General features: G+C 49.2%; 5 protein-coding genes across 9 annotated transcripts; 3 read left to right on the forward strand and 2 right to left on the reverse strand.

Moving 5' to 3' along the window:
* Window positions 1-13,220: 13,220 nt before the first annotated feature.
* Window positions 13,221-46,476, forward strand: LOC105497324 (calcium voltage-gated channel auxiliary subunit gamma 8). 4 transcript variants are annotated; one of them, XM_071087771.1, is made up of 6 exons: window positions 13,221-14,471; window positions 15,145-15,352; window positions 17,271-17,736; window positions 34,330-34,413; window positions 35,978-36,118; window positions 38,360-46,476. In XM_071087771.1, the coding sequence occupies exons 3-6, from the start codon at window positions 17,559-17,561 to the stop codon at window positions 39,115-39,117; spliced, it is 1,161 nt and encodes a 386-aa protein (XP_070943872.1). In that variant the 5' UTR covers window positions 13,221-14,471; window positions 15,145-15,352; window positions 17,271-17,558; the 3' UTR covers window positions 39,118-46,476. The 4 variants fall into 4 exon arrangements, with proteins under 4 accessions (XP_070943872.1, XP_070943873.1, XP_070943870.1 ...); XM_071087772.1 differs by having other exon boundaries at window positions 15,145-15,235; XM_071087769.1 differs by lacking the exon at window positions 15,145-15,352.
* On the forward strand, window positions 40,823-46,476 carry LOC105497323 (uncharacterized). Its single transcript, XM_071086213.1, has 2 exons — window positions 40,823-40,835; window positions 45,802-46,476. Exons 1-2 carry the CDS (start codon window positions 40,823-40,825, stop codon window positions 46,419-46,421), a joined length of 633 nt encoding a protein of 210 aa, XP_070942314.1. The 3' UTR covers window positions 46,422-46,476.
* Window positions 46,477-47,564: 1,088 nt separating this feature from the next.
* On the forward strand, window positions 47,565-69,162 carry LOC105497020 (calcium voltage-gated channel auxiliary subunit gamma 6). Its single transcript, XM_071087773.1, has 4 exons — window positions 47,565-49,131; window positions 54,129-54,203; window positions 56,963-57,100; window positions 68,378-69,162. The coding sequence occupies exons 1-4, from the start codon at window positions 48,798-48,800 to the stop codon at window positions 68,614-68,616; spliced, it is 786 nt and encodes a 261-aa protein (XP_070943874.1). The 5' UTR covers window positions 47,565-48,797; the 3' UTR covers window positions 68,617-69,162.
* Window positions 69,163-95,221: 26,059 nt separating this feature from the next.
* On the reverse strand, window positions 95,222-118,306 carry LOC105497019 (V-set and transmembrane domain containing 1). Of its 2 annotated transcripts, XM_011767683.3 has the most exons (9): window positions 117,903-118,306; window positions 112,791-112,826; window positions 112,397-112,681; window positions 104,349-104,387; window positions 97,274-97,366; window positions 97,166-97,193; window positions 96,922-96,959; window positions 96,784-96,821; window positions 95,227-96,105 (listed from the first exon to the last, which is right to left on the reverse strand). In XM_011767683.3, the coding sequence occupies exons 1-9, from the start codon at window positions 117,934-117,936 to the stop codon at window positions 95,986-95,988; spliced, it is 711 nt and encodes a 236-aa protein (XP_011765985.1). In that variant the 5' UTR covers window positions 117,937-118,306; the 3' UTR covers window positions 95,227-95,985. The 2 variants fall into 2 exon arrangements, with proteins under 2 accessions (XP_011765987.1, XP_011765985.1); XM_011767685.3 differs by lacking the exon at window positions 96,922-96,959 and having other exon boundaries at window positions 95,222-96,105.
* Window positions 118,307-120,150: 1,844 nt separating this feature from the next.
* On the reverse strand, window positions 120,151-133,807 carry LOC139360466 (T cell-interacting, activating receptor on myeloid cells 1). The gene is given in 6 exon segments (XM_071087776.1): window positions 120,151-120,682; window positions 120,684-120,820; window positions 124,520-124,816; window positions 125,396-125,686; window positions 126,199-126,234; window positions 133,684-133,807. Coding segments are annotated over 6 exon segments (819 nt in total). The 5' UTR covers window positions 133,718-133,807; the 3' UTR covers window positions 120,151-120,658.
* Window positions 133,808-140,658: the final 6,851 nt, after the last annotated feature.

Raw genomic sequence — 140,658 nt, forward strand, 5'->3', positions numbered from 1 at the left:
CATTGCTTGTTTTAACTTTCCTCCCAAACGTGCACTGTCAATTTATTGGCCTCATTTTGCAGATAGGTCCAGAGAGGTGAAGTGACCTAGCCAAGATCACGCAGGTGGAACTTGGCAGAGCCATTTGCTAAAACCAAGTTTAGGCCAGGTGCGGTGACTTACGCTTGTAATCCCAGCACTTTGGGAGGTCAAGCTGGGCGGATCGCTTGAGGTCAGGAGTTCGAGATCAGCCTGGCCAACATGGCGAAACGCCGTCTCTACTTAAAAACACAAAAAAATTAGCCGGGCGCGGTGGCTCACGCCTGTAATCCCAGTTACTCGGGAGGCTGAAGCAGAGAATCGCTTGAACCTGGGAGGTGGAGGCTGCAGTGAGCCAAGATCTCGCCACTGCACTCCAGCCTGGGCGACAGAATGAGACTCCATCTCAAAATAATAATCATAATAAAACCAAGTATCTGGTTCTGAAGCTCAGGCTTCCTCCCCCTTGCACCAGGCAGTGGTGGGTTTTCCCAACGCTTGGCTCAGTCCCTCTGTTGAGAAATGACTGCTACCATTTACTGCACACCTACCGTGAGCCAGACGCCTTCCTTCCTTACGTGATCTCATTAGACATTCACAGCAGCCCTGTTATGTAGGAATTATCACCCCGTTTTTGCAGGTGAAGGAGGCAGGCTCAGAAAGTGGGTGCTGCGATCTGCAGTCTCACCCACTATACTGAGAGACTGAGAACAGCCTAAATGTTTGATAAGCTTATTCTTGCAGCATATTGTAAAGGAAACACCGTGCCAGATTTTCCCTTCTTTGCCTTGTCTAGATTTGGCCTCTTAAGGATCCATCAGAACGATTTTTGCTATTACAGTCACAACTGTTAACAACCATAGACACATTTATCAGGTCATCATTAGGGTATCAGACACTGCACTAAGCACATAAAAAAAAAAAAAAAAAAAAAAAAAAAAGACAGGATCTCCTTGTGTTGCCCAGGTTGGTCTTGAACTCCTGGGCTCAAGGGCTCCTCCTGCCTTGGCCTCCCAAAGTGCTAGAATTACAGGCATGAGCCTCCCTACCCGGCCTGCACTAAGCACCTTCGATTTATTAGCTGACTGAATCCTTCCAACCATCCTGTGAATCAGGCATTCCAATTAGCCCCATTTTATAGATGAAGTAACCGAGGCTCGGGGAAGTGAGGCCACCCACCAGGTAAGATGCGGAGGAGAATTCATGCCCGGTCTCTCTGACCTCAGAGCCCACACTCTTAGCTGCTATAATTTACTGCTATGGATTTGGTGCAAACTCATTCTGTGACCTTGAGCAAATCTTTTAATCTCTGGGGCTTTCCGTTTTTGTTTTTGTTTTTGTTTTTTTCTGTAAAAAATAAAAATAAAAAATACCGAGGGCAGTGGTTGGTTTAGAAGGATTCCAAATCCCTCTGAATAGGGAGGTTGGTGGGGGTAAGTTAGCGGGAAAGAGTTCTCAATCAGCAGGACTGGACTCCCGGAGGGAACTATTCTGAGTCATTTTCAATAATTTCACAAATTTCTGGAGGTCTTGCTTGAGATTTGGGATTGCAAATCATGCTTCAGCTTCGTTGTCAAAACTAAGCGATTCGTACTGGTTGCTTGGAGCCCAGTATTAGAAGGATTCTGAGCATCTGCTCGGTGGGAAAGAGTGTCGCCATTGATTGGTGCTGTCTGCCGTGCTGCTCAATTGGTGCTGTCTGCCTTGCCTGCAGGATGGGCTGCGGTGATGCAAATGCTAGATACTTGCTAACACTATGGGAAAGTTAACAACCTAAAATCCTAAGGTTTGTGTTCTTTTTTTTTTTTTTTTTTTTTTTTTGGGACGGAGTCTCTGCCGCCCGGGCTGGAGTGTAGTGGCCGGATCTCAGCTCACTGCAAGCTCCGCCTCCCGGGTTCACGCCATTCTCCTGCCTCAGCCTCCCGAGTAGCTGGGACTACAGGCGCCCGCCACCTCGCCCGGCTAGTTTTTTGTATTTTTTAGTAGAGACGGGGTTTCACTGTGTTAGCCAGGATGGTCTTGAGCTCCTGACCTCGTGATCCGCCCGTCTCGGCCTCCCAAAGTGCTGGGATTACAGGCTTGAGCCACCGCGCCCGGCCTAGGTTTGTGTTCTTTTAAAAAGTCAAGCTAGTTCTTTTGTTTATTAAACTTTGAAAATGGAATGCAATCCCACAGTTCAGGATTGGTGAGTTTTTTTGTTTTGTTTTAAAGAAATGCTGTGAAAAGTTCCACCTTTATTTATCCAAAGTGAGTCAGGATGTCCTAACATTCTGAAATCCTCCTCCCCCTGAGGTATTATTAGTTTTTAATTTCAGGAATACTCTATGCATATTCAAGCATATATGCATGTGTTTAAATCCACATATGGATGAGTATGTGGTATACACATTTTTATTGTATACATTTATCATGTAATGCACATAGTTCGGTGCCTTCTAGTTTCAAATGAGAATGCATGATGGGGCTCATTTAGTATGTTATATAACTCTACTGTTTTCCAAGCCTGCTTAATAACAATTGTTTGCATAAATTAATTGCATAATTTATTGAGTGCTTACATGCCAGCCATTGTGTGTTTCAGTCCTAAGCCTTTTACATTCTATAACCCCAGGAGGTTTGGTACTCTTAGAATCATTCTCATTTTATAAATGAGATCTTGAGACACAGAGAGGGTAATTAGCTTTCTCCTGGTCACGCAGCTAGTAAGTGGTCAAGCTAAAATTTGAATCCTGAGAGTCTCCTGTGTCTCCAATACTTACCCACTAAGCTTTGTGTGTGTGTATATATATACTGCCTTCCTTGGCCTCCCAAAGTGCTGGGAGTACAGGCATGAGCCACCGTACCCAGCTTTTTTTGTTTTGTTTTGTTTTTAACGAATTTTGCTCTGTTGCCCAGGCAGAGAGCAGTGGCATGATCTCGGCTCACTGCAACCTCCACCTCCTGTGTTAAAGCGATTCTCCTGCCTCAGCCCCCAGAGTAACTGGGATTACAGGTACACGCCACCACTCCTGGCTAATTTTGTATTTTTAGTAGAGACAAGGTTTCGCCATGTTGGCCAGGCTGGTCTCAAACTCCTGACCTCAAGTGATCTGCCCTCCTTGGCCTCCCAGTGTGCTGGGATTACAGGTGTGGGCCACCATGCCCAGCCCTCTGTGTATATTGAAGCCAACTGGTTCCATTTATTTATCAAGGACCTATATCTCCCTATTGCCCTTAGGAGCAAATCTAAGCTCCTCACCTGTGTCCTTTTGCTAAGAGCACCCGTCTCATCGTATGCCGCCCCCATTGCTGCCTCTAGCAGACCGAGGTTGTCTTCCCTACCACTCCCAGCTCCTTCCTGTGCTGAGGGCTTCCTGGGTGGTTTCCTTCCATGGAATCCCCTTCCATCTCTCAGCCATATGGCAAACTCCCTATCCACTCTTTTTTTTCTTTCTGAGACAGGGTCTTGCTCTGTTACCCAGGCTGGAGTGCAGTGGTGCAATCTTGGTTCCCTGTAGCCTTGACTTCCCAGGTTCAAGTCATCCTCCCACCTCAGCCTCCCCAGTAGCTGAGACCACAGGCAAGCACCACCACCCCCAGCTATTTTTTTTTTTTTTGTATTTTTGGTAGAGACAGGGTCTCGTCATGTTGCCCAGGCTGGTCTCAAACTCCTGAGCTTGAGCGATCCACTGACCTGAGCCTCCCAAAGTGCTGGGATTGCAGGCATGAGCCACCGTGCTGGGTTCTGTCCACTCTTGAGATTCAACTTACATGCTCCTTCCACCAGGAAGCCTTCCCTGAGCTTTAAGCCTGCATCAGGGTTTACCTAAGTGCTTCCACCCTACCCTATATTGCCCCCCTTAGACCACAGTGATTTACAGGACGATACTACATACCAGTGTTTCTCAAAGTGTGTCCCAGGGAGCCGGGACATTCCTGAGACCCATTTAGGAAGTTCACAAGGTCAAAGGCATTTTTGTCGTAATACTAAGATATTTTCCTTTTTTTTGTTCTTATTCTCTCATGAGTGTATAGAGTCTGGAGGTTTCACAAGAAATAAGAGCACGATTGAACGCAGAAGCAGACATGAGACTGACTTTCTTCTGTTGAGTCGAATGTTAAATCGATTTTAAAAAATATAAACCAATACCATTACGTAATTTTTTTTTATTTTGGAAACTATAGTTATTTTTATTAAAATAAGTTGCTTATGTAAACATACAATAAGTTGATTATTTTACTTAAATACATATTTTGGATTTTTTTTTTATCAGTTTGAATTGCAAATATGCAAAATATCAATAGACATAGCACAAATGTAAAAAGCTCTTCGGGGTCCCCTACAATTTTCTTTTTTTTTTATTTTTAGAGACAAGGTCTTGCTCTGTTGCCCGAGCTGAAGTGCAGTGGTGCTATCATAGCTCACCGCAACCTTGAACTCTCAGGTTCAAGAAATCCTCCCATCTCAGCCTCCTGAGTAGCAAAGACCACAGGTGCGCACCACCATGCCCAGCTAGTATTTTAATTTTTTTTTTTTTTTGTAAAGACGGAGTCTCAAACTCACGGCCTCAAATGACTGTCTCACCTTGGTCTCCCGAAGTGTTGGGATTACAAGTGTGAGCCACCAGCTCTTTACAATTAAGTGTATGGAGGGATCCTGCATTCAAAGGTTTAAATCCCGATGCTGTATGTCACAGAGTTAGTAAGATTTACCTAATTCCTCTAATGACTATGTAGTGGTCCATTGTAGAGAGGTAATTTATTTGAACAATACACTCATTTTAATTATGAATTTATTTATTTATGTATTCTTAATTTTTAATTTTTTTCTATCTCAAAAATTTTTTCTATTTCTATAATAAATTGATTAGTTTACTTGAGATGGAGTTTCACTCTTGTCACCCAGGCTAGAGTGCAATGGCACGATCTCTGCTCACTGCAACCTCCACCTCCCAGGTTTGAGTGATTCTCCTGTCTCAGCCTCCGGAGTAGCTGGGATTACAGGCGTGTGCTACCATGCCCAGCTCATTTTTATATTTTTAGTAGAGATGGGGTTTTGCCAAGTTGGCCAGGTTGGTCTCAAACTCCTGACCTCAGGTGATCTGCCCGCCTTGGCCTCCCAAAGTGCTGGGGTTACAGGAGTAACCACGCCTAGCCCTGAAATTTAATACTCAGTCATGATTTAAAAGTTTCAGCATCAGAAAAGGGTATAAAGAAAGTAGCTTTTGGCTGGGCATGGTGGCTCACGTCTGTAATCCCAGCACTTTGGGAGGCCAAGGCAGGTGGATCATGAGGTCAGGAATTTGAGATCAGCCTGACCAACATGGTGAAACCCTGTCTCTACTAAAAACACACACAAAAAATTAGCTGGGCATGGTGGCGGGCGCCTGTAACCCCAGCTACTTGGGAGGCTGTGGCAGGGAGGTGGAGGTTGCAGTGAGCCAAGATCACGCCATTGTACTCCAGTCTGGGCAACAGGTCTAAAAAAACAAAACAAAAAAAAAAAAAAAAAGCAAAAAAAACAGGTATTTCCTTTTTTTTTTCTTTTTTGCCTTAATTTTTATGGACACAAATGAGATTTTCCTAAATTGATTCATAAGCTATAATTCTTTTTTTAATTTTTATTTTGAGACAGGGTCTCTCTCTGTCTCTTGGGCTGGATAGGGTGCAGTGGCACAGCCTTGACTCACTGCAGCCTCAACCTCCTGAGCTCAAGGCGTCCTCCCACCTCAGCTTCCTGAGGAACTAGGACTACGCTCCTGGTTAATTTTTTAAGAATTATTTTTTGGCCGGGCATGGTGGCTCATGCCTGTAATCGTAGCACTTTGGGAGGCCAAGGCAGGTGGATCACCTGAGGTCAGGAGTTCGAGACCGGCCTGGCCAACATGGTGAAACCCGGTCTCTACTAAAAATACAAAAAATTAGCCAGATATGGTGGCGGACGCCTGTAATCCCAGCTACTCAGGAACCTGAGGCAGGAGAATCACTTGAATCTGGGAGGCAGAGGCTGCAGTGAGCTGAGACCGCACTCCAGCCTGGGCAATAAGAGCGAAACTCCGTCTCAAAAAAAAAAAAAAAAAAAAAAAATTATTTTTTGTAGAGTCAGGGGTCTCACTATGTTGCCCAGGCTGGGCTCAAACAATCCTCGTGCCTCAGCTTCTCGAAGTGCTGGGATTACAGGCATGAGCCACCGCGCTCTGCCAGCTATGATAATTTGCAGGAGAATAGGGACCTCTTTGAGAGACAGATAAAAGCTACGGACCCCCAGAAAAAAAATACTCATACTCACACTATTTTGTACATAATTTCAGGGGCTTCACTGACATCCCGTTAGCTCTTCCAGAATGCCTTGGATTTGTGATTTGGAATCACAATCTCAACAATAGAGAGATCACTAACTGTGTCCCTCGTCCCCTTCTACAGATGAGAGAATGAGAGAAGGAAGGTGCAGAGAGAACCAAGGTTTGGCTCCGGGTTCCTTGGGGAGGCAAAGAAGAGCCGGAGCTGGAACTCGGGCCACCTGGCTCCCCAGCGTTGGAATATTTCCACTTCACCCTGAATGAGGACGTTTAAGAAACGCTGATCGACGCTTCCTGGTACAGCAGGAAGACATGCCACCACCACTCTGTTCCTCTTGAGGAAACACAAAGGCCCCAGCTGTTGTTGATGAGAAACACTCGAGCACCTGGGAAAAACCACACACTCAGGATATGAGGCAAGGAGAAGGGTTGGATAGGGACAAGAGGTTGGAACTGGCTGCCTAGAGGGTGGAGACCCTAGAATATGTATCCACTCATTCTGTGACTCATTCATTTATTTGTTTATTCGTTCATTCGTTCATTCATTCATTTGTTCAGCAACCCTGGACCGAGGACTCCTGTCCATCAGAGCTAAGCTGGGATCTAGGGGACACGGAAGTAAATCAGACCCGTGCCTGTCCTTGAACAGCTCCTGCACTAGTGCGGAGAAGGCCGACCGCGTGTCAATCACAAAGTAGCGTTGCTGTGGCTTAAGGGAGCCAGTGCAAGCAGGGTGGAAGCACTGATGTAGACCCTGATGCAGGCTTGGGACGTCAGAGAGGGCTTCCTGGAGGAAGGAGTGTGTAAGTTGAATCTCAAGAGTGGATAGTGCCAGATGCGGTGGCTCTGTAATCCCAGCACTTTGGGAGGCTGAGGTGGGAGGATCACTTGAGCTCAGGAGTTTGAGGCCAGCCTGGGCAACATGATGAGACCCCGTCTCTACCAAAAATGCAAAAAAAATAGCCGGGCATGGTGGGGCTTGCCTGTGGTCTCAGCTACTGGGGAGACTGAGGTGGGAGGATGGCTTGAGCCTGGGAAGTCAAGGCTGCAGTGAGTCAAGATTTTGGCGCTACTCTCCAGCCTGGGTGACAGAGCAAGACCCTGTCTCAGAAAAAAAGAGTGGATAGAGGGTTTGCCCTATGACTGAGAGATGGAAGGGAATTCAATGGAAGGAGACCCAGGAAACCCTCAGAACAGGAAGGAGCTGGGAATGGTAGGGAAGAAAACTTCAGTCTGCCAGAGGCAGCAATGGGGGTGGCATACGATGAGACTGGTGCTCTTAGCAAAAGGACATAGGTGAGGAGCTTAGATTTGCTCCCAAGGGCAATAGGGAGACATAGGAGAATTTTATTTTATTTTATTATTATTTTTTGGGAGATAGAGTCTTGCTCTGTTGCCCAGGCTGGAATACAGCGGCACAATCCCGGCTCACTGCAACCTCCACCTCCCAGGTTTAAGTGATTCTTCTGCCTTAGCCTCCCAGGGAGCTGGGATTACAGGTGTGCGGCACCACGCCAGGCTAATTTTTGTATTTTTAGTAGAGACGGGGTTTCACCATGTTGACCAGGCTGGTCTCGAACCCCTGACCTCAAGTGATCCGCCTGCCTTGGCCTCCCAAAGTGGTGGGATTACAGGCATGAGTCACTGCACCTGGTGAGCTCTGGGTCTCACAAGGCTGAATTTAAGATGCCGGCTGGCTGTGTCCTCTGCCGGGGATTTGGCTAGGGAGAGAACCACTTCTAACCTCCCACAGGTTGAGCAGAATTCCCTGTAGTTGTTTGACTGACGTCTCTGTTTTCTAGTTAGCAGTAGCCACTTACTCTCAGGTCTTTGCCATGATAAGACAGTTTGCTTCCTCAAGGTTCTCAGGAGAATCTCCTTTGCTTTGGTTCTTTCTGATGTCTTGATCCTTTCCTAAGAGATCACCTGATTAGGTCAGGTCCACCTGGGATAATTTCTTTATTAATTAAGTCAACTGATTAGGGACCTTAATTATATTTACAAAATCCCCATACCTTGCCATATAATGTCACATAATCATGGGAACAGCATCACCTCCTAGCGGCAGGTCTTGTCTACGCTCAAGGGAAGGAGATTCTCTCAGGGCTGTACGCCAGCGGGTGGGAATCTTGGAGATTATTTTAAAATTCTGCCAATCACAGTTGGAAGTGAGGACTGAGGACCTTCTCAAGGGAAGGGATTAGCAAACCTATCTCTAAGTCTGCAGGCTCTAGGTCTCTGGGTCAAGCCCAGCAGAGGCCTTGGCTAATGTAAAATGAATACATGAGCAAATGTAGAAATGAGATATTATAAAAGCTCACAACCTGCTTCTTTTGTGACACCCCTTCTGAAGAGGCCTTCCATGAGGTGAAGGAGTGATCAGTGGGTTCAATACTCCCATCTTCTCTTTTCCTTTCTTTTCCTTTCTTTTTTTTTTTGAGACAGAATTTCACTCTTGTTGCCCAGGCTAGAGTGCAGTGGTATGATCTTGGCTCACTGCAACCTCTGCCTCCCAGGTTCAAGCGATTCGCCTGCCTCAGCCTCCCACATAGCTGGAATTACAGGCAGGCACCACTGTGCCCAGCTAATTTTTACTTTTTTTTTTTTTTTTTTTTGAGGCAGAGTCTCGCTCTGTCGCCCAGGCTGGAGTGCAGTGGCGCGATCTCGGCTCACTGCAAGCTCCGCCTCCCGGGTTCCCGCCATTCTCCTGCCTCAGCCTCCCGAGTAGCTGGGACTACAGGCGCTGCCACCACGCCCGGCTAATTTTTTTGTATTTTTAGTGGAGACGGGGTTTCATTGTGTTAGCCAGGATGGTCTCGATCTCCTGACCTCGTGATCCGCCCGTCTCGGCATCCCAAAGTGCTGGGATTACAGGCTTGAGCCACCGCGCCCGGCCTAATTTTTACATTTTTAGTAGAGACAGGGTTTCACCATGTTGGCCAGCCTGGTCTCGAACTTGCAACCTCAGGTGATCCGCCTGCCTTGGCCTCCCAAAGTGCTGTGATTACAGGCGTGAGCCACCACACCCAGCAATACTCCCATCTTTCAAAATGAAATCAAGAGATACTATCTCATTCCTTAAACTCATTCCACAAGTTCACTGCTAGGTATGTGCCCAAGAGATATGAAAACATATGTCCACACAAAAATGTGCACACAAATGTGCACAGTAGCATTATTCATAGTAGCCAAAATGTGGAAAAATCTCAAATGTTCATTCACGAATGGATTCATAAAATGTGATATCTCCCTCTATACCATGGAATATTATTCTGCCGTAAAATGGAATGAAGTACTGACTCATGCTACAACATGGATGAACCTTGAAGACATTACTTACTTAGCCTGAAAGCAGCCAGACACAAAGAACCATAGGTTGTATGATTCAATTTCTATGAAATGTCTAGAATAGGAAAATCTATACTGACAGAAAGTACATTAGTGATTGCCTAGAGCTGGGGTGTGGGTGCTTAGATTGGGGGCGAAGGCTAAGGAGTACGCAGTATCTCCTTGGACTAATGAAGATGTTCTAAAAGTGATCTGAAGTTGATGATTGCACAGCTCTGTACAACTAAAAGTCATTGAATTGTACACTTGAAGTGGGTGAATTGCATGATATGTGAATTCGATCTCATTAAAGCTGTGAAAAAAAGTGATATACTCTTTAGTTGTTGAAATAAATCATGATTTAATCATGCATGACTTAGTGTCACAAAATTACCAATAGAAGAACAAACGCTTGGCCGGGCGTGGGGCTCACGCCTGTAATCCCAGCACTATGGGAGGCCGAGGTGGGCAGATCACAAGGTCAGGAGATCGAGACCATCCTAGCTAACACGGTAAAACCCCATCTCTACTAAAAATACAAAAAAATTAGCCAGGCGTGGTGGTGGGCGCTTGTGGTCCCAGTTACTTGGGAGGCTGAGGCAGGAGAATGGCGTGGACCCGGGAGGCGGAGCTTGCAGTGAGCTGAGATGGTGCCACTGCGTTCCAGCCTGGGCGACAGAGCGAGACTCTGTCTCAAAAAAAAAAAAAAAAAAAAAGAAGAAGAAGAAGAACTAACACTTGAGGAAGAAGGGAAGGAAAAGTGAGGGCTGCATGAATCAATTTGTTATCTATTACAGAAAAAATATCTGTACATAATGTATAATTTTGATACATCCAAAAGAAAATCATTATTTAGGGATGTCAAGGCAAGTAAGATAAGAAATAGCTAAGAGTGTTAATAGACAACCGGGCACGGTGGCTCATGCCTGTAATCCCAACACTTTGGGAGGCCGAGGCTGGCGGATCACGAGGTCAGGAGTTCAAGACTATCCTGGCCAACATGGTGAAACCCCGTCTCTACTAAAAATGTAAAAATTAGCTGGGCATGTTGCTGCATGCCTGTAATCCCAGCTACTCAGTAGGCTGAGGCACAAGAATTGCTTGAACCCAGGAGGCAGAGGTTGCAGTGAGCCGAGATTGCACCATTGCACTCCAGCCTGGTAACAGAGTGAGACTCTGTCTCAAAAAACAAAAACAAAAACAAGAATGTTAATAGATTTTCCAATAAGGAACAGGATTTGAGGTGGAACAGGCTACATTATTTTTATTATAGTCCCTTGTGTACCATTTGATTTTTTTCTTTTTTCTTTTTTAAACCATGAGCCTATATTGATTTGACTAGGAAATATATTTTCATTTAAAATAAAATAAAGAAGTTCCCCCCCCGTTGCTAATTCGTATAATTTAATAGTTCTCAACCAGGGGAGATTTTGTTCCCCAAGGGACATTGAGCAACGTTTGGAGACATTTTTGGTTGTCCCCAAATGCTATTTTTAGGGTGCTATTTGGAGGTGCTATTGGCATCTAGTGGATAGAGGCGAGGAGTACTGCTCAACGTTCCACAATGCACAGGACAGCCTCCACCACACAAAATTATCCATCCCAAATGTCGAGAATGTTGAGGTTGGGAAACCCTGGCTTTAAAAAATTATCTTCATAGTCATTCTTACCAGTGCAGTTATATCAGCACAGGCTCTGGAATTTGATGTTCTGACCAATTTCCTCCAATACAACTGACCTCCCAACCTCAGTTTTCACATTTTTAAAGTGGGGGCTGCTAAGAGAACCCACTTCTTTTGAAGATGGATACCAATGCCCTCAGGCTCCTTGGAGTCTGTAATATTAAATGTCCAGTTTATTTATTTTTTATTTTTATTTTTTTTGAGACAGAGTTTCACTCTTGTTGCTCAGGCTGGAGTGTAAGGGTTCGATCTCAGCTCACCGCAACCTCCAACCCCCCTCCGCCTTGGTTCAAGCGATTCTCCTGCCTCAGCCTCCCAAGTAGCTGGGATTACAGGCGTGCACCACCTTTCCCGGCTAATTTTGTACTTTTAGTAGAGGCGGGGTTTCACCATGTTGGTCAGGCTGGTCTTGAACTCCCAACCTCAGGTGATCCACCCGCCTCGGCCTCCCAAAGTGCTGGGATTACAGGCATGAGCCACTGCACCCGGCCTAAATGTCCAGTTTATATTGGTTATCACCATTGTTTGCTGATGTATCTCCCCCTCCCACTCTCCAGCAAAAGAGCAGAAAATAAACAACTTTCCTCAAACGAATTTCATTCCAGGCCTCTTCCCTTGGGGGCTGTTTCTTTGCTTCTAAACCAGGAGTGTTGGAATGCATGTCTAAACTTTCTCCCATGGGCGGGGTGAGAATTAAGTGAAATGACCTAAAGAAATTTCAGTAGGAATGTGAGATGCTGGGTACTGAAAGATATCACCCCTCCAAAGATATCACCCCTCCAGCAGGAGCAAACACTAGGTAAATAGATGTAGGGAATTTTTGTTTCTGCCAGCCCAGGAGGGTGCCGTAAAGGTGTGTTGGGTTACATGACTATGAATTTCACCTATTGTTGGCTGCCCTCCTCCCCCATAACCCCCTATTGTCTCAGAGCCTCAGGTTACTCATGGATCATATAGGAACATTGGTGTCCACACTGCAAAGATTCTGTAGGAATTCTGTAAGACAGTGAAGCTTGCCAACAGCCTCCAATCAGCCATGGGGCTAGTTCTTAGTTTCTGATAACATTTGTATGAAGATCGGTTCTTGAGTAAACGGCTTGCCTAGAGTCACATACAAGCCCACTTCCCTTCCGCGGTCATACTTGATTGGAGGCAGCTTCTGTGCCCTTTATAACCAAGAGCAACTGAGTTTAGAGGAGAAGAAGTGTTTTGTCCAAGGTCACACGATGCCTAGGGGGCATCCGTGAAATGTGGACCCAAGACCAAACTTTCAGACTCTCATCTCAGACTCTCCACCTCCAATTGTTCCACTCCCCAAATCTACTAGCTAGTTCTAGAACGGACAGATCCATGCTTCTCAAAACTGTTGCATAGACCCCTACCCAGTCCCAGACGGGTTTCTTTAAGACATATTTGCACCCAAGCTTCTCGCATTCTACTCTCCTTCCCAGCCCCAGCCCCATCTCGGGGGCATCTGACTTCACCCCTTCTTCCCCATCAGGTTTGAACTAGGGGAGGGGAGGGGGATGAGAAGAGAAAAGAAAAAAAAATTGTTGGTGAAAGTCAAAAGGCTTGTTAACGTTGTAAGTTTAATATTGTTTTATTTGGGGTGGTGGCGGGGAATCTTTGCCCTTGCCACTTGGAGGACGAGCGGTGGGAAGACCCCGGGAAGTTGTGCTTTCCCTTGGATTTTGGGAAAGGGGAGCATTCCTGGGGTCCTTTTGAAAAGGCCCTCCCCTCATTTCCGGCCGCCGCTGCCAGCCTTGGCTGGGCGCCTGGATCCTGTTGCTATGACGACAGGAAGAGGCGGTGGCGGCGGCAAGCGATGCTGAAGAGAGATGGAGGCTAGTGGGGGTGGGGGTGGTGGCATTGGAATGGGGGAGGGGGCAGGGATCCGGGGCTGGGGACGCGGGAGGGGGCGGGGGCAGGGGTATCCTTCATCTCTGACCTCCTCGGGGCATCTCAGCCTGACCCCTCTTCCGTTATTTTTTCCGGGCTTCCTTCGGGTGCCTCCCCAGTCTCTGTGTCTGCCTCTGTTTCTCTGGGTCTCTCTCTCTTCCTGTCTCAGTCCCTCTCCGGCTGTCTCTCTCTGGGTCTCCCTCTTCTTTTCCTGCACCTGCCTTTCTTTCCCCAGGTACCTTCTGCCATCCAGGCCTTTCTACCCTCAATTTCTTTCATTTACTATCTTGTTCCCCCGCTCCCTCTCCGCACCTTCTTCTCTCTTTAAAGCTTCCTTCTCTCTAGCAAGACCTTGCCCCTATCCCCAATTTCTCTCCCTCCCCGCTCTCCATTTCGTTCCCTCTCCCCCCGCTCTCCCCCATCCTCTCAGTCTCTCTCTTTCTGTCTGTCTCTCCCCATCTGTCCCTCCTCCCTCCTCTCTGGATGACTCTCTCCCTCTCTCTTCTTTCCTTCTGTTTCCCAGATCCTGACCCCCCCACCCACCAACTTACCCCAGCCCTCCCCCAGCCCCTCCCCGCAGCCCCTGGGTTTCTCTCTTTGGGTCTCTGTCCCTGTCCCCTTCTCTCTCTGGATATTTCTCTGTGTGTATCTCTCCAACTTCCTTCGGCGCCCAGCCGCTGCCTCCCCCAAATTTCTCCCTCCCCCATTTCTGTTTCGCGGTCTCTGTGTCTCTCTCTTTCTGTTTCTCCTCGTCTCTCTCTGTCTCTCTCCCTCCCTCTCTGGATCTCTCTCTTCTTCTCCGGCTTCCTTCTGCCACTCGACCCTGCCCCCCCTCTTTCCCTTCCCCCATCCATCTCCTCTCCGAGGCTCCCCATCCCTCAGCATCTCCCCTCCCCCTCCCTCCCTACTCCCTCCCTCTCGTCCTCCAGCTCCGCACTTTACCCAGCGACACGAGAACCAAATTGTCTCCTCACCTTTTTTTTTTTTAAATATATATATATATATATATATATCCGACCCTCACTCCCTTGGGGCCCAGGCTCAGAGCTGCCCCTCAGCCCCAGCCTGGCCTCAGCACCCCCATTCCCCGTACGCCTCCTCATCTCCACCCCCCCCAACCAGGTCGGACGCCTGGGTCCCTCACTGCTGGGGGAGGGGGAAGCAGCGAGAATTGGGAGCCAAAAGGTTTTTCTGGGGGGGGTGCCAACAGAGGGGGCTCGACGTCCCCTCCTCCGTGCATCGGAGAGTTGACCTGTCGTTAACAGAGGTGAGACAGATCTTTTTATTAATCGGAGGTGGGTGGAGGTAGAATTAATGTTCTGTGAACCCCCCCCCCCCACGAATTCTGGAGAAAAGAGCTGGTCCCCTTCCTAAGAAGAAAGGACAGTGACCCCCTCATACCCGGAAGCTTTAGAATTGGGGGTCCCCTGCTTTCTTCTCCCTGGCAGCTGCTGAGCGATGGACTAACAGTCCCTAAAACCAGACTGTCCCCCAAATTGACAAAATGAAAAGATCTTCAAATCTTTTTTTTTTTTTTTTGGACGGAAGGAGAATTTCCCTCCTTTCCCTCCTCTTCCCTTCCCCTCTTATCCCAGGCTGTTAGGGGACTGGGGTCACGGGCTTACCCTCATTGAAAGCAGAAATCTGTTAAGACAGGGTAGGTGGCCGTGCTGGTGGTGAGGGGGCACCAATTCAGGGAGAAGAGGCCAAGAGATCAAGAAGAGAGGAAACTCGGCATGCGGACAGAAAAGAGAGGAAGGGGCCGGTGCCCAGGCCGGGAGGCTGGGGGATGCCCCGTCCAGTGAGCTGCTGAACTGTGGCCTGAGGAAGGGCTGTGTGTGTGGGCAGACGGGAGTTGAGGTGGGGGAGGGAACACAACGTGTGGGGCACTAGGCCCAGTTGCCATGGAGACACCCCCCATAGACAACCTTTTTCCACAGCCCCTTCTCGGAGCAGCCCCAGTCTGAGGCCAGCTGGTGGGGGGCAGTGGAGACCGGGAAGCAACCAGGAGACCAAGGTCACCCTGTACTGGTACCTAGGTTCTGGTTTTTGTTTTGTTTTTTTTAATCCCCCCTTCGTCTAAGGTTTCCAGACTCTTAACTCTAGTGGGTTTGGGGGAAGAAGTTGAAGCAGCAGTGGTGGAAGCAAGTAAGGAGTACATCCCCCGGAGGACAGTTGGGGTCGGGGGAGACAGGCAGGGCTGGGGGCATGGTGGTCGGTGGAGAATGTGGAAGAGAGAAATGAAGGAGCCACGGGGCAGCGGGTGCAGGCTGGAAAAGTATTCCCAATTGAAAAGAGAGTTGCAGTCTTGTGGGTCACATTTTTCGGAGGGACACAGTCTACTGGGGGGCTCTTTCTGCATGTGGAAGAAGATGAGGGGCTCCAGTGTGTGTTCCTGTACAGGTGAAATCCTAGAGGGGAGTACTGGGGGGCGTTCCCAAGAAGGGAAGCCTGTGGGGGCCTGCGGAGGGGATTTTCCTGGGCAGAGGAGAACTAGGAGTTCTACTGGTGGAGCAGGAGGAAGTGAGTCAAGGGAATTCTATATGATGGGAGAGAAGTTGGGGAGAATGCTTCCTGGTAGGTTGAAGAGAGAGTGGGGTTCAATGTGAGTTGAGGGGGATCTCGAGTTGGGGGAAACTGTCGGAAGACCCTGTGTGGTGGTGAAGGGCTACCAGGAGGGGATCTGGAGGCAGTGGGAGCTGCTGTGAGTGCAGAGGGGCGGGTGGGTGGATGCTGGGCAGAGTGGGGGTACACTGTGCTCCCTGCTATGGGAACACAGGGCAGAGATTGCGGTGCTCCTGAACGGAGAGACATTTGGGGTCTAGAGGAAGCCATTCTTGTGAGTAGAAAATGCCGTGAAACTCATGGAGGAAATTTTTCTTAATGGAGGAGAAAACGACGGTTATGACATGAGTTCGTTTAAGTTGTAGGGGGGAGGGTGGCGGGGGGGAAGATTTGGAAGACTCTTCTAAAGCAAAAGAGAGAGTGGGGGTTTTCCTGGAGTAAACGCATAGTATGGGGTGGGGGGTGAGTGGCTTGTGGGGAAACAGTGGAGGCTGTGAGAGGGAATGGGTTGGAGATGGGGGGCCCTCTTGCAAACCAGTGGGTCTAATGTTGGGTGCATTAGCATTCCCCAGGGAGCTTTTATAAACTTAGATGCCCAGGCCACACTGCAGACCAATCATGTCGGACTTTCTCAGGTGGGACTCAAACATCCGAATTTCTAAGGTCCTCGGGTGATTTCGAGGTGTGCTGGAGGCTGCTGGAGTCAGGAAGGGGGCTTCCAGTGAGAGGAGACTGACTGAGGGTGGCTGCTTATTCTGAGTTGCACAAACTGTGAGGGTCAGCTGGGATTTTCTTTGTCTTTTTCTTCTTCTCCTTTAAATTTTTCCTTTTTAGTTGAAGACAGATTGAGAGATGTATTTTTCCTAAGGAGAGGAAATTGTGGGGGACCATTTGGAGTGATGGCATGACAAAAGCCAGACCGGAGGGGGCTTGCGGAGGTTATTCCCACGGAAGTGGTGCTACTCGGGCTTCTTAAGTTGTGGAGACGCTCAGGGAAAAGTTGGGGAGACAGGGAAGGGTTCTAGCAGATGGAGAGGTGGGGCTGCAGGGGAAGAGTGGGGAGAACTGGTGGGAACCGAATGGTGATGGGGCGGGGGTCTCTAAGGAAGGAGGAACGCGACAGGGGCTCCTGGGGAGGAGGAGAGGTGGGGCTTGGCATCATGGGGGGCTGGTGGCTTCCCATGCGATGAGGACCGTGGAGCCCACTGGGGCGGAGCCAACGGGGGCTGGGGGCGAGGGCTGCGAGTGTGAGCGGTGGGGGGGATTCCTCTGAGTGGGGTTAGTGGGATGGTGGGATGACTTTCTTGGGCAGAAGACAAGAGTGGAGAGAGTTTTTTTGGGTTTTTTTTTTTTTTTTTTTTTTTTGAGAAAGGGGAGCAGTGGAGACCCAAGTGGAAGGAGTTTCTGGAGCTGAGGCAGGGATTTTAGGGGGGGCGGGGACTGGGGGAGGTACCTGTGCCTTCTCCTCTAATCCGAGATCTCGCTCCTTGCCCTCCACCAGCCGCCGACCATGGCCGCGCTCTGACCCCCTCCCCGGCCGCAGCCTCCTCCTCGCCGCCCCCTCCCCAGCCCCGCCGGCCCCGGGCCCCCCGCTTCTGCCTGCGCTGTGACCCCCCCAGCCGCCGGCACGGCCCCGCCCCCGCTGCCCCGGTGGTGGCCCACGGCCCCCCGGCTGCCCGTGGTCAAACTGGAGTCACTGAAGCGCTGGAACGAAGAGCGGGGCCTCTGGTGCGAGAAGGGGGTGCAGGTGCTGCTGACGACGGTGGGCGCCTTCGCCGCCTTCGGCCTCATGACCATCGCCATCAGCACCGACTACTGGCTCTACACGCGCGCCCTCATCTGCAACACCACCAACCTCACGGCCGGCGACGACGGGACCCCCCACCGTGGGGGCGGCGGCGCCTCGGAGAAGAAGGACCCCGGCGGCCTCACGCACTCGGGCCTCTGGAGGATCTGCTGCCTGGAAGGTAGGGTGCGGGCGGCCCTCCCCGCAGCCCCCGCCGCTCCCCTCCGAGAGACCCTGAGCCTCCTGGGGTTGCCTCTCCCTGATCCTGGGGCCCCCATGGGCACCCCTCGTCCTCTGCCAGAGGCGCTTCTGTGGCTTCCCACTCGCGCCCCTGACCCCCTCTCCCTTCCTTCCCACTCCTCCCTGCGTCCTGGCACCCTGCGGAATTCCTCTGCCTGGTTCCTCTGCAGCCCCTTTGCCTTTACACTGAACCCCCTTATCCTATCTTCCCCTCGGCCGTGTCTCCTGCCCTGCCCCATCACACCCCTCCCTCTTCCCTCAAGCACCTGGGCTCCTCCTGTTTCATTTCTTCCACACTCTGCCCTGTGCCTTTTCTCCTTCCTTTTTTTTTTTTTTTTTTTTTTTTTTGACAAGGTCTCACTCTGTCGCCCAGGCTGGAGTACAGTGTACAATCACAGCTCACTGCAGCCTCCACCGCCTGGGCTCAAGCCATCCTCCCACCTCTGCCTCCTGAGTAGCTGGTACCACAGGCATGAGCTACTGTGCCCAGCTAATTTTTTTCATTATTTGTAGAGATAGGGTCCCCCTTGTTGTTCAGGCTGGTCTCAAGCTCCTGAGCTCAAGAGATCCTCCTGCCTTAGCCTCCAAAGTGCTGGGATGACAGGCGTGAGCCTCTGCACCCAGCAGCCTCTTTCTCCCTCTTTCCCCTCAGTTCATCTTGACCCTGCTCCTCCTCTCCACCTGCCCCTTCATTTCCTCTCCCTCGGGCCGCGTGGCATCTTCTCTCTCCCGACATTCCCCCCAGGTCATCTGAATTCCCCTGCCTCTCCCGCCCCCACTCATGGCCCAGGTTTCCAGTCTCCATCTCTTTCCCCTTCTCTTTGGCTGCTGCTCCCCTGAAACTTCTGCCTTAACTCGCCCTCACTCATGACCTTCTCTCTTTTCTGCCTTGTGCTTCTCCTCCTATACATCTTTCCCCATCAGTGCCCCCTCCCACGTCTCTCCCACCAGGATGCCCTCCAACCTCCCATCCTGGTCCTTTCCTCCTTTTTCCTTTAGTGGGCTCCACTTCCTCTTCCTCCACTCATGCCTTCTTTGACGTCTTCCTGACCCGATGCCTCATGCCTTCACATTAAGGCTGCTCGCTCCTGCCCCTGCTACCTCCTCAGATCTTTGTCTTGGTTCTTTTCCTCTGTCCCGTTCTCCCTCTCACAGCTTCTCTCCTAGCTCGACTCCCTGGCTCTCGACTCCCGTACTTCTCCAAGACTCCTGCCCTCTGCTGCGCCGACCCCTTCTCTCTCCCACTTTTAGCATCAGTATTTCTTTCCTGAGTATCACCGAGCTGTGGGGCTGGGAAGCAGGAGTCCTGGGTGCCAGTCCTGCTGAGCATCTGCCCCGCTGTGTGACCACTATCTTCCCCCCTGCACCGCAGCCTCACAGCCCTTGTCTGCAACGTGAAGGAGCGGAACCAGCCATTCTGATGCCCCCTTCCGCCAAAAGATTGAAATCTCTTGCTTCTCTTTTTCATCCTCCTCTATTTCTTCTGCCCCTTCTTCCTCTGTTTTGCTGAGTGCTCACGACAAGCCAGGAACGTTATCTTGTTTAATCCTATGAGGTGGGCACCACCTCCCTGTTGGGGATGGGTAAACTGAGGCTCAGAGAAGTGAAGTCACTTGCCCAAGGTCACCCAGCTGAGAAAGGGGCAGAGCCAAGCGCAGAACTCGAATCCCATGGATAGGATGCGCAGATGCGCTCTGTCTAGTGTACGAAGTGTTTAAAACTGAAAGCAAAATCTGAATCCATTGCCAACAGTTAAAAATAGGGAGGCTTCCCATTGTAGTTCTGATTTCCGGCTTCTTCTGAGCTAGCGGAAGATCTAACACAAGCCTGTGTTCTACCCTGACCATGATGGGCCGGATCTGAGCAGCAGCTGGCAGGGGGTCTCCATTTCCCCACAGTCACCTCCATCCGTCCCGTATCGCCTCCCATTCCTCCCACGGCTTTCGTGATGTTCTTTTCCTCTCTTGTGGAAGTTTGAGTTCATGTGCATTCACCGGTCTGACCAAGTACCAGGCATAGAGCCAAGTGTGAGGGCTCACATCATGAAACCCCTAGGACAGCATGTGGCATCTAGTAGGGACGTCATTCATTCATTCATTCATTCAACGTCCCATTTTTATTGAGTTTATATTATGTGCCAGGCATTGTTCTGGATTCTGAGGCTGCAGCAGTGGAAAACAGACAAAACCTCCTCTCGTTATATATCTCATATTCTAAGGTAGAGACAGATAATGATGGAGGTAAATAAAGTCAGCATTTAGGGTGTTAGATAGAACTGAGTGCTAAGGAGGACAAGGAGTTGGGGGGCGGGTGGGAGGTGTCAGGAATCCCCGTGGGAAGTAGATAAGGAATCTAGGAAAAGCTTCCCCCAGCAGGTGACATTTGAGTGCAGGTCTGAAGGAAGTAAGAGATGGAGGAAAGTGCTTCAGCCTGTAGGAACCGCAGGTGCAGAGGCCCTGAGGTGGGAGTGTGGCTGTGTGTTGATCAAGCCAGTAGGAGGTCAGCATGGCTGGGGCAGAGTGAGTGGCAGGGAATGTAGTAGAAGGAGGTGCAGTTGTAGGGTTATCAGGGTCCCCATCCCACAGGTTCTGGTTTTTTATTTTTTTATTTTTTTTTTGAGACGGAGTCTCGCTCTGTCGCCCAGGCTGGAGTGCAGTGGCGCCATCTCGGCTCACTGCAAGCTCCGCCTCCCGGGTTCACGCCATTCTCCTGCCTCAGCCTCCCGAGTAGCTAGGACTACAGGCGCCCACAACCGCGCCCGGCTAATTTTTTGTATTTTTAGTAGAGACGGGGTTTCACCGTGGTCTCGATCTCCTGACCTTGTGATCCGCCCGCCTCGGCCTCCCAAAGTGCTGGGATTACAGGCGTGAGCCACCGCGCCCGGCAGGTTCTGGTTTTTTAAAAAAATTATTTTATTTATTTACTTATTTATTTTTTATTTATTTATTTATTTATTTATTTATTATTTATTTATTTATTTTTGAGACGGAGTCTCACGCTGTTGCCCAGGCTGGAGTGCAGTGGCGCGATCTCGGCTCACTGCAAGCTCCGCCTCCTGGGTTCACGCCATTCCCCTGCCTCAGCCTCCGCAGTAGCTGGGACTACGGGTGCCTACCACCACACCCAGCTGACTTTTTTGTATTTTTTAGTAGATACAGGGGTTTTCACCATGTTAGCCAGGATGGTCTGGATCTCCTGACCTGATCTGCCCACTTTGGCCTCCCAAAGTGCTGGGATTACAGGCGTGAGCCACCGCACCCGGCCTCATTTATTTATTGAAACAGAGTCTTGCTTTGTCAGCCAAGCTGTACTGCAGTGGTGTGATCTCGGCTTACTGCAACTTTGGCCTCCTGGGTTCAAGCGATTCTCATACCTCAGACTCCCGAGTAGCTGGAATCACAGGTGTGCGCCACCACGCCTGGCTAATTTTTGTATTTTTAGTAGAGACGGGGTTTTACCATGTTGGCCACGTTGGTCTCGAACTTCTGACCTCAAGTGATTGGCCTGCCTAGGCCTCCCAAAGTGCTGGGATTAGAGATGTGAGCCACCATGTCTATGTCTGGCCAGGTTCTGTTTTTTTTTTTTTTTTTTTTTAAGCAGGGTTTTGCTCTGTCACCCAGGCTGGCATGCAGTGGTAAGACCATAGCTCACTGAAACCTTGAACTCCTGAACCCAAGCCGTCCTCTTGCCTCAGCCTCCCAAATAGCTAGAACTCAGGCACATGCCACCATTTTTTGTAGACACAGGGTCTCACTATATTGCCAAGGCTGGTCTCAAACTCCTGAGCTCAAGCAGTCCTCCTGCCTCAGCCTCCCGATGTGTTGGGATTACAGGTGTGAGCCACTGCACCCGGCCTCATAGCTTCTTATACATCCCAGAAAGCACTTTGCTTTAGATTCGGAGACGGGAGCCGTTGAAGGTTCTTGAGCAGAGGAGTCACATGAGCTGACTTACATTTCTGCAGTATGGCTCTTGCTGCTGTGTTGACAAGTGACCAAAGGGAAGGCAAATGAGACGACGAGAAGCTCATCTAGGGTGAGGGCCGTAGTGTTTGGGAAGTTGTTTGAATTCTTAGTATATTCTGGAGCTACCGTGGGCAGGAATTGCTGATGGAGCAGTTGTAGGATATGAGAGAGAAGAGCCAGGGGCGCCTCCAAAGCAGGGTTTTTCCACCGCAGCACGGTTGATATTTTGGGGTGGATAATTCTGTGTGGAGGGGGCCGTCCTGTGCATTGTAGGATGCTGAGCAACAGCCTTGATCTCTCCCACTAGATGCCAGCAGCGCCCTTCCCAGTCGTGACAACCAAAATTGTAAATTGTGTCTAAACATTGTCGACTATCTCCTGGGGGATAAAAATCGCCCTGAGTTGAGAATCACCGCTCTAACGCTTTGGCCTGAGCTCCTGAGAATAGGGGAGCCATTCCTAAGATGAAACAGCAGCTATTTTATTTATTTTCTCTTATCAAATTTATTATGAAGGAGAGGGAGCAGGGGCTCAGTTCTGGGCATGTTAAACTTACGGTGCCCATTCACAGACAACATCTGGACAGAGGCCAGCACAGTGAAGGTCCTATAAAGTGCCATATAGGAAAGATTGCAGGCTTTGTGGAACGGTCTCTATCACAACAACTTGTGAAAGTGACCGAGACAGTCTGTAAGTGAGTGTGGCTGTGTTCCAATGAGACTTCATTTATGGACACTAAAATTTGAATTTCGCCGGGGGCAGTGGCTCACGCCTGTAATCCCAGCACTTTGGGAGGCCAAAGCAGGCGGATCACCTGAGGTCAGGAGTTCGAAACCAGCCTGGCCAACATGGTGAAAACCTGTCTCTACTAAAAATACAAAAATTAGCCAGGCGTGGTGGCAGGTGCCTGTAATCCCAGCTACTCAGGAGGCTGAGGCAGGAGAATCGCTTGAACCTGGGAGGCGGAGGTTGCAGTGAGCCGAGATCACGTCACCATACTCCAGCCGGGGCAACAGAGAGAGATTCTAAGAAAAAAAAAAGTTTTTTTTTGGAATTCCATGTCATTTTCACATGCCACAAAAATCGTCTTCTTCTTTGATATTTTCTCAATCATTAAAAACACATAAAACCCGTTCTTAGCTGGATTTGGCCTGTGAGCCGTAGTTTGCTGATCACTGATTTAAATTGTTAAAGATACGGTATATGAGGCCAGAGACTGGGCTGGAGATATCAGTTTGAGGGGCATCATCATATAGATGAATTAGATGGACGGAGTCAGTTAGAGAAGAGACAGCTGGGCGCAGTGGCGCACACCTGTAATCCCAGCATTTTGGGAGGCCAAGGCAAGAAGATCGCTTGAGCCCAGGAGTTCGAGACCAGCCTGGGCAAAATAGCGAGACTTCGTCTCTACAAATAATTTAAAAATTAGCTGAAAGTGCTGGTGTGTGCCTGTGGTCCCAGCTACTCAGGAGGCTTAGGTGGGAGGATTGTTTACGCCCAGGAAGTCGAGGCTAAAGTGAGCCATGATTGTACCACTGCATTCCAGTCTGGGTGACAGGGCAAGATCCCATCTCAAAAAAAAAAAAAAAAAAAAAAAAGAGAGAGAGAGAAGAGATCAGAACAAATGATAAAATTTCATTAAAGGCTTAAGCCTTCAGCCGGTCCACTATTAAAATGTGAGGGAGATGTCGGGCGTGGTGGCTTACGCCTGTAATCCCAGCACTTTGGGAGGCTGGGACAGGCGGATCACGAGGTCAGGAGCTCGAGACCAGCCTGACCGACATGGGGAAACCCTGTCTCTACTAAAAATACAAAAATTAGCTGGGCTTGGTGGCGTGTACCTGTAATCCCAGCTACTCAGGAGGCTGAGGCAGGAGAAGCCCTTGAACCCGGGTGGCGGAGGTTGCAGTGAGCTGAGATCGTGCCACTGCACTCCGGCTTGGGCAACAGAGTGAGACTCCGTCCAAAAAAAAAAAAAAAAAGGGAGGGAGATGAGAAGTCATCAAAGGAGTGGAGAAAGGAGTGAGGCTACAGGTTTGGGGAAAAATGGATGTCCTGGAAGCCAACGGAAGTTAGTGTTTCAAGGAGAGGAGGAATGAAGGCTGACTCTGTTGTTCTTGTAATTGTCATTCATTTGTCACTGGATGCACACAATAACCCTGCTAAGTAGGTACTTTATTTATTTATTTTTATTAATTTTTTTTTGAGACAGATTCTTGCTCTGTTGCCCAGGCTGGAGTGCAAAGGCACAATCTCAACCCACTGCAACCTCCACCTCCCAGGTTCAAGCAATTCTCCCGCCTCAGCCTCCTGAGTAGCTGGGATTACAGGTGCCCATCATCACACCCAGCTAATTTTTGTACTTTTAGTAGAGACGGGGTTTCACCATGTTGACCAGGTTGATCTCGAACTCCGGCCTCAGGTGATCTGCCTGCCTCAGTCTCCCAAAGTGCTGGGATTACAGGTATGAGCCACTGCGCCCGGCTGGTACTTTTATTATTCCCATTCTAAAAGAAGAAGTGAAGGCCCAGAGAGGTGAAGTGAGTTGCCCAAGGTCACACAGTTAATATGCAGTAGGGTCTGGATTTGTTTTTGTTTCTGATTTGTTTGCTTGTTTTTTTTTTTTTTTTTTTAGAGATGGGGTCTCCCCACATTGCCCAGCCTGGTCTAGAACTCCTGGGCTCAAGCAATTCTCTCACCCCCGGCCTCTCAAAGTATTGGGATAACAGGCGTGAACCACCATGCCAGGCCCAGCATCTGGATTTGAATCCAGGTGTGTCTGGTTTTGTAGAACAAAGCAACAAATCCACTTGCTTTCAGCCCACCAGGGCTGTAGAAACTGGGCCCCCCCGAGTCATTGCCTCCTGCAGTCACTGTGCCCTGGGAACTCTCAGGCTCAATCCCCATCTCCCTTTGGAGTGTGTCTGAGAGATGCAGTAGAATGTAATGATTAAAACAAGCTCAGAGGCTGCTCTGCCTAGGGACCGGCCATTCTTTATTCCTTTATTGTCTTTAATAAACTTGATTTCAGCTGGGTGTGATGGCTCACACCTGTAATCCCAGCACTTTGTGAAGCCGAGGCAGGTGGATCACCTAAGGCCAGGAGTTCAAGACCAGCCTGGCCAACATGGTGAAACCCCGTCTCTACTCAATATACAAAAAAGTTAGCCAGGGGTGGTGGCAAGCGCGTGTAACCCCGGCTACTCGGGAGGCTGAGGCATGAGAATTGCTTGAACCTAGGCAGCAGAGGTTGCAGTGAGCCGAGATCGTGACACTCTACTCTAGCCTGGGCGACAGAGCAAGACTCCATCTCAATTGAAAAAACAAACAAACAAAAAAACTTGCTTTCACTTTCTCTCTCTCTCTCTTTTTTTTTTTTTTTTTTGAGCTGGAGTCTCTCTCTATCACCCAACCTGGAGTGCAGTGGCATGATCTTGGCTCACTGCAGCAGCATGATCTTGGTTCACTGCAGCCTCCGCCTCCCGGGTTCAAGTGATTCTCCTGCCTCAGCCTCCCAAGTAGGTGGGGTTACAGGTGCCCACAATCATGCCTGGCTAATTTGTATGTTTGTGGTAGAGACGGGGTTTCACCATGTTGGCCAGGCTAGTCTCGAACTCCGACCTCGAAAGATCTGCCTGCCTTGGCCCACTTTACTCTTTTTTTTTTTTTTTAATTTCTTTTTGAGACGAAGTCTTGTTCTGTTGCCCAGGCTGGAGTGCAGTGGCACGATCTCAGCTCACTGAAACCTCCGCCTCCCAGGTTCAAGCAATTCTCATGCCTCAGCCTCCTGAGTAGCTGGTACTACAGGCATGTGCCACCACACCCGGTTAATTTTTTGTATTTTTAGTAGAGACGGGGTTTCGCCATGTTGGCCAGGCTGGTCTTGAACTCCTGACCTCAAATGATCTGCCCACTTCAGCCTCCTAAAGTGCTGGGATGACAGGCATAAGCCACCATGCCTGGCCCCACTTTACTCTTAAAGAAAAAGAAAAAGAAACAAACTCTGAGAAATAAGACTCATTGGGTTTATCTCCTGTCTGCCACGTCCAGCCTCGTGACCTTGGCTGTATATTTAACCTTGCTGTGCCTCTATTCCATCAACGGGGAAATGAGAATCCTAATAGTCCCTAACTCACAGGACCAAGGAGGGATTCAATGAGCTAATATAAGAAAAGCATTTCAAAGACGAGCAGGCACAGAGGAAGAACTAGATCATAGCGTTGCATTTTGTTGTTGTTGCTCAGCTGTTCTTCTCATTATTATTAGGAATTCTAATATGACCAAGCCCTGATCCCCTCCAGCCTGATAACCCAGGAATTCTAGCACTTCCTAATAGGAAGCACTTCCCAATCGGCCAGTGGCTCATGCCTTGTAATCCCAGCACTTTGGGAGGCCGAGGTGGATGGATCACTTGAGGTCAGGAGTTCGAGTCCAGCCTGGCCTATATGGTGAAACCCTGTCTCTATTAAAACTACAAAAATTAGTCAGGCATAGTAGTGGGTGCCTGTAGTCCCAGTTACTTGGGAGGCTGAGGCAGGAGAATCGCTTGAACCCAGGAGGCAGAGGTTGCAGTGAGCTGAGATGGCGCCACTGCACTCCAGCCTGGGCAACAGAGTGAGACTCCATCTCAAATAAATAAATTAATTAATTAATTTTAAAAAAAAAGAAAGGAAAAAGAAATATAACAAAAGAATGGGCCAGTGGCTCACCCCTGTAATCCCAGCATTTTGGGAGGCCAAGGTGAGAGGATCGCTTGAGTCCAGGAGTTCAAGACCAGCCTGGGCAATATAGGGAGACCCCACCTCCGTAAAAACTTAAAAATTAGTTGGGCATGGTGGTACATGCCTCTAGTCCTCACTACTAGGGAGGCTGAGGTAGAAGGATTGCTTGAGTCCAGGAGGTCGAGGCTGCAGTGAGCTGTGATTGTGCCACTGCATTCCAACCTGGGTGATAGAGCAAGACTCTATTAAAAAAAAAAAAAAAAAGCAAGCAAGCAAGCAAGAAATATAACACGGGTGACCATATATAGTTAAAATTTTTAAGCTGGGCACGGTGGCTCACGCCTATAATCCCAGCACTTTGGGAGGCTGAGGCAGGTGGATCACCTGAGGTCGGGAGTTGGAGACCAGCCTGGCCAACATGGTGAAACCCCATCTCTACTGAAAAAACAAAATTTAGCCAGGTGTGGTGGTGGGCAACCATAATTCTAGCTACTCGGGAGGCTGAGTCAGGAGAATTGCTTGAACTCGGGAGGTGGAGGTTGCTGTGAGCCGAGATTGTGCCACTGCACTCCAGTCTAGGCAACAGAGCGAGGCCCTGTCAAAAGAGAAAAGAAAAGAAAAGAAAATTAAAATAGCTACATTAAAATAAATAAAAAGGAACAGGTACCCAGCATAGCCAAGATATTATCACTTGAATATGTAATCAACATAAAAATTATTAATGAAATATTATGCATTCTCTCTCTCTCTTTTTTCCCCACGCTGAGTCTGAAACCCAGTACATATTTTACCCTCACAGAACCTCTCCATTGCCACATTTCAAGTGTTGGGAGCTGGAGGAGTCTGCATGGGACAGCCCAGCTTGTGCCCCCTCCTCAGGGATTTCAGTCACACCCCCAAGTCTTCTCTCAGGACTCAAGAGTCTGGGCCCACAGCCCTATTTATTAGTGCTGACCACACAAAGGCCCTGTGCTAAAACTTTGCCTGGCTTATTATGTTATTGAGCCCTCGCCATTTTGCCAGGGGAATGTATTATTAGTAGGAATCTGATGGCCAGAAAGGGGAAGTGACTCAGCCTGGACCACCCAGCATGAGGGGTAGAGCAGGTTGGATCCCAGTTCTCCACGTGTCTGCACGCAAGAAAGCTGCCTCTTAACCCTCACCTGCCCAGGTCTGCACTCGGCAGCCCCGGGGAGGAGACTCAGGGCCACGACATCACGACATCACGATCCATGCACAAGAAAAACTCCCAGCTTGATTGGTGGCGTTAGACATAACTACTGTGTATTCTGTGCCTAGCTTTCTTTTTTCTCAGAAGGAGTCTTGCTCTGTCTCCCAGGCTGGAGTGACCCGGCGTGATCTCCGTTCACTGCAAACTCCACTGCCTGGGTTCAAGCAATTCTCTTGCCTCAGCCTCCTAAGTAGCTGGGATTACAGGTGCCCATCACCACGCTGGGCTACTTTTTGTATTTTTTAGTAGAGACAGGGTTTCACCATGTTGGCCAGGATGGTCTTGAACTCCTGACCTCAGGTAATCCGCCCACCTCAGCCTGGCAAAGTGCTAGGATTACAGCTGTGAGCCACTGCACCTGCTTTTCTGTGCCTGCCTGCCTGCCTTCCTTCCTTCCTTCCTTCCTTCCTTCCTTCCTTCCTTCCTTCCTTCCTTCCTTCCTCCTTTCCTTTCCTTTCCTTTCCTTTTTCTTTCTTTCTTTTCTTTTTTTTTTGAGACAGAGTTTTGCTCTTGTCGTACAGGCTGGAGTGCAGTGGTGTGATCTCTGTTCATTGCAACCTCCGCCACCTGGGTTCAAGCGATTATCTTGCCTCAGCCTCCCAAGTAGTTGGGATTATAGGTGCCTGCCACCATGCCTGGCTAATTTTTGTATTTTTAGTAGAGACGGGGTTTCACCACATTGGCCACGCTGGTCTCGAACTCCTGACCTTGTGATCCACCCGCTTTGGCTCCCAACGTGCTGGGATTACAGGCATGAGCCACCACGCCCGGCCTTCTGTGTCTAACTTTCATTGAAATCTCACTGAAGCCCTCTAAAGTCACACTACCATCCTCAATTTCCCTGTGAGAGAGTAGAGGCCCAGGGATGATCCGGTTCCAAAACCACGCAGCTGGGAAGTGGTGCGTTGGGATGTGTGTCCGGAGAGTTGGATTCCAGAGCCCACGATCAATAACCCCCATAGCCACCAGACTCTACTGTCTTAAATATGCCAACCTCCCAAACTGAGCTGTGCTGGAAGGAAACTCCTCCCCATCACTCACCCGCAACGGGACTTTGGGGAACTTCTTCAACTCCCTATGCCTCCGTTTCCTCATTTGTAAAGCAAGGATGCTGTCGCCACCTACCTCCGAGGGTTTGTCCGAGGGACTGAGTGAGTTATTAACCACCTGTCAAATGCTTGGAGCAGTACCTAGTGCATGGTTAGTGCTCAGTCAGAGCTAGTTATTATTACTGTCACCACTAACCTGTTCAGCAATCCAGTGTGCCATGTGGTTTACATGCTCAGTCTCATTTAATCGTCACAAATGTTTTGAGAGAATTACTATGATCCCATTCAAGAAAGGAGGAACCAGGCCGGGTGCGGTGGCTCACACCTGTAATCCCAGCACTTTGGGAAGCTGAAGTGGGTGGATCACCTGAGGCCAGGAGTTCGAGACCAGACTGGCCAACATGGTGAAACCCCATCTCTACTAAACATACAAAAATTAGCCAGGTGTGGTGGCGGGTGCCCGTAATCCCAGGTACTTGGGAGGCTGAGGCAGGAGAATCATTTGAACCTGGGAGGGGGAGGTTGCAGCGAGCCGAGATGGTGCCACTGCACTCCAGCCTGAGCAGCAGAGTGAGACTCCATCTCTAAAAAAAGAAAAAGAAAAAGTGGGCTGGGCGCGGTGGCTCAAGCCTGTAATCCCAGCACTTTGGGAGGCCGAGACAGGCAGATCACGAGGTCAGGAGATTGAGACCATCCTGGCTAACCCTGTGAAACCCCATCTCTACTAAAAAAATACAAAAAACTAGCTAGCCGGGCAAGGTGGCAGGCGCCTGTGGTCCCAGTTGCTTGGGAGGCTGAGGCAGTAGAATGGCGTGGACCCGGGAGGCGGAGCTTGCAGTGAGCCGAGATCCGGCCACTGCACTTCATCCAGCCTGGGCGACAGAGCGAGACTCCGTCTCAAAAAAAAAAAAAAAAAAAGAAAAAGAAAAAGAAAGAAAGAAAAAAGAAAAAAGAGGAAAAAAAAGCTGGACAAGGTGGCTCACCCCTGTACTTCCAGCAGTTTGGAAGTCCAAGGCAGGAGGATCACCTGAGGTCGGGAGATCGAGACCATCCTGGCTAACACAGTGAAACCCCGTCTCTACCAAAAATACAAATATTAGCTGGGCGTGGTGGCACACTCCTGTAACCCCAGCTACTCAGGAGGCTGAGGCAAGAGAATGGCTTGAAACCAGGAGGTGGAAGTTGCAGTGAGCCGAGATCAAGCCATTGCACTCCAACCTGGGCAACAGAATGAGACTCCGTCTCAAAAAAAATAGAGAGAGAAGAGAGAGAGAGAGAGAGAAAGAGAGAGAGAGAAAGGGAGGGAGGGAGGGAGGGAGGGAGGGAGGGAGGGAGGAAGGAACATTGAGCTTGTCATCTTACCTACCACACCACGGTGGAGGTGCTGATGGGTAAGAGTTTGTATGTGGGAGTTGTATATTCATTCACTCACTCATTCATTCATTCATTCATTCATTTTGAAAATTGTAGTAAATTATATATAACATAAATTTACCATTTTCATCATTTGTAAGTATGCATTTCAGTAGTGGTAAGTGCACCCACATTGTTGTGCAACCAATCTCCAGAACTCTTTTCATCTTGCAAAACGGAAACTCAGTACCCGTTAAATAACTCCACATCCTCCCACCCTCCAGCCCTGGCAACTACCATGATACTTTGTCTCTATGAATTTGATTATTCCAGGTATTTCATATAAGTGGAATGGTACAGTATTTGTCTTTTTGTTACTGGCTTATTTCACTGAGTATAATGTCTTCACGGTTTATCTATGTTTATAGCATGTATCATAATTGGCTTCCTTTTAAAGGCTGAATAATATTCCATTGTATGTATAGAGCACATGTTCCTCCATTCATCTGTCAACGGGCACTGGGGTGTTTCCACTTTTTGGCTATTGTGAACGATGCTACTATGAACACGAGTGTATGAATATCTATTTGAGTCCCTGCTTTTAATTCTTTTGGGTCTATCCCCAGTACTGACATTGCTGGATCATATGATGATTCTATTTTTAGTTTTTGAGGAACCTTGATAGTGTTTTCCATAGCCACTGCACCATTTTACATTTCTACCAGCAGTGCACAAGGGTTCGAATTTCTCCACATCCTTCACAACAGGTGTTATTTATTTATTTTATTTATTTATTTTTGAGACAGAGTCTCGCTCTGTCTCCCAGGCTGGAGTGCAGTGACACGATCTCGGCTCACTGCAACCTCCACCTCCTGGGTTCAAGCGATTCTCCTGCCTCAGCCTCCCAAGTAGCTGGGACTACAGGCATATACCATCATGCCCAGCTAATTTTTGTATTTTTAGTAGAGACAGGATTTCACCATGTTGGCCAGGATGGTCTCGATCTCTTGACCTCATGATCCACCTGCCTTGGTCTCCAAAAGTGCTGGGATTACAGACGTGAGCTACCGTGCCCGGCCCATTTTTTGTTTGTTTATTTATTTATTTATTTATTTATTTATTTATTTAGAGATGGAGTCTTGCTCTGTCGCCAGGCTGGAGTGCAGTGGTGTGATCTTGGCTCACGGCAACCTCTGCCTCCCGGGTTTAAGCCATTCTCCTGCCTCAGCCTCCCGAGTAGCTGGGACTACAGGCGCACACCACCATGCCCAGCTAATTTTTGTGTTTTTAGTAGAGACGGGGTTTCACCATGTTGGCCAGGATGGTCTCGATCTCTTGACCTTGTGATCCGCCCGTCTCAGCTTCCCAAAGTGCTGGGATTACAGGCTTGAGCCACCGCGCCCGGCCTTGTGGACCCATTCAATCATTCTTTTTTTTTCTTTTTTGAGACTGAGTCTCGCTCTCTCACCCAGGCTGGAATGCAATGGCAAGATCTCAGCTCACTGCAACCTCTGCCTCCCAGATTCAAGCAATTCACCTGCCTCAGCCTCCCAAGTAGCTGGGACTACAAGCGTATGCCACCACAACCAGCTAACTTTTGTATTTTTAGTAGTGATGGAGTTTTAGCATGTTGGCCAGGCTGGTCTCAAACTCCTGACCTCAGGTGATCCACCCACCTTGGTCTCCCAAATTGCCAGGATTATAGATGTGAGCCACCACACCTGGCCCATTCAATCATTCTTTCATTAAAAATACTTATTAAGCACTCAGTATGCACTAGGCGCTGTTCTAGATGCTGGTAATACAGTGTTGAACAGCCCAGATGCTCACATACGTGATGTGTGTTTGACTTTTGTTGCCACCATCAGCTGTGAAATGATGACCCCTTTCTGTGCCTCAGTTTCCACGTTTGGGTAATGGGTGCCATATATCAGCTGCTATCAACTGAGCACTTAATTGTGTTCAAGGCAAAGTGCTAAATCTCCACCTAGACACAATCCCTCATATCAGTCCCATGAGGTAGGTCCTGTTCTCTTCATTTTATAGCTGGGGAAACTGAAGCAAGTTGGCCTATGTAACACCAGCAAGGACACAGAATAAGGAAGTGGTGGAGGCCAGCGCAGTGTCTCACGCCTGTAGTCCCAGCACTTTTGGAGGCTGAGGCAGGCAGATCACTTGAAATCAGGAGTTCAAGACCAGCCTGGGCAAAATGGGCAACATGGAGAAACTCTGTCTCTACAAAAAATGCAAGAATTACCTGGGCATGGTGGCGCAAGCCTGTAGTCCCAGCTACTCAGGAGGCTGAGGCAGGAGGATCACTTGAGTCCAGGAGGCAGAGGTTGCAGTGAGCTGAGATTGTGCCACTGCACTCCAAACTTGGGCAAGAGAGGGAGACCCTGTCTCAAAAAATAAAAAATAAAAAATGAAAAAGATGGAGACACTCCAATACCTAACATTTGGCCACTGCAGGACACAAACCATGTGATCTATTTCACAGGACTCTTAGGAGCATCAGATGAGTTGGCCCACCTAGGAAGCACCCAACGCACATTAGCTCTTGGCAGTATTACTCACTCCCTTATATTAATTCTTCCCAGTTCCTCCTCTGTCCCTATTCTTTCCCCTACTTTCCTTTGCTGGTCATGGTCTGCCTCTGATCTCACCTTCTGCTATGCTTATATTCATTCATTCATTCATTCATTCATTCATTCTTCATTCAACCCTCATTTCTTTCACTTTTTTTTTTCTTTTGAGACAGAGTCTTACTCTGTCACCCAGGCTGGAGTGTAATGGCATGGCCTTGGCTCACTGCAACCTCCACCTCCTGAGTTCAAGCAATTCTCCTGCCTCAGCCTCCCCAGTAGCTGCGATTACAGGCACCCGCCAACAAACCCAGCTAATTTTTATATTTTTAGTAGAGACAGGTTTTCACCATGTTGGCCAGGCTGGTCTTGAACTCGCGACCTCAAGTGATCCACCCGCCTTGGCCTCCCGAAGTGCAGGAATTACAGGTGTGAGTCACTGTGCCCGGCCTCAACCCTCATTTCTTGAGGTCTGCCGTGTTCCAGGCCTAGTGCCAAGAAATGCTGGGACACACAGAGGAATTGGACTCCCACGCCCTATCCCCTCCAGGAACTCCCAGCTTGCCGAGGACGAAGATCATCTATCAACAAATGCATGTCCTACGGGGCACCTCAGAGCAGGAAACTGACCCAAGTTTGGTGGGAGGAATGAGTGTGCATATGTGTCTGTGTCTAGGGAAAGCTTCCTCAAGAAGGTGCCTCCTGAGCTGCCCGCTGCAGGTAAAGTACTACATCAGCAAAGAATGTGAGCGAAATGTTCCACAGCATGGGCACAGGCCTGCAGAACTGGACAGAACTGAGCAGCTGAGGAAACTACATTATTTATATTTATATTTTTAATTTTTTCTCCAGCTATGTGCTAGAGGTAGTAAAATATTAACTGTTCCCAAAGGATGAGAAAATAGCTGAGGATGAGCATCTTAGGAGGGGAAGGAGATGAGGATGCATGACCCCTAGAGGCATACTCCACCCCTCACACACCTCTGCTTGCTTCAACCACTCCATCTCTCTCCAGAAGGTTCCAGGTTCCCTGCAGAAAGAGACTGGAAGCGCTCTCCCTCTCTCTCCCCTCCACCCCTACAGGACTGGAGACTACAACTCCCATGATCCACTGCGACTGCTCTTCTCACAACTGGACTCCAGACTTCACGGGGTCTCATGGGAAATGTAGTCCTCACCGGCTTCTGCATCCCTTTCCTTGTTTTTTTTTTTTTTCCCCCCACGCATTTCCAGACTTTTCAACCAATTGAGAGGTGGGAAGCGCCCTGCTATTATTGAAGCCAACAACACCCTCTTTCTTATAGAGGTGGGAGCAGGAAATCCAGAGTGCTGGAGCAACTTAGCCCAGCTTACAGGGCCAAGGTCCCATGGCCTTGCAGTGAGTGCTGGATGTTAGACTTTGGTTTTTTTTCTTGCTTTTCTTCTTTTCTTTAACAGGCGGGGAAACGGAGACCACAGAAGTTCCAAGTTTGTCCCATATCACGAGTCGGGCTCAGGAGCCGGGACTTGCTGTCTCCCAAGCTGCCCAGAGACAGAAGGGATTTGGGGAAGGGCAGGGTCGGTTGTCAGTGGGGTTGCCCCGCCCCCAACCCTGAAGTATCCACCCCCACCACTGCCCTCCCCGCTCCTCCAGGGTTGAAAAGAGGCGTCTGCGTGAAGATCAATCATTTCCCGGAGGACACGGACTACGACCACGACAGCGCGGAGTATCTACTCCGTACGTGGGGGTCCGGGACAGAAGTGGGGAGTGGGTCAAATCGCGGAGCCCGAGGGCGTCGGGGTGGGCGCCGGGAGAAGGCACTTGGATCGACACGCCGAGGTTAGCCTCCCAGCCAATCCGAGTCCAGATAGTGAGATCCTCTGGTCCCCGATTGGCTGAGTGATCTCGCTCCCGCCCCCTCCTCTCACCTTGGGGCGGGCTGAGGGAGGATCCTGAGCGCTCATTGGCCGCCTTGCTCTCTCTAGCCCTCGCGGCGACTCTGCGCCGTGACTGGTTGTGGAATCCCGGGCTGGGATTGGCCACCGCGCCGCAGGGCTATGGGGCAATCTGCGGTGGGGACGGGCCACTCCCTGGAGCCGGTTGGGAAAGCCTGTGTTTCCATTGGTAGCTACCCCGAGAACGCGGCAAATCCTAAATGATGATTGGCTGCGGCCTCAGCCAGGCTCCGAAATCGCAAAATCTGGTTGCCTGGGGTTTTAAGAGTGGGTGGAAAGAAAGGACTGCAGAGAAAGAGACAAGGGGGGCGGAGCGGGAGGAGGGGAGAGAGAGAAGGGGAAGAAGGGAGGGAGGAAAAGAGAAAGACTCAGATAGATGAAGTCAGGCCTAAAAGGGGGTGGGGAGGGAGGGAAGGAGTAAGGGAGAGGAAGGGAGTGGAGAGAAAAAGAAACCTGGAAGATTGAGGAAGCCAGGCATTAAAGGAGGGGAGAGATCCAGGAGGCCAGAGGAGGCCAGGCGAAAAAAGGGGCGGGGTGAAGTGGGGAGGGACCTAGGAAGACAGATGAGGTCAGGCAGAAAAAAAGACGGGGGAGAGACCTAGGAAGATAGGCGAAGCCAGACAGAAAAAGTTGGGGGCGGGGACTAGGAAGACAGATGAGGCCAGGCAGAAAAACCGGGGTGTTGGGGGGAAACCTATGAAGACATATGAGGCCCAGAAGATAAAGAGGAGAGAGGGGAGACAGACCCAGAAAGATAGATGAAGCCAGGCAATAAAACGAGGGGGGTGGGGCGCGAGGAGAAGAAGGGAAGAGAAACTCAGAAGTAGATTCAGCCTGGCAGAAAAGGGAGGAGGAGGAGGGAGGAAGGAATGTAGAGAGAGAGCGAGAGAAACTCAGATGAAGCGAGGCAGAAAATGGGAGGGGTGTGGAGAGAGGTAGTAAGTGATTTGCAGGATATGGAGAAAGAAATTCGCAGACGAGAGGAAGGGAGGGATGAGAAAGAGAGAAAGGGAGAGGATCCATGGAGAAGTTGGGAGAAAAACAGGGAGAGTGATTTCGATAAACAAAGAGGGGAAAAGATATTCCGGGAGAGAGAAAAATAGTCCGAGGAAGAAAGAAAAGGACAAAGAAAAAGAGGGAGAGGGAATCAGACCGAGAAACAGAGAAATTTTAAAAACAGGAGAGAGAATGAGGCAACAGTAAAATAAACCAGAACACAGCCGGAGAGGAAAAATCACATAACTGGTGGGAGGCGCCGCGAGATGGGGGGCCGGGAGGGGGGGCGCAGGGGGCCGCGTCTGACCGCCCTCGCTCTCCCTTCTTTTCCTTTCCTTCCTCCCCCGCAGGAGTTGTCCGGGCCTCCAGCATCTTCCCCATCCTTAGCGCCATCCTGCTGCTGCTTGGGGGCGTGTGCGTGGCGGCCTCCCGCGTCTACAAGTCCAAGAGGAACATCATTCTGGGCGCAGGGATCCTGTTCGTGGCAGCAGGTGAGAGGCAGAGGGAGGGGGCGACCGGGGCGGCCCACCTGCGCGCGCGAGTGCGTGTGTGCGCGCGCGCGTGTGTGTGAGTGCATGTGCGCGTGTGTGTGTCTGCAAAGCCACCTTGCCCCGAGCACCCCCGGGGGTCCGGAGCCTTCCTAGGCGGTCCCCAAGCTCCATCGCCACCCGCTGGGTAAGGTGGGTGTAGTCTTCGCTACGCCTTCGGAGGAGTGAAGCGGCAGAGACAGGTGTCTAGCGCTTAAGACGCCGAGCGCTTAGGATCCTTAGCCCGCCGTCCTGGAGACGGAAGGGGAGGAGCTGGGGGAGGGGGTGGGATCTTGAGACACAACTGGGCTCTTGAGGATAGAGAGGCGGGGCTGGGCCTTGGAGGGCGGGCCCAGGAGAGGTAGAAAGTGATCTGGGCGCGGATGAGGAGCCTGTTTTAAGGGGCTGGTCTTTGGAGACCTTGGTGGATCCAAGAGGGGGCTAGTCCTGGGAAACCGTCCAGGGCCGTGAAGTGGAAACTAAAGGGGCTGGTCGAGGGAGACTGAATCGGCCCTTGCCCGTTACCATTTGGAGAAGGAGAGGCTAGAAAAGACAGGGTGATGCCTGGAAAAGCCAAAGGGGGAGGGGTTATGTCCTTAAGGACACAAAGAGTCAACTTGGCTGATTGAAGCAAGAGGCCGACCAAAGCCAGTCAGTACCTCGGATTGGCCGTCTCAAGAGCTAGGGCCTAGAGGAGCAGAGAGCTAGGACAGGAACACTTAAGAGGCACGTAATTAAGGGGTAAGACCCCCTTTCTACCCCATATGAGTAGCATTGGGAAATTCCAGGGGGCAGAGCTTTTTTGGAGTAGAATACAGAGAAGAGGGAGGGCTTTGCATATTTGAAGAGCAGGGTGTGCTTTGGGGGTGGGTCTAGATCTGCAAAGGGTGGGGCTTGGAGGACCTGAAAATCCGGAGTAGCTGGACCTGGGACCGAGGAGGACCCTGGCCAAGATCCGCACGGGGGGTTTGGTAAGCTGGAGGTGGGGCCTAGAGTAGAAGGCGGGGCCTGCTTTATTAAGGGCAAATTTTTGACCAGCAGGGGAGGGCCTAGAATGGATACTCCGCCAGGAATTATATGACGAAGAGAGGGTTTAGATAAGTGATAGGGCCTGGTCACAGCAGGATGACATCATTAACAGAGTTCAAAGGAGCAGAGGGACGGGGCTTGGGAAAAACCCAGGTTTATAACGTTAAGGGTGGAGTTAGACTAACCAGGGCAGGGGCTGTAAACTCATCAAAGGTGGGTTTTAGACCAATCAGGGCAGGGCCTGGACTAGCTAGGGGTGGGGCTTAGGCCACCTAGGGGTGGGGCCTGGACCACTTGGGGTGGAGTTACCACCAGAGAGGTTGGGGTTTAGACCAGCAGAGGTGGGACCTTAGCTAGAGGAGTGGGGTTTATGCCATGTGGGGGCAGCCCAGACCATCTGGGGGTGGGTGTTAGACCACGTAGGGCCGAGTTCAGACCAGCCAGGGCTGGATTAGACCAGCAGAGGTGGAGCTTGGGTTATCCGGGGGCAGAACCTGGGCTATCCAGGGCCCTGTCTTGTACATTCAGGGCAGGGCCTGGACCACCTGGGGGTGGGGTTTAGACCATCTGAGATGGGACTTGAACCAGCCAGGGCGAGGACCATCTAGGGTGTTGCCTGGACCAGTTGGGGTCCTAGACCACCTAGGGGTGGAGTTTAGACTAGTCAGGGCTGGGTTAGACCAGGAGAGGTGGGCCCTGGGCTATTCGGGGGCAGGACCTGGACCAGCCAGGGCCGTGTCCGGACCATTCAGGGCAGGGCCTGGACCACCTTGGGGTGGAGTTTAGACTGTCTGAGGGGGTACTTGAGCCTGCAGGGCTGGGACCACGCATGATGCAGTTGGACCATTGGCGGCCCTGCACCACCAGGGGGATGGAGTTTAGGTCAGCCGGGGCTGGGTTAGACCAGCGGAGATGAGGCCTGGGCTAGCTAGGAGTGGGCCTGAGCCTTCTGGGTTGGAGCTTAGACCAGCAGGGCCACGCCTAGAGTATCGGGCGGGGAGTTGTGTTCACTTCCGGCAGGACTTGGGTCAGCCAGATCCAGGATGGGGGTCTAGCCCACTCAGGGGTCTAGCCTGGGGGTGGCGCCTAGGCCCGCTGGCGCAGAGGGGCCGGGGCCGGGGACCGGGGAGGGGCCGGGGGTGGCCTCGAGGCTCCCGTCTGACCGTCCCCGCCCAGGCCTGAGCAACATCATCGGCGTGATCGTGTACATCTCGGCCAACGCCGGCGAGCCGGGCCCGAAGCGGGACGAGGAGAAGAAAAACCACTACTCGTACGGCTGGTCCTTCTACTTCGGCGGGCTGTCGTTCATCCTGGCCGAGGTGATCGGCGTGCTGGCCGTCAACATCTACATCGAGCGCAGCCGCGAGGCGCACTGCCAGTCTCGCTCGGACCTGCTCAAGGCCGGCGGGGGCGCGGGCGGCAGTGGCGGGAGCGGCCCCTCGGCCATCCTCCGTCTGCCCAGTTACCGCTTCCGCTACCGCCGCCGCTCCCGCTCTAGCTCCCGCTCCAGCGAGCCGTCGCCGTCGCGGGACGCGTCTCCCGGCGGCCCCGGGGGCCCGGGCTTCGCCTCCACGGACATCTCCATGTACACGCTCAGCCGCGACCCCTCCAAGGGCAGCGTGGCCGCGGGGCTGGCGGGGGCCGGCGGCGGCGGCGGCGCCGTGGGGGCGTTCGGCGGCGCGGCCGGGGGCGGCGGCGGAGGCGGCGGCGGGGCGGGCGCCGAGCGGGACCGCGGGGGGGCGTCCGGCTTCCTCACGCTGCACAACGCCTTCCCCAAGGAGGCGGGCGGCGGCGTCACGGTCACGGTCACCGGGCCGCCCGCCGCGCCCGCGCCCGCGCCACCCGCGCCCGCTGCACCCGCCCCCGGGACCCTGGCCAAGGAGGCCGCCGCCTCCAACACCAACACGCTCAACAGGAAAACCACGCCTGTGTAGGGCGCGGCGGGGGAGCCGAGGGGCGTGTCCGGGGCGCGTGCGCGGGCGCGCGTGCATCGAGGCTGCCGGGGTCGGGGGCGCCCCCGCTTTCCCCCGTGAGCGCGCTGGAGACTGCTGGGCCCGCCCCCCGCCCACCCTCCCCGCCCTCCTCCCCCTCCGAAGCAGGGACCCCGAGGGAGGGGGCAGGGGAGGGAGGGGGCTGCTGTGAGGGAGCGTCGTGTTTTATTTTTTTGTGGGCTCTATGGGGAGGGGGGAGGGCCATGGTGTTTTTTGCAGTTTCGAGATGTTTTCTTTTTCACGTTTTGCTGTGTGCATGGGGTGGCGGGGCGCGGGGAGGGGAGGGAGGGACTCCCAGCCCAGCCCAGCCCAACTCCTGGAGAGGAGCCCATAATACACAAATACATAGTTACACCCACAAACTATATATATGCCCTATATAAAGAGACACAGCTAAGGGACGCAGAAAGGCAGAAAGAAGGGTTGGACGCGGGCATTCATTCATTTTTTTCATTCATTATTCCACAAAGGCTTATTAAGCACCTACTGTGTACCAGGCACAGGTATGTAAGAAGGCATTGGAGCAGGGGACACGAACGAGGCACAGAAAGGGCCTCCTCGTTCATTCATTACCGGCAATTTATTTGTGCGCCTTAAAAAGCTAGGCATTGTGCTCCGTGCTCAGCGTGCAGGAGGCAGGAAAACAGCCAGGGGTCCCGACATCTCATAGAGTAAACATCTTGTGCATGAGACAGGCATTAATCGATCATGTACATACACAATAAATTACAGTTAGGCTATAGGAGAAATGAGATGCTATGAAATGCTCTATCAACGGAGCCTAACCCAGTTGTGAGGAAGAGATTTCAGTGGACAGTGAAAGGATGAGAAGAAGCCAGCAGGGCGGAGCTGGGGTGGAGTGTGGCAGGCAGAGCAGCACTTGCAAAGGCCCAGGGGCAGGAAGGAGCTTGCAGCGAGGGCTGAAAGGTAGTGAGGCAGGTGAGCAGGGACCAAGGTGAGGCTGGAGACACAGACAGGGCCAGATTGTGCAGGTACTCATAGGCCAGGAGTTTAGATTTTATTCTAGGGATGGTGAGGGCCATGGAATGGGTTTAAGCAGGACCCTAACGTGAATGGCGTACAAAGGGAAGAAGGAACTCGGAGACAAGAGTAAGAGGTGGAGATATGCTGAAATACAGCATAAAACATGGGCACTGGCCCTTGGAGCTCACACTCTTGTGGGAGGAAGCACATAATTACACAAATAGTGAAGCATAGACATGGTGTCTGGTGTGCAGGAGAAGCCCTGGGGCTTACAGACTCATGTGTCTGTCACTCATTCATTCAGCCACTCGCCCGTTGCCATTTTTGGCCATCTGCTAAGGTACTGGGAAGTGTTAGGATCCAGGTACCCAGGGGTGAAACAGACTCTAGCCCTGCTCTCAAGCAGTTTATTGTCATCAAACACCGCCATCCAGGCAGGGCAATTGGTGCTGGAATGGGAACCACAGTGGGTACCGTGGCACACAGTGGACAGAGTGACCAACTGCCAGGAGTGGGCAGCACTCGGAGGAGGCTTTGTGGAAAATATGATGCCCATTCTGGGTCTTAAAGAGATGAGTGGGCATCTTCCGGGTGATGAAGGGCGTGAAAAAGGCTTGTGGGGCCAAAGAACAACTTGGGTAAAAACCGGGGGAAGCGAACAAGCATGACGTATTGGGGTCAGTGCTGATAGTTCTGGGATGCTGATGTACAAGGTGGGGCTGGGAGATGAGGCCGGGAAAGTAGCCACAAGCCAGAGTGTAAAGGTACCAGTGTGGCCGGGTATGGTGGCTCATGCCAAAATCCCAGCACTTTGGGAGGCTGAGGCTGGAGTATCACTTGAGCCCAGGAGTTTGAGACCAGCCTGGGCAACATGGCAAAACCCTGTCTCTACAAAACATTTAAAAAAAAAAAAATAGCCGGGCGTGGTGGAGCACACCTGGGGTCACAGCTACTCGGGAGGCTGAGGGAGGAGGATCACTTGAATCCAAGAGTTGGAGGCTGCAGTGAGCTAGGATTGTGGCACTACACTCCAGCCTGAGCAACAGAGTGAGACCCTGTCTCAGAACAAAAGAGAAAAAGGTGCCTGAGTTCCAGGCAGAGGGATTGAGGCTTTATTCTAAGGATGGTGAGAGAGGATGATAGTTGAGCTGGGGCAAGGACTGGGGGGTGGAGAGGAGGGGATGAGTTTGAAGTTCACTGAGAAGGCAGAGGGGACAGTGCTCAGTGGGCTTCCCTTCCATATTTGCTCAGCAAGTACTTCCTGAGGACTCCCCTGAGGCCTTGTGCTGGGCGGTGCTGGGAGTGTCGAGGTGATTTGTATCTTGCCCTGCTCTCAAGGGGCTCCCAGTCTGGTGGGAAAACAGGCACGGACGCAGCATGAGGAGGGCATGGCAGCAGTGGTGCGGTGCTGCCAGGGGCTCTGCGTGCCCTTATCTTGAGCATATAGGGCTGCGGAAGGGTACACATCACAGCTGAGTGTTCAGAATTTCTCTCCGAGGCCTGTGTGGAAGGACCAGGAAGAGACACTGAAGGTCAAGGTCTCTAGGAAGAATTCTGCCAAGGCGGTTTCAGGAAGAGATGCTGGGAAACGTAGGAAAAGGAATACAAATTAGTGAGACGGAGAAGTGCTGAGTGAGAGAGAAGGATAGGTGGAGAGAAGAGGGATGCCGGAGCGGGTGTTAAAAGGGACAGATCTGGCTGGGTGCAGTGGCTCCTAATCCCAGCACTTTGGGAGGCTGAGGCAGGTGGATGAGGCAGGTGGATTAAGCTCAGGAGTTCCAGACCAGCCAACATATTGAGATCTTGTCTCCATAAAAATTAGCCGAGTGTAGTGGTGCATGCCTGTAGTCCCGGCTACTCAGGAGGCTGAGGCGAAAGGATTTCACTTGGGCCTGGGAGGGTGAGACTGCAGTGACCCGTGATGGCACCACTGTACTCCAGCCTCGGCGAAAGAGCAAGACTCTGTCTCAAAAAAAAGAAAAAAGAGACAGCAAATATTTGCTGGAAGAGGGAGACAGAATGAACTGGTTAGGGGAGAGTGGGTTCTAGAGTCCGAAGGCCAAACAAAACGAGAATGAGGTGGAGGGTGGGCACGAGGAAGAGCAAGATGGGGAGGGAGGGGGAGGGAAGGAGAGACCAAAACTAGTAGTCACAGACAGAGAAAAAGTCAAAGCCAGGAAGGTGATACAGAGAAGAGAGAAGAGGAGAGAGACTGACAGGTGCACAAATCAGAAAAGTCCCAGAGGTGACAAAAACACGACCACAGAGATGGTGATGGAGATGGAGAGGTAAGCTGGAGACAGATTCGCACAAAAAGCAACGTGGAGACTCAGAAGCAAGCACAGCGTCAAGGAATGCTCCATTTCTGGTGTGTTGTTTTCCCAGTATTCAACAAATACTTGAGTGCCAACCTGTTCTAGACCCAATCTAGGCCCAGGGGATGTGGTGACAAATAGACGGACAAGGGCCTGCTCTCCTGATACTCACCGGAGAGATAAACAATAAATAATATCATTTCAGTAACCAAAAAGTGCTTTAAAAATTAAGCACAAGGCCGGGTGCAGCGGCTCATGCCTGTAATCCCAGCACTTTGGGAGGCCGAGGCTGGTGGATCACTTGAGGTCAGGAGTTCGAGACCAGCCTGGTCGACATGGTGAAACTCCATCTCTACTAGAAAATAAATAAATAAATAAATTAGCTGGGTGTGGTGGTGTGCCTGTAGTCCCAGCTACTTGGGAGGCTGAGAAAGAAGAATCACTTGAACCCGCAAGGCAGATGTTTCAGTAAGCCGAGATCGCGCCACTGCACTCCAGCCTGGGTGACAGTGAGTGGTAACAGAATGACAGAGCAAGGACGACTTTAGATGAGGTACTTGGAGAAGACCTTGTGGCAGAGGTCACAGAGGCATGGATTGTGAGAAGGAAAGAGAGGTAAGAAAGTCTGGGGTCCAGGCATTCTGTCCACCGGAAGCAGCCCCAAAGCCCGGAAGAGTAGCAGGTCTTCAAGGGGGCCAGTGTGGTGAGCAGATCTGTGATAGGAGAGAGGCCCAGGGTAGGGGCTGATCAGTTAGGGCCTTGGATGCCTGGGAAGAAATCTGAATTTTATTCTAGAGCTGATGGGAAGTCCTTGGAGGGTGTTGAGCACAGGCATGCCATGATCATATTTTTATTTATTTATTTATATTTATTTTGAAAAAGAGTCTTGCTCTGTCTCAGGCTGGAGTCCAGTGGGCCGATCTCAGCTCACTGCCAACCTCCGCCTCCTGAGTTCAAGTGATTCTCCTGCCTCAGCCTCCTGAGTGGCTGGGATTACAGGCATGTGCCACCACGCCCGGCTAATGTTTTTGTATTTTTAGTAGAGACGGGATTTCACCATGTTGGCCAGGCCAATCTCAAATTTCCGACTTCAAAGGATCCACCTGCCTCGGCCTCCCAAAATGCTGGGATTATAGGCGTGAGCCACTGCGCCTGGCCTCATATTTTTATTGAAACAAGAACAGCAGAGTTACATTGCTGGGCTGAGCATACGTAGACTTCAGGAGTCAAAGTGGAAGGAAGGAGGTAGCCGGCTGTTGCTTTCCTCTGGTTAAGGCTGCTGGAGGCCTGGACCAAGGTGCAGTTAGTGGGACAGAGGAGGTGGAAGAAGGCATGGGATTTTGGAGGCAGAGCCTGCAGTGGTGGTGAACTGGATGTCATAGAGGAGGGAAGGAGAAGGAACCAGGAAGAAAAGAACTCCTGGAATTGGGCATGCGCATCTCTGATGGGCGCCGATGAGGATTGTTACCAGGAACGGGGAGACTGGGATCAGGAAAGCGGCTTTGGGAGGGAGAAACCAAGGCTTCTCTTTTGGATGTGTCAAGATAGAGATGCCTTTGAGAAATCCAAGTTGGGGTATCAAATAGCCGGTTGGATATGTGAGACTGGAGTCTGGGGGAAAGAGAGGTCATGGCTCAAAAATGTAAGTTTTGGAAACGTCAACATATAGGGGACATTTAAAGCCACAGGACTGGGTGATGTGGCCTAGCAGGTGGGTGGGGACAGAGAAATGACCCTGGCCAGAGCCTTGGGGACATCTACATCTTGAGGAGAAGGGGATGTAGCAAAGCAAGCTTAGGAGTGATCTCGAGGTGGGCTGAAACCAGGAGGGTCACAGAGGGCAAATGCACCTTTGTGTTTCAAGAAGGGAAGAAGACAGCCGGCTGTGCCAAGGGCTGCTGAGAATCAGAGAAGGATCTAGAAAGCGGAGTGACCATGAGGTTTGATGACATGGATGGGGCTGGTGATCTTGACAAGATGTCAGTTCAGTGCAGTGGTGGGGTTGGAAGCCCTGCTGGAGTGGAGGGGAGAGAGAATTTGGGGGGAAGACAGAAGGAACGGGAATTCAGGCAATTTTGTGTTTGTGTGTGTGTGTAACTGGCACAAAGGCCAGGTGCGATGGCTCACGTGTGTAATCCCAGCACTTTGGGAGGCCGAAGTGGGTGGATCACTTGAGGTCAGGAGTTCGAGACCAGCCTGGTCAATATGGTGAAACCCGGTCTCTACTAAATATACAGAAATTAACCAGGCGCGGTGGTGCACACCTGTAATTCCAGCTACTTGAGAGGCCGAAGCAGGAGAATCGCTTGGGTCTGGGAGGTAGAGGTTGCAGTGAGCCAAGATCACACCACTGTACTCTAGCCTGGGTGACAGAGCAAGACTCTGTCTCAAAAAAAGAAAAAGAGCAAAAAAAAAAAAAAAAAAAAAAAGACACTGAAAGGAAATAGGGAGACATGCAGACAGGGAGATGGCAGGCAGAAAAATGCACCCTGCAATTAGCTGTCGTAGCAGGCAGGAGCAAGAGAGATGGGGAGGCCCAGGGTCAGGAGGGGAAGATGAATTCAGGGGGCAGGGAAGAGGGGATGCTGTCAGCTAGCCTCTGGCAGATTCCCTAGCCAGGGCTGCTCTGCCCGGCTCCTGTCTCTTGCTGCTGTCAGCGCCGGGCACGCTCTGGGATTCCCCCTGTAGACCCGGTCAAGACCTAGCAAGCTGAAGGGGAAGAACAGGCTTTCATCATTCATTTTCAGAAACATTCATTCAGTTCTTGGAAATACTTCCTGGTGAGGCATGGTGGCTCATGCCTGTCATCCCAGCACTTTGGGAGGCCAAGACAGGAGGATTGCTTGAGGCTTGGCGTTTGAGACCAGCCTGGGCAATATAGTGAGGCCCCATCTCTACAAAAATAAAAAAATAGCTGCAGTGTGGTAGCTCACGCCTGTAGTCCTAGATACTCGGGAGGCTGAGGCAGGAGGATTGCTTGAGCCCAGGAGTTTAAGGTTGCAGTGAGCTGTGATTGCACCATTGCACTTCAGGCTGGGCCACAGAGCAAGACCCTGTCTCAGAAAAAAAAAAAAAAAAAAAAAAGAGGAAGGAAGGAAGGAGTCAAAGAAATAAAGTCAAAGACGAGAAGGTGATACAGAGAAGAGAGAAAAGGAGGAGGAGAGAGACTGACAGGTACACAAATCAGAGAAGTGTCAGAGAAGTCACAGAGGCAGGGAGAGGTAAGCTGGAGAAAGACTCAGAGATTCGCACAAAAAGCAACGTGGAGACTCAGAAGCATACACAGTGTCAAGGGATGATCAATAAAAAGAAAAAAATATTTCCTGAGGACTTCCAAGTACCAGGCCCTGCGATCTCAGAGCCACTTCTGTCCCATCTCTGCCCTTGGAGGGGGAACAGGTAGTCCAGACAATTAGAGGACAGAGGGGGCTGTGTTCTGACAGGGCCACACAGGCATTGAGGAAACACAGCGGGCCCCTCCCCTGGCTGGGATGGGGATGTCTGTGTGCCATCATCTCACTCCATCTGCTCATTCCTTTGCTCATTCATCTATCCATTCATTCGAGTCACCTCATGCACATTTTCCAAGGCTGCCTGTGGCCTGGCCCTGTGCCGGGTAGAGCTGAGGATGCCAAGGTGAAGGTGAATTCCTCCTGTGCCTGGCCCCGGCCCCAGTCTGCTGGAAGAACCAGACACAGACAATCACATTGCGGGGAAACGCGTGCTCCATCGGAAACGTCCAGAGAGGCCCAGCGTGCACCAGGGCCTTGCTCAGGTCGGCACCAGGCCTGCCTGGAGCAGCCAACTGTGGGAGAAGGAGTTGGTGAAAGATGGGCCCCACCTGGGCCATGCACAGAAGGGCTGAGGGGTAGGGAGCGAGGGGTTGAAGATCAGGCCCTGCCACCATGCCACACGGCTGTCCTCTGTCCCTGCCCCTGGGGGAGCTGAAACTGCATGGAAGGTCCTCCAGGGGTGCCCCGTCTAATAAACTCGATGAAGAGGAGTGCCGCCATCATTCTGTGTCCCTGACAGCCGGTCCCCGCTGAGGCCTGTGCTTTCTCCAACATGGGAATCAGTCCTTCTATCCTTCAAGACCCAGGGTTCTGGCCTCAGTCTCCTCCTCCAGGTCCAGGAGTCTGGGTCTGCCAACCCCTTGACCAGAAGTCGAGGCTCCTGGCCTCCTCCCTCAGACCCAGGAGTCCAGGCCCCAGCCCCTCCTCCCTCAGACTCAGGAATCCAGCCCCCAGACCCTCCTCCCTCAGACCCAGGAGTCCAGGCCCCCAGACCCTCCTCCCTCTGACCCAGTAGTCCAGGCCCAGCTCCTCCTCCCTCAGACCCAGGAGTCCAGGCCCCAGCCCCTCCTCCCTCAGACCCAGGAGTCCAGCCCCCAGACCCTCCTCCCTCAGACCCAGGAGTCCAGGCCCCAGACCCTCCTCCCTCAGACTCAGGAGTCCAGACCCCCAGCCCCTCCTCCCTCAGACCCAGGAGTCCAGGCCCCAGACCCTCCTCCCTCAGACTCAGGAATCCAGGCCCCCAGCCCCTCCTCCCTCAGACCCAGGAGCCCAGGCCCCCAGCTCCCCCTCCCTCAGACCCAGGAGCCCAGGACCCAGGAGACCAGGTTCCTCTCCTCTCAGATCCAGGATTCTGGGTACTCAGGCCCCCTTCCTCTGCCACTCAGAAGTTAGAGTACCGAGGCTGCTTCTCCCTCAGAGACCCAAGACTCCTGGCCTCAGTCCCTCCTCCCTGAAACCCGGGGTCCTGCCTCCACCTCTCCTCCCCTTAACCCCAGTCAGGCCTGCTGCCCCGTCCGTCTCCTGCTGCCCGGGAGATTGGGGAGCTGGGACTCAGCGCCGCTCTTGCCCCTTAGTGAAATGAAAGTCCCATCAGGTTCGTCCCCTTCCTCCCCGGGCGGCTTCCCTCCCCCCTTCCTCGTCCCCTTAAAATACCCGGGATCCCTATGGCAACAGGCGCCGGGCGACAGGTGCGGGTGTTATTTACGGGTCAAGCCCGAAATAGCCCTGAGGGTGGAGGGTAGAGGGTGCAGAGTGGGGGGTGGGCGGGTGGGGACGAGGCTGGGCGCGGGCGGAGGCCAGGCCGGTGGCGGTGGCGGGCACAGCCGGACGCTTCGGAGGCAGCGCGGAGCTGGGGTCGGCGCGGGGCCGAGGCAGGAGAGCGACAGGGGCCCCTGCTCGGGAGTCGGGGGTGGGAGCCCCGAGGGGGAGCCCTAGCCTGGAGCTGAGCCTGGCGCGGACCCGACCGGGAAGGCCGTGGGAGCCCGGGGGAGGGAGGCGGACTGATCCCGAACGGGCGCAGCGTCTCTTTCGGGTCACGGTTGGCCTTTGGACCCTGCGGGGACACAGTCCTGGTTTTCTGAGCCGCGGTGCGGACCACAGCCCCTTAGTGTGAGCCCCAGGGGGGACCCCGGGTCCCCTTCGCCCCAGTCCTCTTGGAGGCCCAGCAGCCTCCGTCTCTGGACTCCACTCTGTCTTCCAGCCACCGGCCCCTTTCCCAGGCTGGGTAGAGACCTCTAATCTTTTCTGAATGGCAGGGGACACCCCCATCCCCTTTTCCTGAATTCCAGCGGGGCCCAGTCCTCCTCTGAGCTCCAGCCGGGGCTCTGCTCTTCTCCTTCTGTGGATGCCGGGGTCCCACCGCCTCTCTGAGACCAGGAGGGAATTCCGACCTCCCCTTAGGAGCTTCCCGGGACCCCAGGTCTTCCTTTTCCGAATCCCAGAGGGTCCCCAAGTCCTCTCTTCTCAAACTCTGAGCCCAGGGGTACCCCGGCCACATCTCCTCCAAACACAGAGGACTCCAGGTCCCTTCCTGAGTACCCCAAACTCTTAGCCCTACTGGGGTGCTCCGATCTCTCAGGAAAACCGGTTTCCCTTTTGTCAGCCCCCCAGCGGGGACGCCAAAGCAGCGCCTCGGAGCTGCGGGGAGCTTCAGCGGACACCAGATCTCATTCCTCTGGAGTTCTTGGGGGGGACCCTCTCCTGGGAACCCAGATTCTATCTCTAAGCCTCGGGGTGGGGGCCTTGCTTTTCCTCTGGGCCCCATCCTCTTTGCTAAGTTCTTGAGGGCAACCTAGACCCTCCTCTGAACCCCAGAGGCTTCCCCAGCCCCGGGGATCTTTTTTTCTCTTCTGAACCCCAGAAGCAATCTCAACTTTCCCATTTGAGGTTCCAGAGAGGACCCCCTCTTTCATACCCAGGGGAAACTGAGTCCCTCACCCCCTTCGAGACCCCAGGCCGCTCCTCGCTTCCGCCCCTCGAGGCCCCTCCTCGGCTCTGCCTCCTCCCTCTTCTCCACCCCACCGGCCATAAGATGATGATGTGGTCCAACTTCTTCCTGCAAGAGGAGAACCGGCGGCGGGGGGCCGCGGGCCGGCGGCGGGCGCACGGGCGGTGCAGGTCGGGGCTGACGCCTGAGCGCGAGGGGAAGGTGAAGCTGGCGCTGCTGCTGGCCGCCATGGGCGCCACGCTGGCGGTGCTGTCCGTGGGCACCGAGTTCTGGGTGGAGCTCAACACCTACAAGGCCAACGGCAGCGCCGTGTGCGAAGCGGCCCACCTGGGGCTGTGGAAGGTGTGCACCAAGCGGCTGTGGCAGGCGGACGTGCCCACGGACAGGGACACCTGCGGCCCCGCGGAGCTGCCCGGAGGTGAGCAGCCGCCGCCCCGAGCCCAGGGCTTGCGTCCCGTGGACAGGGAGGGAGAGGGGCCCGTGTCCGTGGAGAAAACCCGCCCCAGGGACGAAAGCCTGAGCCCGGAGGAGAGAGCTTGTATCCCTGTGAGCGCCAGTGCCCACATCGTCCTCTGCTCCCGGAAACTGCTGAGAGAGATCCCCCAGACATGGCCTAGGTCCCTCACTGGCCTACCCCCAGAGAACCTGTGCCTTAGAGCTTGCTTTCCTGCTACAGACTGTACCCCAAGACCAGAATGTACCTCCAAAGAGTCTATGCCCCCAGGCCATCCTGTACCCCCAGACCAGGCTGTGACCTGAGACCCCCCAGATGAGACTGTACCCCTATTCTACGCCTCTAAAGAGAGCCTGTGTCCCCACCTACAGCCTGTGCCCCAAGACCATCCTGTACCCCGACTATCCTATACCCCCAGATCAGCCTGGGTCTCCAGCTGCAGTTTCCACCCCCAGACTAACATGCACCCCTAGACCAGTCTATACCCCGAGACCAGCCTGCATCCTTACACCAGCCTGTACCCTCAGATCAGCCTGCACCTCCACACCAGGCTATGGTCCCAGATCATTCTATGACCCCCAAAGCCCCTGACCCCGCACAGCCAATGTTCTTAGGCATTGCTGGGTCCCCCCAGACCAGCCTATAGGTCCAGAGAGAGCCTGTGTCCCTAGAAAAACCTTGCCTGTGTCCCCAGACCCAGCCTGTGATTCCAGACGCAGCTGGTGTCCTCAGACAGCCTGTGCCCACCCCAGCCTGCACCCTCTGCAAATGCCTGCGCCCTGGAGACAGCCTGTGCCCACTCTGCATTGCCCACAGACAGCCTGTGCCCATGGAGAGACAGCCTGGGTTTCTGGTGTCAGCTTCCTCTTCCCAGCCTGGAGACAGCTTGCGCTCCCATCCTATGAGCCCTGGGGAGACAGACGCCCACCCCAAAGCAGGATCTATGCCTGTTCCCCACCTACTGCTTCCACCAAACCAAGCTCTCACCAGACACCTCCCAACACCCAAGGGCAGACCTTGTTCCTTCCCGGCAATGTTCTTCACTTCCTGTCCTCTCGCCTCCAAATGCCCACACTGTACATTTCAGTGTTTCTCATTTTCTCCGAGAGACACTCCCATACTCCCTCTTTTCCCAAATCATGGCTGTTTTATCCCTGGACATGGCAGGGAGCTGCCCCATACCTTCCTGACACGACAGGCCACGGCTTGTACTTATACCAGGGGGACATTCTATATCCCTGGGGAACTGGATGAAATCTTGTTCTACCTCCACTGACCCGTGGAAAATACCTGGCGCTCCTCAGAGTCTGTTTGGGCTGTCATATATTTGATCACCCATATGAGATCTCCAACACTCTTCAGTCTCCAAAGAAGGTGCTGTCATCCCAGTGCCCCTCAAAGAATATGGCCTATTTTTCTGCGTGCCATTTGAGAGTTCCCTTGTCCCTTACTTCTCCAGATGTGATACCTTATATGTGTAGAGTGCAAAATAGGATATCCCAAGTCCTCGATAGGACATGGGGATGCCTGTCTGAGCTACCCACGTGGTGTCCAGATGGGCTACCCTTAATCATTTTATTTCTGCAGATGGGCTATCCCTGGCCCCTGGGGGTCTCATAAAGGATGATCCCAAACTTTTGCAAAATGGGAGGCCCCAGTAATAAGAATATTAGATGCTGATGTAATGCCTGGTTCTGATCTCAGTGTTTTATGTACATTAACTCATTAAGCATCATAGCTAGCCTATGAGTCGTTATTAGCACTTCTATTCTAGGGAAGAGAAAAATAAGGAGCCAGAAATCTCGGTGGCTCGGTCTATGCACCCAGGCTAGTCAGATGGAATTTGAAGCTCGGTTGCCTCTCTTCTCAACAACTGCATTATATCACATCTCACTAGTCCAGCAAGAGATCCCAGAGGTCATGGGGCAATGGAGGGGGTGACCCATCCCTTCTCACCACACTGTCTGGGGTTCCTCACATCCCTCGCCGTCCCCTCCATTGATCAGAAAGGACGTCAGTCTTCTAACAGGGCCATTAACATCATCTCATAAACCCAACCCCTCAGAGGACATCTCACAATCTTCATTATCTCAGAGAAATATCTCACACTCACCACTGCCCATCAAAAGCCATCCTCAGCTCTGCTGGCTGCAAGTACAGAATGTGGGGGCGACCCTCCCCTGTGCTTTTCCAGATGGTATATGTCATAGTTTGGGGTAGTCAAGAGTCGGGATGTTCTAAACTATTTGTAGCCAAAAGAGGATGCCAGGCACCTTACATTGTCCCAGAAGGGCCATCGCACTTCCCTTGTGGATGAAGACCACCGTGTTCCCTGCAATGACTGCTTCAAAGAGCACCTGCACCCTTTGCTCAGTGACGTGAAGCATCCTTTACCTTTTTTTTTTTTTTTTTTTTTTTTTGAGATGGAGTTTTGCTCTTGTTGCCCCGGCTGGAGTGCAATGGCACAATCTTGGCTCACTGCAACCTCTGCCTCCCAGGTTCAAGCAATTCTCCTGCCTCCGTCTGCCAAGTAGCTGAGATTACAGGCATGCGCCACAACATCCGGCTAATTTTTGTATTTTTAGTAGAGACGGGGTTTCACCGTGTTGACCAGGCTGGTCTTGAACTCCTGACCTCAGGTGATCCGCCTGCCTCAGCCTCCGAAAGTGCTGGGATTACAGGCGTGAGCCACCACGCCCAGCCCGGCATCCTTTACCTCGTGTTGCTGCATAAGAACTCACACATCCCACTCCTCTTAGCCGGACATCTCACCCCTTCTCCTCCCCTCAGGGTACTTGGGGAGCTCCCACACCACCTCACCTGATGCAGGAATTGATTTCTTGTCCCTTCATATCCTTGTTCAAATTGAAAAGTTCATTTTTTCACATTCACAGACTGCCTGGTCCCTCTTCTATGGCCTTTACTCCTGTTATTCTCGACCTCTCTTCTCTCTTTCTGTGCCTCAGTTTCCCCATCTGTAGAATAAGAAAGTAGGTCAGACTAGGTGAATTCTGAGGGAATTTCTAGGTCTAAAATGTACTTTAGAAAGTGCTCCCCTCCCTTCCTTTCTTCATTTCTCCTTTCTTCTCTCCCTTTCTTCCTTTTTCTGTCTTTTTTAACTTAAAATTTCTCTCTTTTCTTTTTGGAGATATAGTCTTGCTCTGTCACCCACGCTGGATTGCAGTGGTGCCATCTCGGCTCACTACAACCTCCGCCTCCCAGGTTCAAGTGATTCTTCTGCCTCAATCTCCTGAGTAGCTGGGATTACAGGTGCACGCCACCACGCCCGGCTAATTTTTGTACTGTTAGTAGAGATGGGGTTTCACCATGTTGACCAGGCTGGTCTCGAACTCCTGACCTCAAGAGATCTGCCTGTCTTGGCCTCCCAATGCGTTGGTATTGCAGGCATGAACCATCGCGCCCGGCCCTGTGCTTTGTTTTATATTTTTTTTTCCTCATTGTTTTCCAGCTCATTTCTTTAATGTGTGTGATATACACTCATAGATATGTATTTTGATTTGGGAAATATATAGTATTAGCTTATATGTGTGTTTTCCATAAATGAGATCATGCTATTGATTTTGTCTGATCTTTGGGATTTTTTTTTTTTTTTTAAGATGGGATCTCACTCTATCACCCAGACTGGAGTGCAGTGGTACAGTCTTGGCTCACTGCAACCTCTGCCTCCCAGGCTGAAGAGATCCTCCTACCTCAGCCTCCCAAGTAGCTGGGATTACAGGTGTGTGCTGCCACACCGAGCCAATTTTTTTTATTTTTGGTACTGATGGGGTTTCACCGTGTTGGCCAGGCTGGTCTTGAACTCCTGAGCTCAAGTGATTCTCCTGCCTTGGCCTCCCAAAGTCCAGGGATTACAGGTGTGAGCCACCTCGCCTGGCCAATTTTTGGATTTTTAAATTAAATTATTAGTATTAATTATTATTGTTGTTTTGGTCAACACTGTTTCTCAAATCTCCCCAATTTGCTTTAGGTTGTTCTAGTTCATGGCTATGTGTACTGGAGAGATTTTCACAAGGAACATTTACTTGTCTGTTCCCCTATTCGATGGTCACCTGGCTTGATTCTGACTCCATGTTACTTATAAACAGTGCTGCTGTAAACATCTGCATATATGTTCCTGTCTGTTTGGTTTTTTTTTTCCTCGAGGTATATCCTGCAATGAGATTGTTGAGCCACAGGCTATGAACATTCTTCATTTCATAAAGTACCTCAGAGTGCCTTCCCAAAAGACTAGGAGTACCCATTCATACACGGTGTTTCCTCTTATCTTTTCAAATGCTTGATACGACCCTTTTAATGTTGGCCAATCTAATTGACGGAAAGTGGTGGCTCCCTGCTGATTCCAGCTGCCTCGCTCTGATCCCTGGTGAAGTGAGGCATCTCTTCACGGACTTGTGAGTTACCCAGGCTTCCTCTTCGGTGAATTACTATTCATACCCTCGGCCCATTGGTCAATTGGGTTCTCTCTCTCTTCTTGCTAATCCGTGGGAGCCCTTTGTGTGTTCTAGGTAGGAATCCTTCCTGAAACAGGAATCCTTTCTGAGTCTGTTAGCCTTCTGCTATTTGTATCTCGGTATCCTTTGTTGAATTAAGTAATTATTCATATGTAATCCCACTTGACCCTCAACAAACCCATACGAAGGGGCCAGGAAAGAGATTATTATCTCGTTTTAAAGAGGAAGAACTAGAGGCCCAGAGAGGCTAATGGCGCCCTCGGGGACACAGGTCTGGGGCTCAGAGCCCTGGGTAGGAGTCCCAGCTCCTGGATGGCGCTGTGGTCGCAGGTGGCTTGCACACCTCTGGGCGTCATTTTTCTCCTCTGTGTATCAGGGATGCTGACGTCCAAGTTTTAGGCTCCCGTGGGCTGTGTGAAGTGTCCAGCCCTGAGTTTACACAAAGGACCTCACATCCTCATGTCTTTTTTCTCTCTCCTGCTTCCACAGAAGCAAACTGCACCTATTTTAAATTCTTCACCACAGGGGAGAATGCACGCATCTTTCAGAGAACCACAAAGAAAGGTGAGAACTTTTCATCCCCTGGTGGGTGACAGGTGGGGGAAATGCTGAGCATGCTGGAGGAGGTCTAGATAGAATTATCCCCTCCTCTGCTTTACCCTGGGGCGGGCCTTGTATCTATAATCTGTGGCTGTCTCCTGGGGAGTGCTGGCGGGAGAGTTAATGATGGGGACATGGTGCTCTAAAGAATCTAGAGAACTCTTTTTTTTTTTTTTTTTGTGAGATGATGTCTTGCTCTGTTGCCCAGGCTGGAGTGCAGTGGCACAATCTTGGCTCACTGCAACCTCTGCCTCCCGGGTTCAAGTGAATCTCCTACCTCAGCCTCCCAAGTAGCTGGGACTACAGGTGCACGCCACCACGCCAGGCTAATTTTTGTATTTTTTTTTTTTTTTTTTTTTTGAGACGGAGTTTCGCTCTGTCGCCCAGGCTGGAGTGCAGTGGCGCGATCTCAGCTCACTGCAAGCTCCGCCTCCCGGGTTCCCGCCATTCTCCTGCCTCAGCCTCCCGAGTAGCTGGGACTACAGGCGCCGCCACCACGCCCGGCTAGTTTTTTGTATTTTTAGTGGAGACGGGGTTTCACCGTGTTAGCCAAGATGGTCTCGATCTCCTGACCTCGTGATCCGCCCGTCTCGGCCTCCCAAAGTGCTGGGATTACAGGCGTGAGCCACCGCGCCCGGCCTAATTTTTGTATTTTTAGTAGAGACAGGGTTTCACCATGTTGACCAGGCTGGTCTTGAACTCCTGACTTCAGGTAATCCCTCTCCTCGGCCTCCCAAAGTGCTGGGATTACAGGTGTGAGCCACCGCACCCGGCCATGCCTAGAGCTCTTACCCCATCTCTGGCTATGCCACATGCTGTGTCACCCTGGGCAAGTCACAGTCCCTCTCTGTGGGTAGCACTTGGACGTCTCACAAACGTGCATGCATCACGTGCTAACCACAGTGCTGGGCACTCCATCCGTAAGATCTCCAGTCCTCGCAGTAGCCCTGGAGGGCAGGGGGCTTTATCCTCCATCCTCCGGAAGTCCAGGAATGGCTACAATTATGTTTCCCAGGAAGTGGTAGAGGCGGAATCAGGATTCAGACCGAAATAATTCTGACTCTCAGGGAGCATGCTACTAAAGAATCTTCTGAGGAAAGGTGCGGTGGCTCACGCTGGTAATCCCAGCACTGTGGAGGCGGGCAGATCACTGATGGTCAGGAGTTCGAGACCAGCCCGGCCAACATGGTGAAACCCTGTCTCTACTAAAAATACAAAAATTAGGTCGGGCACAGTGCCTCATGCCTGTAATCCCAGCACTTTGGGAGGCCGAGGCAGGCGGATCACGAGGTCAGGAGATCGAGACCATCCTGGCTAACACAGTGAAACCTCTGCTCTACTAAAAATACAAAAAATTAGCTGGGCATAGTGGCAGGCGCCTATAGTCCCAGCTACTCAGGAGGCTGAGGCAGGAGAATGGTGTGAACCCGGGAGGTGGAGCTTGCAGTGAGCCGAGATCGCACCACTGCACTCCAGCCTGGGTGACAGAGCAAGACTCCGTCTCAAAAAAAAAAAAAAAAATTACCTGGGCATGGTGGCAGGCGCCTATAATCCCAGCTACATGGGAGGCTGAGGCAGGAGAATCGCTTGAATGTAGGGAAGCAGAGGTTGCGGTGAGCTGAGATTGTGCCACTGCACTCCAGCCTGGGCCACAGAGAGCAAGACTCATCTCAAAAAGAAAAAAAAAAAAAGAATCTTCTGACAAGATGGAAATGGTGGAAATACTCTGTTTCTGTGCTGACCCATATGGTGGCCATGGCCCCATGTGACTCCAGCATGCTTGGAATGTTGCTGGTGTGACGCAGAACTGAGTTTCTAATTGTGTTTAATTTAAATTGATTTAGCATGGAGGCCACATCTGGCTAGCAGTGAATATACTGGACAGTGTTGCTCTAAACACTGCGCCCTTTCTTTTTATTCATTTTGTATTTGTATTTGTATTTATTTATTTCTTTATTTTAGTTTAGTTTAGTTTAGTTTTGAGATGGAGTCTCAGTCTTTCACCCAGGCTGGAATGCAGTGGCGTGATCTCAGCTCACTGCAACCTCCACCTCCTAGGTTCAAGCAATTCTCCTGCCTCAGCCTCCCTAGTAGCTAAGATTACAGGTGCGCACCACCACACTGGGCTAATGTTTCTATTTTTTAGTAGAGACAGGTTTCACCATGTTGGCCAGGCTGGTCTTGAACTCTCCTGACCTCAAGAGATTCACCCACCTTCGCCTCCCAAAGTGCTGGGATTATAGGTGTGAGCCACTGCACCTGGTCCACAGGAGGAAATTTAGGCTGAGAAGGGTTCAGCCTAAATTCCCACTGGAATCTGGAAAATTCTAGCAGAATCTTCCATGTAGGAAGTAGTTAGGGAGATTTCCATCCTGGATCATTCCACTGTAGCATGCTGCCTTTGCCATCGTCTCCCACACACCCGACTACCTCAGCTTCCTCACCTATAAACCTATAAATCAGTAATAATTGGTAATTCTCAACTCTTTCGAATCCTGGCCCTCTCCTCCCCTTGCTTGGTGACTTGAGAGAACTAACTGACTCTTTCTGAGTCTTAATTCCTTCAACAGTGTAAGTAAAATGTTGGGCTGGATGACATTCTACTTGAAAATTCTTCTCTTGTCCTGAATCTTACATCTTCCTGGTTCTGGGTTCCTACAGGTGAATCCTCTTCATTCCCTACATCCCATGTTCTCTGCTTCTTTCCTCTCTCCTCCCGGCAGAGGTGAATCTGGCAGCTGCGGTGATAGCAGTGCTGGGCCTGGTAGTCATGGCCTTGGGGTGCCTCTGTATCATCATGGTGCTCACTAAAGGTGCAGAGTTCCTGCTCCGAGTTGGAGCCGTCTGCTTTGGCCTCTCAGGTGAGGGTTCAGAGCCTGGACGCTGAGGACATTGCATGCTGGGAGGATCTCCAGGCACTGTTGCATGCTGGGAGATGGGCTCTCTATGCACTGTTGCATGCTGGGAGATGGGATCTCTATGCACTATTGCATGCTGAGAGTAGGGTCTCCACACACTGTTGCATGCTGGGAGGTGGGATCTCTAAGCCCTGTTGCACGCCTGGAGTTGAGGGGAAGCCCAAGGGCTATAGTAGGTTCAAAGATGGGAGAACCCCAACAGCCGGGCTAAGGATTGGAGGGTGTCCAAACATTGTTTTAGATTTGGACCTGGGATCTCCAAGAATTGTTGCATGCTGGGAGATGGGATTTCCAATCACTGTTGCATGCTAGGAGTTGGAGAAAGCTCAAGGACTATAGAAGTCTCAAAAATTGGAGAGTTCTAAGCCCTTTTGTTAGCTGGGAATTGGAAGCTATCCAAATACTTTTTAAGGTTTGGACATGGCGTCCCTAAACACTGTTTCATGCTGAGATGTTTTGAGCATTATAGCCTGTTGAGAGGTCAGGGAACCCCAGGGGCTGTAGTAGGCTCAAAGGTGGAAGAGTTCCAAGCCCTATTGTTGACTCAGAATTTGATGGTCTCTAAATGCTTTTTTAGATTTGAGATGTGAGGTCTGCAAGGACTGTTGCATTCTTGGAGCTGAAGGTCTAAATAAAATGCTGCATCTTATGAAATGTAGCCCTCAGTAATGAACAACAATTCAGTTTATTGTACTTCCAGTTCAAATCCTTACAACAGCTCTATTAGGCAGGGCTTACTATCCCCCATTTTATTTATTTATTTATTTATTTATTTTTGAGACAGAGTCTCCCTCTGTCGCCCAGGCTGGAATGCAATGGCATGATCTTGGCTCACTGCAACCTCCGCCTGCTGGGTTCAAGTGATTCTTCTGCCTCAGTTTCCCAAGTAGCTGGGATTACAAGCAGGCACCACCACACCTGGCTAATTTTTGTATTTTTCAGTAGAGACGGGGTTTCGCCATATCAGCCAGGCTGGTCTCGAACTCCTGACCTCAAGTGATCTGCCCATCTTGGCCTCCCAAAGTGCTGGGATTATAGGCATGAGCCACCACACCCAGCCTCCCCCATTTTATAGATGGGGAAATTGAGGCTCAGAGAAGTCAGATGAATTATTCATGGCCACACCATCAATGATGGCATGATGGCAGAGGTGGGATTTTAAACTTGGCTTGCTTTCTTTCTTTTTTGAGATGGTCTCACTTTGTCGCCCAGGCTGGAGTGTGGTGGCATGATTTCAGCTCACTGCAACCTCTGCCTCTAGGTTCCAGCCCAAGTTGTGCCCTGAATCACTGTGTGACCTTGGAAGGTTCATTTTATTTTCTGGGCCTTGGTTTTCTTATTGGATCAAATGTTGGCTTTGCTTTGCTTTTCTTTCTTTTCTTTTCCTTTCTTTCTTTTCTTTCTTTCTATCTTTTCTTCCTTCCTTCCTTCTTTCCTTCTTTTCTTTCTTTTCTTTCCTTTCTTTCCTTTCTTCCTTTCTCTCTCTCTCTCTCTCTCTCTCTCTCTCTCTCTCTCTCTCTCAGGCTGGAGTGCAGTGGTGCAATCTCAGCTCACTGCAACCTCCACCCCTCAGGTTCAAGCGATTCTCCTGCCTCAGCCTCCCAAGTAGCTAGGATTACAGGTGTGTGCCACCACACCTGGCTAATTTTTGTATTTTTAGTAGAGACGGGGTTTCACCATGTTGGTCAGGCTGGTCTTGAACTCCTGACCTCAAGTGATCCACCCGCTTCAGCCTCCCAAAATGCTGGGATTACAGGTGTGAGCCACCGTGCCCAGCTAAGACTTTCATAAAATACTTTTATGTCAGCACCTTCCCGTGAACCCCCATGGGTAATGCAGGTGTGAGTTTAACCATAACACCAGCACCAAATTCCTACCGAGCTACGCATTCCATGAAAACAGGCATCATCTTGATCTTTTTCATCGTTCAGTCCTCAGGGAGTTAGAGGGGGCCTCTCTGGGGAGGTGACGTTGACGATGTCAAAGTATGGACAGACAAGCTGGGAGAGTTTGCTGCATTGCAGATCTTGAAAGAAAGCCAGTGTGACAGAAGTGTGGACAGAGATAGGGAGACTGGTGCAAAAGGTGTCACTGCATTAATGTGAGATAAATGTCACTGGCCCTGTGACATTAACAGGGAATCAAGAAGATCTAGATTGGAGTCCCAACTTCTTAACAGCTGTGTAATTGGGGCAAACCTTTTTCTATCTCTGAGCTTAAATCTCCTTATAGCCACGAACTCACTCATCCAGGTATCTGTTGATATTGTGTCCATCCTATCCATCCATCCATTTATCCTTCCATTGATGGATCAGTTTCCTCCTTGTCTCCCCTTCCTTCCTTTCTCTCTCTTTCCCTATCTCTCTCTCTCCTTTTTTTTTTTTTTTTTGTTTTGTTTTGTTTTGTTTTGTTTTGTTTTTGCGACCGGGTCTCGCTCTCTCATCCAGGCTGGGGTGCAGTGGCACGATCTCATCTCACTGCAACCTCAGCTTCCAGGGCTCAGGTGATTGTCTTCCTACCTTTCAGCCTCCTGAGTAGCTGGAAATACAGGCGCACGCCGCCATGCCCGGCTAATTTTTGTATTTTTTTTTTTTTTTTTGTAGAGATAGGGTTTCGCTATGTTGCCCAGGCTGGTCTCCAACTCCTGAGCTCAAGTGATCTGCCCACCTCGGCCTCCCAAAAGTGCTGGGATTATAGGTGTGAGCCACCATACCTGGCCCCTCTCTCTTTTCTTTCTTTTCTACCCACTTTCCCTTCCTGTCTCCCTTCAGTCATCTATTTCTCCATTTTTTTTTCACTTGTCCATTCATTTAACAAGTATTTCTTTAATATCCAGTGAGTCCTAGATGCTGTGCTAGGAGCTGCTGAGGATGCAACGATGAATAAGATAAAGATGATGTTTGGGCCGGGCGTGGTGGATCACTCCTGTAATCCCAGCACTCTGGGAGGCTGAGGCGGGCGTATCACGAGGTCAGGAGATCGAGACTATCCTGGCTAACACAGTGAAACTCTGTCTCTACTAAAAATACAGAAAAAATTAGCCGGGCATGGTGGTGAGTGCCTGTAGTCCCAGCTACCCGGGAGGCTGAGGCAGGAGAATGGCGGGAACCCGGGAGACGGAGCTTGCAGTGAGCCGAGATTGCACCACTGCACTCCAACCTGGGCGACAGAGCGAGACTCCGTCTCAAAAAACAAACAAACAAAAAAACAAAACAAAAGATGATGTTTGTTCTCACAGAATTTGTAGCTTGGTAGGAATTCGGTGCTGGCGTTATTATTGAACTCACACCTGCATTACTCCTGGGGGTGCACAGGAAGCTGTTGATACAAAAGTGTTTTATGAAAGTCTTGGGCACAAAAGTGCTCTGCAGATTGTACCACCAACTGAAAGTGAAGGAGGATTTGATGTGGTAATTACTGTGGTTAGATTGGGTGTCAGGGACTGGGGTGGGTTGAGATTTTGAGGTCTCCCTAGATAAAGGGACAGGTTCAGGTTGTCTTGTTTCTTTCCTTATATATGTATCAGCTGTTGTTCTATGTTTTAGAGGTATGACACAGAGAAGTCCGCTGCCCTCGTGGACTTACAGTGCAGTGGGAGAGACAAATGAGATAAAGAGACATTGCTCATATAAATCAATATATATTCATAACTACCAACTGTGATGAATGCTATAGATAAAAAGTACAGAGTATGAGAAAAGTATACGACAAGAGACCCACTGTAGATTTAGGTGGCAGTGGTTAGTGAAGGCGTCCCTTCGAAACATGTAATTCATACAGAGATGTGAAGAATAAGGACATCTAAGGCAGGCTCAGGGAGGGGGAAGCGGAAAATTACTCCAAGCAGTATAAAGGTCTTCAAGCCTGAACAAATCTGGTGCATTGAAAGTCCTGCTCCAAGCTGCGAGAGTGTGGGAGGAGCAGCTTGAGAGGAGGCTGGAGAAGCTGCAGGAGCCAGACCCGTGTACCTCTTTATTTAATGTATTTTTTTTATTTTTGAGACAGAGTTATGCTCTGTTGCCCAGGCTGGAGTGCAGCAGTGTGATCTCGGCTCACTGCAACCTCAGTCTCCTGGGTTCCAGCGATTCTCTTGCCTCAGCCTCTGGAGTGGCTGGGATTACAGGCGTCCGCTGCCACACCCGGCTAATTTTTGTATTTTTCGTAGAGACAGGGTTTCCCCATGTTGGCCAGGCTGGTCTCGAACTCCTGACCTCAGGTGATCTGACCACCTCGGCCTCCCAAAGTGCTGGGATTACAGGCATGAGCCACCGTGCCTGGCCATCCACCAGCAAATTCTATTGGCACTGCCTCCAAAACGTATTTTGAATGCAAACTCATACCTTCATTTCACCATGACACTAACCCAAGCCATGGCTATATTTCCCCGAGATAATTTCTATGGCCTCCTCACTGTTCTCTATGCTTCTCCTTTTTTTTTTTTTTTTTGAGACGGAGTCTCACGCTGTTGCCCAGGCTGAAGTGCAGTGGCGCGATCTCGGCTCACTGCAAGCTCCGCCTCCCGGGTTCCCGCCATTCTCCTGCCTCAGCCTCCTGAGTAGCTGGGACTACAGGCGCCCGCCACCGCGCCCGGCTAATTTTTTGTATTTTTAGTAGAGACGGGGTTTCACTGTGGTCTCGATCTCCTGACCTTGTGATCCGCCCGCCTCGGCCTCCCAAAGTGCTGGGATTACAGGCTTGAGCCACCGCGCCCGGCCTATGCTTCTCCTTTTAACCTCCTCAAGCCCATTCTCCACTGAGCAGCTAGAATGATACTTCTACTTTTTAAATTTTAATTTTTTAAGACAGGGTCTGGCTCTGTAGCCCAGGCTGAAGTACAGTGGCACTATCACAGCTCACTGCAGCCTCAACCTCCTGGGCTCAAGCAATCCTCCCACCTCAGCCTCCCGAGTAGCTGGGACCACAGGCACACACACCACGCTGGGTTAATTTTTAACATTATTTGTGGAGACAAGGTTTCACTGTGTTGCCCAGACTGATCTTGAATTCCTGGGCTCAAGCAATCCTCTCCCTTCAGCATCCCGAAGTGTTGGGATGACAGGCGTAAGCCAAATGATAGTTTTTTCTTTCTTTCTTTTTTTTTTTTTTTTAGATGGAGTTTTGCTCTTGTTGCCCAGGCTGGAGTGCCACGGCACGATCTGGGCTCACCGCAACCTGACTCCCAGGTTCAAGCAATTCTCCTGCCTCAGCCTCCTGAGTAGCTGGGATTACAGGCACCCGCCACCATGCCTGGTTAGTTTTCTATTTCTAGTAGAAACGGGGTTTCTCCATGTTGGCCAGGCTGTTCTCGAACTCCTGATCTCAGGTGATCTGCCCACCTCGGCCTCCCAAAGTGTTGGGATTACAGGTGTGAGCCACCACGCCTGGCCCCCAAGTGATACTTTTATATCAGAAGTCAGATCATGGATCCTCCCCAGAATAAAAGCCACCTAAATTCCTACTACCAGAATAACATGGTGGCAAGGCCTCCTGTGGGCTGACTGCTGGCGCCCTGTGACTCCATCTCCTGCCGTCTGCTCTCCCTGCTCCAGCCACGCTGGCCTCTGCTGTTCCCTAGACGCTCTAAGCTCATTCCCCGCTCAGCGTGCTTTGCCCAGCTGCCTCCTCAGCCTGGAACATTCTTCCACCGGCGCTTCAAATGTCTCATTTCCTCATATTATTTAAGTCTCTGGTCAAATATCACCATCTCAGAGAGAACAGCACTGACCATCGTGTCTAAAGCGGACTCATTTGGTATCCAAGAAAATGTTAAAAAATAATAATAATAATAATAAAAGAGCTGGGCGCGGTGGCTCACGCCTGTAATCCCAGCATTTTGGGAGGCTGAGGCAGGTGGATCACAAGGTCAGGAGTTTGAGACCAGCCTGGCCAACATGGTGAAACCCCGACTCTACTAAAAATACAAAAATTAGCCGGGCGTGGTGGCGGGCGTCTGTGGTCCCAGCTACGCAGGAGTCTGAGGCAGGAGAATCGCTTGAACCCAGGAGGCGGAGGTTGCAGTGAGCCGGTTCTTGCCACTGCACTCCAGCCTGGGCAACACAGCGAGACTGTGTCTCAAAATAAATAAATAAATAGATAAATAAATAAATAAATAAAAATAAATAATAATAAAAGATAAAGAGGGCGTGTAAGAGAAACTGGGTGTGGGGGCTCACGCCTGTAATCTCAGTACTTTGGAAGGCCAAGGTAGGCGATGTCTTGAGCCCAGGAGTTCGAGACCAGCCTGGGCAACATAGTGAAACCCCATCTCTACCAAAAATAAAAAATCTAGCTAGTCTCATAACCTGATCTCAAAAAAAATAAATAGATAAAAATTTAAAAATAAAATAAACTGGCCAGGTGCAGTGGCTCACGCCTGTAATCCCAGCACTTTGGGAGGCCGAGGTGGGCAGATCACAAGGTCAGGAGTTTGAGGCCAGCCTGGCCAACATGGTAAAACCCCGTCTTTACTAAAATATAAAAAATTAGCTGGGCATGGTGGTGCGTGCCTGTAGTCCCAGCTGCTCGGGAGGCTGAGGCAGGGAAATTGCTTGAACCTAAGAGGCGGAGAGTGCAGTGAGCCAAGATCACGCCATGGCACTCCAGCCTGGGCGACAGAGTGAGACTCCATCATGAAATGCAATGCAATGCAATGAAATACCAGTCGCGGTAGCTCACTCCTGTAATCCCAGAACTTTGGGAGCCGAGGCTGACAGATCACTTAAGAACAGGAGTTCAAGACCAGCCTGACCAACATGGTAAAACCCTGTCTCTACTAAAAATACAAAAATTAGCTGGGCGTGGTGGCAGGTGCCTGTAATCCTGGCAACTCGGGAGGCTGAGCGGGGAGGATCATTTGAACCTGGGAGGTGGAGGTAGAAGTGAGCTGAGATCCCGCCACTACACTCCACCCTGGGTGACAGAGCAAGACTATAGTCTCATAAATAAATAAATAAATAAATAAATAAATGAAATAAGAAAGAAAGAAGACTCATGTCCAGCTGGGACTTTATCTGCCTTATTTTTCTTCACAGAATTGATCACTACCTGACATTCTCTATTTATTCATGCCCATATTCATTTGCCAAGGTCCCCATAAGAAAGTACCGCAGCCTGCATGGCTGTGGTGCAACAGAGTTTGATTTCCTTGCCGTTCTGGAGGCTGGAAGTCTGAGACCAAGGTGTCGGCAGGGACGGTTTTCTCCAAGGCTTCTCTTCTTGTCTTGTAAATGGCCAACTTATCCATGTATCTTCACATGGTCTTCCCTCTGTACCTGTCTGTGTCCACAGTTCCTTTTTTCTTTCTTTCTTTCTTTTTTTTTTTTTTTGTTGTTGAGTCAGAGTCTGGCTCTGTCACCCAGGTTGGAGTGCAGTGGTGTGATCTCCGATCACTGCAACCTCCCCCTCCCAGGTTCACGTGATTCTTCTGCTTCAGCCTCCCGAGTAGCTGGCATTACAGGTGCCCGTCACGACATCCAGCTAATTTTTGTATGTTTTAGTAGAGACGGGGTTTCTCTATGTTGGCCAGGCTGGTCTCAAACTCTTGACCTCAGGTGATCCACCCTCCTCTGCCTCCCAGAGTGTTGGGATTACAGCCGTGACCCACTGCGCCTGGCCTTCTTTTTTTCTTTTTTTGTTTTTTATGTTTTGTAGAGACAGGGTCTCACTATGTTGCCCAGGCTGATCTTGAATTCCTGGCCTCAAGAGATCCTACTGCCAGAAACTTTTTTATCTCATAAGGACACCAGTCGCATTGGATTAGGGTTCCTTCTGAGGACTTTGCTTTAACTTAATTATCTGTTTTTTGTTTGTTTGTTTTGTTTTGTTTTTTTGAGACAGAGTCTCACTCTGTTGCCCATGCTGGGGTGCAGTGGCTCGATCTCAGCTTGCTGCAGACTCTGCCTCCAGGATTCAAGCGATTCTCCTGCCTCAGCCTCCCGAGTAGCTGGGATCACAGGCGTGCACTACCACACCCGGCTAATTTTGTATTTTTAGTAGAGACGGGCTTTCTCCATGTTGGCCAAGCTGGTCTCAAACTCCCGAGATCCACTTGCCTTGGCCTCCCAAAGTGCTAAGATGACAGGCATGAGCCACTGCACTCGGCCTTAATTATGTCTTTAAGGACTCTATGTCCAAATACAGTCACATTCTGAGGTACTTGGGGTCAGGACCCCAAAACCTGAACTTTTTGTGGAGGACACAATTCAGCCCTCAACAATGCATTTAACTGATTATTGTCCATCTCTCCTTCTTGGATGAAACTCTAGAAGGTCAGGGACTTACAGTATCATTTATGTATTATATTTTATGTATTTTGTAATAAGAGCTCAATGAACATCTGTTCAATGAATCAAAGAATGCGTGAATCAAGTCTGCTGTGGTGGTTCACACCTGGAATCCCAACATTTTGGGAGGCTGAGGCGGGAGGATTGTTTGAGGCCAGGAGTTTGAGACCAGCCCGGGCAATGTAGAAAGATCCTGTCTCTACAAAATAAATGAAATAATTAGCTATGGTGGCTTGCAGCCGTAGTCCCAGCTACTCAGGAGGTTGAGGAGGGAGGAGGGCTTGTGCCCGGGAGGTCAAGTTTGCAGTGAGCTGTGATCGCGCCACTGCACTCCAGCCTGGGTGGCTGAGACCTTGTCACTAAAAAAAGAGGAAAAAAAAAAAAAGGAATGAATTAGGAGAGGAATGAAGGGGAGTTCTTGTCTCAATGCTTTCCCACCTCCCGTTCTATAATGTTGGGCTGCATGGAGCAAAGAAGGGGCTTTTAAATCACAGCATCTGGGCCGCATTCTCCAGCCCCTAATCAAAATCACAGTGAATGGCCGGACGCGGGGGCTCAGGCCTATAATCCCAGCACTTTGGGAGGTGGATGGATCACCTGAGGTCAGGAGTTCCAGACCAGCCTGGCCAACATGGTGAATGCCCATCTCTACTCAAAATACAAACATTAGCCGGGCGTGGTGGCACGAGCCTGTAGTCCCAGCTACTTGGGAGGCTGAGGCAGGAGAGTCTCTTGAACCCGGGAGACAGAGGCTGCAGTGAGCCGAGATTGCACCATTGCACTCCAGCCTGGATGACAGAGTGAGAGTCTGTCTCAAAACAAACCAAAAACAGTAAACAAACAAACAGAAAATAAACCACCAGAGTGGGCTGGGGTACAGGGAGGAAGCAGGGTCAGGAACTGGGGTTGGGGCAGGACTCCAGGGTCTGGAGAGAAGGCGACTGGGATCCATGACTCATGCGTGACTCTCAGACGGTCCTGCATGACCAGGCCCCTGCCTGCCTCTGCAATCCCATTAACACCTCTCTCCCCAACCCCAACTCTCCTTGCTCCGACCACACTCAGCTTTTCTCTTTTCTCCAAACACTCTGTGCTGCGTCCTACACAGGGCCTTTGCGTCAACCCCTCCTTCTGCTCAAAACAGCTGTTATTTCGTTTTGAGCATGACTGACTTCTTTTCATGCTTCAGGTCCCAGCTCAAATGGCTTTTCTCGACATCATCCAAAGTCCCTGCTCCACCCCTGGGTGCCACTCTCTCTGTTTCTATTTCCTTCCTCTCATGCATCACCCTCTGAGATTATCTTGCCTCCTCATTTGTTTATTTTGGACATTGCAACCTGGAAGCCTGCAAGCCCTCGACGGCCAGGGGATGTGCTTTGTTTGCCAGGCAGTGTGTAAAGATTTCTCGGAGTTTATGTTTAAAGGTTGGAGGAATTCCCATAAAAATAATAATCATTTAAGCAGTTATAGGCCTGGTGCGGTGGTTCACCCCGGTAATCCCAGCACTATGGGAGGCCAAGGTGAGTGGATCGCTTGAGGTCAGGAGTTCTAGACCAGCCTGGCCAACATGGTGAAACCATGACTGCTAAAAATACAAAAATTGCCGGGCGCGGTGGCTCAGTCCTGTAATCCCAGCACTTTGGGAGGCCGAGGCAGGTGGATCACAAGGTCAGGAGTTCGAGACCAGCCTGATCAACATGGTGAAACCCCGTCTCTACTAAAAACACAAAAATTAGCCAAGCGTGGTGGCGTGTGCCTGTAATCCCAGCTACTCAGAACGCTGAGGCACGAGAATCGCTTGAACCGGGCAGGTAGAGGTTGCAGTGAGCCGAGATCACGTCACTGCACTCTAGCCTGGGCAACAGAGCAAGACTCCATCTCAAAAAAACAAAAAAAATTAGCCAGGCGTAGTGGAGGATGCCTGTAGTCCCAGGCACTCAGGAGGCTGAGGCATGAGAATCGCTTGAACATGGGAGGCGGAAGCTGCAGTGAGCTGAGATCATGCTGTTAAAGGGCTGCAGCTGGCTTCTGCCATCATTTCCACCCTACTTTCTGCCCTGTGTGCTTACACTTTCTCATGCCCCCTCCAGGCATTTGAGCTTTGCAAACTTTGGTTTATTTGCTTACTGTCTATCTCCAAGTAATACATAAGCTCCACAAGGGTAGGATCTTTCTCTATCATGTTCTTTCTTTTTCACTCTTTTTTTAAAAAAAAATCAGCCTGCAATCCCAGCTACTCAGATATTTATATGTGTATATATATAATACTCATGTATTTATATGTGTGTATATATACACACACACACACTAGCTAGGCGTGGTGGCACACGTCTGTAATCCCAGCTACTTGGGAGACTGAGGCAGGAGAATCGGGAGGCAGAGTTTGCAATGAGCTGAGATTGCAACACTGCACTCCAGCCTGGGCAACAGAGCAAGACTCCGTCTCAAAAAAAAAAAAAAAATCTAATGAACCATATTCACCCTACAGTGCTGCGAACACCAGAATACCTTTCTACCCATCTAGCTGTGATTCTATATCCGCCTTTTAATCATTTTCCAGCATACAGTTCTGTGGCATCAATTCCGTTCACGTTGTTATGCAACTATCACCCCCATCCACCTTCAGAACGATTTTCATCTTCCCCGGCTGAAATTCTATACCCATTAAACACCAACTCCCCTTTTTCCTCTTCCCTCCGGCCCTTGGCAACCACCCTTCTACTTTCTGTCTCTACGACTTTGTGTCTTTTTTTTTTTTTTTCTTTATTTCCAGCTTCCCAATTGCGCCTGCTATATAGTAGGTGTTTAGTAAGTATTTGTTGAGTGCATGTGTGGGAAGGTGCCAGGGTGGGCGGGAGGGCTGGGAGAGGATGGCAGAGATGTTCAGACACAGCTGGGGTCCCAGGGGCCTGATGGCGTGCTGTCCTCTCTCCCGCAGGCCTGCTGCTCTTGGTGAGCCTGGAGGTGTTCCGGCATTCCGTGAGGGCCCTGCTGCAGGGAGTCAGCCCGGAGCCTCCCCCGGCCCCACGCCTCACCTACGAGTACTCCTGGTCCCTGGGCTGCGGCGTGGGGGCCGGCCTGATCCTGCTGTTGGGGGCCGGCTGCTTTCTGCTGCTCACACTGCCTTCCTGGCCCTGGGGGTCCCTCTGTCCCAAGCGAGGGCACCGGGCCACCTAGAGCCATGCCTGAGACTTCCCTAAGCAACCACCAAGCCCTTTGACCTTCTCCATTGTACCCCCAAGATCTTTTTGCTCCATCTCCTGAGGAAACTGTGTTCTCCCTGCTCGGGGGCCCATGTTTTTTTACACGCCTGCGTCCTGTCCCCTTACCCTTTCTCTGTAAATACGCTTCTCTCAGTGGCTGTATGTGGTTTGCTTGGGGTTGGGATGGGAAGAGGCTCTGCAAACGAGGGTCCCCAGGGAAGACTGGCGGGGACCTGATGGGGTAGCTGGGGTGTGGGGTGGGGGGATGAGGTCAGGGGTCTTGGATGGGAGTTGGGGGCCCCTTCATTTCCCAGGTGTGGATCAATTCACTTGCCCGGAGAGACTTTTTACAACTCATCTGCAGCTCAGGGTGGGGGTGGGGGGAGATAGGGAAGGGTCTGACCTGGCTGTGATCTGATTTGGGATTAAAGGTTTGGAAATTTAACAGCTTTGGTTTGGAGTCTATTTGTGACGTGATTGTGCATTAGGGGGTAAAGAAAAGAGACCCCGTATACCGTCCAGAAACGTGCCACTCATAAGCCCAGAAGTCACGTGGAAATGAACCCATGTACAATGGTTCAGAGTGTGGAAAGCACAATATACTTTTTATTTTTATTTTTATTTTGAGACGGAGTCTTGCTGTGTCTCCCAGGTTGGAGTGTAGTGGCACAACCTTGGCTCACCGAAACTTCCGCCTCCTGGGTTCAAGTGATTCTCCTGCCTCAGCCTCCAAAGTAGCTGAGATTACAGGCACGAGCCACCATGCCCAACTAACTTTTGTATTTCTTTATTTTGAAGAGACGGAGTTTTACCATGTTAACCAGGCTGGTCTTGAACTCTTTTTTTTTGTTTGTTTGTTTTTTGAGACGGAGTCTCGCTCTGTCGCCCAGGCTGGAGTGCAGTGGCGTGATCTCGGCTCACTGCAAGCTCCGCCTCCTGGGTTTACGCCATTCTCCTGCCTCAGCCTCCTGAGTAGCTGGGACTACAGGCGCCCGCCACCACGCCCGGCTAATTTTTTGTATTTTTAGTAGAGACGGGGTTTCACCGTGGTCTCGATCTCCTGACCTTGTGATCCGCCCGCCTCGGCCTCCCAAAGTGCTGGGATTACAGGCGTGAGCCACCGCGCCCGGCCGGTCTTGAACTCTTGATCTCAAGTGATCCACCCGCCTCAGCCTCCCAAAGTGCTGGGATTACAGGCGTGAGTCACCGTGCCCCGCCCAGATTTCCCCTTTACACATGACTCCTATCATACTTGATTAGGATTTACCCCAGTGACTTCATTTTAACTTGATTACCTCTGTAAAGACCCGATCTCCAAATGAGGTCACATTCTGAGGTACTGGAGGTTGGGGCCAACATATATACACACACACACATATATGTGTGTCTGTGTGTGTGTGTATATATATATATATATTTTGTGTGTGTGGGGGGGAGAACATTCAACCTTTAACAATGCGTATATTTAAATTATGTTTTCTGGTCAGGTGTGGTAGCTCACGCCTGTAATCCCAGCACCTTGGGAAATGCCTGTTCTAATTTAGGTCCATGGGCACAGGCCCCAGGGTGGAGCCCTCACCAGAGACCCCGCCCTTTTCTACCCAGCAGTTCTCTGCCCCCCTCCCCTATCAAAATGCTTTTTCTGCATCTATTGAGACGATCATGTGATTTTATTTTTATTTGTTATTTTACAGTCTCACTCTGTCGCCCAGGCTGGAGTGCAGCAGTACGATCTCAGCTCACTGCAACCTCCGCCTCCCGGGTTCAAGCAATTCTTGTGCCTCAGCCTCCCCAGTACCTGGGATTGATTACAGGTGTGCGCCACCAGACCCAGCTAATTGTTGTATTTTTAGTAGAGATGGGGTGTCACCATGTTGGCCAGGCTGGCCTTGAACGCCTGACCTCAAGTGATCCACCCACCTCGGCCTCCCAAAATGCTGGGGTTACAGGCGTGAGCCACTGCACCTGGCTGACTATGCGATTTTTGTTTCTAATTCTGCATTCCTCCATTCAACAAGTAGAAGTGTCCTGCAGTGCCTGGCCATCTGGGAGCCAGGCTGGTGTGAAACCCCAGCTCCCCGACTTACAGCTGGAGCAACAGCTTCACCTCTTTCTGTCTTGGTTTCTTCATTCCTAAAGACGGTGCATGAGCTCAACCCTGCACCTGCTCCCAGGAGTCACCATCGGGAGTAAACGCCATCATAAGCCCTGTAAAGCTCCCAGGAGACCGCCTGGCGTGTGGTCACAGCTTGATCTGCCTTTGCTGTTATTTTTCATCAAGTGGCACTTAGAGAGTAAACAGGGACCCCTGGCGAGCTGACAGCCTGCTGCTGGAAACAGATACTAATCACATCACTGAAGTAATGAGCGTGCAATTAGAAACCAAGGTAAGCGCCAGGAGACAAGATAGTCCGCAATTCTTTTTTGTTGTAGTTGTTTGACTTTGTTCCCAGCCAGGTCAGGGAAGCCTCAAGAGACGTCTGCCATGGGGGTGGTGGGGATGGCTGGTCTTGGGGGAATGGCTCTTTTTCCTTTCTTTCCTTCCTTTCTTTCCTTTCCTTTCTTTCCTTTCCTTTTCTTCCTTTCCTTCCTTTCTTCCTTTCTTCCTTTCTTTCTTTCTTCTTTCCTCCCTCCCTCCCTCCCTCTCTTTCTTTCTTTCTTTCTTGAGATGGAGTCTCACTTGGTCCCCCAGGCTGGAGTGCAATGGCACAATCACGGCTCACTGCAGCCTCGACTTCCCAGGTTCAAGCGTTTCTCGTGCCTCAGCCCCAAAAATACCTGGGACCACCGGCACACACAGCCACACCTGGCTAACTTTTTGTATTTTTTGTAGAGATGGGGATCTCCCAGGTTGCCCAGGTTGGTCTTGAACTTCTGGTCTCAAGCAATCCACTCACCCTGGCCTCCCAAAATGCTGGGATTACAGGCATGAGCTACCATACCTGGCCACTCTTTATTAAAAAAAAAATAAATAAATAGAGACGGGGTCTCACTGTGTTGCCCAGGCTGGTCTCAAACACCAGGGCTCATATGATCCTCCTGCCTGGGGTTCCCAGGTGCATGAACCACCGCACCTGGCAGGAATGGCTCTTTGTCCAGTGGGGTCTTCATTCTGAAAACTCTTACCTGGGGTCAGGGCAGGGAAGGTTCAAAGCCAGAGACTCAAGAGAAAAGGGAGCTGGCAATTGTCCCCTAAACCCTCCCTGACCACACTCCGAGTGGTCCCCCCACAGCCAGTTCCGGCTTCAGTTCTGGGTGGGGAGAGACTGGAGAGAGGAAAAGGCAGAGATATAACGTAGACTTATCAGAAGTGGGAGAAGGAAGTACAGACCCCGCAAAGACAGATGACTGGAATCACATCATCCTATGAAACAATGCATTGTTGGGGCTTAGAAAACAATACTCCCGAAATAAGTATGACGTTTGTCAGGTGGAGTATTTGAACTAAAGGAGATTAGAAGGTCTCAGAGGAGGCCGGGCATGGTGGCTCACGCCTGTAATCCCAGCACTTTGGGAGGCCAAGGAGGGTGGATCACATGAGTTCTGGAGTTCAAGACCAGCCTGGCCATCGTCTCTACAAAAAAATACAAAAAACTAGCTGGGTATGGTGGTATGTGCCTGTAATCCCAGTTACTCGGGAGGCTGAGGCAGGAGAATCACTTGAACCCAGGAGGTGCAGTTTGCAGTGAGCCGAGATCATGCCACTGCACTCCAGCCTGGGTGACAGAGTCAGACTCTGTCTCAAAAAAAAAAAAAAAAAAAAATTAGCCGCTGCTGATTCGGATGCACAGTGCTAAGTATGAGTGTTCAAACAGCAAGCTATTTTAATTAAATTAATTAACTTTTTTGAGACAGGGTCTCACTCTTTCACCCAGGCTGGAGTTCAGTGGTATGATCTCCGCTCACTGCAACCTCTGCTTCCCAGAATCAAGTGATTCTCCTGCCTCAGCCTCCTGAGTAACTGGGATTACAGACACATACCACCACACCAGGCTAATTTTAAATTTTTTTATAGAGATGAGATTATACCATGTTGCCCAAGCTAGTCTTGAACTCCCGAGCTCAAGCGATCTGCCCACCTCGACCTCCCAAAGTGCTGCAATTACAGACATGAGCCACCACATCCAGCCTATTTTAATTTTATAACCTCTCATGACATCTCTCCTTCCTCAATTTGTCTTCTGAGGGTTCTGACTTTAGCCAGAATTGGAAAGAGGCCCAATGCTTCATGAAGGTTGACAGCTGGAGAAGTAGTAGAAGGTTGCCTGGCAACAGTGGTGTTAGGGCAGACAGGAGCAAGTCCCTGGGTGGTTTCCTAGCAGAAGGAATGTGGGCAGGGCTGAGCCTAGGAGGCAAGATAGGAGATGACAAGGGTGCCCAGATTGTCAGCTTCTGAGGAATTTCTCATCCCTGCTCCCCAGAGCCACTGGACACAGCCCATCTCTCTCTCTCTCTCTCTCTCTCTCTCTCTCTCTCTCTCTCTCTCTCTCTCGTCTCTCTCTCTCTTTTTCTCCCCTCCCTTCTGTTTCTCATCTTTTCCTCCTCTTTTTTCTTTTTTCGCTTTCCCTCTCATCCTTCTCTCCTCCTCCTTTTACTTCTCATTCTTCCTTTTCTTCTTCCTCTTCCTCCTTCTCCTATTACTATTACTACTGATAATAACAACAGCGAACATTTGTTAAATGTCTCATCTGAGAGATTTTCTTTTGGAGTGATTAAAAATTTCTGACACTAGGCCAAGCGCTGGGGCTCACACGTGTAATCCCAGCACTTTGGGAGGCCAAGGTAGGCAGATCACTTGAGCTCAGGAGTTCAAGACCAGCCTGGACAACATGGTGAAAGCCAGTTCCCTAAAAAAAAAAAAAAAAAAAAAAAAAAAAATTAACTAGGCATGGTGGTGCATGCCTGTGGTCTCAGCTACTTGGGAGGCTGAGGTGGGAGGATCATTTGAGCCCAGAAGGTCAAGGCTGCAGTGAGCTGTGATTGCAGTCCAGCCTGGGAGACAGAGTGAGACCCTGTCTCAAACAAACAAACAAACAAAAAAAAGCCAGGCGCGGTGGCTCACACCTGTAATACCAGCACTTTGGAAGGCTGAAGCAGGCGGATCACAAGGTCAGGAGATCAAGACCATCCTGGCTAACATGGTGAAACTCCATCTCTACTAAAAAAAAGTACAAAACATTAGCCGAGCATAGTGGTGGGCGCCTGTAGTCCCAGCTGCTCTGGAGGCTGAGGCAGGAGAATGGTGTGAAGCCAGGAGGCGGAGGTTGCAGTGAGCCAAGATCGTGCCACTGCACTCCAGCCTGGGCAACAGTGCAAGACTCCATCTCAAAAAAAATTTTTTTCTTTTCTAATACTAGATAGTGGTAATGCTTACACAACATTGTGGATGTACTTATGTACTTAGTATCAGCAAGTATTGTACATTTTTAAAATAGTTAGAATGGTAAAATTTTGCTTTATGTAATGGTAAAATTTTACCACAGTAAAAATGAAGTCTAGGCATGGGTAAAGAATAGTTTAGGACCACTACAAAATGAAGAGAAGTCAGCATGAGGAGGTTCTCAAATGGGTATCACTCCCTGATAAGAAGATAGAAGGAGGCCAGGTGCAGTGGCTCACGCCTGTAGCCCCAATACTTTGGGAAGCTGAAGTGGGTGGATCACGAGGTCAGGAGTTCAAGACCAGCCTGGCCAATATGGTGAAACCCCATCTCTACTAAAAATACAAAAATTAGCTGGGCATGTTGGCGGGTGCCTATAAGTTCAGCTACTTGGGAGGCTGAGGCAGGAGAATCGCTTGAACCTGGGAGGCGGAGCGAGATTGCACCACTGCACTCCAGCCTGGGCAACAGAGAGAGACCCCGTCTTCAAAAACAAAACAAGGAAGATAGAAGGGGAGAAGGGAGCTGTTGAGCTGTTGCCTCATCCTTGAGCATTGTCTGGACAGGACACGATGAGTGGAGCTGCCCCGGGTCATCGGTGACCAGGAGGCAACAGGCCAAACATTGAAGACATGAGTGGGAAAACAGAAAGGGCTTGGCTCTTAACAACATGCTCAAGTTTTTGCACGAAATCTTCCTGTTATGCAAGGTAACTAAATATCTTTTTTGTTTAGGTAATCAGTTCTTCAAAACTGAGCCCATCTTGATAAGTTACTCCAACAAGGGGTGGAGTACAGTAAAGAACTGACTTGTGGTTATAGATGAAGCAATGTCTTTGAGAAAGGCCCTTCTTTGCCACAGTCACTTTTTTCTTTTTCTTTTGAGACAGGGTCTCACTGTCACCCAGGCTGGAGCGCAGTGGCGTGATCTTGGCTCACTGCAACCTCTGCCTCCCTGGTTCAAGCGATTCTCCTGCCTTAGCCTCCTGAGAAGCTGTGATTACAGGCGTGCACCACCATGCCCGGCTAATTTTTGTATTTTTAGTAGAGATGGGATTTCGCCATGTTGGCCAGGCTGGTCTTGAACTCCTGACCTCAGGTGATCTGCCTGCCTCGGCCTCCCAAAGTGCTGGGATTACAGGCCTATATAAACCATTTTAACTGGAGTGAGAGGATAGATATTTCATTGCAGTTTAGCCAGGCATCGTGGTGCACACCTGTAGTCCCGGCTACTCAGGAGGCTGAGATGGGAGGATGACTTGAGCCTAGAGGCTGCAGTGAGCCATGATCGCACCCCTGCATTCCAGCCTGGGCAACAGACCCTGCCTCAAAAAAAAAATAAAAATTAAACTAAAATAAGTCTAAGTACGGCCCCCAAACTGCAGGAGATATACTTATATTCAAATTTTTATTTTGTTTATCTAAAACTTTACATTTAACTGGGTATCCTGTATTTTAATTTCCCAAGTCTAGCAATTCTGTTTTACAAGAATCCTTCTGTCTGCTACGTTGAGAGCAGATGGTCAAGGCGGGAAATGAAGGTAGAAGCAGGGAAATGGTTTAGGATGCTATTGTGATCATCTAGGTGAGAAACAATGAGTCAGACCAGAGGGTGCCAGTGAGCCTGAGGACCCACCCTGTTCCCAGCCCCTCCCCTCCTGTTGCTCTTAACTGATGTGACACAATCCTTGTGAGGTTGTGGACCGAGTAGGGGAACTGCACAGAATCTGACAATGTCAACCTAAAAATTATTCACTGCCTACTCATTTGCCTTGCAAGGACAAACAAGAGCGTTGAAATGTGAGGCTTGCAAAGCCACAAGATAGGGAGGGCTTAATCCCTTATCAGTGTTAGGAAGGCATTTTCCACCTTGCACTTCCTTTTCCATTTGGATAAAAATTCAAACTTTTAGGCCAGGTGCGGTGGCTCACCCCTGCAATCCCAGCACTTTGGGAGGCCAAGGCGGACCGATCACTTGAGGTCAGCAGTTGGAGACCAGCATGGCCAACATGGTGAAACCCTGTCTCTATTAAAAATACAAAAATTAGCTGGGCGTGGTGGTGCATGACTGTTATCACAGCTACTCTGGAGGCTGAGGCTGGAGAATTGCTTGAACCCAGGAGGTGGGGGTTGCAGTGAGTTGAGAGCGTGCCACTACACTCCAGCCTGGGCGATAGAGTGAGACTCAGTCTCAAAAAAAAAAAAAAAAAAAAAAAAAAACCAACCCACACACACACTCAAACTTCTTTTATTTTTTTTGAGACAGAGTTTCGCTCTTGCTGCCCAGGCTGGAGTACAATGGCATGACCTTGGTTCACCGCAACCTCCGCCTCTCAGATTCGTGTCTGCAGCCTCTCTCGGGGGCTTCATGGACTCGAGCAAAAGGCTTGAGGCTGGAAACGAGGGTATGAGTGTGTGGAGAGGTAGGGTGAGGTCGGGTTTCTGCAAGGAAATAATAATCGTCGTGCTTGACTGATGTACTAGGCACCAGGCTGAAGGCCAAGGCAGCTGGCAAGGCTGGGAGAGAAATTAACTTCCCCTCTTGCTGCCCCGCCTTTGGCTGGAAACAGTCATGAGCCGCCACCTAGCGGCGAAAATGACAGCAGCAACTTGGACCTAGAGCTGGGGCCACAGAACAAAGGCGTCATCCCTTTAAATTAGGACAATTGCCCTCTGCCAAGGCAGCTTCTCTGTTCTGGTTACCTACTGACTTATAGCCAGTCACCCCAAACTTAGTGGCAAAAAACAACTGCTATTTATAATTTCCTTCTTTCTTGCTTGCTTGCTTTTTTTTTTTTTTTTTTGAGGCAGAGTCTCACTTTGTCATCCAGGCTCAAGCGGGATCCTCCTGCCTCAGCCTCCTGGCTAGCTAGGATTACAGGCACGCACCACCACGCCCAGCTAATTTTTGTATTTTTGGTAGAGATGGGGTTTCACCTTGTTGGCCAGACTGGTCTCAAATTCCTGACCTCAATGACCCACCTGCCTTGGCCTCCTAAAGTGCTGGGATTACAGGTGTGAGCCACCATGCCCAACTATAGTTTATTTATATTTGTAGATTCTAGCAGTCAGGAATTTGGACAGAGTACAGCAGGAGTGGTTTTATCTGCAGCCTCAGCTGGGAAGACTGGAATGGAGGGTGCTTGAATTATCTGGAAGATCTGGGAGCTTCTTCATTCACAGGTTCGGTGTCTGGGCTGGATGACTCCAAGACTGTTTGTTCGCAGCTGGAGGACAGCTGACCCGAGTGCCCACACGTGGCCTCTCTATGTGACTTGGGCTTTCTCACAGCATGGCGGCCTCAGGACAGGCAGACTTCCTGCATGATGTTTGGTTCAGCAAAGAAGGCAGAAGGCGAATCATCTTTTATGATCTAGACTCATAAGTTGCCTCTAGGCTGGAGTGCCGTGGTGTGCTTATAGCTCACTGCAGCCTTGACCTCCTGGACTCAAGAGATCCTCCTGCCCCTGCCTCCCAAATAGTTGGGACTACAGGCACATGCCACCATGCCCAGATGATTTTTATTTTTACTTTTAATGTAGAGACGGTGTCTATTCTGACTCTATCAGTCGAAGCAGTCAGGGACTCACCAATATTTGAGAGGAAGGAGCTATGGACTGCACCTGGAGAAGGGAGAATGTCAGCCGGGTGCGGTGGCTCACGCCTGTAATCCCAGCTGTTTCGGAGGCCGAGGCAGGTGGATCACCTGAGGTCAGGAGTTTGAGACCAGCCTGGCTAACATGGTGAAACCCTGTTTCTACTAAAAATACAAAAAAAAAAAAAAAAACGTTAGCCAGGCATGGTGGCGCGTACCTGTAATCTCAGCTACTCTGGAGGCTGAGTCAGAAGAATCGCCTGAACCTGGGAGGTAGAGGTTGCAGTGAGCCGAGATCGCGCCATTGCACTCCAGCTTGGACAACAGGAGCAAAACTCCATCTCAAAAAAAAAAAAAAAAAAAAAAAAAGAAGGGAGAATGTCTAACAACTTGCAACGAGGTTTTAAAACTGGATGTTCTCCCTGAGGATTTGAATATAAAGCTTTGTCAGTTGCTTGGTGTGGTGAAGCAATGAGAGGTTTTTTTTGGGGGGGAGGAGGTGTCAGATAGATCAAGAATTTATAATAAGCATCAGAAATGTACTTCTCAAAAAGGCCAGCCTGGGCAACATAGCGAGATTCCCATTTCTACCAAAAAAAAATTAGCCCAGCGTGGTGGTGCACACATGTGGCCCCAGCTACTTGGGAGGCTGAGGCAGGAGGATTGCTTGAGCCTGGGAGGTTAAGGTTGCAGTGAGCTATGATTGCGCCACTGCACTCCAGTCTGGGTGACAGTGCAAGACCCTGTCTCAAAAAATAAAAAGAAAATAAACATACTAAAAAAGACAAGGACACATGTTAGCAATGTGAAACAAAACAATTATCCATAAAGCAAGGGGCTTATGGAAATAAAAAGTATAAAAAATATGATGGTAAAATATATATAACAGTATCCTCTGATAGAATAGGCAGTAGGGTGGGTGCCGTGGCTCACGCCTGTAATCCCAGCACTTTAAGAGGCTGAGGTGGGACGATCCCTTGAGACCAGGAATTTGAGACCAGTCTGGGCAACATGGTGAGACTGTGTCTCTTTAAAAAAAAAAAAAAAAAAAAGGGCAGTAGAATTGATACAGCTGAAGAAAAATGAACAAGTAAGATGTGGTGGAGGAACTTTTCCAGGAAGCTGATATAATTATATTAATATCAGAAAGAATAGGAGAAAAGCCATCGTAAGATATAAGGGACAGCTGTGTCTGAAAATCCAAACTCTTCTCTGCTAAGAGAATCCTGATTTTGTTTTTGTTTTTGTTTCTTGAGATGCAGTCTTGCTCTGTCACCCAGGCTGGAGTGCAGTGGTACAATCTCGACTCATGGCAACCTTCACCTCCCAGATTCAAGCGATTCTCCTGCCTCAGCCTCCCAAGCACCTGGGATTATAGGCGCTCGCAACCACACCCAGGTAATTTTTGAATTTTTAGTACAGACGGGGTTTCACCATATTGGTCAGGCTGGTCTCAAACTCCTGACCTTGTGATTCGCCCACCTCAGCTTCCCAATGTGCTTAGATTACTGGCATGAGCCACCACGCCTGGCCGAGAACCCTGATTTTGTTCAGGTGTCAACTGGCCACCCTTGTTCCTTGGAGACTTGGCCCTTTTCTAGTTTCAGGTATGAATCTTGATTAGTCTAAGGCTTAGTGACGTGCTGGTTCTGAAAGTGTGGTCCCTGAACCAGCAGCGTCAGCATTACCCGGGAGCTCATCAGGCAAATTCTTGAGCCCCACCCACGCCAGCCCTACTGAATCAGAAACTCTGAAGGCGAGCTTTTCCTTTTTCCTCCTCTCCAACCTATAGTTTGACAAGTCCTCCAGGTGATTCTGATGCACGCTAAAGTTTAAACACCGTTAGCCCAGTTAGGTAACCTCACACCCAGTGCTAGTGATCACTTAAGGAAGGGGCTGGATGCAAGTGTGTTTCTTGAGATGTGAGTGGAAATCTCATGGGAGGCTTCCTCATGTTAGAAAGGGACGCCTTGGAAAGGCTATGCCCATCGTCTGCTTTTTATCTCATCCTTTCCAAAAAATTAACTTTTTATGTATTTTTTTTTTTGAGATGAAGTCTTGCTGTGCTGCCCAGGCTAGAGTGCAGTGGCGCGATCTTGGCTCACTGCAACCTCCACCTCCTGGGTTCCAGCAATTCTTCTGCCTCAACCTCCCGAGTAGCTGGGACTACGGGCACCTGCTACTATGCCCAGCTAATTTTTGTATTTTTAGTAGAGACAGGGCTTCACCATGTTGCCCAGGCTGGTCTCAAACCCCTGACCTCAAGTGATCTGCCCACCTGTGCCTCCCAAAGTGCTGGGATTACAGGAGCAAGCTACCTCACCTGGCTTAACTTTTTATTTTAAAACCGTTCTGGAGGCCAGGTGTGGCGGCTCATGCCTATAATCCCAGCTCTTTGGGAGTCTGAGGCAGAAGGATCACTGAGCCCAGGTATTCAAGACCAACCTGGGCAACATGGCAAAATCCCATCTCTACAAAAAATTTTTTAAAAATTAGCATTCGCCTGTACATCCAGCTACTTGGGAAGCTGAGGCGGGAGGATCACTTGAGCCTGGGAGGTCAAGGCTGCAGTGAGACTCCATGCTGGGAATACAGGCATGAGACACCACTCCAGGTCTGGGTTTTTTTTTTTTTTTTTTTTTGAGACAGTCTCCCTCTTTCGCCCAAGCTGGAGTGAAGTGGCGTGATCTCGGCTCACTGCAACCTCCGCCCCACAGATTCAAGTGATTCTCCTGCCTCAGCCTCCTGAGCAGCTAGGATTATAGGCGCCCGCCACCAAGCCTGGCTAATTTTTATATTTTAGAGACGCGGTTTTGCCACGTTGGCCAGGCTGGCCTCAAACTCAAACTCCTGACCTCAAATGATCCGCCCGCCTCTGCCTCTGAAAGTGCTGGGATTACAGGCATGAGCCACCGTGCCCCGACGGTTCTGTTTTTGTAATCAGCGCACAGGTTCATTTTTCTGTGTAAGTATCACCTTAAACTTTCCTGTTTTCGATTTGTTTGTGGAAAGTTTCTTTGCGGAGGGAACTTCAAGTTCCTGGTTGTTAATCTTTCTCTGCTAGAAGTTTAGGGCAACCTGATTTCATTAGACAGGTTAGAATTAGGACAGGGGTGAGAGAGAGAGGAGAGAGAGCGCCCGGGCGTGGTGACTCACACCTGTGAGTACACCTGAAGGTAGGAGTGTTGAAATTAGAAGATTTTTTTTTCCATAGGTTATTGAGATACAGGTGGTGTTTGGTTGCATGAGTAAGTTCTTTAGTGTGAGATTTTGGTGCACCCATCACCCAAGCAGTATACACTGCACCTTATTTGTAGTCTTTTATCCCTCGCCCCCCTTCCACCTTTTACCCCAAGTCCCCAAAGTCCATTGTATCATTCTTATGCCTTTGCGTCCTCATAGTTTAGCTCCCACTTATCAGTGAGAACATACGATGTTTGGTTTTCCATTCCTGAGTTACTTCACTTAGAATAATAGTCTCCAGAGATTAGAAGCGTTTTTGTTTTGGTTTGTTTCTGTGTGTTTCTTTACATAAGCTCTTGGTGTGCTGTGAGTCCCATCCTCTGGCCACCACAGGTGTGTGATGGAGGATGACAGTCTCTTCAACTGGATGATTCATAGTAGTTATGTGGGGTGAGGGGCGGGCCCAGAGAGGAATAGGGTCTGATATGGTTTGGCTTTGTGTCCCCATCCAAATCTCATCTTGAATTGTAATCCCCAGGTGTTGGGGGAGGAACCTGGTGGGAGGTGATTGGATCATGGAGGTGGCGTCCACCATGCTGTTCTCGTGATAGCAGGTGAGTTCTCAGGAGATCTGATGGTTTTATAAGTGTTTGGCTAGCTCCTCCTTTGCTTGCTCTTCTCTCTCTCCTGTTGCCTTGTGAAGAAGATATTTGCTTCTCCTTCCCCTTCTGCCATGATTGTAAGTTTCCTGAGGCCTCCCCAGCCATGCAGAACTGTGAGTCAATTAAACCTCTTTTTTTTTGTTTTTTGTTTTGTTTTGTTTTTTGAGACTGAGCCTCACTGTCATGCAGGCTGGAGTGCAGTGGTGCAATCTCAGTTCACTGCAACCTCCACCTCCCGGGTTCAAGCGATTCTTCTGCCTCAGCCTACTGAGTAGCTGGGACAACAGGCATGCGCCAACACCAGGCTAATTTTGTATTTTTAGTAGAGATGGAGTTTCACCATGTTGACCAGGCTAGTCTCGAACTCCTGACCTCAAGAGATCCGCCCACCTCAGCCTCCCAAAGTGCTCAGATTACAGGCGCAAGCTACCACACTCGGCCTCGGATATTTATAGCAGTGCGAGAAGGGACTAACACAGGGTCTTTCCTCATTGGAGAGAGAAGGGAGAGAGGGGAGAGAGAGAGGGTGGGAGGGAAGAGAGGGGAGAGAGGAGAGGGGAGAGAAGGGAGAGAGGGGAGAGAGAGAGGGTGGGAGGGAAGAGAGGGGAGAGAGGAGAGAGAGAGAGGGTGGGACAGAAGAGAGGGAAGAGAGGAGAGAGAGGGGAGAGAAGGGAGACAGAGAAGAGACGGGAGTGGGGGAGAGAGAGGGAGAGAGGGGAGTGGGGGAGAGAGGGGAGAGAGGGTAGTGGGAGAGAGAGAGGGAGAGAAAGGGAGGGAAAGAGAGGGAGAGAGAGAGAGAGAGGGAGAGAGAGGGAGAGAGAGGGGGAGAGAAAGGGAGGGAGGGAGAGAAGGGAGAAAGGATAGTGGGGGAGAGAGAGGGAGACAGGGAGAGAGAGGGGGAGAGAGAGGGAGACAGGGAGAGAGAGAGGGACAGAGAGGGAGAGAGGGAGAGAGCGGGAGAGAAGGGGAGAGGGAGAGACAGGGAGAGAAGGGGAGAGGGAGAGACAGGGAGAGAGAGAGGGAGAGACAGGGAGAGAGAGAGGGAGAGACAGGGAGAGAGAGAGGGACAGGGAGAGAGGGAGAGGGAGGGAGAGAGGGAGAGAGGGAGAGAGGGAGAGAGGGAGAGAGGGAGAGAGGGAGAGAGGGGGAGAGGGAGAGAGAGGGAGAGAGGGAGAGAGGGAGAGAGGGAGAGGGGAAAGGGGAAAGGGGAAAGGGGAAAGGGGAGAGGGGAGAGGGGAGAGGGGACGGAGAATGAATGTACCAGGAGCTGTCTTTTCTCCTTTGCAGGAGCGCCACCTGGAGGTAGGAGGTGAAGTCTGCAGAGAGAAGCTGGAAATGTACTGATGGATCCCCAAGGATTCAGTAATGTGACCAAGCAGAGGAGCTGCGTTTACAGGCATCAGGGGAACTGCAGGTGAGAGATCTGCAGCCTTGCAAGAGAGTGGGGGAAGCGGGAGAAGCTCCACATGTGGAGATAAAGGAAAAGCTGACCACGCTCCCTCCACGTTGCAGGCAACCTGCCAAAAGGATTTTAATTACTGAGCTGACACTATATTTTTTTCTTGTATGTGACTTTTTAAAGAAGCAGCTGGAAGTCTTTATGACCTAAGATGACTATAAAAATTATGAGAAGGCCAGGCGCAGTGGCTCAAGTCCAAAATCCCAGCACTTTGGGAGGCCAAGGTGGGCGGATCACTTAAGGTCAGGAGTTCGAGACCAGCCTGGCCAACATGGCAAAACCCTGTCTCTGCTAAAAATACAAAAATTAGCTGGGTGTGGTAGCACATGCCTGTAATCCCAGCTGCTCGAGAGACTGAGGCAGGAGAATCACTTGAACCTGGGAAGCAGAGTGAGCCATGACTGCACCACTGCACTGCAGCCTGGGCGACAGAGCAAGACTGTCTCAAAAAAAAAAAAAAAAAAAAAAAGGAAAAGAAAAAAGAAAATTTGAGACTTGCTTTAGATGTTGCCCAAGGGCACAGGTAAAGAATTAGATCTAGGAGTTGGGTGTGATAGGGCAATGGGGGAAAAGAAAAACATTGTTTACTGAAATCAAGGGAATAATCACACCTGCATCTTTACAACTCATGTGCTTACAACTAGGGCAACCAAATTGTTCTGGTTTGCCCAGGATTTTCTCTGGTTTAGCCCTGAAATGTCTGTGTCCTGGGAAATTCCTCATTTCTATTTTAAAACCGAAAGTCCCACATCCTAAGACACACACACACGCCCCTGCACACACCAATCCTGGTAAAGCAGAGACAGTTGGTCATACTATCCACAACAACCCTATTCGAGATCTGTGTCTCCACCATGAGGAAAGGCATGGGAGTTCTGGAGATTTTAACACATGTTCCCAAGGTCATACCACCTGCCCTTATATCCAAAACGGAAAGCAGACGACTCTCCTCTTTCCACGATTCTAAGCCTCTTCCCCCAGCATGTCCCATGTGGAAGATGAAAGTTAAGAAAATGAAACTGGCCAAAACTTGCTACTGCATTTGTGATTTTAGAAAGTGAATGATCAGACAGTATTAACATTATCAATGCAAAAAGAAAGTGAGACTGAACGGATTGTTTACCTTAACATGATCGAGTTAAACTTGTATAGGGCTTAAATATAATGCTGCTTAAAAGCTCAAGTTTATGGGCGGCAGTTTTGGTGGAAGAAACTCAGGCAGTCCCTCTGGTGGTCGTTACGGATGTGGCAGTGGAAGTAATGGATACGGCTACAGTTCTTAGCAGGAGAGACAGTGAGGAGTTGTGAGGAAAGTTGCAGGTTACTTGGAGACAGTCGTCCCAAATGCATTAGAGGAACTGTAAAAATCTGCCACAGAAGGAACGATGATCCATAGTCAGAAAAGTTACTGCCGCTGAAGCAGGAAACCCTTCTTGTGCAGGACTGTCATAGCCACAGTTTGCAAAAAGTGCAGCTGTTGATTAATGTGATGTAGTGTCAATTAGATGTACATCCCTGAGGTCTTAAAAAACAAAAACAACAACAACAAACTCATCCAGGCACGGTGGCTCACGCCTGTAATCCCAGCGCTTTGGGAGGCCGAGGGGGGCAGATCACCTGAGGCTGGGAGTTGGAGACCAGCCTCGCTAACATGGTGAAACCCTGTCTCTACTAAAAATACAAAAATTAGTCAGGCGTGGTGGCGGGCACCTGAAATCCCAGCTAGCTACTCAGGAGACTGAGGCAGGAGAATTGCTTGAACCCAGGAGGTGGAGGTTTCAGTGAGCCGAGATCATGCCACTGCACTCTAGCATGGATGACAAGAGTGAAACTCCATCTCAAAAAATAAATAAATAAAGATTTAGCCGGCCATGGTGGCAGGCACCTGTAATCCCAGCTACCCGGGAAGCTGAAGCAGGAGAATCACTTGAGCCCAGGAGGCGGAGGTTGAAGTGACCTGAGATCGTGCCACTGAACTCCAGCCTGGGCAACAGAGCAAGACTCTGTCTCAAAAAAACAAAAACAAAAGCAAAAAACGGCTCAAGTTTATGAATGAACTGTTCATATCAGGTACTCTTTCAAAATAATGACCGTTTTTTTGTACCAACTATTGTGCTCACGTGATTGGTTGAACGGTGCTTCCAAAGAATTTGAAACAATAAGTCAAAGAAACCTAATGTCCATAACAGAAAAAAACAATAGATGTATAGCACTAGAAATTTTTTTTTTTTTTTTTTTTGGAGACAGGGTCTTACTCTGTCACCCAGGCTGGAGTGCAGTGAGTGGTGCAATGATGGCTCACTGCAGCCTCCACCTCCTGGGCTCCAGCGATCCTCCTGCCTCAGCCTCTAGAGTAGCCCAGACTACAAGCGTGCACCACCACGCCCAGCTAATTTTTGTATTTTTAGTAGAGACAGGGTTTTGCCATTTTCCCCAGGCTGGTCTCGAACTCCTAGGCTCAAGCAATCTACCTGCCTCAGTCTCCCAAAGTGCTGGGATTACAGGCATGAACCACTGTGCCTGGTGTGGTACTAGAAATTTTTTTTTTTTTTAACTTTTAAGTTCAGGGGTACATGTGCAGGATGTGTAGGTTTGTTACACAGGTAAACGTGTGTCATGGGGGTTTGTTGTACAGATTATTTCTTTTTTTTTTCTAGTGTAGTTACTACTTCCTGATATCCAGATTATTTTATCGCCCAGGTATTAAGCCTAGTACCCACTAGTTATTTTTCCTGACCCTCTCTCTCCTACCACCCTCCACCCTCTGACAGGCCCCAGTGTGTGTGAAAAATTTTTACAGTCTTCTAGAAAGTAAAATAGGTAGCCTTTGGAACATAGGGTATTATATAGAGAAGCTGTAGAAAATATATTTCTTTGAATTTTTTTTTTTTAAACAAATGATCACTATTATGTTTATTTTTATTTTTATTTTTTTGAGACGGAGTCTCGCTCTGTCACCCAGGCTGGAGTGCATTGGCATGATCTCGGCTCACTGCAACCTCTGCCTCCCAGGTTCACGCCATTCTCCTGCCTCAGCCTCCCGAGTAGCTGGGACTACAGGCGCACACCACCACGCCTAGCTTTCTTTTTTTTTTTTCTTGTATTTTTAGTAGAGACGGGGTTTCACCGTGTTAGGCAAGATGGTCTCAATCTCCTGACCTCATGATCCCCCCGCCTCGGCCTCCCAAAGTGCTGGGATTACAGGCGTGAGCCACCGTGCACAGCCTCACTATTACGTTTAAAATATGTTTACCACCTGCAGTAGTGTGCTAGGGAAGCCATAACAAAATACCCCCCACGGGGGGGGCTTATGGTACAAAAATGGATTTTCTCACAGTTCTGCAGGCTGGAAATCCAAGATGGAGGTGCCAGTAGGGTCAGTTTCTCCTGAGGCCTCTCTGCTTTGTATGCAGATGGCCGCCTTCTTGCTGTGTCTCCACATGGTCTTTCCTCTGGATGTACACAACCTAGTGTGTCTTTTTTTTTTTTTTTGAGATGGAATCTTGCTCTGTTGCCCAGGCTAGAGTAAAATGGCATGATCTCAGCTCACTGCAGCCTCCGCCTCCTGAGTTCAAGCGATTCTCCTGCCTCAGCCTCTCGAGTAGCCAGGATTACAGGCGCCCACCACCACGCCCGGTTCATTTTTGTATTTTTAGTAGAGATGGGGCTTGGCCATGTTGGCCAGGCTGGTCTCGAATTCCTGACCTCAGGAGATCCGCCCACCTGGGCTTCTCAAAGTGCTGAGATCACAGGCGTGAGCCACCGCACGTAGCCCCTAGTGTCTTTTTTATGTCCAAATTTCCTTTTTTCACAAGGGCCTCTTGTCTCCAAATACAGTCACATTCTGAGTTACTGGGTGTTAGGATTCAGCACACGAATTTTGAGATGTAATTCAGCCCATAATTAAGCTCTATCCTCGTCAGACTGATGATCTGTACTTTCTCTGAACTAACGGGGATTTATATATTCCTTTTTGATAGCAAAGAACTCAGGTTCTCCATGGCCCCTTTATGAAGTTGCTCCTGCTGGTACATGACCCTCAGTTAGTTTCCTGAAGTCACTTACAAAGCCACCTCCACATGTGTTGAGCCTCTTGAGTTTACTTTCAAATCCTGGGCCTGTGCTGCATGGCTGTGCTTCCCACAGATTCACATGTTAGATCTTTTCTATTTTTTTTGAGATGGAGTTTTGCTCTGTCGCCCAGGCTGGAGTGCAATGGCATGATCTTGGCTCGCTGCAACCTCCGCCTCCTGGGTTCAAGCGATTCTCCTACCTCAGTCTCCTGAGTAGCTGGAATTACAGATGAGCGCTACCACGCCCAGCTAATTTTTGTATATTTAGTAGAGACAGCTTTTCACCATATTGCCCAGGATGGTCTCGATCTCTTGACCTCATGATCCTCCCGCTTAAACCTCCCGAAGTGTTGGGATTACAGGTGTGAGCCACCGCGCCCGGCCACATGTTAAATCTTTTTCTTTCTTTTTTTTTTTTTTTTTTTTTTGAGACGGAGTCTTGCTCTGTCACCCTAACTGGAGTGCAATGAGGGATCTGGGCTCACTGCAAGCTCCGCCTCCCAGGTTCACGCCATTCTCCTGGCTCAGCCTCCTGAGTAGCTGGGACTACAGGCGCCCGCCACCTCGTCCGGCTAATTTTTTGTATTTGTAGTAGAGACAGGGTTTCACCATGTTAGCCAGGATGGTCTCGATTCCCTGACCTCGTGATCCACCTGCCTCGGCCTCCCAAAGTGCTGGGATGACAGGAATGACCCACCGCGCCCGGCCACATGTTAAATCTTAACACCCAATGTGATCGTAGAGGTTGGGCCTTTGGTGATGGCAGCAGCCACTCCAGATGGCTTGGCGCTGCCAAGACGCCAACCGCCACAGGGAGGCCCGGCTGGGACTATACACTCAATGGAGCCGCAGGGAGTCCTGCCCCTTCCGAGTTGGGGCGGGAGCTCCCAGGGTGCTGCTTCAGCTGTGCAAACCCCAGCTGTGGATCCGAGCCTCCCTGTGCTCTTGGGGCCCTGGAAGCAGGCCGAAGCCCTACCCTCCTGGGTGCAGCTGCAGCCACCCAGACCGCGACTCATTCTCCATGGAGCAGGCACAAGCTCCACCCCCTGGGAGCCGCAGCCAACCAGACCGCGACTCATTCTCCATGGAGCAGGCACAAGCTCCACCCCCTGGCAGCTGCAGCCACCCAGACCGCGACTCATTCTCCATGGAGCAGGCACAAGCTCCACCCCCTGGCAGCTGCAGCCACCCAGACCGCGACTCATTCTCCATGGAGGCCCAGGCCTCCTGCTCCATGGAGCAGGCAAAAGCTCCCTGGCAGCTGTAGCTGCCCAGACCACATCTTCAGACTCAGGCATCCCTGCACTCTTAGGAGCCTGGGAAGGCTCGTGAAGGCTGGGAAGTTCCTCCTCCTGCTGCCTGGCTTCTACCTGTTGTTTGGTGACTGCTCCTCTCTCAAAGAAGTTAGGGCCTGAGCCTGGGCACCATTAATGGCAACAGGAGGCAGACAGGTTCCTGGGCAGAAGGGGGTGGGTTCCCAATAAGGCCCCACCTTCAGGCCAGGGAGGGCCTGAAGACTGGGGGCCGGGCTGCCGGTTCCAGTTCCGCAGACCTGGAGTAGGGACTTGTGGTGCCTTTTCTGGGACCACCTATGGCTGCCCATAGCTACTTAGGAGGTGAGGCAGGAGAATCACTTGAACCCGGGAGGTGGAGGTTGCGGTGAGTCAAGATCTTAACATCGCACTCCAGCCTGGGCAACAAGAGTGAAACTCCATCTCAAAAAAAAAGAAAAAAATCCAAAACAATGACAAAAGAGTAAAGCAGCCCAAGGGAAAAAGACAGATAACATTCAAAGAAATAGCAGTTATATAGAGCAGGGTTACTTGTCCCTGGCCTATTAGAAACCAGGCTGCACAGCAGGAGGTGAGTAGGGGGGTGAGTGAGCGAAGCTTCATCTGTCTTTACAGCCACTCCCCATTGCTCACATTACCACCTGAGCTCTGCCTCCTGTCAGATCAGTGGAGGCATTAGATTCTCATAGGAGCGTGAACCCTACTGTGAACTGCACATGCAAGGGATCTAGTTTGTGCACTCCTTATGAGACTCTGATGCCTGATGATCTGAGATGGAACAGTTTTATCCCTAAAACATCCATGCACCCCTCCACGTCTTCCACAAAATCAGCCCCTGGTGCCAAAAAGTTTGGGGACCACGGATCTAGAGCATCAAAATAACCATCAAAAATAGTAAACAGTGTATTATGGCCTGGCGCAGTGGCTCACGCCTGTAATCCCAGCACTTTGGGAGGCCGAGACGGGCGGATCACAAGGTCAGGAGATCGAGACCACGGTGAAACTCCGTCTCTACTAAAAATAAAAAAATTAGCTGGGCGCGGTGGCGGGCGCCTGTAGTCCCAGCTACTCAGGAGGCTGAGGCAGGAGAATGGCGTGAACCCGGGAGGCGGAGCTTGCAGTGAGCTGAGATCCAGCCACTGCACTCCAGCCCGGGCGACAGAGCGAGACTCTGTCTCAAAAAAAACAACAACAACAAAAAAAAAAACAGTGTATTATGGCTTCGATATACGGAAAGGAAACAACTTCCCAATCTAGAATGTTGCACTCGTTGAAAATAACAAATATTATATGTGAATGAACTAAAGGATCAGGTTAGAAGAAAACGTTTGGTTGAACTAAAAAAATTAACGTTTTGTTTCCAAGAGACACAAAGGCGTGGAAAGGTTGAAAGTAAATGAATAGGCAGGGCGTGGTGGCTTACGCTTGTAATCCCAGCACTTTGGGAGGCTGAGGCAGGTGGATCGCTTGAGGTCAGGAGTTTGAGACCAGCCTCGCCAACATGGTGAAACCCCATCTCTACTAAAAATACAAAAATTAGCTGGGCATGGTGGTGCATGCCTGTAATCCCAGCTACTCAGGAGACTGAGGCAGGAGAATTGCTTGAACCTGGAAGGCAGAGGTTGCAGTGAGCTGTGATCATGCCACTGTACTCTAGCCTGGGCAACAGAGTGAGGCTCTATCTCAAAAAAAAAAAAAAAAAAAAAAAAAAGAAAAGAAAAGAAAGAAAGAAAATGAACACAGAAAAGATACATAATGCAAATACTAACCAAAAGAAAACAATCACATATCAAGACTTACTCTTGTCGACAAGAAGAATCAAACTCTATAAAATATTTGAAGAGATTTATTCTGAGCCAAATATGATAATGAACGTGGCCTGTGACACAGCCCTCAGGAGGTCCTGAGAACATGTACCCAAGGTGGTCGGGAGGCATCTTGGTTTTATACATTTTAGGGAGGCATGAGACATCAATCAAACACATTTGAGAAATACATTGGTTTGGTCCAGAAAGCCTGGACAATTTGAAGGAGGCAGGGGCCTCCAGGCTTTAGGTAAATTAAAACATTGTCTGGTTGACAATTGGTTGAGTTTGTCTAAAGACCTGGGATTAATAGACAGGAAATATTCAAGGTAAGATAAAAGACTGTGGAGACCAAGGTTCTGTTGAAGTCTTGTAGCGGCTGCCCTTAGACAATAGATGACAAATGTTTCCTACTCAGACCTTCCAAAGGTGCTAGATTCTCAGTTAATCTCCTCAGGATTGGGAGGTCCTGGAGGAAAAAGATCTAGCTAGGTTAACAGAGATCCTTTACATATGCAAATGTTCTCCCCAACAAAGGACAGCTTTGTAGGGTCATTTAAAAATATGGCAAAGAAACATGGTTTGGGGTAAAATATTTTTATTTTCTTCTTTGTTAGGTAGTGTTATGCCAGAGTCAGATTGGAAAGCACGTCGCGATATATAGGGCTAAATAAAACCCATCTGATGAGAATTTGTGGTTTGTAGGGCATGAGTCCCCAGACCCCTTAGAGAAGAATCTGGGCGAGATTAAAAAAAAAAAAAAAAAATCAGAGCTGAGTCCTCACTATGGTAATTCAATGAGTGTGACTCCCAGCATAGATGTCCATAAAGGATATCCATTAGGGTCACCCATTTTAATACTGTTTGCCAGGACTCTTCAATCAAAACAAAATCCATTCTCAGAATAGCTGAGAATCAAAGGAGGACTTTTTGGTTTTCTGTTTTTTTTTTTTTTTTTTTTGGTTCAAGAATGATTGAGCAAGAACACTGCAGGGAGTGAAGGAATGCTGAGCTTTGGAAGCAATTAGAACCAAGAAAACAAAAGCTGAAAGCCTTGTTACTCACTCCCGCTTCCCGGATGCTCCCTGAATCATCTTTGTGTTTCTCCATAAAGACTGGCTTCCTCCACATGGTGAGACAGATGGTCACCAAGAACTCCCAAGCTTTAAAAAGAATGACTCTCTGTGGCAAGAAAACAGAGAGACACTCCTCCCCCACCTTGCTACTCCCCATGTGGCTTCCACACGGCAACCTGGGGCTGTGTAGTGAGGGGAGGGGAGCAAAGAGGTTTGCATTAGTCCGTTTTCACACCGCTGATAAAGACATACCTGAGACTGGATAATTTATTTTTTTAAAAAAGGTATAATGGACTCACAGTTCCACATGGCTGGGGAGGCCTCACAATCATGGTGGAAGGTGAAAGGCACATCTTACTTACATGGTGGCAGACGAGAGAGAAACGAGAGAGCCACGCAAAAGGGGAAACCCCTTAGAGAGATGTCAGCTCTCGTGAGACTTGTTCACTACCGCGAGAATAGCATGGGGGAATCTGTGGGCGGAGGGTGGCCCAGGTGCCCAGGCAAGAGACTGAAGGCACAAACTGTTTCAGTATAATAAAGAAAATAGTTAGAATAAGAATAGTCATAATACAAATTAGATATAGAGGTGATCGTGGACATTATCAATCATTATTATAAACATTATTAATCATTAGCTTTTAATATTACTCTTTGTTGCGTTACTAATATAACCTAGGAATAACGGGTGGGTATAGGGTCAGATGCTGAAGGGACATTGTGAGAAGTGACCTAGAAGGCAAGAGGTGAGCCCTCTGTCACACCTGCATAAGGGCCATTTGAGGGCTCCTTGGTGAAGCGATACCGCCAGTGTCTGGGAAGGCACCTGTTACTTAGCAGACCCCAAAAGGGAGTCTTCTTTCCTTGGAGGAGTCAGGGAACGCTCTGCTCCACCAGCTTCTTGTGGAAGGCTGGATATTATCCAGGCCTGCCCGTAGTCATCCGGAGGCCTAAACCCCTCCGTGTGATGCTGTGCTTCAGTGGTCACGCTCCTTGTCCACTTTCATGTTCCTCCCGTACTCCTGGTTCCTCTTTGAAGTTCGTAGTAGACAGCGGTAGAAGAAATAGTGAGAGTCTTAAAGTCTTTGATCTTTCTTATAAGTGCATAGAAGAAAATATTGACGTATGCTGCCTTCTCTCTCTGCTTCGGCTACCTGTAAGGGAAGGGCCCCCTGTCCCATGATCACGTGATTTGCTTCACCTTATCAATCACCTGGACAACTCACCCTCCTTACCCTGCCCCCTTGTCTTGTATGCAATAAATATCAGCACGTCCAGCCGTTCGGGGCCACTACCAGTCTCCGCGTCTTGGTGGTAGTGGTCACCACGGCCCAGCTGCTTTCTCTTTATCTCTTTGTGTTGTGTCTTTATTTCTTACAATCTCTGGTCTCCGCACATGGGGAGAACACCTGCAAAGCCCCGTAGGGCTGGACCCTACAGAAATCCGCCCCCATGATTGAATTATCTCCCACTGGGTCCATCCCACAAAACATGGGAATTATGGGAGCTACCATTGAAGATGAGATTTGGGTGGGGACGCAGACACAAGCCTTATCAAAGTTGTTCCTTCAGATGCAATATTCCTGGGAGCTTCTGGTTAGGACAAGATACAAGCGGAGACAGCTTCATGGGTATTGTAAATTCAATGTTTGTGTCCCGACAAAATTCAGCTGTTGGAACTTAACCCCAAGGTGATGGTATTCGTAATACGGGAGCTAAAAAGAAATGCTTTAGGCAGACAGTGAGGGTAAGAGAGTCCTCCGTAAGGTTTCCTGTGAATAAAGAGCAGTCCCCAAATCATTTCTTTTCTAACAGAAAGCAGCCCGAAACATCAAGGTGCAGGCCTAGACAGGCAAGCTAAAAGCTTGCATAGGTAAATGCTGGCAGCTGTGCCAATAGAAAAGGGATGGCTGGAGGCCGGGTATATTCAACATGGAGGTTCCCTCTTCCCTTTTGTTTGTCCCCACATGTGCAGTAAAAAAACAGGCAACGTGGCCCCAGCCAAGCAGAGACCCCACCTACGTAATAAAACATTAGGGTGGGATAGCCAGCTTCTTCGTGGGTTATGCAAACGTCACACCTGGTCCGGCTAATCTCTCAGGCCCTATGTAAATCAGACACCACCTGCTCAAGCTTGCCTATTAAACCCCATGCATTTCACCACGAAACCAGGCGTCCCACTCGGGAGCCCCTCTCTATCTGTACGAGAGGGAGAGAGCTATTCTCTTTTCTCTTTATTTTGTTTATTAAGCCTTCACTTTTTTTTAATTTTATTTTTGAGCAGGAGTCTCTGTCATTCAGGCTGGAACTCCTGACCTCAGTTGATCCTCCCCGCCTCGACCTCCCAAATTGCTGAGATTACAGGCGTGAGCCACTGCGCCCTGCCCAGTCTCTTTCACTACGTGAGGATACAGCAAGAAGGTGCCAGCTATGAACCAGGAAAAAGCCCTCAGCAGACTGAATCTACCAGTGCTTTGGTCTTGGACTTGAAGCCTTCAGAACGGTGAGAAATAACTATGTGTTGTCTGGAAGCTGCCTGGTCTTTGGTAGATTGATAGCAGCCTTGATGGACTAAGTCGCTCCTTCCTCCCTCTCATGCCCTGGACCCTCATCAGGGCCAGAAGTGGTTGGGGTGATGGCCCAAGCAGACTTTTAAAAGCACTGGCCTCGCACAAGGGTTGGAACACTACAGCCCACAGCTTGTTTTTGAAAACAAAATGTTTTGTTTTTAAAACAACTTTCTGGGCTGGGCGCAGTGGCTCACGCCTGTAATCCCAGCTCTTTGGGAGGCTGAGGTGGGTGGATCACTTGAGGTCAGGAGCTCGAGACCAGCCTGGCCAACATGGTGAAACCCCATCTCTACTAAAAATACAAAAAAATTAGCTGGGCGTGGTGGCAGACGCCTGTAATCCCAGCTACTCGGAAGGCTGAGACAGGAGAATCATTTGAACCTGCCGGGGGAGGTTGCAGCGAGCTGAGATCACGCCACTGCACTCTGGCGCCTGGGCGACAGAGCAAGACTCCATCTAAAAAAAAAAAAAAAAAAAAAAACCTTTCTATAGATACATAATATTTATGCATATTTATGACATACATGTGACAGTTTGATACATGCACAGAATGTATAATACTCAAATCAGGGTATTTAGGATATTCTGCTACCTCAAACATTTATCTTTCTTTTTTTTCCTTTCGAGACAGAGTCTCTGTTGCCCAGGTTGGAGTGCAGTGGTGTGATTTTGGCTCACTGCAACCTCTACCTCCTGGGTTCAAGTGATTCTTCTGCCTCAGTCTCCCAAGTAGCTGGGATTACAGGCATGCACCACCACACCCAATTAATTTTTGTATTTTTAGTAGAGACGGGGTTTCACCATGTTGGCCAGGCTGGTCTTAAACTCCTGACCTCAGGTGATCCACCTGTCTTGGCCTCCCAAAGTGTTGGGATTACAGGAGTGAGCCACTGCACCTGGCTCATTTATCATTTGTGTTGGGAAAGTTTCAAATCTTCTCTTCTAGCTATTTTGAAATATACAATGTACTGTTGTTAACTATAGTCACCCTTCTGTGCTGTTGAACACTTGAACTTGTTCCTTCTGTTTAACTGTGTTTGTGCCCGTTAACTAACCCACCCCTTCTAGCCTGTGATAACTCTCTTTTTTTTTTTTTTTTTTTTGAGACAGAATCTTGCTCAGTCACCCAGGCTGGAGTGCGGTGGCCGGATCTCAGCTCACTGCAAGCTCCGCCTCCCGGTTTCTCGCCATTCTCCTGCCTCAGCCTCCCAAGTAGCTGGGACTACAGGCGCCCGCCACTACGCCCGGCTAGTTTTTTTTTTTTTTTTTTTTTTTGTATTTTTTAGTAGAGATGGGGTTTCACTGTGTTAGACAGGATGGTCTCGATCTCCCGACCTCGTGATCCGCCCGTCTCGGCCTCCCAAAGTGCTGGGATTACAGGCTTGAGCCACCGCGCCCGGCCTAACTCTCTCTCTTTACCTTCATAAGAGCCACTTTTTTAGCTCCCACATGAATGAGAACATGAGGTTGTAAATAAAGTTTTATTCGAACACCGCCACATCTACTTGTTTACATATCAACGATGGCTGCTTTCATGGTACAACAGCAGAATGGGGTAGTCTCAGCAGAGATCCTACAGCCCACAAAGCTGGGAATGTTACTCTCTGGTCCTTTTATTTTCTGTCCTCTGGTCTAGGAGTTTGCAGGTCTGGGTGTGTTTGTTTTTTGAGATGGATCTCACTCTGTTGCCCAGGTTGGAGTGCAATGGTGTCATCTCAGCTCACTGCAACCTCTGCCTCCTGGGTTCAAGCGATTCTCTTGCCTCAGCCTCCCAAGTAGCTGGGATTACGGGCGCCCACCACCATGTCCCGCTAATTTTGTATTTTTAGTAGAGATGGGATTTCACCATGTTGGTCAGGCTGGTCATGAACTCTGACCTCAGATGATCCACCCGCCTCGGCCTCCCAAAGTGCCGGGATGACAGGCATGAGCCTGGCCATTTTCTTTTTCGCTTGTTGTGCTTCCAGGAGATGCTCCATAATTCTTACATTCTTTGCTGGATAGCTGATCAATAATTATTTATTATTTCCTTGAATTGTTCTAGGAGGAAATGCGGGATAGAAAGAGTATGGTGGGGTCCTTGGGCATGAATAATCCATAAATAAGTCAGATTTCTTTTTAAGATGAGAAACTTAATTTTATTGATACGGATGAGGAGCAAGGGACACAGAGTCATCCGCATCTCCACGTTTCTGATAACCTTGGCCAGCACGATCCCCCCTCCTTTAGTGGCCCGGGCTGTCTTCTTGCTACACTTTCACTGCCGCATATTCATGAGATCCTGGGGGCTCCTGGGTGGTGTCAGAAGCTGCCTCAGACAGGGCATTGATGTTTAGCTCAGCATACGTCACTCCTTGGGGGTCTGCCGTCTTTGGAGAAAATAGATGAATATTAGAACTGAGTGGTCAATATGGCAGCCACTAGCTACACGTGGCTATTGACATTTAAATTAATTACAATTAAATTCAAAATCCAGGTCCTCAGTCACACCACATGCATTTCTTTTTCTTTTCTGTTTTATAGCCCTTTATGTGTGTGACATCAATGGATTGGCGTAAGACTTTTATTTTTTTATTTTTATTTTTATTTATTTATTTGAGACAGAATCTCGCTCTGTTGCCCAGGCTGGAGTGCAGTGCCGTGATCTCGGCTCACTGTAACCTCCGCCTCCCGGGTTCAAGTCATTTTCCTGGCTCGGAATCCAAGCAGCTGGGATTACAGGCGCCCGCCACCACGCCCAGCTAATTTTTTGTATCTTTAGTAGAGATGAGGTTTCACTGTGTTAGCCAGGGTGGTCTCGATCTCCTGACCTTGTGATCTGCCTGCCTCGGCCTCCCAAAGTGCTGGGATTACAGGCGTGAGCCACCGCATCCGGCCCGGTGCATATGCCTTTTAAATAGAGATTTTGGTTCCCCTTTGGGGAGTTATCTAAGACCACACGGGTGATAAATAGTAGACGTTTCTGTATGGGCTTAACCAGGAGGCAGACACGACCAGCCCGTTGTGGTGAGGGAGCTCTTGTGGGATTCCTAAGCGGGAGGACTCACCGAGACAGATACCCTTTCCATCCTGGATAAATCTGCCTCTGAGTGAGAGAGAAAAAAAAGAAAATCAGTTTTCAGCTGTAGGAGTCAGAACTTAGTCTTTCTATCCGGTGATTCCCTTACATTTTCCCTGTCCCTTACCAGCAGCCACCTGCTCCGAAAGTTTGGAATGGCTGATTCTGAGAGAGAGAGAGACACGTGAAAGGACGGGATGTGAAGATTTCAGGGAGAGGGTGAGGGCAGTGGAGGGGAGAGGAGGGAAGTGGAGGGAGGTCACAGAATGGGCTGGGGTGGGAGCTCAGGGTACCAATCCCGAATGTGCCAATGGGTTCCCTGGAGAATGACATGGGAATTAAGGGGAGCATGAGCTATGCCAAGCATCTACCTTTTGGTGGATTCTTCAGGTGACGAACCTACAAAAAATGCAGGAGGAATTTACCTACCGAGAAAATCCTTCACTCCCCCTCCCTCCCTTTGCGTTCTCTGAGCTCACCGTGCTGGCTGCATCTGTAGATGATGAAGACTGAGAGGAAGAGAAGAAGGATGGAGATGCAGCTGAAGATGGCGACAAAGATGGTTCTGGTGTCTGGAGGGGGAAGAGCAGGTCAGGGAATCAGCCTGGCTCCTGAAATCCGCCAATAGGGGTGAGCAGAAAAGCTAAGAGGAGCCAGACAGACGGCCCGGCTTCCAAGCCTGGATCTCCCACCTTGGAGCTGAAACTTCCTATTGCTTTGGGGAATTTCCTTAATCTTCTCCAAGCTTCTGTTTCCCCATCTGTAAAGTGAGTGTAGCAGCAGTACCTATTTTGTTGGCTGGTGGGTCAGTACCTATAGAGAGGGCTGGAACACTGCTTGGCGCATAGGAAATTCCCAGGGAATGTTTGGTGCATAGCAATGAAATTGATCATTTATTGTGAGCTAGTGCTTTACATACGTGTGTGTGTGTGTGTATGTGTGTGTGTGTGTGTGTATATATATATATATATATATTTTTTTTTTTTTTTTTTTTTTTTTGAGATGGAGCCGCGCTCTGTCACCCAGGTTGGAGTGTGATCTTGGCTCACTGCAACCTCCACCTCTCTGGTTCAAACAATTCTCCTGACTCAGTCTCCTGAGTAGCTGGGATTACAGGTGTGCACCATCATGCCCAGCTAATTTTTGTATATTTAGTGGAGACGGGGTTTCACTACATTGGCCAGGTTGGTTTCAAACTCCTGACTTCAAGTGATCCTCCCGCCTTGGCCTCCCAAAGTGCTGGGATTACAGGTGTGAGCCACCACATCTGTCCGTGTAATCACTGTTTGAAATGCACTGATAGGGGTGAGCAGAAATGCTAAGAGGAGCCAGACAGACAGCCTGGCTTCCAAGCCTGGATCTCCCGCCTTGGAGCTGGACATTTCAACCAATAGACTTTGAGTAAAGCAGATGACACACTGTCATATGGGTGGGCCTCATCCAATCAGTTGAAGGCTTTAAGAGAAAAGACTGAGGTACCCCAAGGTGGAAGGAATTCGGCCTCCAGACTCAGGCTGCAATATCAAGTCTCCCCTGGATCTCCTGCCTGCCTTGCAGGTTTCAGACTTACCAGCCCCCGACAATCACATGAACCAATCCATTAAAATAAATCTCTCTCTCTCTCTCTCTCTCTCTCTCTATATATATATATATATACACACACACACACGTGTATGTGGGTTTTTTTGTTTGTTTTTTGAGACAAAGTTTCACTCTTGTCGTCCAGGCTGGAGTGCAGTGGCGCAATCTTGGCTCGCTGCAAGCTCCGCCTCCCGGGTTCAAGCAATTCTCCTGCCTCAGCCTCCTGAGTAGCTGGGATTACAGATGCCCACCACCACGCCCGACTGATTTTTGTATTTTTAGTAGGGACGGGGTTTCGCCATGTTGACCAGGCTGGTCTTGAACTCCTGACCTCAGGTAATCCACCCACATCGGCCTCCCAAAGTGCTGGGATTACAGGCGTAAACCACCACACCCAGCTTATATATATATATATTCTATTGGTTCTGTTTTTTCTGGAAAACCCTGGCTAACACAGACATGATCTCAGCTCTTCACTTCAAACACATTTCTTTTTCTTTTTTTTTTTTTTTAGAGACAGAGTCTCACTCTGTTGCCCAGGCTGGAGTGCAGTGGTGCAATCATACTCGAATTCCTGGGCTCAAGTGGTCCTCCTCACTCGGCCTCCAGGGTAGCTGGGAGTACAGATCACCGAGCCCAGCCAACTTCAAACACACTCCAATGAGCTCGTTGACGCCAGGTAACGAACAGCAGTGACATGGGCATGGAAGGCGTTTAGAGTGGGGAGGGGTGGGGCTCTCTGAAGGAGATATGATTCTCCGAGACACCAGAACGACAGGGATCTGTAGATGATAGATCTACATCTATCTATTTTATCTACTATATCTAGTTATCTATCATCTAGCTAGCTAGCTAATCATCTGTATCTATCTACCTACTTACCTATTATCTATTTATCTATCTACCTACTTACCTATCACCTGTCTCTCTAATCCATCTATCATATCTAGCTACCTACCTATCATCTACGTATCTATCTTATCTATCATGTCTAGTTGTCTATGTATCTACCTACTTACCTATCATCTGTCTATCATATCTAATTATCTATTTATCCCCCTTCCTGAAATAAGGCTCTTTCTGAGCTGATCATCAGGGAGCAGCAAAAGGAGTGGAGAGTTTGAAACAAGACAAACTTGAGTTCTAGTAGTAGGTCTCCCATCTCCTGACTTTGTAAATGTTCCCTTCCCTTTCTGGAATACCTTATTTTTTGGTTAAATATAAAGAGGGGGCAGAGAGCCAATAATACCTAACTTGAAGAGTTAGGTAATGATGAAAAATCCTGGCTTTAAAGCACTCAGTCTAGAAACTGACTCATTGTGTAGGATAATGGGATTGTAGGTATAATGATGATTTTTTTTCACCCAATATTCCACCCACGTCCATCTCTGTAACAGATTCTGTCAATGTTCCTCAACCCATGTTCCCCAGATCCCTTTCCCATTTTTATGCATTCTAGATTGTGGCTTCTTTCCCTTTCCAAAGTGAACATTTGCATCTCTTCTTTGGGGGACTGCCTGGGAGAGCTCCAAATGCCTTGGAATTTACATGCCCGGAACAAACTGCCACTGACTGCTGTGAAGACCCCAGCTCCCTAGCCTCTGGTCTTTGACCTTCCCTGTCTCCACTGCTTTTCTGCAGGATTGAGCCAAAGCTACCATCTGAGGGACACGGATATCCCACTCTTGTTTAATCTCTTTTCCTCCCGGCCCTTCTTCCCCACTCCCTAAAATGTCATTTTCACGCTGGGCGTGGTGGCTCACTCCTGTAATCTCAGCACTGTGGGAGGCCAAGGTGGGCGGATCACCTGAGGTCGGGAGTTCGAGACCAGCCTGACCAACACAGAGAAACCCCATCTCTACTAAAAATACAAAATTAGCCAGGCGTGGTGGTGCACGCCTGTAATCCCAGCTACTCGGGAGGCTGAGGCAGGAGAATCGCTTGAACCCGGGAGGCGGAGGTTGCAGTGAGCCAAGATCATGCCACTGCACTCCAGCCTGGGCAACAAGAGCAAAATTCTGTCTCAAAAATAAATAAATAATAAAATAAAATAAAATGTCACTTTCACACTAATGCTTTCTAAGGGCCTGCTTCTGGTGGAGCTGAATCAGAGGACCCCTCAAAAGCAACAATTCTTTATTTTTTTTTTTTTTGAGACAGAGTCTCACTCTGTCACCCTGGCTGGAGTGCAGTGGCTCAATCTTGGCTTTGCAATCTCTGCCTCCAGGGTTCAAGCAATTCTCCTGCCTCAGCCTCCCAAGGAGCTGGGATTAGAGGTGCCCGCCACCACGCCCTGCTAATTTTTTATATTTCTAGTAGAGATGAGGTTTCACCATGTTGGCTGGGCTGGTCTCGAACTCCTGAGCTCAGGTGATCGCCCACCTTGGCCTCCCAAAGTGCTGGGATTATAGGCATGAGCCACCGTGCCTGGCCATAAGCAACAATTCTATCAGTGAATTTCCAAGGACTGATGAAAATAGGGCAGGAACAGCTGCTCCTGGACTCTTCAGTTTCCCCAGATAGAAGCAGAGAAACAGCAGCCTTGCCTCATCCTTTCTGTTCTCCCCTTTTCCAGCCTACAGTATCTTTCTCGCAGCAATTCACTAGAAATGAGAAGTACATTATTGCAAAATTCTCGTCTTCACATGACCCCCATAATCAGCTGGACTGGGTTCACCCTGAGATGTCCACATATCCTGGCCAAATTTCACATCAGTATTTACAAATTGCCAGAATAAATTATAAGTTGCTATGCTACTAGAATCAGACTGAGCAACAAGATACAGCCTGACACAGGGCACAAATGGAGCCACAGGCACCAGAAAGAAAGTCGAGTCTTGTGTGATAAAATTCATCTTCATTCTCTACAGAGCAATTGAATATGGGGTCCTTTTCTGGTGTGTTTAAGGCATATAAATACAGACGGGGGACATTATACCTGTGCTTAAAGATATTTTACTTTTATTTTATTTATTGAGACAGGGTCTCGCTCTGTCACTCAGGCTGGAGTGCTGTGGCACAATCACAGTTCACTGAAGCCTCAACCTCCTGGGCTCAAACGATCTTCCTGCCTAAGCCTCCCAAGTAGCTGGGACTAAAGGCGCACACCACCATGCCTGGCTAATTTTTGTATTTTTTGTAGAGATGGGATCTCACTAGGTTGCCCTGGCTGGTCTTGAACCCCTGGGCTCAAGTGATCCTCCTGCCTCATCTTCCTGAAGTCCTGGGATTACAGACGTGAGCCACTGCACCCGGCAAAGATATTTTATTCTGTTTAGAATTGTGGTGATACAAATTTGAACTCAAAAAATAAATTTTAAGAAATTATATAATACCCACTGGGATGGCTATAATTTAAAAAAAGAAAAGTAAGTGTTGACAAGGATGTGGAGATATTGGAACCCACATAGATTACTGGAAGGAATATAACATGAGATAGCCATAATGGAAAATGATTTGGCAGTTCCTCAAAAAGTTGAACATAATAGTCACCATATGTCCTAGCAAATCCACTTCTAGGTACATACCCAAGATAATTTACAGCAGGGAGGCAAACAGATACTCCTACCACAGTGTTCAAGCACCATTACTCACTTTAGCCAAGAGGTGCAGACAACACAAATGTCCATCAAAAGAAGAATGGGGCCAGGCGCAGTAGCTCAAGTCTGTAATCCCAGCACTTTGGGAAGCCGAGGCAAGTGGATCACTTGAGGTCAGGAGTTTGAGACCAGTCTGACCAACATGGTGAAACCCCTTCTCTACTAAAAATACAAAAATTAGTTGGGCATGGTGTTGGGCGCCTGTAGTTCCAGCTACTCAGGAGGATGAGGCAGAAGAATAATTTGAACCTAGGAGGCGGAGGTTGCAGTGAGCTGAGATCATGCCACTGCACTCCAGCCTGGGCGACAGAGCAACACTCCATCTCAAAGAAAAAAAAAAAAAAAAGGAATGGATAAGCAAAATGTGGTCTGTCCATACAGTATGATGCTTTTCACCATGACAAGAAATGAAACATTGATACATGCTATAGTATGGATAAACTTTGAAAACATCATGCTAAAGTGAAAGGAGGTAGTCACAAAGGACCACATAGTATATGAATCCATTTACACAAAATGTCCAGAATAGACGAAATCATAGACACAAAGAAGCATATGAATGGTTGGCAGGGCCTGGTGGGAGAGTGGGAAATGAGGAGTGACTGCTTAATGGGTACAAGATTTTCTTTCAGGGTGATGAGAATGGTCTGGAATTATGTAGTGGTGATGGTTATACTACCTTGTGAATATACAAAATGCCAGTGAATTGCACACTTTACAAGGGTGAATTTTTGGAATGTGAATTATATATCAATAAAAAAAGGAAAATAAATGACACAAGAGCTCAAAATAGAAAAGTTTCTCTTCCTCCTCCCCCTCACACCTCACTAGACCTCCCACCTCCTTTCTGATACTTGTGTGTTCCTCTCTCCCATTAGATTTCATATCTTTCTTAGAAAACGTTCCTGACGTGAATTGTGTTCACAGTCCTAGGGTAGCAGTCATTTCCCAAGCCTACTATCATGGAATAAAAACATTTCAAATAGTTATCTTGCAAGAACACTTTGGAAGATACCTTTTCAAAAACCGATTATACCAGCACAGACTGCTAGCAACAACTTTCAGCAACTTTGGCTCTTTGGAGTAGGTTGCAGGAAGATTGTGACTTGCTGAAAGGAAGGATGATTAAGCATCTAGATGCCAATTTATATTCTGAATTTGGCCCTTAAAGTCTGGATGAGCTTCTGTTTCAGCCGAATGCTGCCAAAAGCTCTAACTTTTTTTTAATTTTTTTTTTTTTTTTTTTTTTTTTTAGACAGAGTCTCACTCGGCTCACTGCAACCTCTACCTCCCAGGTTCAAGCAATTCTCCTGCTTCAGTCACTTGAGTAGCTGGGAATACAGGCGCCCACCACAATGCCTGGCAAATTTTTGTATTTTTAGTAGAGACAGGGTTTCACCATGTTGGCCAGGCTGGTCTCGAACTCCTGACCTCAGGTGATCTGCCCACCTCGGCCTCCCAAAGTGCTGGGATTATAGGCGTGAGCCACCTCACCTCGGGAGCTCTAATTTTTATGAGAACCTCTGAGGACAGAATCTTAGTCAATTGTTAATGAATAAGCAACATTAGGGGGAAAAATTCAATATTCACCTATGGTTGAGAATTTTAGAGTTATAACAAACTCTTGATTATACATATTCCTGAAGTACCTACTCTGCGTAGGTCCTGGTCCTACTCCCCAAATGGGTCACCCAAAAATTCACCCCCATTATTCCCCAAATCCCACCCTAGTTTTTCATCACGTAATATGGCAAACAACACACTCTGCTGTTTTACACGCCAACTTCTTCAGAAACCGGAAGCACTTGAGAGGTTATCTCCCCTCATGCCCCACCCCTGAAAACACAGCAGTTTCCCCAATAACATTGAGAAAATGGCCATTAAAGTTCTTCTTGTAGGCCGGGTGCGGTGGCTCACACCTGTAATCCCAACATTTTGAGAGGCCAAGGCAGGGGAATTGCTTGAGGTCAGGAGTTTGATACCAGCCTGGCCAACATGGTGAAACTCCATCTCTACTAAAAAAAAAAAAAAAAAAGAGCTGGGTTTAATGGTGGGTGCCTGTAATCCCAGTTATTCAGGAGGAATATCTCTACTAAAAATACAAAAATTAGCTGGGCATGGTGGTGTGTGCCTGTAGTCCCAGCTACTCGGGAGGCTAAGGCAGGAGACTCGCCTGAACCCGGGAGGCAAAGGTTGCAGTGAGCTGAGACTGCACCACTGCACTCCAGCCTGGGTGACAGAGCAAGTCTCCATCTCAAAAAATAAATAAATAAATAATAAAAATAAAGTTCTCCTGTGCACTTTAAGCAAAGGTGATCCAGCGTCTTATGAAGCAGATCTAATTGGAAAAAAATCTCCTTTCTAATTATCTTACCTGTTTTCATTGAGGGAGCTTCAAGTTCATCGTGTTTATCTAGAAAATAGGAGGGAAGAAAAGGAATTATGCTAATCACATAGGAACCTTGGGGGCAGGAGTCCTCTCGTCCTACTTATAGACTTCCTGTCTTCTTTGGGAAGCAGAAAAGAGAATGGCTTCTCCATTCCCTAGGTGCTTCCTGAGTCCTCAGAGCATGGACAGAGCCTCAGATTACTCTTCCTAATACTCATGGAGTTTGCTAGTATTTATGAATGACACTGCTAACGCCCCCTCCAGTATGATTCCTTGCCAGTCGTCTTTATCTTGACAAAGAACGCCATTCACCCAAATTCTTTCTTTCTTTCTTTCTTTCTTTTTTTTTTTGAGTCTTGCATTGTCACCCAGGCTGGAGTACAGTGACATGATCTCAGCCCACAGCAACCTCCGCCTCCTGGGTTTAAGAGATTCTCCTGCCTCAGCCTTCCAAGTAGCTGGGATTACAGGCACCTGCCACCACACCCTGCTAATTTTTGTATTTTTAGTAGAGACGGAGTTTCACCATGTTGGCCAGGCTGGTCTCAAACTCCTGGCCTCAAGTGATCAACCTGCCTTGGCCACTCAAAATGCTGGGATTCCAGGCATGAGCCACTGCACTCGGCCTATATTTCTATCTCCCCAGTGGCACCATTTAGTCTAAGTTAAAATATCACCTACTCAGCCAGGTACGGTGGCTCAGGCCTATAATCCCAGCACTTTGGGAGGCCGAGGCAGGCAGATCACGAGGTCAAGAGATTGAGACCATCCTGGATAACATGGTAAAACCCTGTCTCTACTAAAAATACAAAAATTAGCCAGGCATGGTGGCGGGCGCCTGTAGTCCCAGCTACTTGGGAGGCTGAGGCAGGAGAATGGCGTGAACCTGGGAGGCCGAGCTTGCAGTGAGCTGAGATCGCACCACTACACTCCAGCCTGGGCGACAGAGCGAGACTCCGTCTCAAAATAAATAAATAAATAAAAATAAATAAAGTATCACCTACTCACCAGTCCCTGGCAACCACCAGTAGACTCTCTGCTTCTGTGAGTTTGGCTTTTTCAGGCCACACATGTGAGTGAGATCATGCAGAATTTGTCTTTCTGAGTCTGGCTTATTTTGTTTAACATAATGTATGGGGAGATGTTGATGAAAGGTATAAATTTCCAGTTCTTTTTTTTTTTTTTTTTTTGAGACAGAGTCTGGCTGTGTCGCCCAGGCTGGAGTGTAGTGGCTCGATCTTGGCTCACTGCAAGCTCCGCCTCCTGGGTTCACGCCATTCTCCTGCCTCAGCCTCCTGAGTAGCTGTGACTATAGGCACCCGCCACCACGCCCGGGTAATTTTTTGTATTTTTAGTAGAGACAGGGTTTCACCATGTTAGCCAGGATGGTCTCGATCTCCTGACCTCGTGATCCACCTGCCTCGGCCCCCCAAAGTGCTGGGATTACAGGCGTGAGCCACCATGCCCAGCCCTAAATTTCCAGTTCTAAGATGAAGAAGTTCAGGTGCACAGCATGGTGGCAATGGATGTGCTAATTAATCTGACTGTGATCATCATTACATAATGTACAGATGGATCAAATCATCAGATTGTATATCTTGAATATATACAATCTTCATTTGTCAATTTGATATTTTTAAATTTAAAAAGTCATATTGCCTGAAATGCACCAACTCTTACCACATCTGATCCCTTATTTTCCAAAAGCAGCCAGAGGTCAGGCATGATGGCATGTGCCTGTAATTTCAGCTGCTTGGGAGGCTGAGGTGGGAGGATTACCTGGGCCTGGGAGGTCAATGCTGCAGTGAGCTGTGATTGCACCATTGCACTCCAGCCTGGGCAACAGAGTGAGCTGTCTCGAAAAAAAAAAAAAAAAAAAAGCAGCCAGTGACCCTTCAAGCATATAAATAAAATCATGCCATTCTCCAGTTCAACTTCATCAGTGGGTTCCTATTTTTTCTTTTTTTTTTTTTTTGAGACGGAGTCTCGCTCTGTCACCCAGGCTGGAGTGCAGTGGCCGGATCTCAGCTCACTGCAAGCTCCGCCTCCCGGGTTCACGCCATTCTCCTGCCTCAGCCTCCCGAGTAGCTGGGACTACAGGCGCCCGCCACCTCGCCCGGCTAAGTTTTTGTATTTTTAGTAGAGACGGGGTTTCACTGTGTTAGCCAGGATGGTCTCGATCTCCTGACCTCGTGATCCGCCCGTCTCGGCCTCCCAAAGTGCTGGGATTACAGGCTTGAGCCACCGCGCCCGGCCGGGTTCCTATTTTTTCAAAGCAGACTCTAGGACCAGTTCAAACACCCACAAGACCCTAGATGCTCTAGGCCCTGCCTTCTATCCACACCTTTTATTCTGCTGTTCTTTTCTCTGTCCTCCTTTCTGTGTCTCAATCATTCCAGGAACACTCACACTTCTGGGACTTTGCTTTTGCTGCTCTCTCTCCCTGAAGGGCTCTTCTCCAGATATCGATGTGGTTGGGTCATTCTCATATTTCATGCCTGTGACAGATAGACCTTAAGGGGGCACTCAGGAGACTCAGGAGCCCTGCTTTCTGGTGTTCATGCCCTTGTCTAATCCCCTCACCTTGAGTGTGGAGACCTGTGACTTTCTTCTCACCAATAGATATGGCAAAGGTGATGGGATGTTATGCTCTTGATTATGCTACATTACATAAAACTCTGTTTGCTAGGGCATTTGCTCTCTCTCTCCTCTCTCAATCTCTCTTCTTGCAAGTGCTGCAGAATCAGTCTAACATGAATCCTACAGCTGCAAAGAACCAGATATTGCTAGCAACCACAGGAGTGGAGAAATGGACCCTTCCCCAATCAAGCCTCCAGATGAGAACCCAGCCCTGGATGACAACTTGATTGCATCCTTATGAGAACCAAAGCAGAGGACTCAGCTAAGCTGTGCCTGGACTCCTGACCCACATCAACTGTGAGGTAATAAATAGGTGTTTCAGGCGGCTAAATTAGTGGTAATTAGTTATGCAGCCATAGATCACTAATACAATGCCTCTCACAGTTATTCTCCATCTATAATGTGTTTTTTAATTACTCTGATATCTTTCTGTTATTTCTTTCTTCCAAAGAAGAATGTGAGCTCCTGTTGGCCAGAGACCTGGTCTGTCTCAGTTCCTACAATATGCTCAGGATCTACCAAAGTATCTGAATTTGTAGGCTGAATGGGCAGCTATTTTTGTGCCAGGTATTTTGCATTAAATTTTTTTTGTAATAGAAGCATTTATATGCCCATTTTGTAATAAGTAAAAAGTAGTATAATCAAGTGATTTGTAAAGCAGCAAACAGATTGTATATGGAAGGCTGACCTGGAAAATCAACCACTTTAAATTGATACTCTAGCCTGTCTTGTGATATAATGGTATAGCTGCGATAGAGGTGAAGAAATCAGGAAATAGTAGATGATCTGCCAGAGAACATAATTGGGAAATGGCAAATAATCGCCAGGCTTTTAGGGCTAAAGTGTGGGAATGAAAATTCTTAAGACTACAAGAAAAAGTTATTGGGAATACAATTGAAATCAACATCAAAGTGATGAGAACCTTGTTGGAGCATCACTGATCAACAGCCTCAGAAAGAGGGTAAATCAGAGGTGAAACATTAAGTACTCAGTTACTCATCATGCCCCAAGCCCAGGCTAAGTCATTGGTGTGGACCCATGGCTACTTCTGCACTACATTGATGACTGTAAGGCCTCTCCAGGGATTTCCCATGATATGGCCAGATTGACCTACTGGAAGCAACTGTAGTCAATTGAGAGATATTGTTGAGTGACTAATAAATGAATAGATGGATGGATGGATGGATGAATGGATGGATGGATGGATGGATATATGGATAGGTGGGTGGGGGGTGAATGAATGGGTGAAAGAGTGGATGAGTGGATGAGTGGGTGGAAGGATGGACAAATGAGTGGCTGGGTAAATAGATGGGTAGGTGGGTAGATAGATGGATGAAGGGGTGGGTAGACGAATGAATGGAAGGGTTGGTGGTTGGATGGATTAATGGATAGATGAATGGATGGATGGGTGGTAGGGTGAATGAATGGACAAAGGGGTGAATGAATGGATGGATGGAAGGGTGGGTGGAAAGTTGGATGGGTGGGTATGAGAATGGATGAAGGTGTGGGTGGATGGAAGGATGGAAGGATGGATGGGTGGATAGAAGGATAGATGGATAGATGGATGGATGGATGGAAGGATGGATGGATGGATGGATGGATGGATGGATGGATGGATGGATGGATGGGTGAGTTGATGGATAGATGGATAAGTGAGTGGATGGATGGGTGAATGAGTGGGTGGGAGGGTAGATGGGTTGGTAGGTGGGTAGATGGGTGGGTGGGTTGATAGATGGGTAGGTGGATGGATAGATGGATGGGTAGGTAGATAAATGGGTAGATGAAAGTGATGCAAAATTATTCTTTATCCCTCTTCCTTGGGATCTCAAGTCACTTATGTTACAATCCTCCCATGTGCATCCTCTCACTGTGGTCCTCATCATTTTTTAATTTCAGTTGCCTGCACCATGCCTGCCATATTTTCCCACACAATGGGATCTCTTAGCCCCATCCTCCATTATTTGCCATTCCTACATCCCTCATAGAGCACTGGACACTCTTTCTGGCTTTTCTTCTGTGGCATAAAGAAATATAAATTTTCATTTATGTCTGAACAGCAACTGTGAAGCTCATTGTCTTTGTGACATCGGGGAGGTCACCTAGTCTCTATAAGCAAAATTAGTAACACAACCACCCTCACAGGAAGTGAAGACTGAATGAGTTAGTGGAGGCAAGTTACCTGTCGTGGAGAGAGGAACATAGAAAATGCTGGATACATGTCAAATGCCAATGTTATCACTCTACGCTCACCTGTCACCCAGATCTCCAACTTGTTGCTGGGGAAGGAGGCCAAGTGTGATGAGTCACTCAGGTAATACACACAGCTGTAGTTTCCATTGCCATTACTTGTCACATTCCAGAGCATGAAATCTGTCTGTTTTTTTCTTACTTGCCTGACTTATAATGGTTCTGGGATCCCCATTTTCAGCAGAGCAATTACAATACATTCAGTTCCATTGTATGGAGTTAGACATCAAAATGTCCTGAGACCTGGAGTCATCCCAGGGTCTACATTGACTGAGAGCAAAGGTTCTGGGAGTGACCCTGAAGAGAACAAGGCAATGGAGGTAAAGAGAAGGGCTAGGACTTTTCCATTTTCTTTCCTCTTTCTTTTTCTCTCTCTCTCTCTCTCTCTCTCTCTTTCTTTTTTTTTTTTTTTTTTTTTTTGACGGAGTCTCGCTCGGTTGCCCAGGCTGGACTGCAGTGGCGCGATCTTGGCTCACTGCAAGCTCCGCCTCCCGGGTTCACGCCATTCTCCTGCCTCAGCCTCCCGAGTAGCTGGGACTACAGGCGCCCGCCACCATGCCCGGCTAATTTTTTACATATTTTTAATAGAGGCAGGGTTTCACCATGTTAGCCAGGATGGTCTCGATCTCCTGACCTTGTGATCTGCCTGCCTTGGCCTCCCAAAGTGCTGGGATTACAGGTGTGAGCCACCGTGTCGGGCCCGCTTTTCCATTTTCTACTGCACTTGGGGACTATCTCATCCATCTCTCTGTATTAACCACCATGTCTTTCATTTTCTGCATTTGATGCTTTGACATCTTGGGGCCTTGCTGCCCTTGGTGGGACCACCCCTCCCAGGGTTAGTTAATTTCTAGAGTCAGTAAACCACTTGTCCTCAATATGTCCCTCAAATGCAAGCCAATAGATCCAGAGCCCTCACTCCCAACCACCTTCATTATGAGGCTCTCACACTCAAGGTGAAAGTTGTCCTCTCCTAATCACCCCAGGTCCAAGAACTAGACAACCAGGGACAGTCTCTATACCCCAAAGCCAATTCTTTTTTTTTTCTTTTTTTTTTTTTTTTTGAGACAGGTTCTCATTCTATCACCCAGGCTTGAATGCAGTGGCACGATCTTGGCTCACCGCAGCCTCTGCCTCCCGGGTTCAAGCAATTCTCGTGCCTCAGTCTCCCAAGTAGCTGAAAGCACAAGTGCACACCACCACACCCAGGTAATTATTATATTTTTGTAGAGATGGAGTTTCGCCATGTTACCCAGGCTGATGTCAAACTCCTGACCTCAGGTGATCTGCCCTCCTCGGCTTCCCAAAGTGCTAGGATTACAGGCATGAACCACCACACCTGGCCAACTCTAATCTTGTTCTCCCCACAAAATACAATCAAAGCTCTGGCCCACAGTTCCTCCTTCCTCTGCCCCTGATTGACCCTGGTGCTTCCCCCATACCCCCACCCCCATAGTATAGCCTTCCCCCTCCTCTTGGGAACTGTAACAGACCATCTTTTCCATGGCAATCATCGCTTGGTTTGTCAGTCTTACCGTACCCTAATTTTCTATTAACTGACCATATTCTACACCACCCTCCCACATCCACATCATTGGGACCCTCTCAGAATCCCTGTCCCTGATGAGAATCTTGCCCCACGTTCGGGTTCCCATTTCCACACTGAAGGTATTGCATCTATCCTTTTTTTTTTTTTTTTTTTTGAGACGGAGTCTTGCTCTTTCATCCAGGCTGGAGTGCAGTGACACAATCTCGGCTCATTACAACCTCTGCCTACTGGGTTCAAGTGATTCTCCTCCTGCCTCAGCCTCCCTAGTAGCTGGGATTACAGGTGCCCACCACCACACCCAGCTAATTTTTGTATTTTTAGTAGAGTTGAGGTTTCACCATATTGGCCAGACTGGTCTCGAACTCCTGACCTCAAGTGATCCGCCCACCTCTGCCTCCCAAAGTGCTGGGATTACAGGTGTGAGCCACCGCGCCGTGCCCGGCCTGCATCTATCTTTTTGTCTCCTGGGTTCCTTCTTCCCCAGCCACATCCCACAACAGGAAAAGAAATATGTGCATCAGGCAGGCTTTGGTGACTCACGCCTGTAATCCCAGCACTTTGGGAGGCCAAGGCAGGAGGATCACCTGAGCTCAGGAGTTCAAGACTAGCCTGGGCAACATAGATCCTGTCTCAACAAATACTTTAAAAATTAGCCAGGCGTGGTGGTGCTTGCCTGTACTCCCAGCTACTTGGGAGGCTGATGTGGGAAAATTGCTTGAGCCTGGGAGGTCGAGGCTGCAGTGAATTGTGTGCATGCCACTGCACTCCTGCCTGGGCGACAGAGCGAGATTCTGTCAAAAAAAAAAAAAAAAACAGCCAAGCGCAGTGGCTCCCAGCACTTTGGGAGGCTGAGATGGGCAGATCACTTGAGGTCAGCAGTTCGAGATCAGTCTGACCAACATGGTAAAACCCTGTCTCTACTAAAATACAAAAATTAGCCCGGTGTGGTGGTGCACCCTGTAGTTTCAGCTACTCGGGAGGCTGAGGCAGGTGAATTACATGAACCCAGGAGGCGGAGATTGCAGTGAGCTGAGATCATGCCACTGCACTCTAGCCTAGGTGACAGAGCAAGACTGCCTCTCAAAAAAAAAAAAAAAAGTGCCGAGCGCGGTGGTTCACGTTTGTAATCCCAGCCCTTTGGGAGGCCAAGGCAGATGGATCACCTGAGATCAGGAGTTTGAGATCAACCTCACCAGTATGGTACAACCACGTCTTTATTAAAAATACAAAAATTAGGCCAGGCTCGGTGGCTCACACCTATAATCCCAGCACTTTGGGAGGCCGAGGTGGGCGGATCACGAGGTTAGGAGATGGAGACCATCCTGGCTAACACGGTGAAACCCCATCTCTACTAAAAACACAAAAAGTAGCCGGGCGTGGTGGCGGGAGCCTGTAGTCCCAGCTACTCGGGAGGCTGGGGAGGAAGAATTGCTTGAACCCAGGAGGCAGAGGTTGCAGTGAGCCGAGATTGTGCCACTGCACTCCAGCCCAGGCGACAGAGCAAGACTCTGTCTTGAAAAAAAAAAAAGGAAAAAAAAGCAAAGCAAAACCGAAGAAATGTGTGCATCAAGGAGCACATCTGAGGCTACCTTCTCACCTGTGATCACCAGCTCCAAGTGTTCACTGCTTTCTGACCCCTCACGGGAGGCTGTTGTCTTATAGGCACAAAAGTAGCTCCCAGCATCCTCAAGCTTCAGGTCCGTGAAGTGGAATTCAGCTTCGTCTTCTGTCAAGAACTGTTCCTGCTTGTACCCAGAGTCATTCACCTTGAGCAGAATGAATGTCACATTCTTGGAAGGAGCCTGACACTTCAGGGTCACGTTGCTCCGGGCTTCAACCACCGAGCTAGGCCGGGCGTGGAGGGAGGGCTTGGGCAGTTTCTCTGGAAAGAATTCAGAGTTAATTTGAGTCTAGAATTCAGACGATTAAAGGAAAAGGTCATGAAGTGTGGGATGCAGGAATAAATAAAGTTTAAGTGGGAGAAAACTCACCATTCTTTTTCTCATCTTCGTAGCCCAGACACAGTCCTGGAAGAGAAATCTCAATGAGAGAAAAATTATGTGCTTGTCTTTGAGTACAAATCCAGCAGAGAACAATGACTAGCTCATTATAGGTCTAATATATATATATATGTATTATGTATATATGTATTATACATAATACATATATTAACTATGTACACATATTACATATAATACATATATAAATATATCTATTAAATGTATGTATTACATGTATGTATATATTTTTGGCAGCTATCTCCCCAGACTTACCTCTTACTTTTGTTCCATTGTTTGTCATTCAGAAGCTATGTGTATATAGAAAATTCCAGCAAATTTTTTTTTTTTCTTTTTGAGATGTAGTCTTACTCTGTTGCCCAGGCTGGAGTGCAATGGCACGATCTCAGTTCACTGCAACCTCCGCCTCCCAGGTTTAAGTGATTCTCCTGCCTTAGCCTCCCCAGTAGCTGGGACTACAGGCGCCCACCACCATGCCTGGCTAATTTTTGTATTTTTAGTAGAGACAAGAGTCTCACCATATTGGCCAGGCTGATCTTGAACTCCTGGCCTCAGGTGATCCGCCTGCCTCGGACTCCCAAAGTTCTGGGATTACAGGTACGAGCTACCGCACCTGGCCTGATGTATTGAATTGCTTTCACGAGTAATCATTCTTTCACCATCTAGAAATTGTTCAACATTCACCTATGCTTTTTTCTTGTATTTTCTGTGATTGCAGTATTTTGTTTGCTTTGTTTCGTTTTGAGACAGAGTCTCGCTGTGTCACCCAGGCTGGAGTGTGGTGGTGCAATCTCAGCTCACTGCAACCTCCTACACCCCCTGGGTTCAAGTGATTCTCGTACCTCAGTCTCCAGAGTAGCTGGGACTACAGGTGTGCACCACGATGCCCAACTAATTGTTGTTGTTGTTGTTGAGATGGGGTTTCGCCATATTGCCCAGGCTGGTCTCAAACTCCTGACCTCAAGTGATCCGTCTGCCTCAGCCTCCCAAAGTGCTGAGATTACAGGCATGAGCCACCGTGCCCGACCTGATTGCAGTTTTTACCCTTGCCACTTAAATAATGCAAACGTTATTTTCCCGTGGAAAGGGGAGGGTTTTCTTGCTCAATTCCAATAGAGAGAATCTGCTCCCCCTTCCCCGTGTCTTCTGGTTCCAAGTACTCCCCTCACTTTAGCTTTGGTTTCCACTTACATCATCCCCTTTCTCTTCTATGTTCTGTTCTCTATATTCCCTGCGGGGAAGGGAGCGTCATAAACTTGCGTGGAAAATGGGACGTCAGTCATGGGGCTTGTTTCAGGGTGAAGTTAGGTAGAATTTAGGTAGAATTTCTCTAGAGCCAGTCTCAGGACATTGGTTCCTTGTTGACGCAGGTACCGACGCAGAACGTGACCCCACACCAAGCTTCACCGCAAAGGAATGAGGTGGAGCCTCACGATGGACCGAGGCTGCGTTGGCAGCGAGATTGACTGGGATTGGCAGGTAGGAAACAGCCTCTGACTGGCAGGGCATCCCAGGACTCAGGCTCTCTTTTGAGACCCTCCCCAAATCCCGCTTTTAGACTCATGTCATCTCATCTCTGCTATCCATCCATCGTCTGTTCAAACAGTGATTCCTATATTCTTTTTGAGATAGGATCTCACTCTGTGGCCCAGGCTGGAGTGCTGGAGTGCAGTCACAGCTCACTGCAGCCTCGACCTCCTGGGCTCAAGTGATCTGCCTGTCTCAGCCTCCCAAATAACTGGGACTACAGGCATGTGCCACCAGGCCCGGCTAATTTTTATTTTTTTATTTTTATTTTTTTTGTAGAGATGAGGACTCACTGTGTTGCCCAGGCTGGTCTGGAACACCTGAGCTCAAGCGATTCTCCCACCTCGGCCTCCCAACATGCTGGGATTACAGGCATGAGCTACCTGCAACCAGCCCAATTCCCATATTCTTTTTCTTTTTTTGACATGGAATCTCCCTCTGTCACCCATGCTGGAGTGCTGTGGTGTTCTCTCAGCTCACTGTAACCTCTGCCTCTCAGGTTCCAGTGATTTTCCTGCCTCAGCCTCCCGAGTAGCTGGGATTACAGGCACCTGCCACCATGCCCAGCTGATTTTTTGTATTTTTAGTAGAGATGGGGTTTCGCCATGTTGGCCAGGCTGATCTCAAACTCCTGACCTCGAGAGATCTGCCCACCTGGGCCTCCCAAAGTCCTGAGATTACAAGTGTGAGCCACCACACCCAGCTGATTTGCGTTTCTTGAAAAGAGAAGCTCAAGTTGTAACTCCCAGGACCTCTGAATGTGACCTTATTTGGAAATACCATTATCTGATCTTTGCAGATGTAATTAGTTAAGCTAAGATGAGGTCATACTGGAGTAGGCGGGGCATCTAGTCCAATATAACTTACGAGAAGAGAAAGAGAGAGAGAGACACGCAGAAAGAAGGTGGCCATGCAAAGACAGAGGCAGAGAGGCCAAGCTGCAATCACAGTGCTTTGGGAGGCTGAGATAGGAGAATTGCTTGAGCTCACGACTTGGAGACTAGCCTGGGCAATATAAAAGACCCCATCTCTGCAAAAAAAAATATATATATATTTTAATTAGCCCAATGTGGTGGTGTGCACCTGTAGTTGTAGCTGCTCAGAAGGCTAACGGGGAGGATTGCTTGAGCCCAGGAGCTGAAGACTAGCCTGGGCAATATAGCAAGACCCCATCTCTAAAAAAGAAATTATTTTACTTAGCCCAAGATGGTGGTGCACACTTGTAGTTCTAGCTACTCAGAAGGCTAGTGGGGAGGATTGCTCGAGTCCAGGAATTGGAGACTAGCCTGGGCAATCTAGCAAGACCCCATCTCTAAAACAGAAATTACTTTAATTAGTCCAACATGGTGGTGTGCACCTGTAGTTCTAGCAGCTCAGAAGGCTGTGGGGAGGATTGCTTGAGCTCAGGAGGTTGAGGCTGTAGTGAGCTATGGTGGTACCACTGCACTCCAGCCTGGTGACTGAGTGAGACCCTGTCTAAAAAGAAAAAAAAAAAAAAAAGCCAGCAATTTGAGTGATGCATCTACAAGTTAAAGAATGCCAAGAGGGCAGGCACGGTGGCTCAAGCCTGTAATCTCAACACTTTGGGAGGCTGGGGGGAGGGGGTGGATCACCTGAGGTCAGGAGTTCGAGACCAGCCTGGCCAACAGGGTGAAACCCCGTCTCTACTAAAAATACAAAAATTAGCCAGGCGTGGTGGCCCATGCCTGTAATCCAGGCTACTCGGGAGGCTAAGGCAGGAGAATTTCTTGAACCTGGGAGGTGGAGGTTGCAGTGAGCCGAGATCATGCCACTGCACTCTAGCCTGGGTGACAGACAGAGACTCTGCCTCAAAAAAAAAAAAAAAAAAAAAACAGAATGCTAAGAATTGTCAGCCACCACTAGAAGAGGGGCATAAAACAGATTCTCCCTCATAGCCCTCAGAAGGAACCAACATTGCCAACACTTTGGTTTCAGACTTCTCATCTCCCCAACTGCGAGAGAGTGCATTTTAGTTGCTTTAAGCCATCAGGCTTGTACTTTGGTATGGCAGCCACTGGGGAATGAGGTCAGCCTCCTGGTTGCCCAGCTTACTGTGCTCAGCAGCTGGAGGTTTGGGTATGAGCCCGATGGTCATCTCTAAGGCACAAATAGCCGGGTGTAGTGGCTCACGCCTGTAATCCCAACACTTTAGGAGGTTGAAGTGGGTGGATCACCTGAGGTCAGGAGTTTGAGACCAGCCTGGCCAACATGGTGAAACCCCGTCTCTACTAAAAATACAAAAAATTAGCCAGGCGTGGTGGTGCGCACCTGTAATCCCAGCTTCTCGGGAGGCTGAGGTGGGAGAATCGCTTGAACCCAGGAGGTGGAGGTTGCAGTGAGCCGAGATCACACCATTGCACTCCAGCCTGGGAGACAAAGCAAGACTGTGTCTCAAAAAAAAAAAAAAAAAAAAAAAAGCAAAAAAAAAAAGCTCATCTAAGGTGCAAATGTGTGTGCGAGAGGAGCATTACCCCACAGGGAAGGGCTGCACCCAGAAAAGGGGGAAGGAACTGAGGCAAATGAAGCACATTGATGACCACCACACCCCCCGTGCACCAGGAGGAACTGGGGCCTTAGGGAGGTGGAGCTCTGCTGGGTCAAGCCTAGAGCTCCTAGGTAGTGAAGCCCACACTGTAACCCAGGTCTTCCTTTTCACAGTCTGAGCTCTGTCTGAATACATCAGGTTCAATTTGAGGATGGTTGAAATCAGCCTAAGAATCGGACTGGTCAGAAAATTGTTCTCTTGGGGCCAGGCGTGGTGGCTTATGCCTGTAATCCCAGCACGTTGGGAGGCTGAAGCAGGCGGATCACCTGAGTTCAGGGGCTTGAGAGCAGCATGACCAACATGGTGAAACCCTGTCTCTACTGAAAATAGAAAAGTTAGCCGGGTGTGGTGGCATGCACCTGTAGTCCCAGCTACTCAGGAGGCTGAGGCAGGAGAATCGCTTGAACCTGGGAGGTGGAGGTTGCAGTGAGCTGAGATCACGCCATTGCACTCCAGCCTGGGCCATAGAGTGAGACTCTGTCTCATAAATAAATAAATACAGAGAGAGAGAGAGAGAGAGAGAGGAAGGAAGGAAGGAAGGGAGGGAGGGAGGGAGGGAGGGAGGGAGGGAGGGAGGGAGGGAGGGAGGGAGGGAGGGAAAGAAGAAAAGAAGGAAGGAAAGGAAATTGTCTTTTTGCCCACAGCCTTGCACCCTGTAGATCCTGAAGCCCAGCCCTCCTCTATTCCGACGGAGGATGCCTGGCAATACTGCGGTATTTAGCGAGTGCAGACTTGGAGACCCCACCGGAGTTCTGCATTTCCCAGCGGAGTAAGCAAGGCCTCCGCGTGTCTCCGCAGCGCGGCCTCCTGGTCGCTTGCATGTGGGCGGCAGAACGCATGCAGGGGACGCCCCCAGCCCAGACCCACCCACCGCAGGTGTGCAACGCGTGGAAGTCATTACTTCCACACACCGCGTTTCCACCCGGACTTCCACTCCCCCATGAGTTTTTCGCACCAGCCCAAGCCCATTCGTCCCAGTCCTGGAGACTCACCGAGGCAAAGCAGGGAGAGGAATTCTGTGGTCATAGCGTCCCTTGGGCCAGAACCAAGGCCCCGCCTTCGGTTTTACCACTTCAAAGGCAGAGCCGGACTGGGGCGGCCGCAGCTCTCTGGCTGCCCGGTTCCTCCCCAGGATGTGCAGATGGAGGAGGTTTTGCCCTGACGCTCTGGTTCTCTGCCCCACTCTTGCAGTTTCCTTCTCAAACCGACTCAGGAAACAAGAAGCCGTCGATGACAACTTCTTCCTCATGAATCCTGTGCGTGGCCCCACCCGCCTGAGCTCTGTCCTACCTTATCTGAAGTTCTGCCAAGACTTCTGCAAATGTAATGTTTTATTTTAAAGCATTAATACCTATGGCTTCCTGTGTACCCACTAGCCAGCTCCCCACAAGGTTAATCTCTTTCTCTCTCTCTCTTTTTTTTTTTTTTTTTTGAGACAGAGTCTCGCTCTGTCCCCCGGGCTGGAGTGCAGTGGCGTGATCTCAGCTCACTGCAAGCTCCGCCTCCCAGATTCACGCCATTCTCCTGCCTCAGCCTCCCGAGTAGCTGGGACTACAGGCGCCCGCACCACGCCCGGCTAATTTTTTGTATTTTTAGTAGAGAGGGGGTTTCACCGTGTTAGCCAGGATGGTCTCGATCTCCTGACCTCATGATCTGCCCGCCTCGGCCTCCCAAAGTGCTGGGATTACAGGCGTGAGCCACCGCGCCAGGCCAGTGGTGGCTTTTTTTCTTGTTTCACAATAATTGGGTCTTCAACAGGTGTTCAATGGGAAAGGAAGTATTAGCAATGTCGAGTTATGTGTTCCTATAATGGACAAGACAGTCTCACATGGTGAAGAACTATTGCACTTTAAACACGATTTGTGGTCAGGCGCAGTGGCGCATGCCTGTAATCCCAGAACTTTGGGAGGCTGAGGCAGGTGGATCACTTGAGGCCAGGAGGTCGAGACCAGCCTGGCCAATGCGGCGAAACTCCATCTCTACTAAAAATACAAAAAAAATGGCTGAATGGTGGCAGGTGCCTGTAGTTGCAGCTACTCAGGAGGCTGAGGCAGGAGAATCACTTGAACCCAGGAGGCGGAGGTTGCAATGAGCCGAGATCGTGCCACTGCACTCTGGCCTGGGCGACAGAGCGAGAGTCTGTCTCAAAACAAACAAACAAACAAACAAACAAACAAAAAATACCATTTGTGCCCATGTGGAGAAACGTGTGAAGTCCCCATGGCAGAGTCTGATGTTTAAAGAACCCCACATGGATTGAATGCACAGCAAGGGCGGATACAGTTCACAAGGCTGCACTGGGTAATTACAATTTGCTAAGAAGGTGGATCCTAAACAGAAAGGTCCATAAGCTAGATTGAGATAATCACGTTACAATTAGTGAAATTTCTTCCTTGGTACACAATTAATTACTTCATTAGTAGGAAAGTTCCCAGAGGTGAATCTTTTTTTTTTTTTTTTTTTTGAGACGGAGTCTCGCTTTGTTGCCCAGGCTGGAGTGCAGTGGCCGGATCTCAGCTCACTGCAAGCTCCGCCTCCCGGGTTTACGCCATTCTCCTGCCTCAGCCTCCTGAGTAGCTGGGACTACAGGCACCCACCACCTCGCCTGGCTAGTTTTTTGTATTTTTAGTAGAGATGGGGTTTCACCATATTAGCCAGGATGGTCTCGATCTCCTGACCTCGTGATCCGCCCGTCTCGGCCTCCCAAAGTGCTGGGATTACAGGCTTGAGCCACCGCGCCCGGCCGCTAAGAGGTGGATCTTAAACAGAAAGGTCCATTAGCTACATTGTGATAATCATGTCACAATTAGTGAAATTTCTTCCTTGGTGCAAAATAAATTATTTAGTAGGAAAGGTCCCAGAAGGTGGATCTGAAAGAGAAAAGTCCATTAGTTACATTGTGATAATCACATCACAATTAGTGAAATTTCTTCCTTGGCACACAATAAATTACTTAGTAGGAGGGTTCCCCACTTGGTTTATGGGGGTATAATTGACAAATCAAAATGGAATATATAAAAACATCACGTTGTACACAAATATAATTCCATTTTTATTTGTCGATTAGATCTCAATACATCTAGAGCAGAAGAGAATTCCCTATCTCTACAGCAGCCCATGAAAGAGAGAGGGGCTCCGTGTTTTAACTTGGATCTGTTATTGGAAAGGGGTCCCAGTCCAGACCCCAAGAGAGGGTTCTCGGATCTCAGACAAGAAAGAACTCAGGGCGAGTCCACGGAGTGAAATGAAAGCAAGTTTATTAAGAAAGTCAAGGACTATGGCTGCTCCACAGGCAGAGCAGTCCAGAGGGCTGTTGGTCGGCTATTTTTGTGGTTATTTCTCGATCATATGCTAAACAAGGGGTGGACTGTTCATGAGTTTTCCAGGAAAGGGCAGGGGATTTCCCTGGAACTGAGAGTTCCTCCTCCTTTTAGCTTCTAGAAGTTGCTATGGCATCTGTAAGCCGCCTTGGTGGTGGTGGGAGTGTCTTTTAGCATGCAAAGGCATTATAATTAGCAAATAATGTGCAGTGAGGACAACCAGAAGTCACTATTGTTGCCATCTTGGTTTTGGCAGGTTTTGGCTGGCTTCTTTATTGCATCTCTCTTTTTTTTTTTTAATCAGCGGGGTCTTTGTGATCTGTATGTTGTAACCTGTCTCATCCTGTGACTTAGAAAGTCTTAACCCCCTGGGAATGCAGTCCAGCAGGTAGCAGCCTCAGTTTACCCAGCCCCAGTTCAAGATGGAGTCACTCTGGTTTGAAGGCCTCTGACAGATCCACCCGGAGACACCTTTCGGCTGTGCCAGGCCTCCACCAGGAAAGCTCCCATGATAATCAAAATTATGGCAGCCAGACCCAGTCGTATGAAGTTACCCAGGGTGTAGTTGCTTGACGTGGTACCTGGGGGAACTGAAAGAGAGAAGGGGCTCAGCACTGACCCTCAGAGTGTATACCTCCTTCTCAAATGGCCCCGTCAAATCTGACTGTCATCACCCACTTAATGTTTTTGGTTTTGGGGTTTTTTTGAGACGGAATTTTGCTCTTGTTGCCCAGGCTGGAGTGCAATGGTGCAATCTCGGCTCACCGCAACCTCTGCCTCCCGGGTTCAAGCAATTCTCCTGCTTCAGCCTCCCAAGTAGCTGGGATTACAGGCATGTGCCACCAAGCCCAGCTAATTTTATATTTTTAGTAGAGACGGGGTTTTGCCATGTTGGTCAGCCTGGTCTCAAACTCCCAACCTCAGGTGATCCGCCCGCCTCAGCCTCCCAAAGTGCTGGGATTACAGGTGTGAGCCACCATACCCGGCCACCCACTTAATGTTTTCTAGCCAGTCGTCCACTGTACTTTAAAGTTTTAATTGAACTTTGTTTTTTCTTGAGATGGAGTTTTGCTCTTGTTGCCCAGACTAGAGTGCGGTGGCACAATCTCAGCTCACTGCAACCTCTGCCTCCCGGGTTCAAGCGATTCTCCTGCCTCAACCTCCCGAGTAGCTGGGATTACAGGCATGAGCCACCATGCCCGACTAATTTCTGTATTTTTAGTAGAGAGGGGGGTTTCTCCATGTTGGTTGGGCTGGTCTTGAACTCCTGACCTCAGGTGATCTGCCCACCCTGGCCTCCCAAAGTGCATGAGCCACCATGCCCAGCCATAATTGAACTCTTTAAAATTTTAATCCCTGAAAACAAAAGATGGAATCTTTGTTGTTGTTGTTTTTGAGACCAAGTCTCGCTCTGTTGCTCAGGCTGGAGTGCAGTGGCACAATCTTGGCTTACTGCAACCTCCACCTCCCGGGTTCAAGCAATTCTCCTGCCTCAGCCTCCTGAATAGCTGGGATTACAGGCACCTGTCACCACGCCTGGCTAATTTTGGTATTTTTAGTAGAGATGGGTTTTCTTCATGTTGGCCAAACTGATTTCGAACTCCTGGCCTTAAGTGATTCACCGGCCTCGGCCTCCCAAAGTGCTGGGATGACAGGCATGAGCCACCGCACCTGGCCAAAACATGGAATCCTAATGAGTTGTAGTGGGAGTTCCTTTATCTTCCTTCCTTGACATTCACTCCACCTTAGCTCTCTTCCTTCGTTTATTTGCTCTTTATCCCATTTCCACCTTCCCACATTGCCTTTTCTCCTTCCCCATCCTTATATTAAGGAATAGTCTTGGGGGCAGCACATGAGACAGAAGGAGCTCCACAGAGCCCCGAATTCCGTGGCTGGATCAGCATCCTTGCAGCACACACTGCTGTGCAGGCAGAGCACTTGAGAAAGTTTGAGTTGAGGCCGGGCACAGTGGCTCACACCTGTAATCCCAGCACTGTGGGAGGCTGAAGTGGGAGGATTGCTTGAGGCCAGGAGTTCGAGAGCAGCCTGGGCAACATAGCAAAACCCCATGTCTACTAAAAATACAAAATACGTAACCAGGTGTGGTGGCGGGTGCCTGTAATCCCAGCTACTCCGGAGGCTGAGGCAGGAGAATCACTTGACCCGGGCCTGGGGTTGGTGGTTGGAGGCTGCAGTGAGCCCAGATTGTGCCACTACACTCCAGCTCAGGTGATAGAATGAGACTCCATCTCAAAGAAAAACAAACAAAACCCTAGCCTGCAGATTTTCAGGGAGGCTGATTTGAGTAATAATAAAACTCTGATTGGCCAGGTGCGGTGGCTCACACCTGTAATCCCAGCACTTTGGGAGGCCGAGGAGGGCAGATCACGAGGTCAGGAGTAGGAGACCAGCCTGGCCAATATGGTAAAACCCCATCTCTACTAAAAACATAAAAATTAGCTGGGCATGGTGGCGCGCATGTAGTCCCAGCTACTCGGGAGGCTGAGGCAGAAGAATCGCTTGAACCTGGGAGGCAGAGGTTTCAGTGAGCCGAGATCACGCCACTGCACTCCAGCCTGGGCGACAGAGTGAGACTCCATCTCAAAACAAAACAAAACAAAACAAAACAAAACTCTGGTCTCCCGCTTACCGGACTCAATGTGTGTTGAACTCCTTCTTGCAATTCCTCTGTCCTGATGAATGGGCTTCGTCCAGGCAGCCAGCAAGAGGAACTCGTTACAACAGTTACAATAGATGAAAAATAATTTAGAGTTGAGGAAGCAGAGTGCTAGCACCCAGTAAGGCAGAACTCTGGCAGGAAACAAGATACTTTCAGAAGAATTCTAGCAGTCGGTGTTAAAAGACATGGGTAGACCTCGCATCCATGGCACAGAAGCAGGAGGCTGTGCAAACACCATGTTCTGAGGATGAGATAATTTTTTTAATTTGAAACTGGGTCTCACTATGTTGCCAAGGCTGGTCTCAAACTCCTGGGCTCAAGCAATCCTCCAGCCTCAGCCTTCCAAAGTGCTGGGATTACAGGCCTGAGCCACCACGCATGACTGAGAAAGAATTACTGAGAGTGAAATCATTAACACCAAGAAAAAAAAAAGAAAAAAGAAAAACACGCCAGGCACAGTGGTTCACACCTGCAATCCCAGCACTTTGGGAGGCCAAGGTGAGCGAATCACCTGAGGCCAGGGGTTTGAGACCAGCCTGGTCAACGTGGTGAGAACCCCATCTCTACTAAAAATACAAAAATTAGCTGGGCATGGTAATCCCAGCTACTCAGGAGGCTGAGGCAGGAGAACTGCTTAAACTCGGGAGGCAGAGGTTGCAGTGAGCTGAGATCGCACCACTGCACTCCAGCCTGGGCAACAGAGCGAGACTCTGTCTCAAAAACAAAATGAAACAAAGCAAAAAACCAAAACGCTAAGAGATGCAAAGAATGGTAGAAGGAATCTGGTGCTGGTGGATTCATAATTTTCAAAAACAGCCTAGAAATTATCCAAGGATGTAGTACAACAAAAAGGCAAAGGAGGGCCGGGCACGGTGGCTCACGCCTGTAATCACAGCACTTTGGGAGGCCGAGGTGGGTAGATCATGATGTCAGGAGTTCAAGACCAGCCTGGTCAACATGGCAAAACATTCATCTCTACTAAAAATAGAAAAATAAGCCAGATGGGTCGTGCAGGCCTGTAATCCTAGCTACTCGGGAGGTTGAGGTAAGAGAATCACTTGAACCAGGAGGTGGAGGTGGCAGTGAGTCGAGATCGCACCATTGCACTCCATCCTGGCAACAGAGTGAGACGCCATTTCAAAAAAAAAAAGGCAAAGGAGTAGAAATTGTAAAAGGGAAGTTTGTTTTTTTTTTTTTTTTTGAGACAGAGCGTCACTCTATCACCCAGGTTGGAGTGCAGTGGCGCGATCTTGGCTCACTGCAACCTCCACCTCCCATGTTCAAGCAATTCTCCTGCCTCAACCTCCCAAGGAGCTGGGCCTACAGGTTCATCCCACCATACCTGGCTAATTTTTTATTTTTAGTAGAGACTGGGTTTCACCATGTTGGCCAGGCTGGTCTCGAATTCTTGACCTCAGGTGGTCCGCCTGCCTCGGCCTCCCAAAGCACCGGGATTACAGGCGTGAGCCACCGCGCCGGGCCAGAAAGGGAAGATTTTTTTAAGAGCGATGATATTGCGAGTAATGAGGAAATGAGATTCACAGAAGAACAAAACAACCTCTGATTAAAAACAACACACACAGTTCTTCAAAATCATACACATCCTTACCTGTCACCAATATCTCAAGCCAATCACTGCGTTCTGAGGCCCAGAAGGGAGACTTTGCCTGGTAGTACACGCAGCTGTAGTTCCCAGCGTCGCCGGCTGTCACGTCCTCCAGGGAGAAGTCCGTCTCCTTCCCCGCTGGACTCCGCAGCTGGATGGCAGATGACGTCCCTGCCTTCAGTAGAGCAAACATGATAGGCAGAAACAGTTGGTCTGGCTGCTGGCACTGCAGAGTCACCCTTCCACCTGCGGTCACCGTACCCCTTTGGTGGGTTTGGAGGAAAGGTTTAGATAAATGTCCTGTAAGAGAAGTCAGGCTCTGAGGTCCTGGGGAGAAGTCTGGAATCCCCTACTCGCCCCTGTTCTCCTGGCCGGAGGCTCTCATGGAGTGTGGGAAATCAGAGACTTCTGATCTCTTCCACCTTCCTCCACTTTCTACTCCGACCCCAGGACAGAGATTCTCCCTCCTGCAAGACCTGTATAAGGCCGGGCGTGGTGGCTCACACCTGTAATCCCAGCACTGAGGTCGGGAGTCTGAGACCAGCCTGGCCAACATGGTGAAACCCTGTCTCTACTAAAAATACAAAAATTAGCCGGGCGTGGTGGCACACACCTGTAAATCCCAGCTACTCAGGAGGCTGAGGCAGGAGAATCAGTTGAGCCCAGGAGGCGGAGGTTGCAGTGAGTCAAGATGGCACCACTGCACTCCGGCCTGGGTGACAGAGTATAAAACCAAGGTATGCAATTTCATTCCTGTCTCTCTCCCTCTCCCACCACCCCCAGCTACCCTGGAGGTGGGACTCCTTTTCTCCCTCTGTCCTCTGCTTCCTCCCTCATCCCCTGCCCCCCGTATGTCATCGGCAGGCACCCTATCCACACCTGTCACCAACAGCAGAAGGACGTCACTGCGCTGTGAAGGGATGTGGGGGAACGCTTTTCTGTAGTATTCGCAGGTGTACTCTCCAGCATTTCTGATTTTTAGATTATTGAGGTGAAATTTGGCCGGGCCCTCTGTCGAATCAAGGGGCTTCGGAGACTCCAGAATAATTCCTCCCTTCCTGAGAACAAAGCTCACGCCTCTTGTAGGCGTCCAGCATCGCAGCGTCACATTGCTGTTGGCAGGGACCACCGAGCTGGGCCAGGCACTGAGGGACGGCTTGGGCAGTGACCCTGGAAGGAAGCAGAGCCCAGTGCTGGGCCTGACGCCCTTCCCTGCTCTCAGAAAGCCCTTTTTAAACTTTATTATTATTATTAGTTATTATTATTATTATTTCCTGCGCCCAACCAGGAAGCCTATTTTAAGAAGGGAAACGGGCCAGGCGCGGTGGCTCATGCCTGTAATCCCAACACTTTGGGAGGCCGAGGCGGGAAGATCACGAGGTCGTAAGATCGAGACCATCCTGGCCAACATGGTGAAACTCTGTATCTACTACAAATACAAAAACTAGCCGGGCGTGGTGGCGGGCGCCTGTAGTCCCAGCTACTCGGGAGGCTGAGGCGGGAGAATGGCGTGAACCCGGGAGGCGGAGCTTGCTGTAAGCTGAGATCGCACCACCACACTCCAGCCTGGCGAAAGAGTGAGACTCCGTCAAAAAAAAAAAAAAAAAAAAAAAGAAGGGGAAGGGAACGGGAGGGAATTTGGGACAACGGGCCAAGGAGGGTGTGATTGAAGAAACACTCACCATCTCCCCTTGTGTCTCCCTGGCCCATGCACAATCCTGAAAGGCAATCCTCTGTGAGACAGAAGCCCCTGCCTGGAGCCATACCACCCCTACCCTGACCCCTGGAGACAGGCCCCAGAGTCTCCTGCTGAGTGCAGACCCTTGGAGGTCATGCGCTCAGGAGTTTTCATTCTCCCCACACTGGACTGTGGCTTCCGCTTGACTTCCAGCTCCCCCGTCGTTTCCCAGAGATTCTCCTTGACTGTCCTGTGCGGCTCTCACCTCCCCCTGTTCCAGGCCTTTCCTGGTTCCACATAATCCACACATCCTTCTATTCTCATCTTCTGTTTCAATACGGCACTCATTCTTACCATTTCTTACTTACTTTCTTTTTTTTTTTTCCCCGAGATAGAGTCTCGCTCTGTTGTCCAGGCTGGAGTAGAGTGACGCAATCTCGGCTCACTGCAACCTCCGCCTCTCCGGTTCAAGTGATTCTCCTGCCTCAGCTTCCCAAACAGCTGGGATCACAGGCATGTGTCACCACACCCGGCTGAGTTTTGTGTTATTAGTAGAGATGGGGTTTCACCATGTTAGCCCAGACTGGTCTCAAACTCCTGACCTCAGGTGATCCGCCCACCTCAGCCTCCCAAAGTGCCGGGACTACAGGCATGAGCCTTGCACCTGGCCTCTTCTTTTTATTTTTTAATTTTTTATTTTATTATTGTGTTTTGAGACAGGGTCTCTCTCTGTTGCCCAGGTTGGAGTACAGTGGCTCCATCATGGCTCACTGTAGCCTCCTGGGCTCAAGTGATCCTCCCACCTCAGCCTCCCGAGTAGCTGGAATCACAGGTGTGCGCCACCACACCTGGCTGATTTTTTAGTCTTTTGCAGAGACAGAGTCTCCCTATGTTGCCCAGGCTCATGATCTCTTTTCATCCCTTCATGACTCCAAACAGGACAAAATTTATTGTTTGGTGTCCTGTAACAAGCTTCAAAACATCCAAATGGTCATTCCAGAGAGGAGAAAGCATGCATTCATCCCTGTTCCACACACAGCTGCCTTTATTCTTCTTCCTTTGTAATTTTTTTTTTTTTTTATAGAGACAGGGCCAGGCTGGTTAAGAACTCTTGACCATGCCAGGCGCGGTGGCTCACGCCTGTAATCCCAGCACTTTGGGAGGCCCAGATGGGCGGGTCACCCCAGGTCAGGAGTTCGAGACCAGCCTGGCCAACATGGTGAAACACCATCTCTACTAAAAATACAAAACATTAGCCAGGTGTGGTGGCACAAACCTGTGATCCCAGCTACTCGGGAGGCTGAGGCAGGAGAATCGCTTGAACCCAGGAGGCAGAGGCTGCAGTGAGCCGAGATTGTGCCACTGCACTCCAGCCTGAGTGACAGAGTAGGACTTCATCTCAAAAACAAAAACAAAAAAACTCCTGACTTCAGGTGACCCACCCACCTCGGCCTCCCAAAGTTCTAGGATTATAGGCGTGAACCAGGACACCCAGCCTGAACTCAGTTGTTCTTAATCTTGGCTATGCCCTGGGCTCCCCTGGAGAGCTGGTAAAAGTTTAGTTCACAGAGCCAAGCACTGAAGCAGAGTCAGAATGGCTTGCCACGGGGCTCCGGTGTCATTCCTTTTCAGAGTTCTAATACGAGAATGCGGCCAAGGTGGAGGACCACTGCTCTGAGTGAGCCCGGGCAAACATTTCTCAAGGCTACAACACAGATATTCAAAGTCAACTGGCGCTGGGCACGGTGGCTCATGCCTGTAATCCCAGCACTTTGGGAGGCTGAGGCGGGGGTGGATCACCTGAGGTCAGGAGTTTGAGAGCAGCCTGACCAACAAGGTGAAACCCCATCTCCACCAAAAATACAGAAATTAGCTGGGTGTGGTGGTGCACACCTGTAATCCCAGCTACTCAGGAGGCTGAGGCAGGAGAATCGCTTGAACCCTGGAGGTGGAGGTTGCAGTGAGCCGAGATCGCGCCATTGCACTCCAGCCTTGGTGACAGAGGTAGACTCTGTCTAAAAAAAAAAAAAATCAATTGTCTTAATAATCCAGCAATCCCACCACTGGGTGTACACCCAAAACAAAGGAAGTCAGTATATGGATGAGATCTGTGCACTTCCTGTGTATTGCGGCCCTGTTCACAACAGCCAGGATTTGGAAGCAACCTAAGGGTCCATCAATAGAAGAATGGATGAAGAGAAAGTGGCACATATACACAATGGAGTACTATTCAGCCCTAAAAAAGAATGCACTTCTAGGCTAGGCGCAGTGGCTCACACCTGTAATCCCAGCACTTTGGGAGGCCCAGGCGAGCAGCTCCTGAGGTCAGAAGTTTGAGATTAGCCTGGCCAATATGGTGAAACCCCATCTCTACAAAAAATAAAAAAAATTAGCCAGGCGTGGTGAAGCACACCTGTAATCCCCACTACCTGGGAGGCTGAGGTGAGAGGATTGCTTGAGCCCAGGAGGTGAAGGTTGCAGTGATCTATGATCACGTCACTGCACTCCAGCCTGGGCGACAGAACAAGACTCTGGCTCAAAAAGAAAAGAAACCTGGGGTGCAGTGGCTCACACCTATAATCCCAGCACTCTGGGAGGCCGAGGCAGGTGGATCACAAGGTCAGGAATTCAAGACAAGCCTGGCCAACAGGGTGAAACCCTGTCTCTACTAAAAATACGAAAATTAGCCAGGTGTGGTGCCGGGCGCCTGTAGTTCCAGCTACTCGGGAGGCTGAAGCAGAGAATCACTTGAACCTGGGAGGCAGAGGTTGCAGTGAGCCAAGATCATGCCAGTGCACTCTAGCCTGGCAACACAGCGAGACTCAGTCTCAGAAAGAAAAAAAAAAAAAGAAGAGAAAAAACATAATATCAAGCCTGTTTATGAACATTATCATAATAATGACATTGCTCTAACTCAAAGAAAGTTAGTTAGGCCTGTGTCTCTGAGAGATTTCCTCTTTTTCCCCTGTATGAACAGTTTTATGTCTCAGTAGGAAGAAGGGGAAGTTACCAGGTGTTTGTGCTACTATTGCATCCATGAGCCAATGCATAAACTGACATTTCAAGTTTTGCAAAAGGAAATTGTGAACACTCAAAAGGTTCAAACATAAGTGTCCATCCATGGCATGATGGATAAACATAGTGTGCTCCATATATTCAACGGGATTTTTTCTTTTCTTTTTTTTTTTCTGAGACAGAGTTTCGCTCTTGTTGTCCAGGCTGGAGTGCAATGGCGCGATCTTGGCTCACTGCAACCTCCGCCTCGCGGGTTCAAGTGATTCTCCTGCCTTAGCCTCCTGAGTAGCTGGGATTACAGGCATGCGCCAACACAGCCAGCTAATTTTGTGGGGTTTTTTGTTTTTTTTGTTTTTTTGTTTTTTTTGAGACAGAGTCTTGCTCTCTCACCCAGGCTGGAGTGCAGTGGCATGATCTCCGCTCACTGCAAACTCCACCGCCTTCTGGGTTCACACCATTCTCCTGCCCCAGCCTCCCTAGAAACTGGGACTACAGGCGCCCACCACCACACCTGGCTAATTTTTTTGTGTGTTTTTAGTAGAGACGGGGTTTCACCGTTTTTGCCAGGATGGTCTCGATCTCCTGACCTCGTGATCCACCCGCCTTGGCCTCCCAAAGTGCTGGGATTACAGGCGTGAGCCACCGCACGCGGCCTAATTTTGTATTTTTTTAGTAGAGACAGGGTTTCACCATGTTGGTCAGGCTGGTCTCGAACTCCCCACGTCAGGTGATCAGCCCACCTCGGCCTCCCAAAGTGCTGGGATTACAGCTGTGAGCCACCGCGCCTGGCCTTTTTTCTTTTTCTTTTCTTTCTTTCTTTTTATTTTTGAGACAGGGTTTCACTCTGCTGCCCAGGCTGGAGTGCAATGATGTGATCCTAGTTCACTCCAGCCTCAACTCCCTGGGCTCAAGTGATCCTTCCACCTCAGCCTCCTGATTAGCTGGGACGACAGGTGCACACCACCATGCCCAGCTCATTTTTTTGTTTGTTTGTTTTTAATATTTATTTATTTAGAGATGGAGTTTCGCTCTTGTTGCCCAGGCTAGAGAGCAATGGCACGATCTCGGCTCACTGCAACCTCTGCCTCCCACATTCAAGCGATTCTCCTGCCTCAGCCTTCCGAGTAGCTGGGATTACAGGCGCCCGCCACCACGCCTGGCTAATTTTTGTATTTTTAGTAGAGATGGGGTTTCACCCTACAGGCTGGTCTCAAACTCCTTACATCAGGTCATTGCAAAAAGTGCTGGGATTACAGGCGTGAGTCACCGTGCCCAGTCTCATTTTTGTATTTTTTGTAGAGACAGGGTTTTGCCATGTTTCCCAGACTAGTCTCGAGCTCCCGGGCTCAGGCGATCTGCCTGCCTCAGCCTCCAAATGTGCTGGGATTACAGGTGTGAGACACTGTGCCCGGCTTACAATGGGATTTTAGCCATAAAAAAGAAAGGAAATCTGACATATCCTACAATATAGATGTAACTCAAGGATATTATGCTGAGTAAAATAAGCCAGGCACAAAAGAACAAGTATTATATGATTCCACTCATACATCCTAGAATAAGCAAATTCATAGAGATAAAAATTAGAATGGGCTGGACACGATGGCTCACGCCTGTAATCCCAGCACTTTGGGAGGCCGAGGCAGGCAGATCACAAGGTCAGGAGTTTGAGACCAGCCTGGCCAACATGGTGAAACCCTGTCTCTACTTAAAAAAAAAAACTTAGCCAGGCGTGGTGGTGAGTGCTAGTGATCCCAGCTACTCGGGAGGCTGAGGTAGGAGAATTGCTTGAACCCAGGAGGCAGAGCTCGCAGTGAGCTGAGATTAGGCCACTCTACTCCAGCCTGGGTGACAAACCAAGACTCCATCTCGGGGAAAAAAAAAAAAGAAAGAAAGAAAGAAATGAGAATGGAGGTAAACAGGGGCTGGGAGGACAGCGGCATTATTGGTTAGAGGGTACAGAGTTCATGTCAGGAATGGTGATTGTTAATTTTACTTATCAGCTAGACCGGGCCACAGGATGCCGGGATATCTGGTGAAACATTATTTCTGGTGTGTCTGTGAGGGTGATTTTAGAGAGACCAGCATTTGAATCTAACGCTGAGTCAGGCAGGTTGCCTTCCTAATGGAGGTGGGCGTTCTGCTGAGGGCCAGGATGGGAGAAAAAGGTGGAAGTGCTAGCATGGTGGCTCATGCCTGTAATCCCAGCACTTTGGGAGGCCAAGGCAGAAGGGTTGCTTGAGGCCAGGATTTGGAGACCAGTCTGAGTAACATAATGAGATCCCATCTCTACACAAAATTTTAAAATTGCACGGGGCACTGTGGCTCACGCCTGTAATCCCAGCACTTTGGGAGGCCAAGGCAGAAGGATTGCTTGAGGCCAGGATTTGGAGACCAGTCTGAGTAACATAATGAGATCCCACCTCTATAAAAAAAATTTAAAAATTGCACAGAGCAGTGTGGCTCTTGCCTGTAATCCCAGCACTTTGGGAGGCCGAGGCAGGCAGATCACCTGAGGTTGGAAGCCCGAGACCAGCCTGGCCAACATGATGGCCGGGTCTCTACTAAAAAGTACAAAACATCAGCCAGGTGTGTGGTGGGCACCTGTAATCCCAGCTACCCAGGAGGCTGAGGCAGGAGAATCGCTTGAACCCGGGAGGTGGAGGCTGCAGTGAGCCGAGATCACGCCATTGCAGTCCAGTCTGGGTAACAAGAGTGAAACTCCGTATCATTTTGTTTGTTTACAAAAAAGTTTACATTAGCTGGGTGTAGTGGTGCACACCTGTAGCCCCAGCTATTTAGGAGGCTGAGGTGGGACAACTGCTTGAGCCAGGAAGGTGGACGCTGCAGTGAGCCAAGATCACGCCACTGCACTCCCAGCCTGGGTGACAGAGCAAGATCCTGTCTCGAAAAAAAAAAAAAAATGTTTTTTTAAAGATAGAAGAAGGTTGAATTGTCTATCTCTGCCTAATTGTCTGAGCTGACATATTGGTCTTCTGCCCTTGAACTGGAATTTATAACCACTGGCTTTCCTGGGTCTCCTGCTTACAGACGGCAGAATCTGGGTTTTCAACCTCTGTAACTGTGTGAGCCAATTCCTTAGAACAAATCTCATTTCAGACCTAGATCTATATCTGCATTTATATATCTGTATCTATCACATATGTATACAGAGATGCATGTTGTATTGGTTCTGTCTCTCTGGACAATTGTAACTAATAGTGGGTGAAGAAAAATGTTTTGGTGGGGCATGGGGGACCTGTAATCCCAGCACTTTGAGAGGCAGAGGCAGGTGGATCACTTAAGCCCAGGAGTTGGAGTCTAGCCTGGGCAACATAGCAAGACCCTGTCTCTACAAAGAAAAAAACACCAAACTTAGCCAGGCATGGTAGCATGTGCTTATAACCCCACCTACTTAGCAGGGACTGAGGCAGAGGATTGCCTGAGCCCGGGGGAGTGAAGGCTGCAGTGAGCTGTGGTCATGCCACTGCATTCCAGCCTGGGTGACAGAGTGAGACCTTGTCTCAAGAAAAGGAAAGGGAAGGAAGAAAGGAAGGAAGGAGAGAGAGAGAGAGAAAAGAAAGAAAGAGAAAAAGAGAAAGAGAGAGAGGAAGGAAGGAGAAAGAGAGAGAGAGAAAGAAAAAGAAAGAAAAGAAAGAAAGAAATAGAAAGAAAAAGAAAGAAAGAGAGAAAGAAAGAAAGAAAGGGAAAGAAAGAAAGAAAGAAAGAAAGAAAGAAAGAAAGAAAGAAAGAAAGAAAGAAAGGTTTTAGTATAGATAGTGGTGATGGTTACACAACAACCTCAATTTACTTTATAGTTATGTATTTGGCACTACATTTTTATTTATGGTGTTAGGGTTTCTGGGCCAGGCACAGTGGCTCACGCCTGTAATCCCAGTACTTTGGGAGGCTGAGGCTGGCAGATCACCTGAGGTCAGGAGTTCGAGACCAGACTGGCCAACATGGTGAAACCCCATCTCTACTAAAAATACAAAAATTAACCAGGCATGGTGGCGCACCCCTTTAATCCAGTTACTCAGGAGGCTGAAGCAGGAGAATCTCTTGAACCCAGGAGGCAGGGGTTGCAGTGAGTTGAGATCACGCCACTGCACTCCAACCTGGGCAAGAAGAGTGAAACCCTGCCTCAAAAAAAAAAAAAAAAAAAAAAGATAAGGTTTCTATTCTGAATACTTTTACTTACACACAAAAAGTCAGAGTTTATCCTGAGAAAAGGGGTAAGCCAATGAAGCCAGGTGGTGGAGGCATTCAGCAAAACTCACGAAGTTGAAACCAGAGGAGTTGAAGCTTGCAGAGCGCTTGTTTCCAGGGAGTGTCTGCAGTGCACTCAGCAGGACGTCTCACTCCTCCCGTGTTCTCAGTAAGCCAAAGTTGATGTTATTTTTTCCATCCCCAGCCCAACTATCCCACCAGTTCCATGATATTCTGCATTCCCAGTGGATAGCCCTGTGAGACTTACTGAAACAGAGGAGGGAAAGCAGCTTAGAGATCATGATGACTTCTCAGCCCTCCCAGGGTCCGTCTTGGGTTCTGCAGTCTGCAGATGGGAGAAGAGCTGGAGTCGTCCCTGCCTCTCTCCCACCCCGGAGTGGAAGCAGTAACAGCCTTGTCCTAGCCTTTCAGTTCCCCTCCCATATCCACATTCAGGAAACGTGTTGGCGTTGCTGATTGCAACATGCTCCTTACACACACCAGCGTTTGAGTATTTGACTCACAGGAAATGCTCCTCTGTCTCAGGCAGATTTCAGGCATCAAACAGGTAACCCCGAAAATGCTTCAGACTTGGCCCTGAAGGGTTCGTATTGAAGAGATGAAAGCACTTCACTCTTTTTTTTTTTTTTTTTTTTTTTTGAGATGGAATCTGATTCTGTCACCTGGACTGGAGTCCAGTGGCTCAATCTCGGTTCATTGCAACTTCAGCCTCCTGGGTTCAAGTGATTCTGCTGCCTCAGCCTCCCAAGGAGCTGGGATTACAGGCTCATGCCACTACACCCGGCTGTTTGTATTTTTAGTTAAGATGAGGTTTCACCAAGTTGGCCAGGCTGGTCTCTAACTCCTGGCCTCAAGTGATCCACTTGCCTCGGCCTCCCCAACTGCTGGGATTACAGGTGTGAGCCACCGCACCAGGCCTTCATCACCACTTTTTTTTTTTTTTTTTTGAGATGGAGTTCCACTCTTTTGCCCAGGCTGGAGTGAAGTGGCATAATCTCAGCTCGCTGCAACCTCTACCCACCAGGTTCAAGTAATTCTCCTGCCTCAGCCTCCCGAGTAGCTGGGATTACAGGTGCCCTCCAACATGCCCAGTTAATTTATTATCATTATTATTATTATTATACTTTAAGCCAGTTCATTTTTGTATTTTTTTTTTAGTAGAGACGAGGTTTCACCATGTTGGCCAGGGTGGTCTCGAACTCCTGACCTCAAGTGATCCACCCGCCTCAGCCTCCCAAAGTGTTGCGATTACAGGCGTGAGCCACTGTGCCCAGCCAGTCATGAGCTCATTGTTTTAAGTTCAGAATATTTCAGTACATATATATCTTTATCAAATAAGAACCATTTTAAAAATAATATAAACACCATAGCACTGTCACATCAGGAAAATGAAGGGTACTTCCTTGATACCAGCTAATACCCATTCAGTATTCAAATTTCCCTGATTGTCTCAAAAATGTCATTTCTATCAGGCTTTTAAAAAATAAATCAGAATCGGCCGGGCGCGGTGGCTCAAGCCTGTAATCCCAGCACTTTGGGAGGCCGAGGCGGGCGGATCACAAGGTCAGGAGATCGAGACCACAGTGAAACCCCGTCTCTACTAAAAATACAAAAAATTAGCCGGGCGCGGTGGCGGGCGCCTGTAGTCCCAGCTACTCAGGAGGCTGAGGCAGGAGAATGGCGGGAACCCGGGAGGCGGAGCTTGCAGTGAGCCGAGATCGCGCCACTGCACTCCAGCCTGGGCAACAGCGTGAGACTCCGTCTCGGAAAAAAAAAAAAAAAAAAAAAAAAAAAAAAAAAATCAGAATCCAATTAAAGTCTGCAGATTGAATTTGATAATTATGTTAATTTAGCCTGGCGCAGTGGCTCATGCCTGTAATCCCAACACTTTGGGAGACCGAAGCAGGTAGATCAGCTAAGGTCAGGAGTTCAAGACCAGCCTGGCCAACATGGTGAAACCTCGTCTCTACTAAAAATACAAAAATTAGCTGGGCGTGGTGGTGCACACCTGTAATCCCAGCTAGTCGTGAGGGTGAGGCAGAAGAACTGCTTGAACCTGGGAGGCGAAGGTTGCAGTGAGCTGAGATCGCACCATTGCACTCCAGCCTAGGCAACAGAGGGAGACTCTGTCTCAAAAAAAAAAAAAAAAAAAAAAAAAAAAGATTTGTTAATTTAAATCAGACAAAATTTTTGATTCGTTTGTTAAAATAAGAAATCAAGCAAGTTGGTTTTTAACCATGTTTTTTTCATCATGCATTTGGAAGAAGAGCAAAATGACCCCAAGGCTTGTTTTGGTTTTCGGATTTTTTGTCTTGATAGCACCTACTCTTCTTACTGTTTTGGAACATAGAAAAGTCAACAAGGCGGCCGGGCGCGGTGGCTCAAGCCTGTAATCCCAGCACTTTGGGAGGCCGAGGCGGGCGGATCACAAGGTCAGGAGATCGAGACCATCCTGGCTGACACGGTGAAACCCCGTCTCTACTAAAAAATACAAAAAACTAGCCGGGCGAGGTGGCGGGCGCCTGTAGTCCCAGCTACTGGGGAGGCTGAGGCAGGAGAATGGCGGGAACCCGGGAGGCGGAGCTTGCAGTGAGCTGAGATCCGGCCACTGCACTCCAGCCTGGGCGGCAGAGCGAGACTCCGTCTCAAAAAAATAAAAAAATAAAAAATAAAAAAAAAAAGAAAAGTCAACAAGGCAACAAATTATAAGGAATAAAACCAACTATAATTACAGATGTTTCTTTGAAAGTTATTTTCACAAGATGTGGCAATGATTTTTAAAGGCTTGGGACTCTTAGAAGACCCTTTTGTTCAAATAACAGTTTTGTGTATGAATTTATTTCAACAGAGAACAATTTAGTAACAGTTATGAATATTCATTTAATTCTCCATATTGTACCAGAAAACAAGATTGATATCCTTGGGAATCTTCTCAATTCAACACTGTATCAAATCAGATTCCTTAAATTAGTGTTGTGACTCAGAAAAAATCTTTCTCCTTATGCAGTATCAGGAAAAAGAGGATATCTCCTATATCTCTTCTTAACATCTCTTTTGCTAACAATGAAGATGCATATTTGAAAACTAGGCTCTGGAATTTTATCAGTCAACAGGAAAAATCTGGTAAAGTTCGATTTCACCTAGAAATGAAGAAAGGAGACCCTGATTCAAAAAACAAAAAAAGAAAGAATAACGAATAGCTTAGGGCCAGGTAAAGTGGATCACACCTGTAATCCTAACATTTTGGGAGGTGAGGTAGGTGGATGGCTTGATCCCAGGAGTTCAACACTAGCCTGGGCAACATGGCCTAACCCCATCTCTACAAAAAATACAAAAATTAGCCAGGCATGGTGGTGCAAACCTGTAATCCCAGCTACTCAGGAGGCTGAGGTGGGAGAATTGCTTGAACCTGGGATGTGGAGGTTGCAGTGAGCCGAGATTGCACCGTTGCACTCCAGCCTGGGCAACAAGAGTGAAACTCCATCTCAAAAAATAATAGTAATAAATAAATAGTCATTCACTTTGTTAGGTGTTTATCACACCTAACCTTAAGAATATCTTACTAGACCATCCTGGCTAACACGGTGAAACCCTGCCTCTACTAAAAAACACACACAAAAAAACTAGACAGGCAAGGTGGCGGGCGCCTGTAGTCCCAGCTACTCGGGAGGCTGAGGCAGGAGAATGGCGTAAACCCGGGAGGCGGAGCTTGCAGTGAGCTGAGATCCGGCCACTGCACTCCAGCCTGGGCGGCAGAGCGAAACTCCGTCTCAAAAAAAAAAAAAAAAAGAATATCTTACCAAAATAAAAAGTCTTGTAGATGAAATCATATTATATCTGAGGTTTACTCTAAAATACTCCAGCAGAAAATTTAAAATAGACTTGGGGGAGGGGACTTACCTGTAGTTATCTGCACATAATCTACATGATTACCTCAAAGCCATCCTTTTGCTGTTGAGAATTCTGATTTTTAGCTGGGCCCATTGCTACCCAGGTAAAAAAGCTACTTTCTTCAATGTCACTTACAGATAGATGTAGCTGTAAGTCTTCATCTAGGACAATGATATATAAGCATAAATGTAGACAGCTTCCAAAAGGTTCTTTAATGAAGCACACTTTCCTTCCTTCACTTAACTGCCTAAAATGTGGATGTGATGACTGATACTCTAGCATGATCTTGGACCATGAAGATGAGGTTCAAGATGGTGGAGGGTGAGCCACAAGTAACTTAGGTCCATAATGCTTTTTAGAGTCATTGTGCCAGCCCTGGACCGCTAGATTTATTCTACATAGGGGAGAAATCAATTGGTATTGGTTTTAAGTCATCATTATTTAATTCTCTCTTGGGTATAGATTACCAATTACTGTGTAACAAACCACCCCAAAACTGAGTGACTTAGGGTAACAATCTTTTTTTTTTTTTTAATCATTCCTGATCTGGTGAGATGACTGGGCTCAGTTGAGCAGTTCTTCGGCTCAATGTGATATCTTCCTGGGCTTCAGTCATCAGTGGGGCTCAACTGAGCTGGAATCTCCAAGATGGCTGGCTGTTGATGCTGGATGTTGGTTGAGAGCTCAACTAGGACTGTTGAATGATGTACCTGCACATGGCCTCTCCATTTGATTCAGACTTCTTGGAGGGTAGCATCTGGGTTTCAAGAGGGGATGTCACAAGAGAGCTTTCTAAAATAGAGAAGGCAGCCGGGCACAGTGGCTCACGCCTGTAATCCCAGCACTTTGGGAGGCCAAGGTGGGTGGATCACTTGAGGTCAGGAGTTCAACATCAGCCTGGCCAACATGAGGAAACATCATCTCTACTAAAAAAAAAAAAAAAATTAGCCAGGCGGAACCCTGTCTCTACTAAAATTAAAAATAAAAATTAGCCGGGCATGTTGGTGCACACCTGTAATCCCAGCTACTCGGGAGGCCGAGGCAGGAGTATTGCTTAAACCTGGGAGGCAGAGGTTGCAGTGAGCCGAGATAACACCAGTGCACTCCAGCCTGGGCAACAGAAAGAGACTCTGTCTGGAAAAAAAAAAAAAAAAAGAGAGAGAAGGCAAAAGTTGTTTGTCCCTTTAAAGACTAAGCCTGGAACTGACACAGTGTCTCTTCTTCTACAGTCTTAAGGAAAGGCCAGATTCAAGGGGAGGGAAAATAAACTCTACCTCTCTATAGGGACAGTGACAAAGAATTGGGGGCCATCTTTAGTCTGCCATGTGTTACGGTCAATGGAAATAGATATATGTATATTTACTGAGTGCCTGAGTCTACCCCCAGAGATTTAAAATTTTTATTTATTTATTTTTTTTTTTTGGAGACGGAGTCTCGCTCTGTCGCCCAGGCTAGAGTGCAGTGGCCGGATCTCAGCTCACTGCAAGCTCCGCCTCCTGGGTTCACGCCATTCTCCTGCCTCAGCCTCCCGAGTAGCTGGGACTACAGGCGCCCGCCACCATGCCCGGCTCATTTTTTGTGTTTTTAGTAGAGACGGGGTTTCACCATGTTAGCCAGGATGGTCTCGATCTCCTGACCTCGTGATCCGCCCATCATGGCCTCCCAAAGTGCTGGGATTACAGGCTTTTTTTTTTTTAGATGGAGTTTTGCTTGTTGCCCAGGCTGGAGTGCAATGGCATAATCTCGGCTCACCACAACATCCACCTCCCAGGTTCAAGCGATTTTCCTGCCTCAGCCTCCCGAGTAGCTGGGATTACAGGCGTGCACCACCGTGCCCGGCTAATGTTGTATTTTTTAGTAGAGATGGGGTTTCTCCATGTTGGTCAGGCTGGTCTTGAACTCCTGACCTCAGGTGATCCGCCTGTGTTGGCCTCCCAAAGTGCTGGGATTACAGGTGTGAGCCACCGTGCCCAGCTGATTTTAATTTTTATAATGGGTACAGGATGAGGCCTAGGTGTCTCATTCTGTGTTTTAAATGTTCCTGGGAGATTCTCATGTGCCGTCAAATTTGAGAACCACTCGGTTGGAACACATAACCTCCTTCCCATCTCAGTCCCTGAAACAATGCTATTTCCTGTATCTGGAGTTTTTCCCCCATTTTTGCTTGGCTAACTTGGACTCTTCCCTCAGAAACCAGCTTCAGAATCCTTTCTTTAGCAAAGACTTCCCTGCATGTTCTTTAACAGCACTTATCTCAGCTACAACAAAATCATCAGTTGTGTAATTGTGTCTTTTTAACGTCTTTTCCCCCTTTCTTCATAATAGTCAAAGTGAAGGATGGCTCTTATCTCAGTCAGAACTATTAATAGATATTGTAATGGAAATGAAACAAGACCTTCAGACTCTTCTTAAAGTAAGAAGTCTAGCAGAGTCTCGGGCTTTAAATTTTTTTTTTTTCCGATCATAAATGTGGGATAAAGATAATTTAACCTGCTGCTAAGGTTTGAATATTTGTTCCCTTGAAAACTCATGTTGAACCAGCCTGGGCAACATCAGGAGACCTGTCTCTATAAATAATTTAAAAATTAGCCAGGTGAGGTGGCACATGCCTGTGATCCCAGCTACTCAGGAGGCTGAAGTGGGAGGATCACCTGAGCCCAGAAAGCTGACAATGCAGTGAGCCGTGACTGCACCACTGAACTCCAGCCTGTGCAACAGAGTGAGACCCTGTCTCAAAAAATAAATAGATAAATAAGCTGAGTGCGGTGGCTCACACCTGTAATCTCAGCACTTTGGGAGGCCAAGGTGGGCAGATCACATGAGGTCAGGAGTTTGAGACCAACCGGCCAACATGATGGAACCCCATCTCTACTAAAAATACAAAAATTACCCGGGCATGGTGGCACGTGCCTGTAATACGAACTACTCAGGAGGCTGAGGCAGGAAAATCACTTGAACCTGGGAGGTGGAGGTTACAGTGAGCTGAGATCATGCCACTGCTCTCCAGCCTGGGTGACATAGCAAGACGTTGTCTCAAAAAATACATAAATAAAAACTTATGGTGAAATTGAATCCCCAATGTGGCAGTATTGAGAGGTGGGGACTTTAAGAGGTGATTGGGTCATGAGGACTCTTTTCTCATGAATGAACTAATCCATTCATGGATTAATGGATTAGTGAGTTAATGGATTCATGGGTTACCCTGGGAGTGAGACTGGTGGCTTTATCAGAAGAGGAAGAGAGACTTGAGTAGCACGCTCAGCTCCTTTGCCCTGTGATGCCCTGTGCCACCTCAGGACCCTCCAGAGAATCCCGAGTCTTCTTGCCCCAA

Source organism: Macaca nemestrina, chromosome 20, assembly GCF_043159975.1.
Source record: "Macaca nemestrina isolate mMacNem1 chromosome 20, mMacNem.hap1, whole genome shotgun sequence".
NCBI lineage: Eukaryota > Metazoa > Chordata > Mammalia > Primates > Cercopithecidae > Macaca > Macaca nemestrina.

What these genes read in the sequence shown, in the direction of transcription:
- LOC105497324 (XM_071087771.1), top strand. Translation starts at nt 17,559, where the DNA reads ATGACCATCGCCATCAGCACCGACTACTGGCTCTACACGCGCGCCCTC. An exon ending in GAGGATCTGCTGCCTGGAAG is followed by an intron (nt 17,737 to 34,329) that starts GTAGGGTGCGGG and finishes CCGCTCCTCCAG; the next exon opens with GGTTGAAAAGAGGCGTCTGC. An exon ending in GATCCTGTTCGTGGCAGCAG is followed by an intron (nt 36,119 to 38,359) that starts GTGAGAGGCAGA and finishes GTCCCCGCCCAG; the next exon opens with GCCTGAGCAACATCATCGGC.
- LOC105497020 (XM_071087773.1), top strand. Translation starts at nt 48,798, where the DNA reads ATGATGATGTGGTCCAACTTCTTCCTGCAAGAGGAGAACCGGCGGCGG. An exon ending in CCCCGCGGAGCTGCCCGGAG is followed by an intron (nt 49,132 to 54,128) that starts GTGAGCAGCCGC and finishes CTGCTTCCACAG; the next exon opens with AAGCAAACTGCACCTATTTT. An exon ending in CGTCTGCTTTGGCCTCTCAG is followed by an intron (nt 57,101 to 68,377) that starts GTGAGGGTTCAG and finishes TCTCTCCCGCAG; the next exon opens with GCCTGCTGCTCTTGGTGAGC.
- LOC105497019 (XM_011767683.3), bottom strand. Translation starts at nt 117,936, where the DNA reads ATGACCACAGAATTCCTCTCCCTGCTTTGCCTCG. An exon ending in CTACAGATGCAGCCAGCACG is followed by an intron (nt 97,194 to 97,273) that starts GTGAGCTCAGAG and finishes CATTTTTTGTAG; the next exon opens with GTTCGTCACCTGAAGAATCC. An exon ending in TTCGGAGCAGGTGGCTGCTG is followed by an intron (nt 96,822 to 96,921) that starts GTAAGGGACAGG and finishes TCTCTCACTCAG; the next exon opens with AGGCAGATTTATCCAGGATG.